The following is a 119,548-nucleotide window of genomic DNA, read 5'->3' as shown; positions in this document are numbered from 1 at the left end:
CACAATGATGAACCATTCAACTTCCCAAGCCTTAACCACAGTGCTTTCCCTAGGTAGAACTGAATGAATGTTTTTCATTAATTTATTTATCCAACAAAAATGCATTGTATAATTAACAGTCATTGCCTTATTGTATCTAATTGAAATTATTCATTTAATTACAATACCTGATATTAATGTTGGGTAATCTCATTATAAGCTACAATTTGGTGATGTCAAATGTTTGATGTGGGAGATGAAGAGTAAAGGCTGTGGCCTGGGTGTGTTCCTTAGGGAAAGAATGGTTAAGAATGAACTGGAGCTAGGGGAAAGGACAGAGACTGGTGTGGAGATAGCAATTGTCCAATCTACAGGAAAAACTACTGAGACAGAGCTCAGGGCAATTGACACTTTATCAAAGGGTCTATGGTCCCCTCTGATGAAATGAACAATCTGAGACTCCCCCTTCTCCCACACTTTGTTTTTAATTGATACCTAAGTATAAAAAAGAGGCATGGTGAAATACAGAATTTTTACTAGCTCATAGATCTTGCTCCTGAGGGCCTAAAATGACATTACCAGGAGGATCAAGATTGAATAAAGCATGGGGCACCTCCACTGACAAAGTGGACAAGGGAGAATATTCTAGAGTTATGGGACTTTCCTAAGCATCAAGCTATCCCATCTTGGATATAGATTTTGACTAAAACAGCACCTTTGTAAGCATTCTTGGGGTTGCATAAGGGAGCTTCATAACTGGTAAACAAGCAGTGAATATTACATTAAAGTTTGAGGCTCATTATAAAGGTCTTCTGTGAGAACCTATCTTATCTAATAATCCCTACAAGATCTCTGTAAAATATCAAACTGACTAATGTTGATTAGAATGAGAAATCATTTCTCATACCGACTATCTGTATAGAGAAATTGATGTAATATGATTTTGTGGGCTTGGGGGGCTTCTGTTCTAACAATAAGTCAGTAGTCCTAAATCTTCTGGCTTTGGCATCTGCCTCAGGAAACTCCTACATCCAATCTGATTCTGACCACTCCTTAGCCAGATAGCTTCTGACCTCAGGAAACTCTCCTTGATCAAACTCCTGAGATAATAATAAATAAGATCACTTCTCAATTCATTGCTGACTGGGAATCTTGTCAGTAATAATATGATCAACCAAGAACCACTCCTTCCAGAGACCCCTTCTTCCTATCTATGAGCCGTAGAATTAGCATGTCTATGACTGAAAGCTGGATAAGTGCATCTCCTTGCTTCTGTTTCTTTATTGAATTCTCTTATAATTCAGTCCACTTTGTAATGGCGTTATATTGCAAGAAAGCTTTGCCCCTTGACTAGGAGATGGATTAAAGGATACAAATTCTTTTGAGATACCTTGCGACACCAGTCTGGAAACCCAAACTTTTGGGATTCTCCCTTCCCCCTAGAATGAATTAGACTCATATCTCCTGGTTGCTAACTCAAAAGGTCTTCCTGAGTTCACTTTCCTCCTTTCTAAAATGGGGATAAGTCCTTGCATTTAATCCCTTGCACTACCTGTCCCAGAGTATTTCTATGAACAAAAAAAAAAAAAAAAAAATTGTAAACCTCTGAGATTCATAATGCAACTGCCTCTGAAATTTCTAGCCAGAAGAGGCTGTAGGATTCATTTCATTTTCACTTCATGCAGTTCCCCATTTTATTCAAGAGGAAACAGGTTCAGTCAAGAGATCCAAGTCACCCCAGTAAGCCCAGCTTGGCTCTCAAGAGCTCTGGTTCCAAATCTGGATTTTTCCCACAATAATACCTGTATTTTGCATTACGAGTCAGAGACTGCAGTAGATTAAGCCATGGCAAGTGGTTAAGCAATTTTCTCTCTAGAATACTCCAAGGGCTGCACCTGGGACCACCTCCTTTTGTACAGACTCCTTTCACCTTATCTCCAAGGCTGCAGAGGGGGACAGTCCCTGGGTATAGATGCATCAATGCATTTGATGTTGGAAGAATTAGTGGCATTCAGGGATGTGGCTGTGTACTTCCTCCAGGAAGTTTATTATTTATGTTCTTTGATTTCTGGGTTAGATTTCCATGATTTGAATGCAAGCCCAGACTCTCCCAAGCAATGGGAGAAAAGGTCAGGATGGAGGGGTTCAGGGGGTTTCCGTGTTCAGGCTATTTCATCTGATGTTTCACAGTTTATGCTTTGCATTCCTTTTGCTGACAAACACCTTGTCAGATTCGTTTTTTGCTTTTTCTTACTCTGACAATCGCTGATTTTTTTTTTTTGTAAGAGATACTGTCCTACATACCAAAATGCAAGCATCAATACATTTTTTTCTTTTTTTTTTTTTTTGCATCAATACATTTTTTAAAACCAAGGTCATGGACCCAGGTTAAGAACACCTGGTCTAGAGTTTATAGTATATACATTTTGACCACTAGTTGCTAGTAAATGTTTGACAGTCCAAGAGGGAAATGTGCATAGGTTAGGCTTTAGAGTACAATCTGTATTATTTATATTTTCTCCACCATATGTTTAAGTCCAATCAATGAAACAATAAATCAAAATTTAGCAATCAGTTCTCCTCCTTAATTTCTTTCTTATTTGTTTTGTGGTTTGATTTATCTAGTTCTGAGCGTGCAAGATTGAGATCTTCCACTATTATAGTTTTGCTGTCTATTTCTTCTTGCAATTCTCTTAACTTCTCCTTTAGGAAGTTAGATGCTATACTACTTGGTGCATATGTTTAGTATTGATATGGCTTCATTGTCTATGCTACCCTTTAGCAGGATATAGTTTCCTTCCTTATCTTTTTTAATTAGATCAATTTCTGCTTTTGCTTGATCTGAGATAAGGATGGCTGCCCTTGCTTTTTTGACTTCACTTGAAGCATAATAGATTCTGCTCCAGCCTTTTACCTTTACTCTGTATCTGCCTGCTTTAAATGTGTTTCCTGTAAGCAACATATTGTAGGGTTCTGACTTTTGATCCAGTCTGCTATCTGCCTCCGCTTAATGGGAGAGTTCATCCCATTCACATTTATAGTTAAAATTACTAATTCTGTATTTCCTGCTATCATATTATCCCCAGATTATGCTTTTTTCCCCCTAGTCCCCCCTGAACCCCTTCCCCAGTTTTAACTTATGGGCCCCACTTGTAGCAATCAGTTCTCATCCAACCCTAGAGAATTGGCTGCAATATTGGAGAAGTGACTACTTTGAATCACCATTTAGAGAACAGAATGGTTGGGAGGATAATTTTTAAAATTGTGATAAAGTTTATTTATGCTTAATACACATTGCTTTATGAATCATGTTGGGAGAGAAAAATCAGAGCAAAAGGGAAAAGCCATGGGAGAGATTAAAAAAAAAAAAATGAACATAACATGTGTTGATTTATATACAGTCTCCCTAGTTCTTTTTCTGGATGCAGATGGCATTTTCTGTCCAAAGTCTATGGGGATTTCTTTGAATCACTGAACAGCTGAGAAGAGCCAAGTCTTTCATGGTTGATCAAAGCACAATTTTGCTGTCACTGTGTACAATTATTCATGGTTCCGCTTGTTATGTTCAGCATAGTCATTTCCTAAATACCCCAAGAATCATGTAAGGTCTTTGGTAAAGGCTAGATGATTAGTAATTTCTAAGTACAGTCTTAAAAACCACCCAGTTTGGGGGTACATCAGAGCCCAAGGTGTGGGTATGATGAGAACACACAGTAAAACAACTGGGGTTGAATGATGTCTGTTCCAGGAAAGGGACAATCAGGCTCTAGATTTGGATAACTGGCCATATCCTGGCCAGCCAGGCACTAAACTTTTGGTACTTTCAAGTTCCCATTACTGTCCCACTAGACCCCTTTGATGCTGGACAGCTTTCTTTATCTTCATAGCCTTTGGCTCCTGGATAAGAGCTAGAAGAGCTACAGACCTAAGGACTTTTTTATTTTTCTCTCCATTCACTGGACTGCTTTCTGTAACATCCTGAATATAACTTGTCCCATGTTCAAGGCTGTTGATTGATCTTAGCCCTTTGCAAGTCACTTCAAACGCTGATAGGGCCTATGGGCTGAATTATTTTCAGCCTAATATTTTTACTTCATTTCAAATCTGAAAATAAAATGAATGAAACTCTTTATTCTAGTCTTATGACTAATTTTATATAGCCCAAAAAAGAGAGAGCAAATCAAAATGAGATCTTGGAATTGATGACTGTGGATTATATTTTAGATTAATGTGAGTTTAGCCCAAAATTGGGTAGGTGGTCAGGAACTATATGAATACAACTACAAAACACTTTTCACACAAATAAAGTGAGTACAATCCAATTCTAATCAATTGGAAAAATATCAAGTGCTCATGGGTAAGCTGAGCTAATATAATAAAAATGACAATACTACCTAAATTAATCTACTTATTTAGTGCCATACCAATCAAACTCCCAAGAAATTATTTTATTTTACAGATTTAGAAAAAATAATGACAATGTTCATCTGGAAGAACAAAAGTTCAAGAATTTCAAGGGAATTAATGAAAAAAATGCAAATGAAAGTGGCCTAGATGTACCAGATCTAAAAATATATTTAAAAAGCAACAGTTATCAAAATCACCTGGTACTGGCTAAGAAATACAGTAGTCCATCAGTGAAATAGGTTAGGATCACAGGACAAAATAGTCAATGATTATAGTGATGTAGTGTTTGGTAAACCCAAAGACACCAGATTTTGGGATAAGAACTCACTATTTGACAAATTGCTGGGAAAATTGCAAATTAGTATGGCAGAGACTAGGCATTAACCTACACCTAACACCCTATACCAAGATAAGGTAAAATGGGTTCATGATTTAGATATAAAGAGTGATATTATAAGCAAATTAAAAGAACAAAGTATAGCTTACCTCTCAGATCTGTGGAGAAGGAAGAATTTGTGGCCAATAAAGAACTAGAAATCATTATTGAAAAAAAAAGATAATTTTGATTATATTAAGTTAAGACAAAATTAGAAGGGAAGCAATAAACTGGAAAAACATTTTATATTCAAAGATTCTGATAAAGGCTTCATTCTAAAATATATAGAGAATTGACTCAAATTTATAAGAATGTAAGCTATTTTCCAATTGATAAATGGTCAAAGGACATAAACAGACAATTTTCAGATGAAGAAACTAAAATTACTTCTAATCATATGAAAAAATGCTCTACATCACTATTGATCAGAGAAATGCAAATTAAGATAACTCTGAGATACCACTACACACCTCTGAGATTGACTAAGATGACAGGAAAAGACAATCATGAATTGGAAGACTGTAATGTTCTGTTGTCTCTAGAAACTGCCGATTGCTCTCTGGGAGGAGATCTGCTGCCTCAACTCAATCTCTAGGCCAGATTCTTCTTCCAATATCAAGCCACCAACTCTGACCTAGAGTAGAGACTTCAGTCTCTCAGTGCAGCCCTCTTTTATCCTCCCAGAGAATGGGCGTGGGATAACACAAGGGCTTGTGGGAAGATTACTTCTACCAATGAACTTGCTCCTTTTAAACATTAAGCTCCTCCCCAGAAGTTCAAAGGGGTAAAATTCCCTTTAAAGGCCAGAACTAGAGAATTGTTAGGTACCGACTTAGCACTTAGTAAGAACCTAACAGAAGACAGTTGGAAGAGAAGTAGAAAAACTGGGGCACTTAATCATTGTTGGTGGAGTTGTGAAGTGATCCAACCTTTCTAGAGTGCAAGTTGGAACTATTTCCAAAGGGTTGTCAAACTGTGCATACCCTTTGACCCAGAAGTGTTTCTACTGGGCTTATATCCCAAAGAGATCTTAAAGGAGGTAAAATGTTTGTGGCAGTCGTTTTTTGTAGTGGCAAGAATCATCAATTGTGATGGATGTGTCTCTCTTCAACAATAAGATGATTCAAACCAGTGCCATGTATTCAGTGATGTAGAGAGTTATCTACACCCAGAGAGAGAACTATGGGAACTGAATGTGAATGAATGTGAATCACAACATAGCATTTTCACTCTTTTTGTTGTTGTTTGCTTGCATTTTGTTTTTTCCCATTTTTTTCCTTTTTGATTTTTCTTGTACAGCAAGGTAATTGTGTAAATATGTATGTATATATTGGATTTAATATATATTTTATCATGGTTAACATATATTGGATTACTTGCTATCTAGGGAAGAAGGTAGTGGGAAGAGGGCAGAAATTGGAAAAATTATCCATGCATATCTTTTGAAAATTAAAAAGGTTTTTAAAAAGTGAGTGGGTAGAAGATAGGAAAGAGTAACCCACCAAAGACATGATCTTGGTTTCCTCAAAGTAAGAAGCTATTTTTCTTCAAAATATATGTATTATACTATAGCCTTGAAGTCAGTTTTATCTTGCCATGTGAAAATTGACAGGGAGAAAAACTTTTTGAATGTAGTATATTGGGAAGTCCTTTTAGGATAAACTTTCCTAGGCATCTGAGAATTCATACTTGTGCATAAAAACCTCTCTGACTCAGTATCAGAGAGAAAATTCATTCTGCAGAGAAAAAAGTCAGAAATAGTCCTTAGAACCAGCCAAATTGAGGAGTAAACATGATCTCTGATCCTGATAACTTCTCAAACATCTGCAAAGTGGTAGGCAGGTGAAGGAGAAAAAGTGGTTTGCACTGTTTTCATGATGCAAAGAACTTTGGGGGGACATCTATATGCTCTCTCCTTAAGGGAAAGACTTACATTCTACATATTTTCCAGTATCTCAAGAAAATCAGGGTGAATATTATGCTTTTAGTTTTATTTATTTTCCTCTATATCAGATGGACCATACTGATTTCATTGTGGGAAAGAGTCCAAGTCACAACATGACACCCGAAGTTTAGAAAATTTTACTTGGTTCCTGAGCACTGAAGGTGGTCTAGAAACAATTTGCTTGTCAATTTGTGAACAACTGTGACTACTTTGTGATATTCTCCATTGAAGTGAAGAAAATAAAAGCTTTTTTCATATATTACTGGAGAGCTTGCACAATTTGAGAAGACATTGAATTCCAGCCTGAAATTACTAGTGGAAACATAATGGTAACAAAATGAGAATCAGTGGATTCCCTTACAATAGAAAATGGTCTCTAAAACCCAGAGCTTGGTGGGGGGGACTCAGGAGGACCAGAGTTCAAATCTAATCTTAGACACTTAACACTTCCTAGCTGTGTGACCCTGGGCAAGTCACTTAACCCCAGTCTCAGAAAAAAATAAATACTGTTTTTTCTGCCTTTGAAAAGTATTCCTTTGGTTATTTGATATAAAACTAAGCTGGTAAATTTCTGTCCCTCCTGTTGGCCCAACCATCCAAAGTGACAGCTCTGAGTCTTCTTTTCCTTCCAGTCCTGACCCCACTCTGAGTTCTTTGTATAGGGAATCCAGAGATTGTGAACCAAAGATGCACTGTTATTCAGGCCTTTGAAACCGTCCTAGGCCAAAGGTAGGGAACGATTGAGTGATCTCAAAGAAGTGAGTAAAAATTCTGAATACTTAGAACCAAACTTGGGGAGGGGGGAATTATAAAAACTAATTTACATGTCAGTGTCACAATGATTCTTCTTCTAGAGATCTATGCATGTTGTACAACATTTTTTATCTAGGCAGAAGGAAGTGTTAGGTTTTAGTAGAGATTTTGCGAAAGACCCTCATGCTTTCCTTGTGAAGAAGATGGAGAGCGGTAGTTTGGATGCACAAAATGTAAGTGGGAAGTGGGTTTTTCGGGTATTCTCTAAGGTGTGCATCTTGCTTGAAGAGCTATAGATAATTCTGTAATTATAAGTTTTCTTTGAGTTTAGAATGAACACATTCCCGTGTTCATTATTTTTATAAATCCTTCTAATGAGGGAAAGGGGGAAACCCCATTTGTTGGAGCATAGATCCCATGAGGCGCAGTGTCCCCTGTAAAATGAATTTACAGGCCCGAAAACCTAGATTGATAAATAAAAGGTTTATTGTAGAAATTTGGAAGTAAAGCTCAGTTAGAAAGACGCCAGGACCAAAGGTGGCCGTTGGCGGGCAGGGACCCTTACATGGTTGGAAGGATACCATGTGTTGGCTGGGAGGGCTCCTGCAAAGAGGGCATTTCAGCTTGTTTCTTTTATACCCAAAAGATGATGGGCAGTACGCAGTTCTGGGTTTTCAGTTAGCCCAGATCAGGTGAGGGCTGGGGGAAGCTGAGCTGAGAGTGGGGGGGCTGGGGCCGGATATTCAAAGGTTGCCTTTGACCAGGATTTGTGAATCAAGGTCAGTCATGGGTTGGGCAATTAGGAATCTTAAAGGGACCCCAACCCTCATCACTTCCAGAATAAACATTTTGGTGTTCCAGTGGAAGGCTTCCAACACTACTTTGTTCACTTCTACTGGGGGATAAATAAGCAATTCATTGTATCAAAAAGCTTTCCCGTAGTCAATATGTTCATAACGTTTCTCTTCAGTATGCTTTTTCTGGTGGGGAGTGAGCTGTGTTCGGAGAATGAAGCCCTTTTCACATTCACTACATATATAAGGTTTTTCTCCAGTATGAATTCTCCAATTGGATGGCCCCAGAGATCCAAACCTGTGCCTGGGTCCAGGAACATTTACAAAAATCTTTCGATGGAGGCAGAGAATTCACCAATCTAGAAGTATCATCAAGTATGGAAGAAAACCCAACACTGTAGAAGAGACTCGGGGTCCTGAAGGATCTCCATATTTGAAAGCGTTGGTTGCCTCTAATAAGCTAAAATTCCCCAGGGAAAACATAAAAAGTTTTTAACTTGGGTCCAGAAAATCAGTTTGGCAAGGCTGTGATTGGGAGGCTTAGGTCTGGAAAAAGCTCTGGGGAGTTCAGCGGATCACATGCTCAGCTCAATGTGGGCCTGCAGTGATGGGGGAGCCCCCAAAGCTACCCACCCCCCACCTGCCCTGTGCCCTCCAAACTCCTGGGCACCGCTACCAGCCCAGTCCCCTCTTTCACCCCTCCTCCCTTTTAGCATGGAAACTCACAGGCAGCTCCTGTCTTGTAATCCCCAGCTCCTACCCTATGTGAATGCATACATTCAGTGCTTAATAAGTGCTTGTTGGCAGAAAGACTGAGCAACCAGCAATCCTCAAGCCTCTGAGTAGTGAGAGAAACAAAAGACTCCAGTGTCCTTTGGCAAGCCTTACAGAGAGGAGACTGTACTACAAGGGGCTGACCTATAGCTTTATATACAAAGAGAGCCCTGATGCAAAATGGCCCCAGAGAATGGAAGGAGCCCGTTCCCTTCCCAAACCATGGGCTGCCCACTGGAGAGTGGGTTGGATTTTGCCATGGGGAAAGGGAGCACAGAGAAATGCCGGGTCTCTTTGGATCCTGACAACAATCTTAAAATTGTAGGTGAGGTGAGGTCGTCCATTTTTCAGAGGAGCAAACTGAGGCTGATAAGGGGCCGAGTGACTTGCTCAGGGTCTCACAATTGAACTGAGCTCTTCTGGACTCCTATGGGCAGCAACAGCCTCTCCCCCTTCCCCCCCTCCCCCACTTAGCTGCCCAAGACAAGACAGTCTGAACTGCCGGTTCTCTGGATGGGGGAGGGGAAGGGAAGGAGGGGGACCACCGGCTAAATAAACCAAAAGATCTCCTTTTAAAAAAGAAGGGATCTGGGCCACCCCGGAAGGAGCCGTTTCAGTTGGAGGGTTCGGAGAAAGGAGTTCCCGGAGGCCAGGATGCGGCCGACTTCAGTTTCCAGCCGGGCCCACCCCTCCTCGCCCGGGCCCTGCGGAGCGAGCAGGCCCCGGGGGCCCAATCCGCAAGGGACTCTGGGAGATGGCACGGTGGAGACTGCAGGGCTGCCTGCTGGGGCAGGTGGGGATGGTGCGGAGATGGAGGGCAAGGGCCTCCGGGGAGGAGGAGGAGGTCTGGGAGGAGGGAGGCCAAAAGCCTGGTCAGGGTAAGGGCCCAGCTGGCAGCCCTGGGGCGGGGAGCACCCGAGGTGGGGGGCCGGGTGCCCCGGGGGGGAGGTTCGGGACCCAGACGTCCAGGTGTGCCAGGGGCCATTCCCGCGGCCCTGGGAGTAGGGCTGGAGGAAGGCACCCGGCCCGAGGTCCATCCCCTGGATGGGTGGGGCCTGCACGAGGGTCCGGGGCTGGGACCGAAGGCTCGGTTCCGGCCCGACCTGGGTCTCCCGAAGCAGGGCGTCCACACCTGGGGGCCGGGCCGGCGTCCAAGGGGGCCTCCTTCCGATCCGGCCGGGAGGCGGCGTTAGCGGAAAGGGCCAATCCGGGAACTGGGGGCGGGGTCCTTGGGACCTCCCCGCCCAGGGCCCGCCCCAAACTGCTCGGCCCTCGGTCCCCAGCTTCCTCTGCTCCTTCGCAGACCGGCCTGGGTTTGCCCGGGCACCTCCTCCCAGAAGCCCCCGGGGCGTCCTCCCGGAGCTGCTCGCGGACGGAGAGCCGCCGGGGAAGCCTGGGCTGGGCGAGCCGGGCCCCCGCTCCCGGGCCCCACCCGCCGCGGCTGCCACTCCCGCTGCTTCTGCCGGTGGTCTGACGTCGTGGTGAGTCTCCCGCAGGGCCGCCGGGCACCCCGCCCCCCAGGCTGGATGCTGGCCGCGCGCTGCCTTCGGGAGCCGGACATCCGGCTTCTTGTCCGGGCGCCCCAACCTCGGCTTCCCCGGTCGGTCGGGAGCGGGGGCATCCTTGGCCCAGCGGGACCCCGCCCCCCCCAGCTTCCTCTCGGGTGCTCTGGCCCTTCCGAGTCCTGGCCACGCTCCCCATCAGATCTCGGGCGCCTGGGGCCCGCCCCTTCCGAGCCCAGGCGCCCCCTTACGAGGGCCAGCTTTTCTTCCCCCAATCCCGGATCCTCTGCAGGACGCAGACTTCGCTCCTAATGTTCCGGCTTCTCCACCGGCCCCGGGGCTGGGGGAGGGGGAGGGGAGCCACCTTTGGCTCGGAATACCCCAGCTAGAACCCAGCTTCCCTCAGGGACAGGGGTACAGCTTGTCCCGAGGGGGCATGGTTCCCATCAGACCCCCGGCATGTCTCCGATGCCCTGCCCTACCTCTGGCCCCTCCCCTTAAGAGACCAGGGTTTTCTTCCTTCCCAAATCTGCCTTCTGAACGACCCAGAGGTCATCTCCCCCAGCTTCGGGCTCAGTCTTAGCTCCCTGTGGCTCCCTGACGCCCCGATCCCTCCTGCCAGCCATCCCTTGACTCAGAGATCTTGTGTCCTCATAGGAATCCAGGCTCCCCTGGAAGGACACAGAATTCGGGACTTCCTAATCCCAGCCCAATCACAGGCTCAGGAGGCCACTGGGGGCCTTACCTGCAAATAAGGGGTTCCTGCCACCCCAACTCCCAAACCCACCCCACACCACAATTCTTTACAGCACCCAACTGCCCAATGTATCGTACTTCCTAGACCCTCCCCCTGCTCCCTTTATCTGGGTTCCTGCTTCCTTAGCTACACTGTTTCCTGCTTCCTTAGCTACACTGTTTCCTGCTTCCTTAGCTACACTGTTGTTTCCTGCTTCCTTAGCTACACTGTTGTTTCCTGCTTCCTTAGCTACACTGTTTCCTGCTTCCTTAGCTACACTGTTTCCTGCTTCCTTAGCTACAGTTTCCTGCTTCCTTAGCTACACTGTTTCCTGCTTCCTTAGCTACACTGTTTCCTGCTTCCTTAGCTACACTATTACCTGCTTTCTCTCTTCCCTCAGACTTCTTGTCAGGTCCAAGTTTCACTCCCAGCCTTCTCTTCATCTTGGACCCTCTCCTAATCCTTGGCCAGCCACCATTTCTGCCTCAGACCAGTAATCTGAACGATTTCCCCTGCCCCCAGTTGTACCTCCTCATTTCAGACCCAAGGATCCTCTCCATCCCCATAGAACCATCCATGGTTCCTCAGGCTCCTTTCAGCTGGGAAGTCGTGCTTCCAGTCCTTATGGTATCTATCAGTCCTGAGCTAATTCTGAGACTTAATTTATCTAATTGGTTGTGAGGGAGTGAGGACGTTCACTGAGTCGTGTGTTTCTTCTCCGCCATCTTGGCTCCGCCCCCCCTCCTCAGGCTCCTTTCAGCTCAGATCAAGCTTACAGAGGGAAAGGAATGAGAAGCAGTGGAAAGAAGACTCGATGAAAAGTTCTGCTTCTTGAGACTCCAAGGGGAGCATGGCGGGGAGAAAGCATTGTTTCTGGTCCAAGGTTCCAGGCCTGACCCTACAGACCTTCTCTTGGTTAGCTTAGTACCTTGAGGGCAGCCTCTTATCTTTTGGGGCATGGCCAGATGTTAGGTTCTTACTAAGTGCTAATGAGATAATGAGATATTAGGTTCTTACTAAGTGCTAAGTCAGTACTTAACAATTCTCTGGTTCTGCCCTTTAAGGGGAGTTTTACCCCTTTGAACTTCTGGGGAGGAGCTTAATGTTTAAAGGGAGCAAGTTCTTTGGTAGAAGTAATCTTCCCACAAGCCCTTGCGTTATCCCACGCCCATTCTCTGGGAGGATAAAAGAGGGTGCCACTTGAGAGATTAAGGAGTCTCTACTCTAGGTCAGAGTTGGCGAATCTGGCCGACCCAGAGACCAATCAACAGGAGACAACAGGACATTACAATTTGGCGTCCACAAAGTTGGGCAAGGACTTTTGCTTATCCTGACAAGGACTTATTCTGAGCCCTTCAGAGGAGCTAGCCTGGACCTTCACAATACTCCCCCAAAGAAATAAAAAAAAAAAAGGAAATGACCTATAAGTACAAAAAATATTTATAGCACCCATTTTTTGTGATGTCAAAGAATGGAAATATTCATTAATTGAAGAATTGCTAAACAAGTCGTGGCTATGATGGTGATGATATTGTGAGAAATGATGAAGGGGTAATCTTAGAAAAATAAAACAAATTTAGGTTTAATAGTGAGGGGAAAGAAACCCTCCTTTGAGCTCCCCCAAGAAAAGGGACTGCTTTGGGGGTAATGGATTCCATCCCGGGCAAGGTCCTGACAATCACATTTGCAGTGCTTCTTCAATAAGTATTCTTTTCTATTGATGGGCTGACCTCCATGATGCTTAGGTCCATTCTAGCTCTGAAATCCCCTGATTCTCAAGACCATGTCTTTCTGACTTCACACTCAGCACTTTATGTGCCAATTCTAGCTGTCAGAAAGACATGAATGTGAAGCAAAAGGACCTAGACTCTCTCTCATAGGCCACAGGGAACCACTGGCTGTTGAGCAAACTGCCCAAACTTCCAGAGAACATTCAACTTGGGAGTTTGTTTTACATATTATAGGGTTCTCTCATTAAATTACATGTGAAAAGAAGGAAAGTTTTTGTAAAGTTCTGTTGTCTCCAGAAGCTGCCGATCGCTCTCTGGGAGGAGATGTGCTGTCTCAACTCAATCTCTCGGCCAGATTCCTGTAGAGAGCCGCCAACTCTGACCTAGAGTTGAGACTCCTCTCCCTTGCTCAATGTCACTTCTTTTATCCTCCCAGAGAATGGGCGTGGGATAATGCAAGGGCTTCTGGGGAAAAATTTTTTTTCAACCAATGAACTTGCTCCTCCTAAGCATGCAAGCTCCTCCCCAGAAGTTCAAAGGGGTAAAACTCCCCCCAAAAGCCGGAACTAGAGAATTGTTAAGTACCGACTTAGCACTTAGTAAGAACCTAATATTTCATTATCTCATTAGCACTTAGTAAGAACCTAATATTTCATTATCTCATTAGCACTTAGTAAGAACCTAACAGCCAGACTTCCCACTTTCTCAGTCAAACTCTCAGCTCCCTTCTTCACTCCTCAGCTATGTACAGGAATGGTTTTCCCTCTGCTCTGGCCATTTCTGGAGAATTTCTTCTCTACCATCCTTGGGGTCCGGCATTCTGAAGTCCGTCATAGGCAGCCAAACTGACAGCACCAAACTTTTTAAGCCTGCTGAGAAATCCAGCTGATGGCAACTTCATTTTCCCAGGGGATAGATTTGGTTTCTGTGGCTTTCCAGGTCTGCCTAGAATACACAGCAGATTAACACTCCTTAGCTTCTTAGTAGAGATAAGAAGTCAGTTTCACTGGAAAGGGGGGGGGGGAAGAAGTAAATGAAGGAGGGAAAAAGGGGTTGGTGAAGAATATTTACTTTGCAGTCAGCAGTTTATTATCTGAATGAAAAGTTATTTCCTTTTCAAAGGCAGGAGAGCTGGATAAGAATCAGTTTTCCAATAGTGAAAGAAGAGCTTTTAGACAATCCATCCAATCCAATCAACATTTATTAAGCACCTACTGGTAGCAGACACTCTTAAATCAATAACAAGAATTAACCCAATTATTACTAAAAACTTTAACAAGATTTTAAAATTATTATTATTTTTAATAAATAAAAGATAATTTCTGTCCTTAAGGAACTTAGAGATGAAGAAAACATGCAGGAGGCAATAAAGCCTAGCTAAGGTAGGGGAACGGGACACCAGGGAGTATAGAACCAATGGCTCTGCTGAGTGGAATGAGAGGAGAGTCCAGTTTCTACTTCTGTTAAGGAAGAGAGTGGAGGAATTTGGAGCTCCCTCCCATCCTCCAGTCTAAGGCTAAGGGAAATGGTGCTGATTAAAGTTAGAAGTGATGATCTTAATGTGGGAGGGACAGCATCAATGGAGACAAATTAGCATGTAAGGGAACTATGCAAACCAGACAGAACTGTAGTGAGTGCAGTGTTGTCACAACAGTGACAGGGACCTCGTCCTTGCATAGTTTTAATTCCTCCAGTAATTTCAGCATTAGACATCCAGATTGTTGGAGGATTTCTTAAGTAATAGCCCATGAAGTTGGCAAGAAATGATTGCGATTCCTACCTGCCCCCATACCATCGTCTACCTTCCACGGTCAGGAACTCTCCAATTTCCTTTGTCCCCTTCACCTGTTACCATTGGATGCCTCCCTGTGCCTTTCTGCTCCTAAATATATTTTTCATTCACTCAAACCCCTCCACTCCCCTGATTGGTTTTACGCTGCCCCAATCTTGACACTTTAGTGAATTGTTCATTCATTTTCAGTTACATCTGACTCTTTGTGGTTCCATTTGAGATTTTTTGGCAATGATATTGGAATGATTTGCCACATCCTTCATTTTACAAATGAGGAAACTGAGCCATACAGGATGAAGTGAAGGTGTATTAATTGTCATTCCAATCTTGACAGTTCAACTGTATATTATCTTCCTCGTTCCTTGTTCTTCCACCAATCAAGTTCTTTAAAGATTGGCCCTGCAATATTCCCCTCCTACTTCCCTGCTACTGAATAGAGTGGAGGAGTCCCCAAACTTTGCTGCCATATCTACTCTAAGGAAACCTCATCTCATCTCACCTCAAGTGGGAACTCCCCTCCCTTCAGCTAGATGACATACTTCCTTTTCCCTCCCTAAACTCAACCCTGTATTCTACCCATTCTGTGGCTCTTCCCCTTCTCATCTCTCTTCCAGGTTCCCATGGCAGCCCATTCTGTCACCATCTAAAAGGAAGACCTTGACTCATATTAGATCAGACAAAATTAGGTCATTTTCCTTGAGTTTTTCTTTCCCCTTATATTCTGCCTCCTGATTGTCATCCCCATTGAACTTTTGATCCCTCCAATATCCTGAGTTACTGGCAGTCCTTCCCCTTTGCTAAGACCCCAGCTCTAGATGCCTTTGATTTCATCCACTCCAGTTTTCACTTGGTTGTTCCCATCATGTCCCTCTCTCTCTCTTTCTCTCTATTTTTCTGTCTCTCTTTCTGTCTCTGTTTCTCCCCCCACCCCACCACCACTGAAATCCCTCTTGATTGCTATCTCATTCCTTTTTTTTTTTTTTTTTTTTTCCCCCTTTCACTAGACTCCTATATTTGTATTACTCATTTTCTGTGAAGGTCTGGTTTTCCATCTATAATGCTTAGAAAATTCCCCTATTTCATTAAAGATCCATTTTCCCATTTATTTGATTTATTGGTTATAAACTCGTATCTTTTGTCTTCTGTAACATTGAATTCTTTGCTTCTTCGTGGTGGTGGCTGTTGTCAGAAGTGATTCTTATTATGACTCCTTGTTTCTTTAATACTTTCTTTCTGACTTCTGACCCTATTTTTTTCTTTGACCTGGAATCTTTGGCAGTAATGTTCTTAGGAATTTTCATTTGTGGACTCTATTTTCATTTTATTCTCTCATTCTATCTGGATAGTTTTATTTCATGATTTTTTGATGCTTAGACACTTTGGGGGCAGTCATTGCGTTCAGCTGGTCTGTTGATTATTTTTCATGTATCTCATCTTGATCTGTTTTTCAGCTCAGTTGATTAGATTCCTTACTTTTTCTTCTATTTTTCAGCTTTTTGGCCTTTAATAGTTCTTGTTTTATGAAGTAATTAATTTCTTTTTGGTTCATCCAAATTATCATGGATTCAGTTGCTTTTGGTGAGGTTTTGTATTCTTGTGACAAACTATTAAATTTGTTTCTAACTCTTGCCCACATATTTCTCATTTCCTTTCCCTCCTGACTGTGCTTCTGATTTTATGTCTTTGACACTCTGTTCTCCGTTGTAGTCATCTTCTAGAATTTCCCTCAATTTCTGGGACTTCCTTACCTTGAAACATCCCTCTGCCATGCTTACCCACTTCTCCCACTGGTAAATTCCCGAATTCCCTTAAAGTGTCCAGATGGGAAAAAAAGGGGTAACAATGGCTAGCCCAGATGAGATGGCCTGGGAGAGAACTGTGAAGGTAAGGAATTGATTAAAGGTCATACTGAAGGCGAAAAGTAAGGTTTCAGCTGGTAAGGCAGAGAAAGAAAGGGAAACACAGAGGGGAATTTCTTGAGTTCGTTATCATGGAGGGGCTGTGTTTGTGGGAGATGGTAACATCAAAGGTTTATTCCACAGTCTTCTTTATTGAAGTTAATTATTTTCTCACTGCTTTCTTTGCTGATTCCCAACAGTGTTCTAAGTCAACCACGATGTCAACAGCCAATAGAGGGAAGAGACTGAGACACTCATCTGGAACCAGGGTGGGTCTTTTTTTCAAAAGTAGTTCTTTTACAGGAAGTCCAATTTGCTTTTTCTTGAGATTATGTTTTATATATTGTCAGATCTCAATTGGGTGTTGGGTTAAATTGGGTGATTTCTTTGGGTTAGGTTGTTCCCTGGGAGGACGCTCCTTCCCCTGCAGGTGGGTACCTTCTTTGAAGGTAGATTAATGAGCCTAATGTCATAGAACCTAGCTGTGTCAAAGGAAGGCCTTGAATCCAGATTTTTCGGCTTTCAAGACCAACTCTCTATCTTCTACACCAAATGGCCTTTCCAGTTCACATCAATGCTATTTATGTTACTGTACATTGGAAAGAACCTATTAGTCCATACCTTATACTTCTGCTCAGCATCTCTATAAATTTCCAAACCAAAATCTCTCCCCGGTCATAGTTCCCTCCATCCAAGTGTCCTATCCCCTTATTAAAATGTAAGTTTCATGAGGTCAGGGACTGATTTCAGTTTTGTGCTTGTCTTAGAAAAGCTTGAAGGTGCAGTAGAAAGAGTGATGAGCCTGATGTCAGAAAGACTCAAGTTCAAATACAATCTTAGATTTGACATGGCTGTATAATCCTACACAAATCACTTTACTATTGTCTGCCTCGGTTTCCTTATTTGTAAAAATGGGACAATAATATAACCCATCTCAGGATTTTAGTCAGAAAAAAATAATATTTGTAGAGAATTTTACAAAACTTGAAGCACTATATGATATTAATATTAATCTAATTATCATTATTATGGTTATTCTATTTGATCAATTCAAACTTCCTGATAAATGATTTTCCATTCCTTTATGATTGATATAAAAGATTTTGGACACCTCAAAGCTCAGTATAAATTCAGTCTTAATGCTTAGCTCAACTATAGGGACACGGGTTACACTGAAGGATTCAGTACTTATGAACTCACAGTATGCAGTGTAATTTTGGAGCAAAGGGGAAGTCTCCCATTGGGTTGCCGTAGTGAACATGATTCAGTTATTTTAAAATTGAGCACTTAGAAAATAGCAAGGATTCTGCTTGGTACCCAGTGGAAATAACATCTGATTCATCTTGGAGAGAACCTGCCATATTATTTCTCACTGAAATTAATTATTGGAACGTTATGCTTCTTTAAGGGGTGGTCACCTGGGTGAGAACCTATGGATTTGTTGTTGTAGGAATCATTGACATTCAGGGATGTGGCCGTGGACTTCACTCCAGAGGAGTGGGGATACCTGGACCCTTCTGAGAAGGAGCTGTACAGGGACGTGATGCTGGAGAATTATGGGCACCTGCTCCATCTGGGTAAGAACAGCTTCCTGGGGGAGCCAGAGTCTACCGGTAGGATGAACTTCCCATTGGGAATATTCTGGGAGAGCAGTGAGTTCTGCTCATTGATTGGTGAACAGAGATCTCAGATTGTTAGTCCTTTTACATCCAAGAGACAGCAAGTGCTTGTGTATGGTGAGTGCTTGTGTATGTGCTCCTGTGTGAAAGACCTTTCGGGAATTCTACCGTCCAGGCCCCATGTGAGGGGATGGAGACTCACTGTCTTTGTGGAGCTTATACTTTATGGAAGGTTTTTGCTTTACAAAATTGAAAGCATCATTATTTGACCCTCTACTTTTTCTACTCTGTTTCCATATGTCTAAGATTGGCCCCCAAAGTTCAAGCGCTGATTGATCAGACATGTTCCACTCTTACATCTTGCAATGGATCCATTCTAGTAGGTGGATTTTTTAATAAGTCCTAAATCCAGGACATATCGCCCATAATTTCTAAGAACAAAATACGGAATATATAATAATACATAACATTATAAAAATACATATAAAAATATCAGAGAATATTATATAATACAGAATGCTATAATAATACAGAATATATAATAATAATACAGAATGCCCCTCCTCGAGGGGTAATTTGTCTTTGGTCTATGGACATACCTAGCTCCCCTTGTTCCCCCCCAAAAAGAGTTGAGATTGAAAGCTGAGCTGACTCTTTCCCCATCTCATTGCCCTTTTGTTATGAGCAGGACTTGCTGCTTCCAAGCCAGATGTGATCTACCACTTGGAGAGAGGGGGCCCTCCTTGGAAGCCAGTGCTTAAGGTCCCAAGTACCAGCTTTCCAGGTGAGTGACCGATTATCTAGCTGTTAGGTGCTCTAATCAGCCTAATCTTCGTATCAACAAATCTGCAGTTGGAATCCTAGCCCCTACTAGCTGTAAAACCCTGCCCCCAACACTGAACCACTGTTCATCTCAGTTAATAAACATTTATTTAGCACCTACTCTGTTCCAAGCACTTTCACTGAACCACTGTTCATCTCAGTTAATAAACATTTATTTAGCACCTACTCTGTTCCAAGCACTTTCACTGAACCACTGTTCATCTCAGTTAATAAACATTTATTTAGCACCTACTCTGTTCCAGGCATTTTGCTGAATACTTCAGCTTCTTCATATGTCAACAGAAGATAGTAATAGCATGTGTCTCACAGGGTATCCCTGAGAATCAGTGACAGAATATTTGTAGATTGCTTTATGATTTTAAGGTATTATCTATATTTTAGTCATGATGATGATACAGGTCTAGACATTGCATATGGCAGCATAACTGTTTATGTTTGACTCTTCATGAATCTATTTGGGGTTTTCTTGGCAAAGATATTGGAATGATTTGCCATTTCCTTCTCCAGCTCATGTTACAGAGGAAGAAACTATAGTAAATAGGGTTAAGTGACTTGGTCAGGGTCACACAGCTGGGACATGTCTGAGGACAGAATTGAACTAAGGTTTTCCTGACTCCAGGCCCAGCAGCTACTTAGCTGCCTCTCCTCTGGAGAAAACCCTTTTGTTTATAGCACAAGTAGCTCTGTTCCACACTTCTCATGCCTAAGGGTCCACCTGAGCCTCTTGGACCAGAACTTCTTTCTGAAAATTCTGTCATCAACAAGAAAACATTATACCCAGCATCAGCAACATAGTGCGATGAGCAGCTATGAATGACTTAGCTCTTTTCAACAATAATGGTCCAATTCAATTCCAAAAAGAATGTTTTTAAAATGTAAAGTCTATTAATAAATATATCTCACTTGATCATCAGAGAAACCCTGGGAAATATTTGCTGATAAATAAGAATTCTGGGGCCAATGAGTCTCCCTGCTAGTAAGCATCTTAGGCTCAATTTGAACTCAAGACTTCCAGATTCCTAATCCTGAACTCTTTCCACTGAACCTCTCTGCTTACAGGGCAATCTACATCACCAATGAGTACTCCTTTCTACCTGTTCCATGGTGCTATACCTGGAAGTATAAGAGAAAAAAATAGATAGTTTAATCTGTACTCTGAAACCATCAATTCTTTATCTGGAGGTGGATAACATTTTCCTTTTTTTTTTTTTTTTTCTTTTTTTTCTTTTTCTGAGGCTGGGGTTAAGTGACTTGCCCAGGGTCACACAGCTAGGAAGTGTTAAGTATCAGAGACCAGATTTGAACTCAGATCCTCCTGAATTCAGGGCTGGTGCTCTATCCACTGCGCCACCTAGCTGCCCCCTGTTTGTTTTTTTTTTAAACATGATTTTTTGTTGTTGCTGCTATCTTTAATTTTTACCTGTATTTTCTTTTTATTTGATCTTTGGTTCCAAATTCTATCCTTTTCTAGACCATTTCCCTCACCCATTGAGAAGGCAAGAACTATGATATTCATAATACCTATGAAGTCATACAAGATATCCCTGTGTGAGCTATTCATTTTCCAGGGAGGGAAGAGCCAGAAAAATACAGTGTTGCTCCTAAATTCATCAATTCCCTTTCTGGAGGTGGATAGCACTTTATATCCTGAGGCCTTTGGAATTCTTGATCAGATCTTGATCAGATCACAATTGGTTAGTTTTACAATATTATTGGTAAATATTACAATATTATTATATAAATTGTTTTCCTGGTTCTACTCACTTCATTTTTGTATGTCCTAAACTCCAATAGGTGGGGAAGGGGATTTCAAGGGCATAGACTTGATATTTTGGGACTAAAATTCACCTTGATTAGATTCTGTTTAAACAGAAGTAAGATCTCTGAAGTTGGGCTGGATCCTGCCCAAGATTCTAGAATGTGTTCCCTAGGATTAAGCCAGTCTCCTCTGCCAGCCTTTTCCTTTAGCGACTGGATGACTGCTCTATAGTGGCAGTTCCCTGAATAAGGAAATAAAAAGCCTAGATTCTATAAGAAAAAAATAATCATTTCTCTCAGATTTTTTAAAGTATTCCATATTCTGGTCTGTTAATCTTGGCATATTTATATTTTTGTGAATATTCGTCTATTTTGTTAAGATTGTTCATTTTTTTTTGGCATATAGGAGGGCAACATTGCTTCTAATTATTGTTTTTATTTGATCTTCATTGATTGTGCATTTGCTATTTTCATTTTTGATACTGATAGTTTGGCTCATTTTTTAATCAAATTAACCCATAGTTTATGTATTTCTTTCATAAAACCAGCTCCAAGTTTTATTTATTAATTCAGTGGGGTATTTTTTAAACTTTTGGTTTGATTCATCTCTCCTTAGATTTTCAGGATTTCTATTTTGGTATTTAATTGGATTTTTAAATTCTTTGTTTTTCTAGTTTGTTTTGTTTTGTTTTGTTCTGTTTTGTTTTGTTTTTAGTTGTATGTCCAATAGTGATCTATTTTTTCTTTTCTTAATATAAGCATTTAGAGATATAAATTTTCCTCTAAGTACAATTTTTCTTTAAGTACTGCTTTGGCAACATTCCACAAATTTTGGCATGTTGTCTACTTTGTTTCCCATACTTTGCCATCACAAAAAGTGCTACTAAAAATCTTTTAGTTTATGTGCATGTAATCTTATTAATGAATTCCTTGATGGTAAAAGCCCAGCAGTAGGCTGAACCAAATAGCATGGGCATTTTGGTCCCTTCATTTACATAATTCCAAGCTGCTTTCCAAATAATTGTATTGATTCACAGGTCAACCACAATGCTCTACTGCATCTATCAAAAAGTCCCTCTATCATTGACTATATTCATCTTGAATCATTTTTACAGTGTGAGGAAGATACCCTAAGAGTTGCTTGGATTTGAATTTCTCTTATTAGTGATTTGGACCATTCTTCTATATGTTAATATTTTGCAATTCTTTTAAGAATTATTTGATCACAGCTTTGAACAATTGAGTACTGAAAAATTTTTGCCTTTTATAAACCTTTCAGGTTTTCTATGTCTAACAGTAATGAATATTTTGTCCCTATCAATAAGGATTTCAATTTTTTTCTTATGGAACTTTATCTTCAATTTGCTATTTTCTAAAATAGAAATGAAAAGACCCAGGCTTTAATTCATTTCTGTCACTAATTAGTTACATTTCGTTAGCCACATTTGGAATATATAAAAACCGAGTTTCCCCTCTCTCTAAATTATTGTAAGGATGAATATGAAAGATCCAAAGATATGATTCTGGTATGATTTATATTTGATGATGAAAAATTTCTACATTGAGGAGATTTAAGTCAAGTATTAAAAAAAACAGTAGGTGGATATGGGGGAAAGAAATATAAACATTTTTATTTACTTGCAGATGGTGAAACTGGGTTGGAAACCATGGCAACATCTATAAAAGAGAGCATTTCTCTGGAGACATTTTCTCAGAAAAATCTCAAAAGCACTAGTATGTTGACCTCCAGCTGGAAAGAAGCCTGGAAACGTGGTGTCAGTATGAGCAAACATCAGAGCTCTAAGGAGGAACATTCTTGGTAAGTGAAACATCCTAAAAATCCAAATAAATTTGAAAAACTATGAGTGTAGTAAAAAGCTTGTTAATGTTAAAAAGCTTGAGCCTGGATTGAGTTCTTTTTCCACAGCAGAGCAGGTCTATAGGAAAGAGTCTATATAAATGTGATAAGAAGAAATTTAATCTGTTATCAAACCAAAATCACTATAATGGGAATTTTACCCAACAAAAATATTTTCTAACTATAATGGAGGCATCAGATTCTTTGGTTTTGACCTTAGTAAAGATTATTTTTAATAAAGCTCTTAATAAAAATAATGAAATATGTTTTGGAGAGCAATCCAATGAATACAGTTCTCACTTTGACCTTATGAAATATGTTTTGGAGAGCAATTAACACAGATAATCCTCGCTTTATGTAAATTCATATTATGCAAATTCAACTTTACATAAAAGATTTGAAAGGATAACTTCATTTTGAAAAGAAATTAGAAAAATTCCTTTACACAAAACAGATGCTATACAATAAGGCACTGTATGATGGGGGCATCACAAATGGTGGGAAGCTCAGAAGCGTCTCTTTAAGTCAGTTCCCCCATGTCTGCAGACAGTGAGGGATACCGTACCTCTCCCTGTGTTCAATAGTGGTTCTTATATTTTCACCATGGCTGGTGGCAAACGCAGAAAAGGGAGTTTTGGAAGCTGAGGTCAAACCAAAAAGGTTCACAACGAAACGGCTGGCAGAAGCATTTCATCATTTGAGTCCATTTTTTTCTTCTATTGAAAAGATGGATCCAAATGTTTCAAGATTTTTTAAAATTCAAAAACTAGTTGAAGATAATATTGCTTACTATTGTCAGGTATATGAGGGGGGAAAAAAGAGGCCCTATCTAAACATATCTTGAAACCTTCATAAAATAAAATTGTGCTGCCAAGCTCCAGTGAGCAAAGCTACTTTCCTGCACAGTACTGTGCGTACTTTACTAACTTTACCTTTTCATTTCCTAATTCTGCTTATTATGGCACGGTATTTAATATGTCTTCATTCTAGCACATTTTATGCCTTGCATACAGGTATTATTTTGTACATGCCTTTGTCTTGTAGGGTAAAGAAAGTGATTGGCTAGGGGCAAATTCTCATTATGTAAAAATCACTTTATGTAGCAGTCTGCATAACAGTTCACTTATATAAAGTGAGAACTGTCTGTATATTGAATAAAGAAAAGCTTCTAATTCCAATCTCTGAATTCTTATCTAATCATAGATTCTGGAGAAAAATCCCATAAAGGTAATAAATGTCAGATTTCCCTCTTCCCCTCTCTCTCCTCATCCAACCCCCAGCATATAATTTATTGGACATCAGAGAGTCCTTATTGTAGAAAAAGCTTGTGAACATGATTACAGTAAGGCTTACAATCACCACCAATCCCTTTTTTCTCATCATAGGATTGACAGAAGAAAGAACTCTTGTAAATATCTTAAATATGATGAGGGCTTCAAAAGAAGCAACGAATTTACTAATCACCCACAAATTCATACTGGGGAGAAAACTTCTGAGTGTCATGTGGATGGAAAGCAATTTCCATGGGCAGCTCTTTCTCATTCAGGAGAGAAATCTCAACATCATGAATGTGGGAAGGCTTCCCACCAGAAGGCAGAACTCACTAAAAATCAGAGAACCCATACCAGGAAGAAACATTATCAATGTAATGAATGTGGGATGGCCTTCCCGAGAAAACGACTTCTTACTGAGCATCAGAGAACCCATCCCAGCGAGAAATCATATAAATGTCCTAAGTGTGGAAAGGTCTTCTTCCTGAAGACACGTTTTACTAAGCACATGAGAGTTCATACTGGAGAAAAGCCTTTTATTTGTAATGAATGTGGGAAGGCATTCAGCAGCAGAAAAGGTCTTACCCAGCATATGAAAATTCATGCCGCAGATAAACCTTATGAATGTCCTGAATGTGGGAAGTCCTTCTATAAAAAGGCACATTTTAACTCTCACATGAAAAAACATACTGGAGAGAGACCTTTTCATTGTAACGAATGTGGAAAAACCTTCATATTTAAGTCATCTCTAATTCACCATATGAAGATTCATACTGGAGATAAACCTTACGAATGTCCTCTATGTGGGAAGCCCTTCTACAAAAAGGCACAGATTAGCCCACATATGAGGATTCATACTGGGGAGAGACCTTATAATTGTAATGATTGTGGGAAAGCCTTCAAGTTTAAGTCATCTCTAACCCAGCACGTGAGGATTCATACTGGAGAGAAGCCTTATGAGTGTTCTGAATGTGCCATGGCTTTCTACCGAAAGGCGTATCTTATTCACCATATGAGAGGCCATACTGGAGAGAAACCTTTTATTTGTGATGAATGTGGGAAAACGTTCATGTTGAAGTCATCTCTGACATTGCACGTGAGAATTCACACCGGAGAGAAACCTTACGAATGTTCTGAATGTGCAAAGGCTTTCTCCCGAAAGGCCCTTCTCACTCAACATATAAAAAGCCATACAGGCGAGAAACCTTTTAATTGTAACGAATGTGGGAAAACCTTTATGTTTAAGTCATCTCTAACCCAGCATGTCAAGATTCACACCGGAGAGAAACCTTATAAATGTTCTGATTGTACAAAGGCCTTCTACAGAAAGACACATCTTACTCAACATTTGAGGATCCACAACGGAGAGAGACTTTTTAATTGTAATGAATGTGGGAATACCTTCAAGTGTAAATCAAGTTTGACCCAGCATGCGAAAATTCATACTGGAGAGAAACTCTCTAAATGTTCTGAATGTGGGAATGCCTTCCACAAAAAAGAAGCACTTTATCCAACAAGTGAGAACTCATTCTGGAGAGAGACTTGTAATCAATGTACCCTCTTCAGACAGAGGGAAAACTTGACTCAACATCAGAGAATTCATACGAGAAAGCAAGCTTAGGAAGGACTTCTGCCTGATGTGACCAACAAGATCTAGGACAAGACATTTTCTCTCATCATCATGATTTCTCAAACCCTTGCAAGAGAGCAATTATGGGAAAGAAAACCCAATTCTGTTGTCTCCATTATTTAGGACACCAAGAATCTCTAATAGGATGAAATCTTAGAGAATCATGAATTTAGTAAAGTCCTTCAGAGTGAAGAATGTATATTCTATCAACAAATATGTGCTGGGGAGCAGCCTTAGAAACACAACGATTGACAGTAGGCTGTCAGCTACAGCACTGGAGACTAATTCCGCAAGCATTTATTAAGTGTGCAGTGTTTGTAGTTACTGCACCTAGATTTGTCTAATGCATGTTAGATGTCCTGAGGAATCACTTTAGTCATTGAATTGATATAAATACCCATGATATTTAATAGTGTTTTCTATTTCAGTGCAATGTGCATAGTTTGCTCTTGTTTGCTTTTATTTTTCTTTATAACAAACAACTGAAGGATTAAATTGGTCCCTTTTTAGGTGAGATGTCCAAGCTAGAATGTGATAATATGAGTGTAAAACATTGTGTCGGTCCCTGGGGTGAAGATGAGATAGCACCACCTCACATAAATGGGGTGCATGAGGAAGAATTTATGTAACATATGGGGTGGGGGAAGTAGCAGGAAACCCTTCAAGTTAACTTTCATCTGAACTGGTTCAGAGAGGGAAAAATAAACATATAGACACATACATGCATCGAAGTTCATGGGGGGGACAGAGAAAAGAGATCTATTAAGTGGTCAGAAGCAAAAGAGATTCCTGAGGAAGGGCTAAAGTAAAAAAGAGAAGCATAAGATAGGATGGAAGGAAACATCAAATGTAGCTGAATTTGAATGGAAATGATCTCACTCTTAAAATACAATACAACAATATGCTGTTTGCAATAAACAACAGAAAGATTTACACACAGAGTTAAGATAAGGGGCTGGTCCAAGAACTATTATGCTTCAGCTAAAGTACAAAAATAAAACAAAAGGAAGCAACCATGATTTCTGAAAATAATAGACCTAATAATAGCAATAATAGACCTAATTTCCTAAGAACAAACCCTCTAGGCTGGAGGCCTGCCCCATGGAAGTGCAAACTCCTGGAGGCAGCAGAGTCTGATGGAGCTTCTTGGGAGGTAGGTGGGTTGGGAATGAGGCAATTGTGGCTAAGTAACTTGGCCAGAGTCACCCAGCTAGGAAGTGGTTGGTGCTTGCTGGAGTCTCAGGTGCAAAAACTTTCACTTGTCCAATGTGGGGATCCAACAGCCGAGTGGGGAAGGATGAAGCACTCTGGGCAGCCCAGATGCAGTCCCAGGTTGCAGCTGGGGGTGGTGAGTAAGCGCTGGCCAGGTTGAGGGACAGGGAGCAAAGTACCTGGCTTCCTGTTTCATTCCAGGGCAGAGGCCTGAAATTCACGGCCACGAGATGGAGATCGGGGAGCAAGAGTTTTTACAGTGAAAAAAAGCACTCCCCAAAAAAAGCTTCAAATGCCCAAAAAGAGTTCTTTAAAGAGCTTTAAAAAAGGCTTTTAAAAAGTCAAATGAGAAAGGTGAGGAAAAATTGGCAGGGTCGGGGAAAGAAAGAACAAGACATGAAAGTCAATCAATTGAGGAAAAGATCCCCAAACTTAAGGAAATAACTCCTCAAAAAGTAGAATTGTGGACTTGTGATGGAGAAAGCCATCTGCATCCAGAAAGAGGATTGAATGTGGATCACCACTTAGTATTTTTTGGTGGTTTGCTTGCTTTTTTTTTCCTTTTTGATCTGATTTTTTCTTGTGTAGCATGATATGTGTGGAGGAAAGTACTGAGGAATTGCACATGTTTAACATATATTGGATGACTTGTCTGGGGGAGGGAGAAAAATTTGGAATATAAGGTTTTGTAAGAGTAAATGTTGAAAATTACCTTTGTGTGTATTTTGAAAATAAAAAGCTACTATTAAAAAAGAAACAGATTTGGATAAGGGGAAATCTAATGATGTATGACACCAAGAAATAAAATCAAAAGGAAAAAATAAAAGCAATGTGACGCATCTCATTAGAAAAATAACTTATGCCACAGCCTTCTTGAACTGTTCTACCTCAGTTTCCCTGCATTAATTTCCCTATTTGTCCTGACTAAGTTTCCTTAACTGTTCTGCCTCAGTCCCCTTACTTGCAAAACCCCTCTCCAGACTGAAGGCCACAGCTCTGAGATTATAAATTGTTAATTCAAGACTCGAGATAAGGGGTAGATCAGACTTCCTGGCTCCTCCTGCCATAAAGAATTTATGGTATTACCTGTGAAGCACCTGGATATCTTAGTACCAGCCAGAGTCAGTCAGGATAAGCAAAAGTCCTTGGTCTTTATTTTTGGTCTTTAGGGTAGAAGTGAAGGGAATGTTCACAGGATTTCCACGACTTCTCCTCTCTTCCTCTACCACCAAAAGTGACTCTGGCTAGTCTTTACTCCACCCCCTAGTCCCTCCTACAATTCTCTGTAAACACCAATTATGGAACCAGCACAGAATAGTGGGGAAGGCCATTTTCCAAGAATATGCTAATACAATATTGTCCAATCGGTAATAAGCCTTAAGTGCTCTATTGTCCCACCTCAATGCATCAACTTAAAAATTTCAGCCCTTTACATCTCCTACTTTCTTTTACTTTAGAACACAGGTGCTTATGCTATCCCTGTCTTCTCAGGGAGGTGAGAACCTCAAAAAGGAAATGATCATGTCCTCACTGACATCTCAGGAAGGGAGATGAAAAGCATCAAAGGGAAGTGGGGATTGCTAGTGGGTTACTGGGATGAAGAGTCTTATTAGAAACAGGTATGCACAAACCCATCAGCATGGGAGGTATTACACAAGCCCATAGCAATAATGCAGAGGCTATTAGTGATGACTCCCCATAGACAGTGCAGGCTTGATGTGGTGTAACAAACAGGAATCATACATGCAAGTAGTGATATAACAATATAAATCAACATGGTCTTGTAAAAGATTTCCAGAAGTCCTAGAAGGAGAGTATGCAAACAACAATCACACACATGCCTCCTTCAGCAACCAAGAGATAGTCCAAAACCAATCTATTGTCCATTGTTTCACATGTCAGAGAATCCAATGATCCCTGCAAGTTTTTGAAGTCCTGCAACAGTCTTTTTATGTGTTAGGGAATCCAATGATTCCAGCAGATTTTGAAGTCCTGCAACAGTCTTATCATGTCTCAGAGAATCCAATGATTCCTGAGGGTTTTCAAGTCCAACGATTTTTTATGTCCATGACTGCCAGGCTCTTTCAGTGGTGGGCACAATCTGTGATGGAACCACCTGATGTTTCTTGGGTCTTCTCCTTCGTTTCAAGGGTCTGCTCCATCTCTCTTCAATGGACAAGGTGAATATGGCTTGTTGGCACCCATCTGATTCCTTCTCCATCTGTAGAACTCTTTCCCCCAAGCAGTTAACCTATCTGGTCCCTTCCATTCACCACTTTCTGGGTCTCTCCACATGACCTGGCACTTATCTAAAGATAGTGGAGCTGCTCGCACTGGACACTGCTCTTTCAGTGGGTTATAAAACCTATCTGCCAGAGCCAGTGCATCTTTGTCAAAAATCAAGAAGTTAATAGTATAAAGAGCTAGATTTAGAAGTTCTGTAGGATTATCTGTGGCTCCCCCCTTTTGTTTTTGGAGGAGTGTCTTAATGTCTCTGTTTCTCCTTTCTACTATTGCCTATCCTTGAGGATTAAAGGATATGTCAGTAGTGTGTAAAATCTTACACTGTGCACAAAAGTGTGCAAAATGTTTAGAAGTCTATTCAGGTCCACTGTCTATTTTTATTGCTTGTGGCACACCCATAATTGCAAATACATGTATAAGGAATTCAGTGATCACTTGGGCTGTCTCTTTTGCTGCTGGTATTGCAAAAGTAAATCCTGAAAAAGTGTCTACCACAACATGGATAAGACAGATGACCAAAAGATTTATAATGGGTCACATCCATTTGCCAAATTTCATTAGGTCTCAAACCACAAGGGTTCTTCTCTGGAGGGAGTGTGGGAGCATGGAAAGGAAGGCAAGCTGGACAGGCTTTTACTATGCTCCTAGCTTCTTCTCTTGTTATTCCAAATTGTAAACATAAAGCTCGAGCAGCCTGAGGATATTTAAAATGAGATTCTTGGGCTTCTTGAAATAAAGGAGTATTGGCCAATATGGTTAGAAGACTATCTGCCTTTGAATTACCATCAAAAATAGGAGCTGGAAGTTCACTATGAGAGTGGATATGCAAGATATAAATCTTACTTGGATGCTTTCTCACTTGCTCTTGAAGTCCTTAAAGAGCTGATATATATTGCAGGCTACAAATTTTATTTGGGCTGTGGCAATTCTTTGTACCACACCTACTGAATAGGCTGAATCAGATATGATATTTATATCTCCTGGATAATAAGAGCTAGAATGATTACATACAATTCATTCTGCTGAGTGAACTGAAAAGGGGTTCTGACTACTCTATAGTTAAGTCATGAGAGTATACAGTGCAAATATTATGTTTGGATGCATCTGTAAAGATAGTTGGTCCTTTAAGAGGAATTTTAGAAACCTTTTCTTCAAGAATCTATCGCCAATTATGTAACAGTCTGGTTATCTTTAATGGAGACCTGTATGTACAATTTGGAGCTGTGGCCAATTAAATTTGCCACTCTGGGATGGTTTCACAGCACACATTAACTTGTGCAATTAGTATAAAAGGTGTATTTCTTGTCAGTTCTTATTCCAGATAATTACACTGCTCGCTTAATAGCCTTTAATCAAATTCTAGCCACAAGCACTGGGTAAAGAGTAAGGCTTTGTTCTGGTTGTGCTGGGAGGTTCACCCACTCTATCACACTGTCTCCTTGATAAAGGACTGCTGTGGGTGCCTCTTGTGTAGCAAAAACTGATATTTCCAAGGGTTTTTGAGTGACTCTTTCAACCACATTGGATAAAGCCAGTTCAACTTCTCTCAAAGCCTCTTGAGCTTCTTTTGTAAGCTGGCGTGGTGAATTTAAAGCACTGTCTCCCTTTAAAATGTCATATAATGGTTGCAATTGACAGGTAGTCAAGCCTAACACTGGACGCATCCAATGTCATTTAAGGTGTTTAGCTTCTCTGTTCTTAAGGAAAGTTTTTGTACTGTAAGCACCTTAGGATACATTTCATATCCTAAATATTGAAAAGGAGCATGTCTTTGAATTTTTTCTGGAGCTATGTGCAATTTATAGTTCCTTAATGTTTCTATGGTCTTTTGTATACATGCTTCTAACATTTGCTCCTCAGGTGCACATCCCAATATATCATCCATGTAATGTAATAATATGACTTGGAAATGCTTTTCTTACTGGAGTAAGAGCAGCAGCAACATACATTTGACACATAGTAGGGCTGTTTTTCATTCCCTGTGGCAAAACTGCCCATTCATATCTTTTATAAGGCTCAGCTAAGTTAATTCTGGGCACTGAAAAGGCAAATCTTTTCATATCCTCCTTACCTAGAGGGATAGAATAGAAACAATCTTTGATGTTTATAACCCAGAGGCCATTCTCTAGGCACCTGAGTAGGAGATGGAAGTCCAGGCTGAAGAGTTCCCATAGTTTCCATCTGTTCATTTACCTTTCTTAAATCAGTCAACATCCTCCATTTTCCAGATTTCTTTCTTGCAACAAATACTGGGGAATACCAAGGACTTAGAGAGGTTGTAAGTGTCCCTGGTCAAGTTGCTCCTGTATTATGTCTAATAAGGCCTGAATTTTATCGCTACTTAAGGGCCGCTGTTCTATCTATACTGGTGTATCAGTTTCCATCAGTTTTCACCAACATGGTGAAAGTGTTGGCAAGCCTTCAACAGCAGCCCTGCCTAAAAAACTGAAGTACTCATTTTTAACCCTAATTGTTATGTCTCTTCCCCACAGATTGATGGGGATTTTTTAAATTATAAAAGGAGTAAAAACTCCTGTTTCACCTTCAAAGGGGTAGCACTAACTTCAGCTGCTATTGATCCTCCTACGCCAGACATGTAGGTGTCTGCCTTAATGTTTGACCAGTGGCACCTTTAATGACTGTAAGATCTGCACCACTGTCTACCAATCCTTCTAATGGTATGCCATTTAAATAGATAGTGAGCATAGGTCGGTCAGCTGTCACAGCGCTGTCCAGTATATTCCTGGATTTTGTTGCTTGGAATCAGAATCTGGGTGACTATCATCAGATTGCTTATTAGGAGTATGTATCAGTAAACCTGATTACTACTTCTCCTGGTTGATAAGTTTCTGGAAACAACAGAATATTACAATAAGTCACACACTGTCTACCTGTATTAGTGACTGGGATATTATCTACACATTTCCCATTTTCCTACATCAGTGTATGGATGAACACTGTTCTATAAGTACTCTCAGGAGGTGACATGGTCAAGCTTACTGTGCCTGAAGGCAAGGGATCCATAGGCTGGAGAGGAACAGATTTCACCTCCCCAGGGGGTATCTCATCTGCATACAACTCTATTCTTGCCAATTGTAATCCCTTTCTCCCATCAGATGGCTTCTTGGCTGATTGGTCATGTCTGGGTACTGAACTTCTAGGTACTCTCTGGGTATAGTGTAGGCTGCCATTATGCCCCAAGTATTTTTTATCTTGGGTTATGGGGTTCATCCCGTTTTCCTGAATCAGTCTACATTCTGATGCCCAATGGAAGCCTCTTTTGCATTTTGGACATGGGGTTTTGGGTCTTGTTCTCCCACCCTGTGTTCTCACTCTGTCTCTATGCCAACATGGAGCTTTCAGATGCCCTACTTTACCACATTGAAAGCATTGAAAAGTCTCTCTGGAAGTCCCTTGTCAAAAGGGACCCCATCTTCCCATGTTCCGATCTTGCGAAGTCTGCATAATAGCCTGGCTATAAAAGGTATTTGTGGCACAGTGTCTTATGATCCCCTCTAAGGAAATATCCTTACGTAGTCCTAGTACAATTCTTCTACAAACATCATTAGCATTTTCTTTAGCAAGTTGCTTTATCAATGTCTGTTAATGCATTTTCACCATTAGTCCGTATGACAGCTGTCTGCAAACGTCCCACAAAATCAGCAAAGGGTTCATTTGACCCTTGTGCAGTTTTTGTGAAGGCCTCTCCCTTGTCGTTTTTACCGGGGAGAAAAGCCCATGCTTTGATAGCAGCAGCAACAATTTGCTCACATGCTGCTATGGGGTAATTAATCTGAACTGAAATTTCTGTATAAGAACCTACACCTATTAGTTGGTCACAGGTGATTGGAGCATTAACTCCACTATGACTATTTTGTTGGGCTTGTACCCTACAGAGCTCATTATATTCAGAAAGCCACAACAAATTTTGTCCAGGTTTTATACATATACATATATATTTTTTTTTCCAGTCATTAGGGGTTAAAACTTCATAAGCTAAATTCTGTAATAACATCTTAACATAAGCTGATATAGCCCCTAAAGAGTGCAAGCCTTTTTCAGGTCTTTTGAGGATTTTTATGTCAAAAGGAGCACATCTTCTACTTTCTTGACCTGAAGAGTTAAACTGTTGAATTACAGGATACATATTTTCAAATCAGCTAAATCCTGCCCTTCTTTTGTGGCTTTAAGTAGTGCCTTTTGCAATCTAGTCATAAGAGGGGATGATTGCTGGGAGGAAGGTGTGGTGATATCACTGCCCCCCTAACTCCTCCTCCTCCCTCCATCCCAGAAGGTGAAGTTGATGGGGGTGTGTCAAGAACCAGTTCTGGTTTAGGCAGGGTTGAAGCTGCCTTGTGAGAGAGAGAATCACCCCACCCTTTGCTACGCCCTTCATCTCACTTAACTCCTCATGCCCTCCAGTGATATTGCCATTAATCTATTCATTGTCTTCTTTTTCCTGACACTTCCTCATCCAGCTGTTCTTAAAATTTTTCTTTTTTCTATAACTTGCGGATTCTTTAAAGCCAATTGTATTATATTATATATATATAGAATGTTTCCTTGGAAATTGAACCAGAACCTTTTTCATTGTAGTATTCACATAGTTGAATACTATTCTTCTACTAGTTTCCAATTATCTGTCCCTACATCTTCTTTCTTTAAGAACCAAGGGGACGTGCCTTCTAATGTACCCAAGAGTATAGCAATCTACAACCAAGTTATACTTATGCCTTGTCCCTTGATCAACTTAAGTATGCTTTTTATAGCACCCCCTTGGGATGGGGGTGGGGGAGAATTTTTTCCTAATATCTGCCCCATTTCAGCTAGAAAAGGTTACTAGTTTAGCCCTTAAGAAAGTAAGTTCCTTGTTTGTCTATTAAAATACTCATCCTAGGGGGCAGCTATGTAGCGCAGTGGATAGAGCACCAGCCTTGAATTCAGGAGGACCCGAGTTCAAATCTGGTCTCAGACACTTAACACTTCCTAGCTGTGTGACCCTGGGCAAGTCACTTAACCCCAGCCTCCAAAAAAAAAAAAAAAAATACTCACCCTATTTCCTGGTCACCAGGGACTTCTTCAGTGAAATTAGAGTCCTTGGTCCCCACATTGGACACCAAATGTGAAGACTGAGTTAGCACCCTGGATAGTTTAGAATCAGCCAGAGTCAGGATAAGCAAAAGTCCTTGGTCTTTATTTTTGGTCTTTAGAGTAGAAGTGAAGGGAATGGACACAGGATTTCCACGACCTCTCCTCTCTTCCTCTACCACCAAAAGTGACTCTGGCTAGTCCAATCGGTAATTAGCCTAAATGCTTGGTTGTCTGACCTCAGTGCATCAACTCAAGAGTTTCAGCCTTTTATACCCCCTCTAAATATTCCAAAAGATAAAACTGTCTCAGATACCTCATTGACATCTTTATTACTGTTTATTCAGATATCCTGATTCTGACTCCCTAGTTCCCTCCCTCCCCCCTCCAAATTTATGGTCCAAAAACTTCCCAATCTTTTTTTTTCCTTTGTTTCAAGGACTATAAAAAAAATCTGGGCTCCTCACATTGGAAACTTTGAGATGAGAGTCCTGTCCAGTCAATCAATTAAACTCTCCAATTAATAAAATATTAAAAACTCTCGAATCTCTATCTTGCCTCAGTTTCTCTGGCATTACAAACTGATTTGGAAAAAAGATTGAGGAGACACTATATAAGAATTGTTGGATTAACTGAAAATTTTGATTTTTCTTTAAAAAAAAACAGCTATTTATTATATTGTAAAAAAAAAAAAAAAAGCACTAATAAAAATTGCTCTGGAATACTACAAGAGGGAAAAATAAAAAAGCCATTGATCACCACCTGAAAGATCTCAAGATAAAAACTTATAGGAGTATTATAGTCAAGTTTCCAAGTTTCTAGGTTAAGGAAAAACTACTGCAAGCAACAAGAAAATTTAAATACTGTGGAATTATAATCAGGATAATACAACATCTAGAAGCTTCTACATTAAAAGAGCCTTGAATCACCACATTCCAAAGGGCTTGCAATCAAGAATAATTTACCTAGCAAAACTGAGGATAATCCTGAATGGAAAAAAAAAAAGGGGGGGTTATGGGAAATGTAATGACTTAAAAGACAACTTAGTAGAAAATCTGACATATAAGATAAGGGGAAACAAAGACCAATTATAAGGGACCCAACAGGGCAAATTTTAATTCTTATATGAAAAAAAATTTTTATACTTAAGATTGGTATTATTGGGATAGCTTGAAAGATTGTGTATGTGTGTGTGTGTGTATACATACATATATATATACATACATGACAGAGAATGTATATACATGTATATATGTGTATATATATGTATGTATACACACACATACACAATCTTTCAAGCTACCCCAATAATACACATATACACATATATGACAAAGAGAGAATTAGAAAGGCAAAGGGTAGGATGAGGGAAGGAATTTTAGAATAGAATAGTATGTAGATCAAGTGGAAAGTGGGGGCAGCTAGGTGGCACAGTGGATAGAGCACCAGCCCTGAAGTCAGTAGGACCTGAGTTCAAATATGGCCTCAGACACTTAACACTTCCTAGCTGTGTGACCTTGGACAAGTCATTTAATCCCAGTTGCCTCAGGGAAAAAAAAAAAAAAGAAGTAGCAAAGAGATAAAGGAGGGATTCTTGGGGGTGGGTAGATTAAGGAACAGTGCTTATAATTAGTATAAATTAGCCATTTGATGATAGAAAGGTAAATAGAATAAGAGGAATAAATAATAAAGAAAACTAGGATGGAGGACAATATAAAACTAGTAATTATAACATTGAATGTGAATAGGATGAACCATAACTGAATTCAGCAAAATGGATTAAAAAGTAAAAATCCAAAAATATGCTGTTTACAAGAAACAATTTAAAAAGAGGTACACATAGTTAAAGGACTGGAATAGAATTTATTATATTTCAGCTGATGTAAAAAAAAAAAAAACTGTAATCTCTAAGCAGAGTTAAAGCTAAAAATATTTAATTAAAAGATATAAACAGGGCAACTACACTATGCATCATGAATATTCAATATTATTTTAGAAATGCTAGCAATAGCAATCAGAAGAAAATACCAAATCTTATACTATATTACATGACAGTGATTACCAAAATCTGGTACTGGCAAAGAGAAAGATAGATTAGTATAGACAAAAAAGACATACAATACACAATAGTAAATTATTATCATAATCTTGTGTTTTACAAATGTAAAGATTAAGTTTTGGAGATAAGAATTCATTATTTGGTAAAAAATTTCCAGGAAATCTTGGAAAAGAGTCTGAAATTAAACATAGCTCAGTATCTTAAACCATTTACCACGATAAGGTCAAAATGGATAGACATAGAAAAACAATTATCACAAGAAAATGAAAAGAACATGAAACATATTACCTATCAGATTTATGAATGGAATAATTTCTGAATAAAAGAGGATTGTGAAGTATAAAATGGATAATTTCAATTGCATTAAATTAAAAAGGTTTTGTACAAAGATAATCAATATAGTCAAAATTAGAAGGAAAGCAAAAAATTGGGGGAGGGGAGGTGTTATACAGTCTTAGATAAAAGTCTCATTTCTTAAATATATGAAGAGATTTATCAAAATACAAACCATTCCCCAACTGATAAATGAGCAAAAGATATGAATAGGGCATTTTCAATGAAGAAATCAAAAACATGTCCAATTTTTGAAAAATGTTCTAAATAATTATTGATCAGAAAAATGCAAATTAAAACAACCTTGAGATATCATCTTAGACCTACCAGATTGGCTAAAATGATAGATATCCTTCATTTGGGGAATGGCTAAAGAAGTTGTGGTATACAATTATAATGGAATACTAGTGTACTACAAGAAATGATGAACTCAAATGATTTTGGGAAAATGTGGAAAGATTTGAATGGAATAATGAAAAAGAGAACATGATACACAATAATAGTATTTCTATTACTCTATTGTCCTAAGAACAACTTTGAATAATGAATTTATCTTAGTATCATAAATATTCAAATCAACTCCAAAGAACCTCTGAAGGAAGATGCTTTCCATCTCCAGATAAATGGTAAACAGAATTATGTATAGTATGGTTTTATATAGAATATGGGTGTCTATATGTATATATTTCTGTATGTTGCCTTCTAGGGGTGGGAAGGGAGAGAGGAAGACAGAAAAATAAAAAGTTCGTAGTAGAGAATAAAAACAAAATAGAAGCACAGAAAAGTAGAGTATCTTTGGAAAGAATGTATAGTATTTATTACATAGTTTTTTTTTTTTTAATTAAACAGTGTGAAATGAAAATTCAAGGTTATTTTATTGAATCTCCTCTTTATGTTATGCTTTGTACATGGCAATTTTGTTGAGGGGAAGTTCTTAAATTTAAATTCAAAATGAATAAAATTTTTTAAAAAGATAATTAGGAAATCAATGTTTTGCTAAATGGTACTACAGACAATGAATTAATATCAATATTTTATATATATGCACCAAATGGCAGAGCATTCATATTCTTAAAGGGAAAATTAAATGAGTTACAGGGTAAAATAGACAGTAAAACTATCTTAATAAGGAGACTTCAACTTACTCCTCTTAAGACTAGGTAAATCTAGCCATAATATAAATAAGAAAATAAGGAAATGAATACAATTTTAGAAAAGTTAGATATGATAGACCTCTAGAGAATAATGAATGGAAATAGAAAGATGTATGTATGTATACATACACAGACACACAGACACACAGACACACACACACATCTCAAGATAATTTTTTTTCAACTGAGCATGGTGCAATCGCAAAAACTGGCCATGTTTTAGGCCATACAAATCTACCAAAATGTATCTTTTTCTGATATTAATGCAAGTAAAATTATATTCAATATGTATCCTTTGAAGTTAACATTAACATGAATTGGTAAATAAATTGTAAAAGGAAATACCAATTCACATAAACAATCAATAATGTCATTATAAATAATGACAATGAAACAAATGCCACTATTTGTGGGATGCAATCAGAGCAGTATTTTGGGGGAAATTAAAGTCTCTAAATGCTTTCATTAATAAGAGACAGAAAGAGCATATCAATGAATTGAATAAATTTTTAAAAAGACATTTGGAAATTATAAAATAGTCTCCCAATTTAACACCAAAACAGAAATTCTGAAAATTAAAGGAGAGATTAACAAAATTAAAAGTTAAAACAATTTTTTGAAAGCTAATAAATGCAGGATCTGGTTTTCTAAAGAAAATAAAATAACATAAACCATTAACTAATTCAATTTTTTAACAAAGAAGAAAATTAAATTACCAGTATTAAAGATGAAAAAGATAAATTTACAACCAATGGGGGAAATAAAAGAAATTATTAAGATATATTTTGTCCAACTATATGCTAATAAAGTTGGAAATCTTAATGAAATTAATATTTGTAAGAATATAAATTTCCCAGATTAACTACAGAAAACAGAATACTTACATAACCCCACCTCTGAAAAAGAAATTGAAAAGTTATGATTTTCGTTAAAAAACAAAAAAACAAGGTTAAATGGATTTACATGGAAATTCTACCAAGCATTTAAAGAATAATTAATTCTGATACTACAAAACTTTTTGGAAGAAAAAAAAAAATTAGGCAAAGGAGTCCTAATGAATTCCTTCTGTGACATAGTGTTGATACCTAAACTGAGAAGATGAGAAGAGAGAGAGAGAGAGAGAGAGAGAGAGAGAAAGAGAGAGAGAGAGAGAGAGAGAGAGAGAGAAAGAAAACCACAAATTTGCCTAATGAATATCCATTCAAAAGAATTTTAATTGCTTCCAAGAAAATGACAATCACATATTACAGAGACCATAAACTGTGAACCAGGAATACAGAGCTGTTTCAATATTATGATATCTATAAGTGTAACTGACCATTTCAATAATAAAAGGTACACAAATAATGATTGTTTCAATATTTGGAGGAAAAAGTTTTTGACAATGCAACACCTATTTTTATTTTAAAACAGCTGAAATCATATGAAAAAAAAAGGGCTTTAAAAAAATCATATCTTATCTAAAACCAAAACAAGCATTATCTATAAAGAGAATAAGCCAAAAGCCTTAATAGTAAGATATCCAAGGATATCCATTATCCCAACTATGTTCTTTAATATTTATTACAGATGTTAGTGATAGTAAAAAGAAAAGAAAATAAGTATAGGCAAAAAAAAAAAAAAAAAGAAAGAAAGAAAACCATCAGGTTTTCCAGATAATATATATGATGGTTCACTTAAAGAACCTCAGTCAACTAAAAATCTAATCAAAATAATAACTTCAGTAAAGTTACAGGATATAAGGTAAATCCACACAAATCATAATTTCTGCACATTTACCACTAGAATTCTAGCAGGGAGAGATAGAGAAATTCCATTTAAAATAACTACAGGTATATATAGTACTTGGGAGTCTACAGTCTTGACACACAAGAATTATATGGGTGTAATTACAAAACTCTTTTACACAAATAGAATTCTAAATAATTATAGAAATATTATTTGCTCATGAGTGAGCTGAGACAATATAATAAAAGGCACAATACTCACTATTGACCAGAGAAATGCAGATTAAGACAACTCCAAGTTACCACTACACACTTGTCAGATTGGCTAAGATAATAGGAAACATTAATGATGAATGCTGGAGGGGATGTGGGAAAACTGGGACACTGATGCATTGTTGGTGGAGTTGTGAATGGATACAACCATTCTGTAGAGCAATCTGGCACTATGTTCAAAGAGCTATCAAACTGTGACTATCCTTTGATCCAGCAATGTTTCAACTGGCCTTATATCCCAAAGAGATATTAAAGAAGGGAAAGGGACCCACATATACAAAAATGGGACCCTTTTTGTAATGGCTAGAAACTGGAAATTGAATGGATGCCCATCAATTGGAGAATGGCTGAATAAATTGTGGTATATGAATGTTATGGAATATTATTGTTCTGTAAGAATGACCAGCAGGATGATTTCAGAGAGGCCTGGAGCGACTGATATGAACTGATTCTGAGTGAAATGAGCAGAACCAGGAGATCATTGTACACCGCAACCACAAGACTATACAACAATCAATTCTGACGGACGTGGTTCTCTTCAACAATGAAAGGATTCAAACCAGTTCCAATTATTCAGTAATGAAGAGAGCCATCTACACCCAGAGAGAGAACTATGGGAAATGAGTGTGAACCACAAAGTAGCATTCTCACTTTTTGTTGTTTGCTTGCATTTTATTTTTTCTCACTTTTTTCCCTTTTTGATTTGATTTTTCTTGTGCAGCAAGATAACTGTATAAATATGTATACATATATTATCATGTTTAACATATGGAAGGGGGTAGGGGGAAAAGAGGGAAGAATTGGAGGACAAGGTTTTGTAAAGGTTAATGTTGAAAAATTATCCATGCATATGTTTTGAAAATAAGAAGCTTTAATAAAAAAAACCAAAAAGTTACAATACTGCTTAAATTAATTCAAACTACTGGAAATTACTTTATAGAATTAGAATAAATGATAACAAAAATCTTTGAAGGAACAAAACTGGAAGCATATGAAGAGATGGGAAAAAAATGGAAAGTAAAGGAGTTTAACAATATCAGATCTCAAACTATACTACAAGGCTGTATGGTATAAACTATACTAAAAACCTTTGACTCAGTAATACTTCCACTAAGTATGTACTCTAAAGAGATCAAAGGGCTCCATATGTATAAAACTATTTATAGCAGCTATATTTGTGATGGCAAAGAATAGAAAACTATAGGGATACCTATCAATTGTAGAATGACTGAACAAGTTATAGTAAATAACAGAGGTAGAGGACTATTGTGCTATAAGAAATGATGAAGGGAATGATTTCAGAAAGACCACTATGGATGGAGGAGGGGGCATGCAAAGGGAGAGAAGGAAAAAAGACAAATGTCTGTACTTTAAATAATAAAAACAGAAGGAAAACAGTGGAATAGCTTAAAGCTCAATTGCTGAGGAAAATGGCATTCTTAGTCTGAAATAACCATTTAGTCCTCGGAATGTTCCCTTTTTTGTGTTCTATACAATCTTTGGCAGAGTCATACAGACAGAAGCATTGTTTTAATTTTTTGAAGGAAACACTGAATTTTTGATAGAGGTTATTGAATAACAAGATTTTTTTCCATCAAAGTTCACAGACTGAATTCTATCCATGAACCTCATTGGGTCTGTAAAATTCAGATTAAGAAGCCTTGGTTAAACCAGCAACTCCCATTATAAATTGTAAAAAACAAAAAACAAAACAAAACAAAACAAAAAAACAAAAACTGGAAGACAAAGAAATGCAGAAGCATCTAAAAATGGACCTATCCATGTGAAGGGGGAATTCTCTGAAAGCAGCTCAGGTCCATTAAAGCTTTAATCCAATCATCAGATCTTGAGAAGCATTTAGAACATCCCTTCTGCAATATTTGAAAAATTGTCCAAGGATAAAATCTGAGCTATTTCATGCAATTATCTTACAAGAATACCCAATATTGGCCCAATCTCATGGCCTGATTCTGAGTTTAGTGGGCATTCTTCCCACCCCCAGGGTGTAAAGCTGAGATGGACTAGCAGAACAAATAAACTTTAGCCATTAGTCAAGAGCCCTTCCCCATCACACTCAGTTCACAGTGCCTACTTTCTGCATCTGAGGAAAAAGAACAAAATAGTACCTTTCTGCTAGTTTTATATTCTCAATCTGTTCTAGCTAATACAATTTAATAAAAGGAGGCTACTTTTCTGCTTCTGTTTCTACTTCTTGTTAGGAGAACTCGAGATGTCTTTTGCCAGAAGCAGGGACTTCATGTTAGGAACTCCAAAGCCTATGTTATTCACATTCTCCCAGAAGGTTGAGATCTAAACATAAGATAATCGAAGCAGTTTATAAAACCAGTAAATGGCATTATGAGATGAAATCACCTCAATCTGCAACGTCTAAACAATTCACTCTAGGAGTTAACTCGAGGTTTTGTTTCAAAAAATATTTTACTAACTGCATTTCCTTTTTAAATTATTTTTTTGGTTGTACATGTATATTAACTTTTAAAATACACATTTCTTTATGAATCGTGTTGAGAGAAAAATCAAAACAAAAATCAGAGAGAAAAAAAAAACAGAAAAAAGAAATGAACATAGCATGTGTTGATCTACATCGTCTCCATAGCTCTCTCTCTCGGGCCTTTCTAAAATCGGCTTGTTCATCATTTCTTATAGAATAATATTCCTTATAGAATATAGAATATTCTTAGAGAATAATAATGACCTTCATAAACAACTTGTTCGGACATTCCCCAATTGAAGGGCATCTATCCATTTTTCCAATTCTTTGCTACCATAAAAAGAGCTTCTACAAACATTTTTGCACATGTGGGTCCTTTTCCTTCCTTTATCATTTCCTTGGGATACAGACCCAGGCATGGCACTGCTGGGTGAGAGAGTTTGCAGAATTCTGTAGCCCCTTGGGCAGAGCTCCAGATTGCTCTCCATATGGAGTTCACAAGATTGTAAAGCAAGCAGGCTCTATTTAGAGACAGAAAACAAAAGGCATGCACGGAGAAAGATGGGAGTGGGCCCATCGTCCCACCCCAGAAGAAACGGGGCGCCTTGCTGGGGCTCCCTAATCAGTAAAGCCTGGTGAATTTCTGAGAAAACTCACTGGAGGCTAACAGGGCCAATCAATGAGGGAAGGGACCAAGAAGTATTGACTTTTATGGGTCAATACTGATTCTTGCTAGTGTGAGGAGGGAAGGGAGAACTGGCTGACAACCAAATGGGCTTGAGTCTTTACATTACCTAGCAGGCCCAGGAGACTACTGTATTCCCTATAATAATCCTTTATCTTTCATTTTGTAAATTTTAAAATTTTTTGAGAAAAGGTCCCCAGGTTGAATCAGATGGCTGAAAGAGTCCACGACACTTTAAAAAATCGTTTAAGAATCTCAAGGATAATTTCATATCATTTGACAAACCAGGACAGGGTCTGGGTTTGCCCACTAGCTGTTGAGCACTGTCTCCTCCTTCATGCTTTTAAGAATCTCCTCTGAGCTAGATAAAGGACCTAAGATCTCCTCACCTCTCAAACTGGCAAGCCCAGACACCTTCACCTTCAAATGGTTGCTCTGTCACCAATACTCGGGAAAGAAAGAAAAAACTGGTGGGCAAGGACACCAGCTCAGGCTCAACTAAGTCCATGGCCATGCTTTAGCTACCATTTCTGCCTCAAGTTAGAGAAGACACTGGCCCGTCTCTATGCCTTCTCATGGTTCACAGGTAGGAGAGACTGATGGAAGGGGAAGGGAAGGATTATCAGCTTCCTACAGGGATCTGGGAAGAATACTGAGGCTCAGACTTAATCCTGTTCCTAGGACTAAGGAACTACTCTTTCTCCAACATCCTCTTTCCATAGTTGTCTTGTCACAGGACCTGCCTGCTTCTTTTACATTCATATTTCCTGAATCCTCATTTTGGATTCAACTATAAAGGCCAGGAGTTAGAAACATGAGGGCCCAGAGCCAAATCTCAAATTCAAAACTAGCTGTGTGCTTTTATACAATCTGACACACATTGACAAAAAGCCCAATAGACCACAAACACAAAGTTTTGCAGATTCAAAAACAAGAAATATATAACAAAGTTTACCAAAGATTACTATTTGTTGAATATTAGAGATAATCAAATATATGGACGGAGGAGGAGGAGAGAGGGAGAGGGAAAACAGGAAGGGAGAGGGAAGGCAGGAAGGAAGAAGGAAAGAAGCAAGGGAGGGAAGGAGGAAAGGAGAAAAAGGAAGAGTTGGAAGGAAGGAAAGAAAGGGAAGGGAATGGAAAGGAAAGAAGGAAGGGAGGGAAGGAGGAAAGGAGAAAAAGGAAGAGTTGGAAGGAAGGAAAGAAAGGGAAGGGAATGGAAAGAAAGAAAGGAAGGGAGGGAAGGGAATAAAGAAAATAATGGAATGAAGAAAAGAAAGAGAAGAAAGGAAAGAAAGTAAAAGAAGGAAGGAGAAAAGGAAGAAAGGGGGAGAGAAGGAAGGTAAAGAAGGAAAGAAGGGAGGGAATAAAGGAAATGCTACTTACAAAGTAGTGTTTTAGTGACAGAAACTCCACATTTCTCATTAAATATACAACACTAGCTATGTTACAAAAGTTCCTGACAGAAAACAATCTTCCCACATGATTAGATCAATTCTTTTGGTGTCCAAAACTTTAATCCGACTTACACAAAACAGAAAAATAGGACTGCTGCCTACTTTTAGCATATCTATTTAGAGATTTCTCTATAGTGTTTTTATAATTCATAGTAAAGGTTTCTGATCCAACTCAACCTTTCTATATACATTGTATTAAGGGGGTCTCTGGCCCAATATGGGAACAACATGAAATATTCTGATTTTTCATGAAATCCTGTGAATGGGCAGGAAACTTTTTCTCGTATCATAACTTTTCTGCCCAATATGGATTCTCTGGAGTTTAAAATGCTGTGTTCCCTGATGGAAGGCCAATCTTCACGAGTTATGGTGACAAGATTCATGATTCATTTGGCATAGAATAAGTTACTTTCCCCAGGAATATGTAAGATTCTTGAGGTCAGGGCAATTTTGTCTATGCCCTATTACAGGACACACTAGTTCTTTCAATTGTGTCCGATTCTTTGTGACTTCATTTGAGATTTTCTTGACAAATATGCTGGAGTGGTCTGCCATTTTCTTCTCCAGCTCATTTTACACATGAGGAAACAGAGGTAATCAGAATTCAGTGACTTGGCCAGGGTCACCCAGTATCTCAGGGCCACTCCAGGCCCAATGCTCTCTTTACCGCACCACTTACCTGACACACAATAGACAGTCAAAAAAGACTTGAGTTCAACTAAAATGCTTTAGCAAAAGACCTAATAGCAATCAACTCAAACTGTCTTTTTTTCCAGCATGAGTTTCCTAATTTACAATAGAAGTTCTTACTCTGGCAGAAAGTCTTCCGAAATTCAAAACACTTATAAAACTTCAAAAGAATTCCTGGTAAAATAAGTTCATGAAGATGGAGGAAATTTCTGTCATAAAATCGCTATTTTGGAGGGGTTTGAGAGATCGTGAACACAAAAACTATGTAGTGTCCAATGTTGTAGTCATATGACCCAGAAAATAAGTTTTCTTACATGGAATGAATTCTCTGACCCTTAACAGAGGATCATATCATCTCTGGCTAAAGACCTCCCAACATTCATGACACTCTTAAGATCTCTCTTCAGTATGAATTCTCTGTTGATCAATCAATTCATTCCTGAAATAAAAAATCTTCCACATTCATGTCACTCACAAAATCTGTCTTCAGTGTGAACTTTGGTGCTGAGTAAGTGTCAGTTTGGAGCAGAGGGCCTTCCTGTATCCATTAATCACATTTACAAGGTTTCTGTTCGGTGTGACTTTTTTGGTGCTTAATAAGGGTTGTGTTCTTGTGGAAAGACTTCCCGCAATCACTACATTTGTAATTTTTTCCAGAGTGAATTCTGACATGCTGATTAAGCACTTGTCTCCAGCAAAAGGACTTCCCGCATTCATAACACTCGTAAGGTTTCTCGCCGGTATGAATTCTCATATGTTCATTGAGATAGGAATTAAAGGGGAAAGCCTTCCCACATTTATTACATTCAAAAGGTTTCTCTCCAGTATGAATTTTCTGATGCTGGGTAAGGACTCTTTTCCAGTGAAAAGCCTTCCCGCATTCGCTACATTCATAGGGTTTTTCTCCAGTATGAATCCTCTGATGTTGAGTAAGTTCTCTCTTCCTATAGAAAGCCTTCCCACACTCCTGACATTCGTGGGGCTTCTCTCCGGTATGAATTCGCTGATGTTGAATAAACTCTGATCTCCTGCTGAAGGCCTTCTCACATTCATTGCACTTGTAAGGTTTCTTTCCGGTGTGAATTCTCGCATGTTGAGTAAGATATGAATTACGTGCAAAGCTCTTCCCACATTCAGGACACTCATATGGTTTCTCTCCGGTATGAATTCTCTGATGTCGGGTAAGCTCTGGTTTGCAGTTAAAGGTCTTGTTACATTCGCTACATTCAAAAGGTTTCTCACCAGTATGTGTTCTCTGATGGAGAATAAGAGTTGTCTTCCTATGGAAGGCCTTCCTACATTCACTGCATTCAAAAGGTCTCTCCCCGGTGTGAATTTTCATATGTCTATTAAAGACTCCTCTCCTGCGGAAGATCTTCCCACATTCATTACATTCATAAGATTTCTCTCTAGTATGACTTATCTGATGTTGTTTAAGGGCTGTCTTTCTATGGAAAACCTTGTTACATTCACCACATTCATAAGGGTTCTTTCCAGCATGAATTTTCTCATGTCGAGTAAGGGCTTTTTTGTTGTGGTAAGTCTTCCCACATTCAGTACATTCATGAACTTTCTCTCTGGTATCAACTGTCTGAGATTGGTTAGGGGTTGAATTCCCTTCGGAGGCTTTCTCACTTTCGGAAGGTTTCTCCCCCAAAAGTACTTCCTCACGTGGAGTGACAGCTGCCTCCAAGTTCTTTCCAGCTACATCACTTCCCAGGGATTTCTCTCCAGTATCAGTTTTTTGACTCTCTGTAGTTTCTGTGCTTTTCTTGGGGCCCTTCCCACATTTAGAAGATTTAGATTTCTTCTTAGTATGAATCCTGTGATGAGAAGAAGGGGATGGGGGCAATTGTCAACCTCACTATATTTATTCTGTTTGTCAACTTTCTCTCTAGTAAGAATCACTGATAAGTTCCTGATAAGTCAGATAGGCCTAAGAATAACCTTCCCATGTTCATGGGACTTCTCTCCAGGACCAATTTTCCCATAGGAATTCACAGGTGGGCTACACTTAAAGGCTTTCCTAGATTCATGCTATTCTTCTGATTTTTCTACAAGATACATTCCATGATATTTAATAAAGTCAAATTGAGAACCAAAGAATTTCCCACATGCATTATTAGAGAATAATTTATTTGAAAAGATTTTCATTAGAGTCATTTTGGTCTGAAAATGGGCCTCTCTGTGATATATTTATGGAGACTTTTTCCTATAAATTCTTCTTGCAACACAGAGGAAAGATTAGGCCTAGATGCAAGCTTTTTCCATATTTACTACACTCATGGTTTCTCAATCTAGTGGAAGTTTTCCTTTGGGTAAGATTGCCCTTACCGAGAATGTTCCCCCTCGTCATTCTGGAGTCTGCCCGAACTGGTGTCACATTTCTGGGCTTCTTTCACGCTGGAGACCCGCAGATGACGCCCTGTAAGATTTGAGGAAATGTCTCTAGAGAAAATATCTCTTTTTCAAATGACCCTCTTGGTTTTGTGTTGTTGGGTTTCGTTTTTCTCAATCTCTTACCTGGAAATAAATCTGAAATACCTATATGCCCCTCATATCCATCTACATTTTACTTATACCTAGCTCGTGTCTCCTTCGTGAATATCATCATCAAAATGCAAGTAATACCAGAAACATTTATTTTCAGAACCCTTTCACATTCATCCTCACAATGGCAAGAAGGAGGAGATATAAAAGGGACTAGAAGGGTGGTGGTCCCATTAACAGGAAGAGAATTCTGAGAAAACTTGTATTTGGGGGATGGATAATTTCTGTTCGGGGCATGTTGAGACTGAGATTCTTCAGAGAAAGCCGGCTTGAAATGTCCGACATATGCCATGTTCTTGGCAAACACAGCCCTGAACAATTCTGACTGCTCATAAATAACTTGAACCTGTATTGTAAAAGTTACAATGCTGGCTACATTTATGTATTCAGTACCAGCCTCCCCCCCAAACCACCAAAGGATTCCTTTACAGAACTAGAAGGGTTAATAAGGAAATTTATCTGAAAAGCCAAAGGACCAAGAATCTAGAGGGAAATGAAAAAAAAAAAAAGGCGCCATATTAAGTCAGCCGTGGAGGAACTATAAATTGGTTCATTTTTCTAGAAAGCAATTTATAAATAATTTGCCCAAATTACCGTCTCTCAGCTCTGGCTATTTTCCCTAAATTTGGCTTTTTAAAAATACATTTGTTTACTTGTTATCTCTCCCATTAAGTTGTGAGGATTACCTTTTTCCTCTTTCTGTATCCCCAGCACTCAGGATAGTGCCTGGTATACTGCAGGACCTTAATAAATGCTTATTCACTGACTAAACTAATTAGTACAGTATCTCATTTGATCCTGACAACCCTGGGAGCTATTGTTATTGCCATTTGGCAGTTGTGGAAATTGAGGTACAGAGTCCAACGAGACACAACTAGAAAGTATCTGAGGTTGGATTTGATATTAGATCTTCCTCATTAAGCCACCTATTTACCTATGTATCTCACTTTTTAATGATATATATCATATACATATGTGGATGCTACACATTACACACATCAACACACAGATATATACATGCACATATATACATGTACACATACATACATGTACATAATACATATGTGTGTGTGTGTATATTCAGCACCACCACAAGATTAAAGAAATGGGAAGGGGCCCATATGGACAAAAATCTATGCAGTAACTATTTTTGTAGCAGTAAAGAACTAGAAACTGAGCAAATTATGGTCCGAGAATGTAACAGAACAGCTACAGTGGGAGACACGAAGAGAACTGTTTTGGAGAATCCTGGAAGATGTGTGCTTCTACTGCAAAGGGAAAGGAGAAGAACCAGAAGAACCAGGCCCACAATATAATAACAACACTGTAAATACACAGAAACTTGGGCGATCCCACACTTCCAGAGGACCCTGGGTGGGAGTTAGCCGCCTTCTTCCAGACAGAAAGGGATCAATGTGGGGTACTGTACAGAAGGTGCAGATTTGGGGACACAGTATAGTTTTCTTTACTCTGCATATTTCTTTTTTTTCCCCAGAAGTGATTGGGATTAAGTGACTTGCCTAGAGTCATCAAGGTACCAAGCATCTGAGGCCAGGTTTTTAACTCGGGTCCTTCTTGACTCAAGAGCCAGTGCTCTATCTATTGTACCACTATGCATATTTCTAAAAAAAGAAATGTTTTCCAGTATGGGACTACCTGCTATCTAGGGGAGGGGGTAGAGGGAAGGAGGGGAAAAGTTGGAACAGAAGTTTTTGCAAGGATCAATGTTGAAAAATTACCCATGCATATGTTTTGTATATAAAAAGCTATAATATATTGTATCTAGGATATACTATAAGATATTTAATATGTATGGGAATGGCTGCCATCTAGGGGAGGGGGTGGAGGGAAGGAGGGGAAAATTCGGAACAGAAGGGAGTACAAGGGATAATGTTGTAAAAAAAAAAAAAATTACCTATGCATATGTACTGTCAAAAATGTTATAATTATAAAATTAAAAAAGGGGCAGCTAGGGGGCGCAGTGGATAGAGCACCAGCCCTGAATTCAGGATGACCTAAGTTCAAATGTGATCTCAGACACTTAACACTTCCTAGCTGTGTGACCCTGGGCAAGTCACTTAACCCCAGCCTTGGGAAAAAAATAAATAAGTAAATAAATTAAATTAAATTAAATTAAATTTTAAAAAGCTATAATAAATATATATATATGTTATATATATATATATATTGAATTTTTTAAAAAAAGAAAAATGTTTTCCTTTTTTCCCTCCTAATGGAAGGTAAGTAGGAGAAAAAAATTTCTTAAATAATTTATTATTTCTATGTTTATATTTATTTATAATTTATTACTATAATTCATCATTTCATTGAAAAATTAACTTAAATAAATGACAAATGAATCAATGGGCAGACAGAAAAATGGCCCAGGAGGTTGTTGATGTGGGCATTGAGTGTGCACAGGTTGCAATGAGGTCCCCAATCATGGGAATCTGAGAGACATGGGCAAGGAAAGCTTCTCAGAGTTAGGGGACATGAAACAAAACAAATGACCTTTAACATAAATGAGCAGGGCAATGATTTTAAGAGAAGGAATGCAAATAAGTAGGGATGGAGGAGTAGATGATCGTGCCATATAGCATATCAGGAAACAGTAGTGATGAAAGACTTTGGGGTACTGCTTAAAAGAAAAACAGAGAGAGAAGAGTGGAATAGATTGGGAAACATTTAGACTTGGGGTTCTCCACTTTTTTGTGTGTCTAGGACACCTCTAATGGTTTTTACAAATTATTTTTACAAATTTTGTTTTTTACAAATTATTATTAGAATTGTTATTATCCATAGATGAAGGAAATGCTCAATTTCAGTTAGGTTTGGTGACTATCTAGGTAGTTTTCTGGTTCTTTTCCCAAGACCCTCTTGATTTCTACCCACAAATCCCAGAGGGACCTCTAAATCAGGTCAAGAAGTCTTAGCTGAGATACAGCCTTTCATCTTATGATATTATCATGACAGTGATGTTATGGTAAATGGGTCCATATTGAAGGGTGACAGGTCAGAAAAATGGAGGTGTGTATAGGTCTCCTCCTCAGACTTGGGAAGCCTCAAGGACAATCTCATGTACCACAGTTTAAAAGAGTAACCCCCGGATGAAGGAGCTACTGTTTGCAATGTCTCATCTACCTGATGATGATAATAATTATGGCTCCTCTTAGATAGTGCTTTAGCACTTGGGAAGCTCTTTTAAAATATGATCTCCTTTGATCCTCATGATCCTCTTTCAATTAAGTCACTATCTGACAAATGAGGAAACTGAGAGTCAGTGATCTGGCCAGGATCACAGCCATTAAGGATCACAATCCAAACTTGAGTCACCCTGAGGGTAAGATTGGCCCAAAAGGCTGCAGCTGAATGGCCGCTCACTCACCTGAAGAGCTGGACTTTGGGACTTTAGTCACTGGCTTCCAAGGAGGGTCCCCTCTCTCCAAATGACAGATGACATCTGGCTTGGAAACGGCGAGTCCTGCTCACAAGAAAGATCAATGAGATGGGGACTGAGTGCGTTCAGCTCTCAATCTCAGCTCTTTTGGGGGAGAATGGGAGCTGGGCACGTCCACAGACCAGCGGGCAAAGGACTTCTCAAAGCTCTATATTCTGTGCTTAGCAATCATGGGACAGCGTGTCTCCAATGGACCAAAAAATCCATGAGCCAGACGGGACTCGTTGCAGTGAGAGAGGGTGGGAATCTTTCAGATCTTTGGGTATCAGCACTTGAAATTTGGGGGCTGATCTTAGACCTCTGAGAACAGAGTGGGGGAGAGACAACCTCAGAGCTGACTCAGTCAGGTGCCACTTTTCAGCTTCTCCCATAAAACATAAGCTCCTTAAAAGGGAGAAATCATCGTTACGCCTTTGGGAGTTCACTCCCTGGCACAGAGCCTGCTGGGGGATTCCTAAAAAGGCTTCCATAGAGCAATGGGTGAAAAAAGTACCCTGTCCCCTACCCACAGGAGGACTGGCATTCTCAGATCTATCTTCTCTTCAAACACTAACAGCTCCATGTCCGGGAAACTTCCAGGAGGGACAACGTCCATCCGACACATACTCACTCAGGAAAGCTGTTCTTACCCAGATGAACCAGGTGTCCATAATTCTCCAGCATCACATCCCTGTACAGCTCCTTCTCAGAAGGGTCCAGACATCCCCACTCCTCCTGGGTGAAGTCCACGGCCACATCCCTGAATGTCACTGACTCCTGCAACACCAAAGGAGCCTTGGAGATCAACTGTACCCGGAACAGGGCGATCCTGGCCAAAGCCCGTCGTTCATTCACGTCAAAGCCATTCATTCATTCACGTCAAAGCCAGTCATTCGATCATGTCAAAGCCCAGGCAATCACTTATTCATTCACATCAAATACCAGGCATTCATTCACGTTATAGCCAAATCATTCATGCTTGCTAAAGCCCATTCATTCATGTTAAACCCAGTCATTCATTTATGTCAAAGCCCAGTCAATCATTCATTCATGTTAAAGCCCAGTCATTCATTCTTGCCAAAGCCCAGTCAATTACTCATGTCAAAGCCCAGTCATTGATTGCCGTTATAGTCCAGTCATTCATTCACATCAAAGCCCAGCCATTCCTTCTTGTCAAAGCCTGGTCATCCTTGCTGACCTCCAGGTATGACTGAAGGGGACCTGCCTTTGGAGTTGGGGGCTCCCTGGTCCCTTCCTGGCTCTGAGTGTTTCCTGATCTTTCTGGAGCTCAATTTACCCAAGAGTAAAGTGAAGTCATGGAACAGGAAAATCCTCAAGAAGTTTCTCGGTCTAACTCTCAGATCATGTGATCCTTACGCTCCTCAGAGTTAAACTGGGCCCCCGAGTTTACAAAACCCTTTCCTCATGACAATGCCAGTATTTAATCATTCCTATTTTGCACATAAGGAAATTGAGTCAAGGAAAGAAGTGGCCGGCTCTGGCAAGCAGCAGAGCTCGGAGCCCATAGCTCCATGCTTGTAGCATGCAGCTCTTCCCACCACACCACACTGCCCCTTGCTCTGAGTCCTATGTACTCTCCCAAGCCCTTCCCCCAAGGGAGAATGGCCCATTCCTGTCCTTCGTTGCTCATCTCCCTGATGGTATACAGCACCTAGTTATATCTCCTAAGGACACACCCATCAGGCAGAGGGTTCTAATGACTAATTTCCCATGAGAAGCACAATGGTCATCCCTCTGTCCGTGATTAACCAGATGGGATTTCCGTTGGGTCAGAATCCTAGAGCATTTCTTCCCACGTGCTCAGGAGCAGAGCAACAGAACAGTGCGGACTGGAGCGAGCCAAAGTCACCTTGGACACACAGTCAGTCCATAAACACCGCGTCCCCCAGCGCATCCTCTGTCCCGACGGCCGGTGAGCAAAGCTGACTTTGCACTACATTTCAAGGTTGCCGTGATCATGGCCCCAGAGCCCAGGAGTAGCAGGCCCCCATCACAGTGTGGAAACCAGCGGGGGGAGGGGGGGGAGTCTGGGTCAGCCTAAACCGCCTTGGGAAGTGCTCCCTGGAGCAAAAGCCAAACTGGGCTGGAGCCCCTGGCCAGGCTCTGAGGCTCAGGGAGGTGGAACCTCCAGCAAAAGCCCTAGTACAAGCCCACAGCCCTGGGGAGAAGAGTTTGGGCAGGCTCCAGGCAACCAAGGAATGGCTGAGTTAGGGGGAATGAAGATGAGGGGGCCTGGAGCTAGAGGGGGGCCTGGGTTCAAATGCCCTCTGATGTTATTGCCCACTGCAGGACCTAGAGCCGCTCAAGCTCCTCCTTGCCCCGGCCCTCTTCTATAGGGCTGTACCCTCCCGGGCTCCCTTAACCCATTATCCCAGCCCAGTCTCTTCTTCTGAAAAACTAGGGGCTCAGACTGGGGGCTCTCTGGCTGGGGTGGGGGCTGGGAGCCTGCAGCTAGGAGTCTCAGTTTCCTCTTCTGTCAAGTGGAGGAAGGGGGCCAGATGATTTCTGTGGCTTTCCCCAGATCAACCCAGGATTCTGGGAGGGAGCCCATCTCTCAGATTGTAAGATAAAGGACAGAAAGTATCCATCTTGTAAGGAGACAGAGGCTATTCAAGAAAGGCAAAGTTCCTACTCACCTGGGGAGATCCTAAGGTCAGGGGCACAGGGGCCATTCTTGCCTGGGCACAGTGCAGTCTTTGGAGAAGGACGGCAGCCTGGGGTGGCAGAGCTAGGGAGAAAAAAGGAGCCCTGAGGGGCTGGATACTGGAGAAACACCTCCCACTGACCTCCCCCAACTCCCAGCAGACTTAGGGCCTGGTGGGGCCCCGGGGTTAGAAAGCCCAGGAAATCCATCCTCCAAAGGCCAGGGCAGAGGAGGCAGGGCAGGAGCCTAGGGAACACCTGGGCTAAGGCCTGAAGGATGCAGAAAGGTAGACTGGAAGAAGGAAGCTATTTCAGGCACAGAATGTGCAAATGCATGGAGGCCGGAAATGGATGTGGAGGTCTTAAAAAAGTAGGAGTTCAGATGGACTGGAGAGGAATAGAGGTGGCAATGAGAAAGCAGCACTCAGGAGGTCTCCCAGGCCTCCGGCCTCCACCCAGGCCAGCTGCAGTGATCTCTCCCCAGCCAGCCCCCAGCCTCTCCAGCTGCTCCAATCTCCTCCGAGGGCAGCATTCCCTGGCCAGTCAGAGCCTGCCCCAGGTCCAGCCTTGCCTTCCCAACCTGCTTCCCCAGGTCACAGTCCCGGGGTTCTCCCAGGACAGAGTCCTCATCCCCCCAGGCTCAGAGTCAGGTCTTCCACTCTAGTGGTTCTCCAGGGTCTCCAGGCTTTTATTTCTGTGCACATCCTTCCCCGATCTTGCCTCTCTCCTCCTCACCTGTCCAGGGCTCATCCCTCACACCAAGCCATCCAAAAGAATGCTCTTCCTGCTTGCCTCCCTTCCCTATTTCTCTGGAGGGCGCCATCCCTGGCTATTCCCAAAGTAGAGGCCAGAGGTCGTGAGAAGGCTGAAGGCCCCCTGACCTGATGGCTCCCCATCACCTGCTGCCCCGGGTCTCCCTTCCAGAGCCAGGCTCTTCAGCCTCTGAGCTTTTGCACAGGCTTACCCAGAAGCCATCACTCCTTCCCTTCTCACCTCCACCCCAGAGAATCTGTACCTCCCCTCCCCCCACTCCCTATTCAAGAGATCTAAGAGGGCCCCTCCGGGGGCTGGGGCTTTGCTCCCCCCCCAAAGCAGTTTGTAGAGATTTTGTAGGGGGGGGAGGGGGGGCAGGGAAGGGGTTTCTTTTATTTCAAGAGAACAAGAGGTCCCGGGACCTTCCAGCACTAAGGTGGTCCTGGGGGGAGGGGGTGCTAAGTAAAAGATGGAAAAAACACCCACCCCTGGGGAACCTGCAGAAGCAGGAGCCTCTGAGGGGGGGGGGGGCAGGGCAGAAAGAGGAAGACCAGGGAATTTGATAAGGAAGAAGCAGGGCCAAGTGTAAGTCCAGGTCTGCTTCCCGCCCCTCCCCCCTCGACCCTCCCCCCATCCTCTTCTGGGTCAAACAAAACCCCCAGAGCACAGAATCTCGGCCCCTCCTCTCAGCATCTTCTCCGGCTTCCTTCCTCCCCAAATCCCCCCTCCCAGCCCCGGTTAGACTGTAAGCTGGGGGGGGGGGGGGCCGGGCCTCTCCTCTGCCTCCTTTTCTATTTCCCAGTACTGAATGAGATGTGGAGACGGCTCCTGAGCAGGGGTTTAAATGGGGCAGCTGGATGGCTCAGTGGTTAGAGCGCTGCATGCGGACTCACCCTGCCAGCCTCAGAGCCTGTCTGCCTCCATTTCGAGCCTGTCTGCCTCCATTTCCCCCTCGGTAAGACGAGCTGAAGAAAGAAAGCACAAACTACCCCAGGCTCTGCCATTCCCTCATCTTGCTTCAGTTGTGTCCAATTCTCCAGGGCCCCAAGAGGTGGAGCACGTGGAGGGGCTACATGGAGGGGCTAAGTGCAACGGGACAGAGCAGAGCGCAGGATGAGGGTGTGAAAGGGAGAAGGCTGGAGGGCCCTGCCGCCTGAGGGAGGGGGGCGGGAAGGGGAAGAAAGAGGGGGTGCAAGCGGAAAGGGAAGGGAATGCAGAGGGAGGGGGAGGGGGGCTGTGGGGAAGGGGAGGCCAGTGGGAGGAAGGGCAGAGTGGAGTTGTGGGGGAGGGGAGGTCAGGAGGAAGAGGGGAAGGTAGGAGCTGTGGAGGAGGGGAAGCAGGGGGAGGAGGAGTAAAAAGGAGGGGGAGGGGGAGGGAAGATGGGGGATGCCAGTGTGGGGCAGAGAGAGCTGGGGGAGGGGAGACTAGCTAGTGGCTAGTGATTGACCATTTTGTCCTCCCGAAAGCTCCCTTGTTCTCCGGAAGGGCCGCTCTCTGGGCTGAGGAGAAGGTGAATTGGGGTCCCTCCTCCCATCCCTTTCCAAGCTCTACTTTGCCTGAGAAAGGAGCCGAGCTCAGCCCCAGCGGATGGATGGACCCAGGAGCAGAGGAGGGCAGCGGGCCTGCCTGGGAGGTCCCACCCACAATCCCCTCTGTGAGCTGCTTGGCGCTGCAGAGCCCAAGAGAAACGTGGCCACAGGATCAGGCCTGTTCCAGGGAGGAGCCTCCCCACTGGTCAGAAAGACACAAGTGAGAGGGGAGAGGAGGCATTCAATAGAGGCTGCAGGACCTGTGCCGAGGCCAGGCTGGAGTTAGCCTTAACTGCATTCCCTCCCCTCAGTCTGGGAGCCCCTGGGACCCTCCAGCTCAGTTTCTGTCTGCCTGTCTCCGCCAGCTCCCCTTCCCTTTCTCACTCTTTCCTCTTTCCTCCTTCTCTTTCTTTCTTTTTCCTTCCTCCTGAAGTAAACTGAGATCTTTTGGGGGAAAATGATGTATCGTTGGGGAGGGGGCGGATACTCCTAAAGATGACATCATTTTCCCCCCAGAGATCTCAGTTTACATCACTCCCTCCCACTCTCTCCTCTGTGTCTGGGTCTGTGGCTCTGTCTCTCCCCAAATCAAATCCACGACATCTACTAAAAACAGGCCCTGCTCTCAAGGAGCGCCGGTCTCATGGGGGATCCACAGGCAAAAAACTAAACAGAAACAGTGAGGGAGAAGCTGGGGACCCTCCCAGAGCAGAGGGCCCAGCAGGAAGGGGTTCCTGCAGAAGGGGAGGAGGAAGGATGCTGTTTCACCTCCTGTATCCCATTCCATCTCCTCAGACCCGTTCCACCTCCTGTATCCCGTTCCACCTCCTGTATCCCGTTCCACCTCCTCGAACCCCAGGCTTCTCCCTGCCTGTGGACAGGTGGGAAGGGGTTCAAAGCCACCTATCCGTAGCTGGCTTGGTTTTATAACCTGGAGCCCCTGACCTCGGTTTTTCATATGTGCGTGCTTGTATTTCACTATAATTGCTTCTTTTGCAATTCTTTTCTGCATTTACAGCCGTGAGGTTCATAGTCTTCCCCAGACTGCCCACCACAGGGGCCACAGGCAGGGCTGTGTTTCCTGGGCTCGAATGTGGAGTTCTCCCCCCCCTCCAATCCCTCTACCGTCACGCCGGAGCCGCCTTCCACCTGGCCCCAGCTACAGGCTTTCCAAAGCACTGCTCGGAACTGAACTGGTCCTCCCTTCTCAGTTGCTTGGCAACCATGCCCAGAATAATACTAATAATGCCAATAATGTTAAACGCAGGATATTTAGACTAGTGTGGGATCCGGTTGGAAAGGGCAGGGTGCCCACCACGGCTCAGAGGCGTGGCGGGGAATCGGGTTTCATCAGCCCCTTGCTGTCCTTGCCAAAGATTCAGGAATCAAGAGGCAGATGAAGCGGGAGGATTCAGTCCCCAGGCCTTCCACGCAGTCCGTCCGCCATATTAAGTGCTTCCCTTCCAAGAACTGTGCAAAGAGCGAAGGGAGGGGGGAAAGGAGGGGGGGGGAGCGACGCCCCCCGATCAAGACGCATCCGATCCAGGGGCACTGGGGAGACGGAGGAGGGGGGTAGGAAATTTCAGGCTCTCGGGATTTAACCGTAAATCTAACATGCTAATGGGGCAGAAAACAGGTAAAGGAGATGCGCGAGCTATAGACACGTAGACGTGTGAGCTATAAAGCGAGCAGGTATGCGGAGACGTGCGAGTTATAGAGCGAGCAGGTATGCGGAGACGTGCGAGTTACAGAGAGAGCACGAAAACCGAGACGTGCGAGTTACAGAGCGAGCACGAAAACCGAGACGTGCGAGTTATAGAGCGAGCACGAAAACCGAGACGTGCGAGCTATTGAGAGAGGGCAAGATGCCCGGGCTATAGAGCAAGCTGGTAAACCACGATGCACGAGCCCGCCAGGGTAAGACAGAGGAATGTTAGAGGCGGCGGAGCCCACCAGCCCCTCCAAAAGGGGCTCCCCGTCTCCGCTCCCATTTCCCCAGCTTCTTCCAAAGCCCAGCTACAAGCCCCCGCCTGGGTGCCCCACCCCGGGATCCGCTGAGGGCGGGACCGCCGTGCCCGCCTGGTTCGTGCCCTCGGCTCGGCCCGCGCTTACCTCGCCGAATCAGCTCCCGCCTCTGCGCCTATGCCCAGGCCACCGCCCTTCGCCCACGCCACCCTGCACGAACCTCCCCCGGCGGGCGAGGACTTACACAGGTCCCGGGTTTTACCCGCACTGCTTCGTGGCTCTCTCCGAATGCAATCTCCTGTGGAGTACGGAGCGAAGGCTGGTCCGGAGTCGGGAAGACCCGACTTCAGATTTTGCCTCGGATGCTAACCAGTTGCGTAACCATGGGCAAGTCCCTCTGGCTGCCTCTGGTTCCCGTGGAAGTCTGTAGACTACGTCTCCCAGGAGTCTCTGCGAGAGCCACTTTCTCTTCCGGTAGCTGAGGGGGAGGGGGGAGCGGGAGGGGGGCGGTGAAGATGAAGTTCCGGTCCACAGCCTTCTAGGAAGTGTAGTGCAGAGGCCCTCGGACCAGCGACTACGCATGCCCAGCAGCTCTCGGGCCTGGGTGAGTTTCTAAGCCTGGTGGGCAGGTGCGGATCCTTTTCCGACACCCCCCGCGGTGCAGGGAAACTGAGGCCTCTCCGGGCAGGTGCGATCCCGCGCGCGTTCCGATGCACCTCGTTCCCGACCCCAGGCCCCAGCTCTGCCCCCTTAGGAAGCTCCTCCCCCACTCCCCTGGGCGCTTCCCCTCCTCCCCCTGCTGAGAGCTGGTGGGGGCTTCAGCCCTGGCGGCCCGGAGGCGGGGGAGGCCAGCCGCTGTCTGGAGGCCGGGGAGACCTCTCCTCCCCTCCTCCCCCAGCCGGCCCCTCGTCTTCTCTAGGACTGAGCACCTTAGCATCTGTCGCTCCCCCAAAGAGCTTGGCGCGCGCTGGCCTAGTCCCCTGCGCCCTCCCTCTGAGGGAAGCGACTCCAGCCCCTGCCCTCCCCCCCCCAAGCTATTCAGTGCCAGAGGCAGGACCCCCACAGGGTCAAACCCACAAAAGGGAGCCCTCAACAGCTCCGGACAAAACCAAGTAGACCCTGCCCTCGGGGAGCTTCCATTCCGTGGTGTGAATCAGCTGTGGAGACCCGTGCACTTGCCCGCCGCTTTAATGGGGGGAATCGGGAAAGCCGGGGAGACCTGACAACGGGGAGGTCAACAAAGGCCGCCTCCAGAAGGGACGCCCGGCAAGGAGAGCCTCGAAGGGGCTTCCACACAGTGTGGGGTGCGTGCCTCATTGGGAAGCCACCCGCAGGCTGGACAGAAATATCCAGCGAGTCTGGGGAGCTTGGCTAGAGCCACATGGTAAAGAACCCCAAGTATCGCCCTGGGGGAGGGGCAGCTGAACTAGGAAAGGATGGGGTCACGCCTGTGCTTGGGGAATATCGCCTTGGAAGCTGCAGGGGAGCAGGCTGTTGCCGTAACCATGGAGACAGGTGATAATGGCATCCCCGAGGCGTTGCCCTCGGCCTGGAGTCTGTTAGACCCGAGTTCCAAACCAACCTCAGACACTTTCTGGCAAGCCCCTTTATCTCTCTCTGCCTCAGTTTCCTCAAGTGAGATCATATTTGTAAAGCCCAGAATGGGCTTAGAAATGCTAGCTGTGGTGTTTATTGTTATTAATTCCGGTACCTAGGGAAAGATTGGAGATGGGAGAGAGGGGACATCAGCAAGACTAAACAACTGGTGGGGCAGGGGAAAGGCCTGAAGGAAGAGAAGGGATTGAGCGGGACTGAAGCGAGGACTCTGCCAGATGGTGGTTCCCGCCACAGAAATAGGAAGAAGAGAAAGTTGGAATTGTAGTTTTGATATTCGGAGTTTGCCATGGGGCTGTGTGTCAGGCAGATGGCAGGGCGAGAATGGCTCCCCAGAGTCTGGGAGTCACTTGCAGAGGTGATGGATCATCAGCCAGTGACATCAAGAAGTTCATGAGGTCACAGATTTAGGGCTGGGACCCTCCCGGAGGCTTTCGAGCCCATTGAGTCGTTGAGGCTAAGTCCCCTGAGACAGAATTTGTACCCAGGTCTCTCTTACCCCAAGTCCTGGGCTATTTTACTAGAGAGAGAAGATATGCCAGGACAGAGGTAGGACAGGGATGATAGCTCAGCAGAGGAAGTCCAGGAATGGCTAGATGGGGACAAGGAGAACCCCAAAAGTTTATGGAGTTTAGCCCATAGGAGACCTTTAGAATTTTTTTTTTTGTGGGGGGAGGGCTTGTTTGTTTTTGTTATGGCATTGAATAAATAAGTTAGATTAGGTATTATTGTCACTTTTATTAGATTGGCTCAGGTTACCCATGAGCAACTGATATTTGTCCAGTTATTTAGGTTTGCCTTTATTTGTCTGAATCATTTGTAGTCCTGTTGTGCAAATCTTGGTAAGGTAGACTCCAGAGTTTTTTAAGCACCTGTGGTAATTTTAAATAGAATTTTTCTTGCTCTCTCTTCCTGATGGTTTGTTGTGGGTAAACTGAAATGCTGAGGATTTGTGGAGATTTATTTGATATTATGTAACTTTGCTGAAGCTATTGTTTCATTTAATCTTTTAGTTAACTGTAGAATTCCATAAGTAAACCAACATTTCAGCGGCAAAAGCAATAACTTTTTTTCCTCCTAACCTGTGTTTATTCTTGCAGTTTTTTTCCCCTTGTCCTATGCTTATATCCAGTATTTCTAACTTTGTATCAATCTACTTTGTATCAAGTATCTACTATGTATCAGGTACTGTGCTTAAACTCTGAGTATATAATTTGTAAAAAGAAAGCCCCTGCCCTTAAGGGGCTTCCAATCTAATGCTCCCCCTACCCTGAACAACTCACAAAAGAGACAAGAAAAGGGGGGAGGGGGTTGAAACCAGACTGGGCCGTAGTGGAGTGATCCAGAAATCCAGTTTCTGCATCAAATAATGGTGATGATGAGGGCCACCTTCCTTTGCCCCTGGTCTTACTGGAAAGGGCTCTAGTGTAAAGCTGGGTTTTGGTTTCTCATAAACAGAGTTTACATGATGATGATGTAAGGACCAGTATTAATTTAGCATTTCCAGCTTTGCAAGCATTTTTCATGGGCTAGCTCATTAGCTAATTAAATTTCTTCTCCTTAAGAAGGAACTCGCACTGTTTTCCAGTGTTTTTGACAGGATTGGGTGTTAAATTTTGTAGGAATGGTCAGTGCTTTTGTTCCCCGGGCTTCTTTGCATTGAATCAAAATAGGAATTTTTCTTCTTTTATGTCTGTCTCCGTGTCCAGCGTCCAACATGACTTCGTACAGAACGGATCGAGGACTGCCTGATGCAACACTTTGAGCCACGTCTCCATTAGTTCAAGACTTAAAAATGAGGAAGTGACTCAAGCGGTTCCTCCCACGCCTTTCAGCTCCTGCCTTTGAGAGCCAGGGCTGCTGCCAATGAGTGACCAGGGGGTAAGTGCATCCAGACTGGAGAACAGACCCAGAGGAAGGCCCCAGGAGGGCTGGAATAGGGTGGGTCAGCTCCCACAACGGCTTCCTCACAGTCCCTTCATACAGGGAAGGTCCCACCTCTGATTGGTGTAGGGGACGCCACTTCCTTTGGAGAGGGAGCCCTGGTGTCATTGTATGCCCTCCGGGCTATCAGTTGCCTAGGCAGGTAGGAGTACTGTCCAGCACTGACTCGGCCTGCTGCCCTTCTGTCCTGCTTCTCCTCAGTTCCGCTGTCCACTGAGGGGAGCCAGGAAGGCCTTGGGGCTCCGTGAGGAACAGGGGAGTGGGCATCTCTTGGTGCCGAGACTCATAAGCCATAAGCCAAGGACCCAGCACCGAGCTAGAGGGGCACAGCATCCCGTGTATCCTCAGGACCCAATTCGGAGTTTTGTCTTTTCTGCCTGAGAGTCCCTGGGATGGTGGCTGGCTGTAGCAGACAAGGACTACCTGTTTGCTGACTGGCTGGTAACGACCCTCCACAGCCTCCTTTCCAGCTCTCGTGCCATCCCTCTGTCCCGGCCCTCCCACCCTTTTGTGGCTGTCCCCTGGTTCTCTCCTCGGCTCCTGGGGTCCCGTCACCATCTGTCCTCTGGGGCCTGCCAGACCCGCTTCTCCCACATTTGGAGCTTTTCTGACTGGATGTGCTACAGGTCCTTCTTCTCCCAAGCTGGACTTCTTCTCCTTCCCCCTTCTGCCGACCTGGTTATTACTGTCCAGAACTCCACTGGCCTTCCAGGCCCTGGCCAAGATGGCCTTCTCGACTCCCCTTACCCACCTCTTCACCCCTGGATTATCTCATGACTTGCTGCTCAGTGTCCCTGCCTCATGTCAGCCCCTTCTTCCTGAAGCTCAGCTCTGACCCTCCCCTCACTCTCTAAACTCCTGTGACTCCCTATCACCTCCAGTATCTGACTGGCTTTTGAAGCCCTTCACCACTAGGCCCCATGTTCCTCTCAGGGCCACTTGCACCTTTCTGCCCACCCGCTCGGAGATTCTCCTGGGCTGCCCTTTACAGGACCCTCCCCTCCAGCTGCAGGCTTGTCCCTGGCTGTCCCCCTCATCCAAGGTCCAGCCAGAAGGTCTATGTGCATGCACGTGCAGGCAGAGGGACTGGCGTCCACTCGGGGCTGCTGTAATCAGCATGCTTCAGTTTCCTGAGAAATGGCGCCATTGTGGAGAAATTGTGAGCCGAGGAGAGTGACCGCCATCGTGTCCAGCTGGAGGTGAAGGCTGGTGACGGCGGACATCAGTGTGGCCGTCTCATTGCCAGGCGCATGATGTCAAAGATGTACGCCTCGGGGGGCAGGGACCGGAGCCCAAGGATTGGGAGGTGACCGTGCCACAAGGGGTCAAGGGCCGGCCTCAGGAATGGGAGGCCCGCCAGGCTGCCTGGCCTCTCCTAGACCCTGTCCGTTGGTAAGATGGGGGTCGTAGGTACTGGTGCTGTTCAGCCAGCAGGCGTGCTGTCGCACAGCACCTGGCAAAAGGCTGAGGCCCTCCGGCGCCCAGGTGTGGATCGGGCCGGCAGGGACTCAGAACAGAGCGAGCTAGAGGGACGTGGCTGTGGCCACGAGAGCAGCCAGGGCTTGTCTGCACTCTTTCTGACTCCCCAGAAGGATGTGTGTGTGTGAGTGTGTGTGAGAGAGAGAGTATGTGTGTGTGTTGGATTTGCCCCTGCCTCGGGTTCTCTCCCAGCCCGAGACCCCCTGCCCAGCTTTGCCCAGCTCTCCTGACCCCCACCCCGGTCAGCGTGGCTGCTTTGGCTTTTTCAGGGCCCGGTGAGATTCGGGGACGTGGCAGTGGACTTCAGCCCAGAGGAGTGGAGGTGTCTGACTCCATCCCAGAAGGAGCTCTACAGGGAGGTGATGCTGGAGAACTACCGGAACCTGGTCTATGTGGGTGAGTGAGGCCTCCGGCCTGGCCCTGCTACTTGGGGGCTCTTCTCCCAGAGGAACCGGTTCTGTTGTTGGGGATGCAGTGGTCAGAGACCGCTCATTGGAGACTTGAGCACTGACGGCCTCCCCGCCTCCCTGTGCTCAGTGTCGCTGCTGTCATCTTGCCTCTGTGCCTTCAGGCTGACTGCTCCTCACCCCCATGTGTCCTCCCCCCTCCCACTCCCCAGCTGCCGCTTCCCTTCCCCCCAGCCTGCCTGTCATGCCCCTCCTCCGGTAGGTTTGTGCCCATTCACTTTTTCTTTATTCTTTGTAACCCGGACTTGCCGTCTCCCTGCTAGAACAAGAGCTCCTGCTCCGGAGGGCTTGTCCTGCACCTGCTGACGCCGCCTGGGACCTGGGCCTAGCTGTAGGGGATGTGGGGCGTCTTCCCAGGCAAAAAGGCCTCCTGATGATTCAGAACTTCTAGCCCCCAGAGGCCTGTGGGGGCAACATTGATAGCAGCATTAATCCTGCTAAGGGAAAGCCGTTTTTTCCTCCTTTCCTCCATCCTGCCTCCTTCCTTTCTCCAGATTCCCCATCAGAGAGAGAAGCCTCAAAGGCCTTCTGGGCCACCCCATTACCTCTGTGCCTGCACTTTGTCCTCTAAAAGAAAAGCTTGAGGTGGCAGCCAGGTGACCAGAGCAGTGGCCCTGAAGTCAGGAGGCCCTGAGTCCAAATCTGGCCTCAGACACTTAATACTTCCTAGCTTTGTGACCCTGGGCAAGTCACTTAATCCCAGTTGCTTTGACAAGATAATAATAATAATAGTAATAAAGAAAGTTGATAATATTAACCATAGTGAACACATAAGGTGCACTTAGCTCCATGCGGAGCACTTTATAACTATTATTTCACAATAAGCCTGGGAGGTCAGCACTGTTACTATCCCCATTTTAGAGCTGGGGAAACTGAGGTAAGCAGAGATTTGCCAGCCAGGATCCCCAGGCTCCAGGCTCTGAGGCCCATTCTCAGGAGAGCCCTCAGCACTTTCTCATCTTCATTGGACAGGACTGGCTGTTGTCAAACCCGCTGTGATCTGGCAGCTGGAGCAAGGAGCGGTGCCACGGATGCCTGAGGGAGACACCCCCAAAGATGGCCGTCCAGGTGAGTGAGGGATGCCCGGCTGCTGGGAGACCCCCTCGGCACCTGCTCCTCACTGGGAACGGGACAGGTATGAGAGGCCTGAGGATGAGGAAGAGGAAGAGAGGGAGGAGGAAGATTAGGAGAGGAGGAGGAGGAAGAAAAGGAAGAAGAGAGGGGGAGAAGGAGAGGAGAAAAAAGAGGAAGAGAAGGAAAGGGAGAAAGAGGAGGAAGAAGAGGAGGACAGGGAGGAGGAAGAGAAGGAGGAGAAGAAGAGGAAGAGAAGGAGAGGAGGAGGAGGAAGGAGGCCGGAGCTTGGGGCTCTTTCCCTGTGCTCCATCCTCCCCCATCTGGTCCTTCTCCTGCCTCCTCAGCCTCCCAGAGGCCCTCAGCCCCAGATGCACAGTCCCTGATGGTGGGAAGCAAGTGGGCTGCATTGACTCCCCCTCCCCAAAGGCTTTTTTGCAGTTGTTTTGTAAAGCAGGCCTGCCCTCCCTCTCCCCAGCCGCCTCCCCTGTAGTTTGCCCAGCTCAGTTTTGTGGCTGCTACCCTGTGGTGCACATTTGCAGCTCATCCGTTCCCAGATTTATTTTCACCGCCCCCCCCCCCCCAAGTCCTCCATTTTTAAGCAGCACCAGCAGTCGGTTAATCAGCACACAGCCGTGAGGCAACTCGGTAAGGGGATCAGACGCACGGTAAGCTTACATTCTCCGAGGGATGCGCCAGGTTCACAGACCAGCAAATCGTCCTCGAACGTTTAGGTGGCATTGGGGGTGCTCAAGGCAGTTCACAATTGTTGTGTCTTTCATTCTTCCTCACAACAGCCCCAGAACGCGGGTGTGTGCTAAATGGGGGGGGGGAGAGCTGGGGAGGGGCTTGCTTATGGCAGGGGACTCAGACAGGAAGGCCTGGCCAGGAGGCATCTGGGAAGCCAGGCCCCTGAGAGAAGCCCAGGCTCCCAGATTCAGCAGGATGCTCCAGGCAGGGGGACAAGGGGCAGGAGAGGACGCTGTGTTCAGGACAAGGCAGAAGGGTCAGTGTGACTGAGGGCAGAGCCTGGGCCAGGGTCATCTGCCCGGAAAGTTGAGTCTCCAGTATATCTCATCAGGTGTGCCAGGCTCTTTGCTCTCGGCTCAAGATCTCAGGGGGGACAGCAGGCAATGCGGACCCCGTGCATGGTGAAGGGCCAGACAGGACAGCCTGGATGGCAGCTCAGAGGGCATTCAGATGGGGGAGGGAAGGCTTCCTGCAGAAAGGGGGCTTGGAGGGGGGATGTTGAGAAGCCAAGGATGTGGAGGAGGGAGAGCGCTCCGGACGTGACAGGGGCTCGTGCAGGGGGCAGCCAGGAGGCCAGGCTCACCAGATCCAACATGTGTTGTGGAGGGAGGGGAAAGAAAACTGGGATACAATTAATATAAAGCATAGAGACACTGCAAGTTAGAACCAAGCCTGTCAGCAGCCCCCGGGGACCCGATGACTGTTTAGTGGCCCTTGCTTCTCACTCAAAGTGAAGGTCAGAATTATCTTATGTATCCTCCAGTGTTTTATACTCTGTAGGCCCTAATTTGTTAATTTGATTGAAGTGGAAGGGGCAATAAGAGCTCACATTTATATCCTATTGGGGGCTTACAAAGTGCTTTCTTTAAAACTCTGTGAAGTCGACCTGTTCCAAGTTGTTTTATTGCCATTTTATAGAAGAGCAGACTTAGGCTCAAGATTAGATGATTTGCTTATCAGTCAGAACTGTCATGTGACTCTTTCTGCTATATCTTGAGAACTTAGGGGCACCGAGAACTCGATTTATTTTGTTGTTCTTGTTAAACTGGCTCTTAAAAATTATACTCTCTGGGCATTAGATCATTGGGAAAGCAGATGACAAGAAGCTTCCACAGAATGTCTCAAAAACACCGATGGGGCTCCAGGGGAACTGGCTCATTAATTGGCTTGGATATCTTGTGTTTTGAACAAGATTTTTTATTGTGCTAGAGAAAAATAATATCAGATTCATTTTGAAGAACAAAAGGTCAAGAATATCAAAGGAATTAATGGGGGAGGCGGAAATTGTAAAGGAAGGAAGCTGAGCAGTCTTAAGCTATATTATAAAAAGGTCATTATTAAAACGATGTGATATTGGCTAAGTGGATCACTGTATTAGATTAGGTACTCAGTGTATAGTAGTAAATGACTAGTAACCTCACGAAGATCTAAGCTTTAGGAAAATTCTACTGTTTGGTAAAATTTGCTGGGAAAAGTGGAATACGGGCAGCTAGGTGGGGCACCAGCCTTGGAAGTCAGGAGAACCTCAGTTCAAATGTGGCCTCAGACACTTTAACACTTCCTAGCTGTGTGACCCTGGGCAAGTTACTTAACCCCAATTGCCTCAGCAAAAATTAAAAAAAGGAAACTGGAAAACAATTTGGTAGAAAGTTGGTGTAGACCAATATCTTACATCATTTAGCAAGATAAGGTCAAAATGGATACACGACCTTGACATAGAGATCATAAGATGTCAATCGAATCCTATGGGATGTATAACTATCAGATTTAGGAATAGGAGAAGAATTTGTAAATAACAGATAGAATTGTAACGTATAAAATGGATAATTTTGATTACATTTTTGTATAAATTAAACATTCTCAAATAAAAGCCTTATATCTCAAAGATATAAAGAAATTTGTCAAATTTAGAAGAACAAGATTTACTTCCCAATTGATAAATGGTCAAGGATATGAATAGATAGTTTTTGGAAAAAAGAAATTGAAGTTATATATAATTATGTGACAAAATGCTCTACTCATTGATTAGAGAAATACAAATTACAGCAACTTTAAAATAGCATCTCACATCTTTCAGATTGGCTAAAATGATAGAAGGTGAAAATGACACATTTTGGAGGGGTTGTGGAAAAATTGAGACACTGAGTCACTAATACCAAATGTGTGACCTGATCCATCCATGTTAGAGAGTAATCTGGAACTGTCCTCAAAGACTCATAAAATTGTGTGTCCTCTTTGATCCAGCAATACCATTATTCGGTCTGTTTCCCAAGGTGGCTACGAAAAAACAAACAAACAAAAAGCCTTCATTTGTTTAGAACTCTCTCTTTGTACTGGCAAAACACTGGAAATGGCAAGAATGCCTATCAGATGGAGAATGGCTAACTAAGTTATAGTAGGGGCACCTAGGTGGCACAGTGGATAGAGCACCAGCCCTGAAGTCGGAGGAACCCAGTTCAAATCTGGCCTCAAACACTTAACACTTCCTAGTTGTGTGACCCTGGGCAAGTCACTTAACCCCAATTGCCTGGGGGGGGGGAAGTCACAGTAAATATTTGGGATAGAATGTTAATGTTCTGTAAGAAATGATGAGCAAATTGGCCTAAAAAATAAAACACCTGGAAATATTGATATGAAATAATACAGAGGGAAATTAGCAGAACCAAGAGAACAAGTGTACTGTAATGGTGATATTGTTCAGATAGTGAACTTTGAATAACTGAGATATTCTGGATAATATAAACATTCAAATCACCTATGAAGGACTTAAGGAAGATGTCATCTACATCCATAGAACTGATCCAGAGTTTCTGTGAGGACAAAACAAGACAATCTTTGTAAAGTGCTTTGCAAACCTTAAAGCACTATATAACTACTAGCTATTATTAGTATTAGCCGATGGGGATTTACTTGCTACTTAGATATTTCCAGCTCTGATGAGATCACTTAAGGAAATCAAGATCACAAGATACTTATGCTGAGACTGAGGAGATTCAGGATCAAAATCTGTTTCTGTTTCTTGTCCCTTGTATGACCATAGGAACCCGCTAATCACTTAGAGTCTCACTTGGAAAATAATTCACATCACCTCCCCACTGCTACCTCATAAAATTGTGAGGACCAATAGGAAAGCTTTTGAAAATATATAAGCATTAGTTGGTACTGCTAATCATCCTTTCTGGTTTTTTCCAACAAAAAAAAGTTGATATGATTTATTATATGAGTTGCAAATTGATCATTTGGTCTCAAAGAAAACAAATCAGTCTCGAATGTCAAGAGAGTTCACATGTTTGGACATGTATACATATATTGTATTTAATTTATACTTTAACATATTTAACTTGTATTGGTCAACCTGCCATCTTGTGGTGGGGGGAGGAGGGGAAAGATTGGAACGAAAGGTTTGGCTATTGACAATGTTGTAAAATTACTCATGCATATATCTGGTAAATAAAAACTATTAATAAAGTTCAGAGCTAGGTGAAGTGGTTTCAGTCAGATGGCATCAAAACAAGGCCTGATCTTTCTCAGGCAAGAATCTGGTGGTCCCATTTTTGTGGAAAAGACAAAGAGTTTTGGATCAGGTGGGAGAGCTAATGCTAACCTCTGTAGGGTGATGTCTCCAAAAGATTTGGTTCAGGTGTGACCAGGGCTCTGCCATTCTACCTCAGCTCTGTTTCCTCTTGGGTCAGCATAACTAGGCTATCTGAAATTCTGCCTCTTCCTCTTGTGCTTCTGACTACTCATTTACTTTCCCTCTCTCAGTTGGAAGTGCCACTAAAACCAAGAGCCAACATCCACTACATTTTAGCACTTTTTTTTATTCCAGAGAGTCTGTGTGAGATCTAAGTATGTTATGTAGTATGGGTAGTAGTATGGGTAAAATGTTATATTTAAATATCTTTTCATATTGGGGAATTAGTCCTGGAATCACATACTCTGATCCAAAGCTTGATGTTTCCACAGAACTATCATTGCAGATGAGTCTCAGAAAGAACGATCTCTTCCTCTCCACCTTGGAACAGTCCTGGGAAGGTGATGCTACTGTAGGAAAGCAACTGAGCAGGAAAGAGAAACGTTCTCGGTAAGTAAAAGTCATCCAATAAAGTGAGGGCTCATGGGGATAGTAAAGCTGGAGGAAGCCTCCCTCGAGAACCAGTCTGCTTTTTCAAACAGAAGATGTAGAAGGAAGAGTCTGCATAATTATAAAGAGTTTTCCAGAGAGTGTAGTGAATTTGAATTCTAAGTTAAATCTTAATACCTCTCATAGATCATGTCCTGGAGGAAAATTCTCTGAACATGGAGAATATTGAGATCTTTAACAAGAGCCCAGATATTAATTGCCATAAATCAGTTGAAATCCCTAAAGAGAATTCCATCTAAAATCCTGCATAATGAATTGTATTGTATATTAGATAATTCATGAACCTAGGGAACTCAGGAACGGGGTAAAGCTTGTACTTATCTTCCTTCCCATCACAGATCTTGTATTAGAGAGAAATATTATGAATGTCACGAATGTGGGAATGTTTTCCTCCAGAGGACAGCCTTGACTCGACACCTGAGGATTCATACTGGAGAGAAACCTTATGAATGCCACGAATGTGGGAAAGCCTTCCGTGTGAATGACTTGCTTAATGTGCACAAGAGGATTCATACTGGGGAGAAGCCTTTTAAGTGCAGTGAATGTGGGAAAACCTTCCGAGTGAGCGAGCATCTTACCCAACATCAGGTACTTCACACAGGAGAGAAGCCTTATCAGTGTCATGAATGTGGAAAATCCTTCTACCGGAGCACAGAGCTTACTCGACATCAGAGAATTCATACTAGCGAGAAACCTTACGAATGCAGTGAATGCGGAGGAGCCTTCCGCTGGAGGTCTGCTCTCACTCAACATCAGACGATTCACACCGGAGAGAAGCCTTATGAATGTCATGACTGTGGGAAAGCCTTCAGACGGAGCACGGATTTTACTCGTCATCAGAGGATTCATACCGGAGAAAAGCCTTATGAATGTCTTGACTGTGGAAAGGCTTTCAGCAGAGGCACGGAGCTTACTCGACACCGGACAATTCATACTGGAGAGAAACCTTATGAGTGCAGCGAATGTGGGAAGACCTTCCGTTGGCGGGCAGCTCTCACTCAGCATCAGACAATTCACACCGGAGAAAAACCTTATGAATGTCGTGAGTGTGGGAAGGTCTTCCGCCTGAAGATACAGTTTTCCCGACATCAGAGAATCCATACTGGAGAGAAACCTTATGAATGTGATGATTGCGGAAAGACCTTCCGCCGGAGGTCTCAGCTTACTCAACATCAAAGAATTCATACTGGAGAAAAGCCTTATAAATGTCATCAATGTGGGAAGGCCTTTGGCTGGCAAACAGAACTCACTCGACATCAGAGAATTCATACAGGAGAGAAACCTTATGAATGTAATGAATGTGGGAAAGCCTTTCGTGAGAGCGGGACCCTTACTGCTCACCAGAGAATTCACACTGGAGAGAAACCTTATAAATGTAATGAATGTGGGAAAGCCTTCTGTGCAAATGGAAACCTTACCCGTCATCAGAGAATTCACACTGGGGAGAAACCTTATGAATGTCAGCAATGCCAGAAGGCTTTTCCCCAGAAGGAAAAACTTATTCGACATCAGAAAATTCATGATGCAGACAAATATCAGTTAATCAGTCAATCCACAAGCACTTATTAATCACTTTCTATCTTCTAGGTACTATGCTAGATGACCAAGGATACAAATTCCAAATATATAAATGCCTTATGAATGTCATGACTTTTGTCAGGGAATTCCAACTCAATTCAACAAATATTTATTTTTAAAGTTCTTTCATGTGCCAGACATTCTGCTAATTGCTAGGACTACACACACCCAAAATGTAACCATTCCTTCCTCACTCAATGATGAATGGTTCCCATTGAAGAAGAAACAATGTCAAACTCAAATAAATTGAGAGAATTCTTTTTTGATAGAAACCTGAGGGATGTGGGACAACATTGAAGCACAAGTTTTGTTGAACTCCCTAACATTGCTTGCCACATCTCGAGGCTTTTTCTCAATCCTCATTCTTCTATCCTTCTCTGTGACATTTCACTCTGTCAATCACCTTTCCAGGTTTTTAGGACCATACTCTCTCCTGGCTTTCCTCCTCTTCTATTGTTCTTTCTCAGTCTCCTGTGCTTGTTCCTCAATCTGGATCACACGAGGCCCTTCCCCGCCCCCCACCCAAGGTTTTGTCCTGGACCACCACCTTTCTCTCTAGCCTGTGTCACTCGATGATCTCTCCCGTTCCTATGAGTTCAGTTATCCTCTCTCCACATAGGATTCCGGCATTAATATATCCCACTCTGAGCTCTTTCCTATGCAGCAGTCCCTCCAACACCATTGCCTATTGGATATCTCAAACCAGATATCCTCTGGACACCTGAAACTCAACCCTCCAAACTCCAGAGCTCCACAGCCTCTTTCCCCAACTCTCCTTTCTGCTGAACCTCATTATTGTTGAGGACAACATTATCCTCCCAGTCACTTAGGCATCTAACTTTGGTGTCCTGCTGTCCTACTAAAACTCTTCCTTAGAACAACATTGCCTCCCCACTAAAAACAAAACAGTTCTGAGAAGAAATGTTCCATTTCAGGTAGTGAATATAAAGACGATTTCTTTTTCCTATCCAAGGTGAGAGACTCCCTAAAACTGTTCCAAAGATGGTAGATTAGGAAACTATAAGAAGGAAGATTTTTTTCCATGCTCTAGAGATCACAGTGGCTACTGAAGGGTGGCCCCTGTGTCATTCTTCCTCCTTTCCTGACTCATGTTCTTCTTGCCTTTATTTTGATAACTTCAACATTCACATGGATGTGCCCTCAATCCCCCTGGTCTCCCCATCCTTCCATCTTCTCAGTTCCCTCCCCCATTCCACTTAGCCACACCTAGGGCTGGTCACACTCTGGATCTCACTTGACCTTCCTTTTCCTTCTGTCCCTCTCCTCCCATACTTGTTCACCTGAGACCTTCAGCCCCTCGGGTTTTGTCAGGCTCTGACTTCATTCACTTCCCTGGCTTGGCCATCTCAACCTTATATTTGGCCAATTCAACTCCATATCTTTTACTCATGAATCTTTTAGCCCCCTTGTCCAGTAACCTCAGCCCAGGATTTCTCCTCCTGCCCACTTCCTCTGTTGGATAAGCTTCACAATTAAAAATCACGTTGGCCGACTTGAAGTGGGCCCTCACTATAGCAAGGCAGCCCCCCCTTAATCCTCCACAACTGGGTTCCCTCTCTTATGCTCCTCGCACCTTATTCCAAACCTAAAGCTTCCCAGATCTCCTCCCAACCTCTCAGATGAGGATTTTGCTTTTGCAGAGAAAATTGAAGAGTTCCTTTTGAGTTCATCCTTATCTCAAAACCCCATTGACATCCTATTCTTTGCTCACCATACCTGCCTCTGGAACACTGCAGCAAGGGATTCCAGGTGCTGTGAAGTCTTTCCACTGGACTCCTCATCCTTGTACAAACTTGTGTTGCACTCTCTCTGGGGGGTGTTTTGTTCCAATTCATAGCTGTACCATTGCAGTCAAGACCCCTTTCTCATTGTTACTAACTTACCGGGATCTGGCTAAAGAGATTGTCCCTGTGGACAGGGAGAACACTTTTGTGGTAGATTGAGCTGATGGAAAAACTCCCCTTTTCTTCAGGGGTCCCAGGATCCCTTAGACAATCTGACTCAGCAGCCCCAAGACCTCTGCACCCAACAGGAGTTGTGATCGGAACTCCCAAGTCTCTGGGAGTTACATATACCATGGATTAAATTTGAGGTCTCCCTTTTCCTGGCCTTTTAGCCATAGCATATCTGGTCATTAATTCTTTGGTGTAAGATTTTTAGAACTATCGGGTTTTCTAACCTTTTCTACAATTTTTCCGGTCCTCCTTGTTCATTTTCATTTCCTTTAATAGTTTTTTCTTTCCTGTAACTTTTATCTTTCTTTTTCTTTGTTTTCAATATCTCATTCCCTCCCTCCCCTCCCTCCCCCAGAGGAGGGAAGGAGTGGGAAGGAGGAGCCTGGCCTTTTTCCAGCCTCTTTATTCCCCTTCTCACACTCTGCAATCTAACTACACTGGCCTTTTCTCCACTTCTGCAAGGAACTTTCTCCCTTCCCTCTCTTCCTTTGTATTTCTCTCCTCCTGTCCTGAAGTACATTTTCTTCTAGATACCCCTCCCCACAGAAAGATTTCCTTCAAAACACCTCTCACTGCCTTCTTTCTATGGGAAGCCCTTCCTCCCTCCCAAACAACCTCACATTTAATTACTTATTTGTATTTATTCTTTTTTAATTTATTCTGAATACTGGTAAGTGTATTTTTGTTTCTTCCATTGGGAGGTAGATGTTGAGAGCTGGAATTGTTTCTCTGTACCTCTCCTCCGTGCTAAGCAGAAAGTAAGCACTTAATAAATGCTTGATTGATTGAAAAAAGATTTCTTCTTTGGAATGGGGGGGTTGCTTGTGGAAATGGATGAAGGATGGAGATAGCATGTGGAGTGAGGTTGCCAGCAAGGAATTGCCTTGTCTGGAAAATCATATGTGCAGTGGAAGGAGAAACGAGGCGGTGGGAGCCAGACTGGAGAGGACTTTGACTCTGGCCTGGGGAGTTGAAGGCCTGGAAGGTCATTGGAGGTTTTGAGCATCTCACACTTGTGTTTTCAAAGGGCAACTTTGTCATTCTGGGGGGAGGATGGGTGGGGAGGACCGACTCCTTAGGAGGAGGGGATTACAGTGTCAAGAGCTAAAGAATTAGAGGGACTATGGGGTGAATGCAGACCCAGCTAGGTGGGCCATAGGAAGGGCCATTAACCCAAGAGGGTCTGAATTACTGCTTACAATCTGGGGGCCATGCTGCTCCCAGAGGCAAGTGGGGAGAGCCATTAACTGGATTGGCTTGTTTTTAAGAGGGCCCTTTTTTGTTGCAGTGGGCCCATGTTGAGTTCTTGTAGCTGCTGTATCCAATCAGAAGGCCAGGCTCCAGCTGCTAGCCCCCCAAGTTATTTTTCTCCTATCAGAGAGCCTGCTTGTACCCCACTTCTTAACTCCTTTTAGGATTAGTCCCCTTACTAAGCACCATATGGTCTTACAGCAGTCAGATTACCCCATCTTTCCTCTTGGTAATGATGAGATAACTCCTTTAGGAACTTAGCCTGCCACTCAATGGTGTGACCCCCTACTTCATCTTTAAATCCCCATTTGGGAACGTCAACAGCAGAATAAAATCTTTGCCTCTTGATTCGGAGAATTCTTTTGAAACACATTGTGACGCTGGCTCCAAACCCCAATATATTTGGGGGGAGTTCAGGCCTCTTATCCATTGCTGCCCTAAAATGTTAATGTTCCTGCTGATTACCAGGCAGGTGGGTGATGCCGGGAGCTCTCTGCCTCAGTTCTCTCTCTGTGCTTTCCAGGCCTAGAATCATCACCACTGACCTTGCAGGGGCCCCATTCAGTATGCCCCTAATAACACTTCCTCCCTATGTGGGGACCCTCCCCTTTAGAGTGGAAGCTCCTCAAAGGGGAACGGGGACTGTCTGCTTCTGTAGTTGTGTCCCCAGCACTGGGCCCAGTTTTGGGTTCATGGCAAGCCCTTGATGATGCGGTCAGGGAAGCAATTCCTAATTCAGAATAAATGTGGCAGATTCACAATGGCGGATCTCTTTGGCAAAAGGTGGGTTTGTTTGGGAGAAGAGGTTACAGACAAAATGAAGAGATACAATAGACACCAGGAAGGTAAATAATAGAGCGGAACCAAGGAAAGGGTTCATAGCCTGGGTATGCCATTGACTGGCAGCTTAGATCCACAGCCAAGTTAAAATAGACTAACTGGAGTTAGCCAGAGTGAAAAACAGGGAAAAAAAAAAAACAAAGGGAAGATGCTATGAGGGGGGAGAGACTAAGCTTATAGTGGGTTTAGTCCTGAAAAGAACTTAGCAAAGATCTTCATCAGAAGCAGATGTTTAAGGGAACAGCCGTGGGGTTTTTCGGGAAAACCAGGGAAATAAAAATGGGAACTCAGAGGAAGGGATCTGGGAGGAGGGGAAGTGGCAAAGGAGCTCAAAGAGGAACCAGATGGATGCACCTGGAAGACCAGGCCTCAGACCTGTCTAAAGCAATGCTAATCAACACCTCAAAGGTTGTTTAAAGATGCTCAGAGGTTGGGGGATTGACAATGGAGACTGGTAAAGAGTTCCTTTCTCACAATCACTATGCAAACTAGATAGTCTGGGGACTGTTTGTATTTGATGATTGCTGGTTAGGCTTCTTCCAGACAAGAGTAGAGAGTCAATCCACATCACTTAATAAAGCTTTTTCATTCATTCATTTATGTATTTGTTAATTCACGGGGTCAGGCCATTTATTCATCCATTCCCCTACTCTTACCAGAAGCCAAGAGCCTACAGTCTCTTTCTGGAAGGGCCACCAAGATTTTTAGCAATACTCCACCTAAGAGATACCAGAGCCTGGGGCCGTGGGAAGACCTGAGTTCATGTTCTCCCTCTCAATTAGCTCCCATCCCCAGGACACCCAGCTGAACTATAATTCCTGGTAGTGTCTCCCCAGCCTCCCATAGGTAATGCTGGATCTCCTTATCCTTGTGTCCAGGGAGAGCCTTGGCTCTCACCCTACTTGGCCTCTTTCCTCCTCATTGGTCTAATCATAATTCTGCTTTATTTGTCTTTCTGCAATAAATCCCAAGCCGAATGGAAAAACATCACTTTTCCCAGCCACCTCAGCCTTCTATCTCCAGCTTCCATACCTTTTTTTTCCCCTGAGGTAATTGGGGTCAAGTGACTTGCCCAGGGTCACATAGCTAGGAAATATTAAATCTGAGGCCGAATTTGAACTCAGGTCCTCCTGACTTCAGGGCCAGCACTCTATCCACTGTGCCATCTTGCTGTCCCTCCAACTTCCACACATTTGTACAAGGTTGTTCTACATGCTTCAAATGCCTACCTTGGTCTCAGGTTATTCTTTCTCTGATTTCCTTAGCTGCCTTTCTTCCTCTCTGCTCTTTCCCATTAAACAAACAGTTATTCTGATTCTCTTCCTAGTTATATTTTTTATTCAGAACTTCACAAACCCAGCCAAACAAGCATGTTCACCCACAAGGAGGATAGGTCACGAATCACTAGCCTGCTGCCCAATCTGTTGCCCACTTCTCCAGTTTGGTACGCTCTAACTGCACGTGACTCTGCTGGCTATTTCCTGACTTTGTTCCTTCCCTTTTTCATCTCTTAGTCCTTTCCAGTCATAAGCAGCTTATTATTCACCTTGCTGCCACTGAATGAACTCGAACATTACAAATCTGCTCAGTCAAGCAAAGTGAATTTTCTCATTGACCGTGTCCAAAACCCATTGTATGGTTAGTGTTCATCTCCTCCTGTTCAGTCCTCTGAAGTCCAGAAAGTAACCTGGGTTTCTCTGATCCATTAGTTTTCTTCTCTTAACTTCTCCATATTTGCTTTCAAATTATTCAGAGAGCCTGATTAAATCCTCATTTCCCACTTTAGCTTCCCAAAGGGTAAGAGAAAGAAGGTTACTGGAAAGATATTTACATCTTGTAAATGCCTCTGCTTTTGAGGCTGGGAATTTTAAACCATAACTTTTATTACTACAGTTCTCAATAAAATAAACAATGTAGTTTCTCATTTCTTCTTATTTCAACAAAATCAAAATCTTTCTAAAGCCTTTCTTTACAACTTTCTTAAGTTTTTTTTTTCTTTTTCCCTGTAGCCATCTAGGGGTTTTGACAACTATACCCCTCTTTTTACCTTGATATTCTCTCCCCAAGCTTCCTTTTATTTTGTTCACTCCTGAAATTTTCCTTATTTCAAATTATATACATGTCTAAATGCCTTTCCTACACTTTCCTGTACATTCCTCCTTTTCAATTTTAGCACACGCTATTAACCAATATTAGTTAATTTTCAACGTAGTCAACTTTGACATGAATTTATCACAGTTAAACTGTTGAATTATTGCTAATCAGTTACACTTCTTTTGCTCTCTAGAAGGTGAAAGCACTAAATAGTCATTAAGATAATCTTAGCAATTATTAAAAAAAAAAAAAAAGCTTTGAACAGTTTACAAAAACCTGATCTCTAACAATTAAATTAGGTTATATTATTCACAGAAGTGACACAAAGCATTTTTCCAAATTAAATATCACTTAGAAGGAAGTCAGTTCTCAAAAAAAAAAAATTTAAATATGTAATTTATTATGAAGCCGGGTAGAAGTCTTGTATTTATAGCAAAATTTCTAATTCTTTAACACATCCCAGCTCAAAAAGTTGTTTCTAAATTGATCAATACTTAACTATAATGTGCAAAAATCCCAAATATGTAATTAGATGTTCTAATCAAATTGTGTTGTTTTCTGATTTATGAACCAGGAAAGAGTTAGCATTAAAAAGTAGGCGGCAGCCTAAGTTTTTCCATTTTGAAACTCTACTGATATTACCTTTCAGTTAGCTGCTTCTTAAACAATAAAATGACTTTTCTCTCATCTATAAAACGATAAATTTGCCATTCTGGAGTGGGATTTACTGTTAATGTCTCACACTTCCCAAGCTGCCTTAAATACACAAATTTAGAAAAATTCTAAAGAAGGTTAATCCAAACTAAGTAGAATCTGTCAACATTTATAAAAGCATCCTAACTACAATTTGAAGATTCATATATTTATATACATAAAATTTCCCACAAAATCTTGAATTCACAGAAGGTTAAGACAAAATGACACAGATGAATAAGAACCCAGCTCAATAAATATGCTAATGGAGTGGCCAGGCCTTAGTAATTAACAACAAGGAGATTAATATATAATTGACAATGAAAAATCAATTGAGATAACTCACTACCTTCAAAACAACCTTCTAAAACTATTATTACTTCCTCTGCCACTATAATTCTGCTCTTTGGAGAGGGTAAAGGATTCTTTCACTGACTCAAATTTTGACCAGGTACTGAATTAACAGTGTTGCTGTTCTTCAGTTAAGTCACCAGATGTCCCTAGAGATCACAGTTGTCTCACACTTCCCAAGCTGCCTTAAACATAGTCTGTTCCTATTCTAGCTGCATTAATTTTGTTTGTGTAAAAGCTTTTAATTTTATATAAATAAAATTATCTGTTTTATTCATTTTACGATCTACTCTATCCCTTCTTTGATTAGGAATCCTTCCTTTCTCGTGGTTGTGTATTATACCATTGGGCATTTTTATCTTTTTAAATGATATAATCTTTTATATTTAATTTGAGCACCCATTTGGAATTTTTTGGTTGTGTATGATGTAACTTAGTCTTTTTGGGGGGGAGGCATATATTTGCCTTTTAGTGTTTTTTTGACACATATTGAGCTTTCAATTAGTCTGTGTTTTCAACTGTCTTTATCAAACATTGAACTAGTTCAGTTATTCTGATTCCTTGTTCATTTTGTTCTACTGATGTATTTAATTTCTTAAACTGATTTTGATAATGACAACTTGAAATGCTAGACCTCCTTCATTTCTACTTTTCCCCCTCATTCTTTTTTTGGAGATGCAAGAAAGATAAGAAGGGAAATTGTTAAAGGGGAAGGGAAATTTGTTGCATCATATCTCAATAAGCAACAGTTATCCAAATTATATATGAATTTGAAACACATCTATTAAATCAAGAGCCAGTCCTAATAAGTAGGTAATCAAACAATATGAAGAAACAGTTTTTGCTTCTTGCAGAACTTGTTAGACCTAGGGGTAGAAGGTAGGACCCTAAGGGGCAAAGAGAAGGGACTTGTGCAAGGTCATAAATCAGGTAATTGCCACATCCATAGTTTGACCTTCTGGAGTCTCCTTGCTCATTAACCTTATGCTCCCTCTAGGGGAGCAGCAAAACTTTTTTTTTGTTGTTAGAGCTTTTTATTACAAAACATATGCATGGATAATTTTTCAACAATGACCCTTGCAAAACCTTGTGTTCCAAATTTTCCCCTCCTTTCCCCCACCCCTACCCTAGCTGGCAGATAGTCCAATACAAGTTAAATATGTTAAAATATATGTTAAATCTAAGATATGTATACATATTTATACAGTTATCTTGCTGCACAAGAAAAATCAGATAAAGAAGGAAGAAAAAAAAAAACTAAGAAAACAAAAATGCAAGCAAACAACAACAGAGTGAGAATTCTGTATTGTGGTCCACACTCTGTTCCCACAGTTCTCTCTCTAGGTGTAGATAACTCTCTTCATCACTGAACACGTGGCACTGGTTTGAATAATCTCATTGTTGAAGAGAACCACTTCCATCAGAATTGATCATTGTATGTAGTCTTGTTATTGCCATGTATAATGATCTTCTGGTTCTGCTCATTTTACTTAGCATTAGTTGATGTAAGTCTCTCCAAGCCACACTATATTCATCCTGCTGGTTGTTTCTTATAGAACAGTACTATTTCATAACATTCATATACCACAGTTTATTTAACAATTCTCCAACTGATGGGCATCCACTCAGATACTAGTTTCTTGACACTATAAAAATGGCTGCCACAAACATTTTTGCACATGAGGGTTCCTTTCCCTCCTTTAAGATCTCATTGGGATACAAGCTCAGTAGAAACACTGCTCAGTCAAAGGGTAAGCACAGTTTTTGAGCATAGTTCCAAATTGTTCTTCAGAATGGTTGGATCCATTCACAGTTCCACCAACATATCAGTGTCCCAGTTTTCCCACATCCCCTCCAGCATTTGCCATTGTTTCCTGTCATTTTAACCAATCTGACAGGTGTGTAGTGGTATCTCAGAGTTGTCTTTATTTGCATTTCTCTAAACAATTAGTGATTTGGAGACCTTTTCATATGACTAGAAATAGTTTCAATTTCTTCATCTGAAAATTGTTCTTTTCCCTTAACCATTTATCAATTGGAGAATGGCTTCAACTATTATAAATTTAAGTCAATTCTCTATATATTTTAGAAATGAGGCCTTTATCAGAACCTTTCAATGTAAAAATATTTTTTCCAATTTATTGCTTCCTTTCTAATCTTGTAGACATTAATTTTGTTTGTACAAAAACTTTTTAACTTAATATAATCAAAATTATCTATTTTGTGATCAATAATGATCTCTAGTTCTTCTTTGGTCACAAATTCCCTCCTCCTCCACAGATCTGAGAGGTAAACTGTACTTTATTCTCCTAATTTGTTTATTGTAACATGCCCACCTGGCAGTTACAATTACTAGTTTGTCCTAGGCCCAACAGAGTACCTTTGACCACTGACCTTTGCAATGTGAACTCTACCCGGCTCGCCTCCTCTGAGGCCTTCAAAGGTCTCTGGCCACGATCTCTTGAATCTATAGTTTAATAACCCAGTAGCACACTCAAGAACAGCCACTTGTAATCTTAAAAGCCTTTATTATACCTACTCACATAATGCCCTGACTTGATGTCCTGACTTGTTGGTTCCCTAGTGAACACCTGGTCAGAAGACCCATGTGTTCACTACCAAAATCCTTACCTCTTTCGGCTATCCATCTCAGCTTGGCCACCCAGGTTGGGGAGCCAGGTTAAAGAGCGCCAGGTTAAAGAGAGCGACTGCTATCTGCAGTGGGCTTATATAGGGCCTGTGAGGTCTCTCACACACACACAGCCAATCAGCGAGAGAGTCACCCATTACAAAGCTATCTCAGTATGGCCAAGATCCCACCTACAAGGCAGTCCTAATATCCACAGAGATTACTTCCTGGGGCACTCAAATCTCCCCTTGCACTGTGTCTGCCCATTTAAAGGGCCCTTACAGTTTATAATCTCATTCTTTATGTCTAGATCATGAACCCATTTTGATCTTTCAAACACTATATGGTATTAGTGGGTCAATGCAGTTTCTGCCATACTAGTTTCCAATTTTCCCAGCAGTTTTTGTCAAGTAGTGAATTCTTATCCCAAAAGTTGGGGTCTTTGGGTTTGTCAAATACTAGATTGCTATAGTCATTGACTGTTTTGTTCTTTGAACTTAATCTTTTCCACTGATCAACTGCTTTATTTCTTAGCCAGTACCAAATAGTTTTGATGGCCACTGCTTTATAATATAGTTTTAGATCAGGTACAGCTAGGCCACCTTCACTTGCTGTTCTTTTCATTAATTCCTTTGAAATTCTTGACCTTTTTTCTCTCAGATGAATTTTATTATTTTTTCTAGATCAGTAAAATAGTTTCTTGGGAGTTTGATTGGTATAACACTAAATAAATAGATTAGGTAGTATTGTTATATTTATTATATTTGCTCGACCTATCCAAGAGCATTTGATATTTTTCCAATTGCTTAGATATGATTTTATTTTTGTGTAAAGTGTTTTGTAGTTTTGCTCATATAGTTCTTGATTTTCTCTTGGCAGATAGATTCCCAAATATTTTATACTATCAGCAGTTACTTTAAAGGGAATTTCTATTTGTATCTCTTGCTGTTGGATTTTGTTAGTGATGTATAAAAATGCTGATGATTTATGTGGATTTATTTTATATCCTCCAACTTTGCTAAAGGTGTGGATTACTCTTAATAGTTTTTTTGTTGATTCTCTAAGGTTCTCTAAGTATACCATCATATCATCTGCAAAGAGTGATAATTTGGTTTCCTCATTACCTACTCTAATTCCTTGAATCTCTTTTTTATCTCTTATTGCCAAAGCTAGCATTTCTAATACAATATTAAATAATAATGGTAATAGTGGGCAACCTTGTTTCACTCCTGACCTTATTGGGAATGGTTCCAGTTTATCCTTATTACATATGATGCTTGCTGATGGTTTTAAATAGATATTACTGACTGTTTTAAGGAAAAGTCCATTTATTCCTATAGTCTCTAGTGTTTTTAATAGCAATGAGTGTTGGATTTTATCAATTACTTTGCATCTGTTGAGATAATCATATGTTTTTTGTTAATTTGATTATTGATGTAGACAATTATGCTAGCAGTTTTCCTAATACTGAACCAGCCCTGCATTCCTGGTATAAATCCTACTTGGTTGTGGTGTATTATCCTGGAGATGATTTTTGATAATCTCTTTGCTAATATTTTATTTAAGATTTTTGCATCAATATTCATTAGGGAGATTGATCTATAATTTTCTTTCTCTGTTTTCGTCCTACATGGTTTATGTATCAGTACTGTGTCTGTGTCATAAAAGGAATTTGATAGGACACCTTCAATCCCTATTTTTAAAAATAGTTTATATACCATTGGAGTTAATTGTTCTTTAAATGTATGTTGAATTCACATGTAAATCCATCTGGTCCTGGAGATTTTTTCTTAGTTCTATTTCTTTTTTTTAAATGGGACTATTTAAGCAATTTATTTCCTCTTCTGTTAATCTGGGCAATCTATATTTTTGTAGATATTCTTCTATTTCACTTAGGTTGTCAAATTTATTGACAGAAAGTTGGGCAAAATAACTCCTAATTATTGCTGTAATTTCCTCTTCATTGGTGGAAAGTTTTCCCTTTTCATTTTTGAGATTAACAATTTGGTTTTCCTCTTTCATTTTTCTAATGAAATTAACTAAAGGTTTATCTATTTTGTTGGCTCTTTCATAAAACTAAATCTTAGTTTTATTTATTAATTCAATAGTTTTTTTAGTTTCAATTTTATTTATCTCTTTTTTTATTTTTAGAATTTCAAGTTTGGTATTTGATTGGGAGTTTTTAATTTGTTCTTTTTCTAGCTCTTTTAGTTGCAAGTCCAATTTATTAATCTTCTCTTTCTCTATTTTATGCAAGTAAGTATCTGGAGCAGCCAAACTTGATGAGAAGAGCCCTGAGGGACTCTGGAAATGAACATAGGAAAAGGCTTAGGACAGGAGTATGCTGGGAAATCTTTAACCAATTGCCCAAAAGGGAAAAAATGTGGCAGGCTCCTTAACATGAACATTTTTAACCATTCCCCCCATCACTTTTAAGTCTAGACAATGAGCAAGACTTGCAGCATTAATTGATTAACATAGTGTAAATGCTCACAATGAAAATTTAACAATATGCTCATCAAACTAGTAATGTCTCTGGTATGTTATGTGTCTGCATCCAATGTATAATGTTAGGAGATAAATCTACCTACCTCAACTCTTGTTTTTCATTTCTGTTTTCATACATTCTCCCACTTCCACTGCACCTTCAGCCTGGGTACCCCAGCTCTTCTGAAGCTCCTAAATCCCACCAGCCATCTCCTTGAACCCCCTCCCCTTCTCTCTGCCTCTGATCCTGAGCAAAGGCATCCATATATAGGAAACTGAATAGCAGATCTCATTTTGGGGATCAGAATCTGTGCTCTAGCAGATTTTATAGGAGTTATGCTAACTGTGTGGGTCTCTACAGCTCTGAGTCTTGTTTCTTCATCTATGAAATATGAATGATGAGAGACATTCTGGTTTGGTAGGAAGAAAAGCATCTGACTCACAGTCAGAGAAGCCTGCTTCCTACCTATATAGACCTAGCCAAGTCCTTTCCATTCTCTGGGCATTCTCCAGTTTCCTTCCTAGAAAATGAGGGTTCGCTGAAAATGCTGGCTCTATGTTCTGGATTCCTATGAATCGATGAGCTGAGATCCTCAGATATTGTAAGCTCAAATGGTGACAGGAGTTCCTGTTACTGAGGTGGCTTTCTCTCTATCAAAGATGTAGGGGGGGGATGTCCAGCCAATGACTCTGCTCCATATATTAAATGAAAGATGATTATTGAGTATTGGAGACCAGAAACTCAAAGGCAAAAGCAATTCTCTTTTCTTGGAGAAGCTTGCCTTCTCAGGGTGATGGTGAGGAGTATACAGAAAATGAACACTAATTAGTTTTATTGAGAAATTCAGAAACTGGGCCAGTCATGGGTATTCTCCTGTAAGGAGATGGAACCTCGCTGAACCTTGAAAGGACCAGAACATTCCAGATGTGGGAAATGGCCATGCAAAAGTGTGAGAGAAGAGAGGGACTGTATTAATGGGACACATGGCTAGAATGCCAGTTCTACTGGTGTGCAGCAGTGGGGGCAGGAGGGCAAGTGCAACCAGTTTGGAAAGATAGGCAGAAGCCACATCGTGAAGAAAAGGATTAAAGTGACAAACAAGAGATTCATTAATCTTGAGGAAATAAGCAGGGAGTTACTGACACTTTTCTCCTGTTCAAAAATTTCATTATTTATTTTTAACATGAAAAAAGTAAAGTTCCAAATTCTCTCCCTTCCTCTACCCTTCCTTCACACACTGAAAAGACAAGACACATATATGATATCCATTATCTATATGAAGTCATGTAAAGCACATTTTCTTATTAGCCATAACACTGAGCAAGGGAGATTACAAAGTAAAACCAGTGTTTTGGGAATATCAATTTGGCAGCCATGGAAAGAATGGATTGGAGAAGGGAGCAGAAGTGAAATGCCCAGCAAGCAAACCAGATCCCTCACCAGAGCCTGGATACTTTAGTAGGAGCTCCTGAGGGGGGCCAGGAAGGTCTCTAGGCCCTCAAGCCAGCCCTTCAACCTCCTTTCTGCTAGGAATTTGTTCTTCTCTCTACCCAGAACTCTCAGGCATGTCCTACTGGCTAGTTCCTGTTTTATGCCCTCCAGCTCTGCCCTCTTGACCAAGAGGGACCCAACTCTTTATTCTGCCCCTTGAAGATAATTTGGATACCACTACTCAATTTAATCAGTATTACTCAGTTCACTGTGATTTAATGGGATCAACGATTGTCAACAATGAGTTAAGCAGAATAGAATTTTTTAACAGAGATCACCGCTGAAGAACAGCAGGAAGCTTGTAATCAAGCTCCCAGAAGGCTATCCCACACCCATTAAATATAGCTCGGAGAGGGAGCAACCTAGAGCTAATGTGTTTTATGACAGTATGGAGTATAAAATGCTACAACTAGAAGTTGAGTTGAAAATAGAATGAGAAACAATTTAAAAAGAGTTGCTAGAATTGCAGATTTAACTACAGGTTGAGATAGAGAAAGAAGAAAAAGCTAGGTTACTACCCAAACCAGTGGCTGAAGCTAAGGAGGGAAATAAACGAACCACATGGACTTCAGTTGGAGAAATTGTTCTTAGTGTTTTGTTGGTTTACCTTGTGCATTATTGTTTTAAGGAATCTATTAATTACTCTTCCATTGAGAAGAGGTTTAGTTCTTTTTATGTGCAAAGCTCGGGTTGGATTTTAAATCAGCCTTTGGGGAATTTTCCAATTGCATTTCTTATGATAGTTAATGCTGTAAGAATAAGAATTATGATTGATTTACTCTCCATGTATTGATGATTAGATTATACGTGATTGATTTCTGGGATAGATTTATCTACATTAAATCTGTCCTGGAAAAAATTGTTATATTAATTAGGCCTTTTGTGAGAATTTATCTTAGCTTGTGCTATTTTATTATAAGCACTGCATCCCACTTCCTTCTGCACCCCTCCCCCATCACACCCCATGCTTGAAATAAAGTTCATGGCTTGTAGAAAGTACTGTCCATCTTTCTACAGATCATTAGTCATTAATATTTGTCCTGTGCAAAGTGCCTGCTGAGGTGCATCATGGAAGGCCCAACCCCTTGCTGACAGGGTCTCTGGATCTATGGAACGCTCCCAAATACCACTGACAAAGTAGTAATACTTGATAAAAATCTCTTCTGACCAAATATGGAAGCTCCTTTCTTTAGCCAAATATGAGATGATTTCCTCTGCTACTCCCCCCTAGCCAATCATATAAGTCCCCTGCTCTGGGAACTGACCAATCATGAACTTGTATTTATTTATTAGTAACCTTTGAAGGTCAAGAAAACCACACAGATAGTGAACAGAAGGGTTTTTGATCAAAAAGGAGGATATTGGAACCAATTGATTAGGGACCATCAGTCTCCCTACTAAATTGACATGTGCTCAAAACTCTGCCGCTGCTGCTTTTGTTGCAGATTGGATTTTTTGTGTCTCACCTTAAATCCAACTACCTTGGAAGAACTGAAAACTTATAGGTCCCCAGGAATATCTCTGAAAACACCTTCACAAAATCCCTGAAGGGTGGGACAGTACACTTTCCATCTTGGAAACAGAGACCTGTTTTAACAAAGAGTTAAAAGTCAAGTAATGGACTGGAAAAATGAGCCATCAACAGAAAAAGATTCTGACCACAGAGTTACAATGTGACAAAGAAGATCAAAGCACACTCTCAGAAGATACCCAAGTCAAAATTCCTACATCCAAAGCCTCCAAAAAAAAATATGAATTGGTCACATTGGGGAAGAGCTCAAAAAAGGATTTTGGAAGTCAAGTAAAAGAAGTAGAGGAAAAAAGTGGAAAGAAAAAAGAGAGTGATGTGAGAAAATTATGAAAAACAAGTCAACAGTTTGGTAAAGGAGATACACACACAAAAATACTAAAGAAAATAACACCTTAAAAAACAAATTAGGCCAAATCTAAAGTACAAAAACTGAATGAGAAGAATGCCTTAAAAGCAGAATTGGCCAAATGAAAAGAAAAGCACAAAAATTCATTAAGAACAAAAATTCTTTAAAAACCAGAATTGGCCACATTGGGGCAGGACAGGGAGGGAGACAGGAAATCCACTGAAGAAAACAACTTCTTTAAAATTATAATTAGACAAATATAAAAGAAAATATAAAAGTTCACTGAAGAAAATAATTCCTTAAAAATTAGAATTGAAAAAATGAAAACTAATAACCATGAGAAGTCAAGAAACAATAAAAACAAAACTAAAAGAATGGGAAAAGGGGGGGAAGACAAAATGAATTATCTCATTGAAAAAACAGCTGACCTGAACAATAGATCCAGGAAAGAATTTAAAAATTATTGGACTACCTGAAAGCCATGATTAGGAAAAAAAAAAAAAAAAAAAAAGACTTAGACATCATCTTTGAAGAAATTGTCAAGGAAAACTGCCTTGACATTCTAGAACCAGAGGGTAAAATAGAAATTGAAAGAATCCACAAGTTACTTTCTGAAAGAGATCTCAAAATGAAAACTCCCAGGAATATAATAGTCAAATTCCAGAATTCCCAGATCAAGGAGAAAATATTTCAAGCACCCAGAAAGAAATAATTCAAGTACTGTGGAGTCACAGTCAAGATAATGCAAGAGTTAGCAGCTTCTACATTAAAGCATCAGAAAATTTGGAATTTGAAATTCCTGGAGGCAAATGAGCTAGGATTCATTAATCCAACAAAATAGAGTATAATCCTTCAGGGAGAAAAGTGGATAGTTAATGAAATAAAGGACTTGCAAGAATTTCTGATAAAAAGACAAGAACTAAATAGAAAATTTGACTTTTACCAGGCTTTGCAAGAAGTATTAAAAGGTATTAAAAGGGAAGGGAAATCATAAAGGACTTAATGAAGTTGGATAATTTGTTAATCCTACATAGGAAGATGGTAATTGTAATTCATAAGAACCTTCTCATTATTAGGGTAGTTGGAATATATATATATCTATCTATATCTATCTATCTTTCTATCTATCTATCTATCTATCTATCTATATATATATATATATAGAGAGAGAGAGAGAGAGAGAGAGAGAGAGAGAGAGAGAGAGAGAGAGAATGTACAGCTGTTTGCTGAATATGAAGCAATAATATCCCAAAATGTGACATTAAGGGATGCTAGAGGAATGTTTTGGGAGAAAGGGAAAGAGAGAGGTAGAATGGGATAAATGATCACAACCACACACACCAAAAAAACTGCTACAGTGGAGGATAAGGGGAGTAGAGATAAGATGGAATGAATAAATTATACTCTCATCAGAATTGACTCAAAGAAGAAATAATATATACTCAATTGGGTAGAGAAATTTATCTTATCCTACAGGAAGGTAGGAAAAGAAGAAGATGACCTTTCATATTCATGAAATATGAAATATGAAGAAGGAGATGGTAACAGAAGGACAGACGGATGAGGGGGTAGTTGGAAGCAAAACACTTGAGGAGGGATGAAGTGAAAGGAGAGAGAGAGAATGGAATAAGCAAGGGAAAATGCAGTTAGCAAGAGTAATTGCGAGAGAAAAAAATTTGAATCAAGTTTTTCTGATATCTCAAACATGTAGAGGTAAGTCAAATTTATAAAATTAAGAGCTATTCCTCAACTAATAATTTTTAAAAATGTGAACAGTTTTCAGATGAATTAATTATAGCTATCGATAGCCATATGAAAAAGTGCTCTAACTCATTATTGATTGGAAAAGTGCTTATTAAAATAGTTCTGATCTCATAGCATAGCCATACATTGGCTAACAGGCCAGAAAGGAAAATTATAAATGTTGGAGAAGGTGTGAGAAAATTGGAACATTAATGCATTATTGCCAGAGTTGTGAACCAATTCAACCATGTTTAATAATGAATCATAAATTTATTTTAAAATAATTCTTTGACACACATATAATTTTACTATTTACTAAAGATGAAAGCTAATTTGCATCTAATGATGTGCTTGTTTATTTTTATATCAAGAATTAAATATTAGTGGAATATTTGATACTTTTTATTGTTGCCCAATTTTTTCACAGCGCCCATATTCAGTTACATGACCCCCCCATGGGATCATGACCCACAATTTAAGAAGCTTTGGAAGAGATGGGATTCAACCATTCTTTAGAACAATTTGAAACCATGCATATACTATGTATGGTTCTAAAATCAAGCATACCTTTTGATTAGCAATACCACTGTTAGATATGTATCCTAAAAGACATATAAAAAAAAAAAAGGAAAAGGACCTTATGTGGAAAAAAATTTTACAGCAGGTCTTTTCTGGGGACAAAGAATTAGACATTGAGGGGATATCCATCAATTGGGGAATGGCTGAATAAATTGTGGCATATGATTGTGATGGGATACTGTTGTGCTATAAGAAATGATGAGCAAGATGCTCTCAGTAGAACCTGAAAAGAATCCCATGAGTTGATACAAAGTGAAATGCATTGTGTACAAAGTAACAGCAATATTATAAGATGATCAGCTGTGAATGACATCATTATTCTCAACAATACAATGCTTCAAGACAACTCTGAAGGACTTGGGATGAAAAATACTATCTATGCCCAGAGAAAGAGCTGATAGTATTTGAATATGGCTTGAAGCATACTTTTACTTTATTTTTCTTGAGGATTTTTTTTCCATATCACAACATGATATGGAAATGTTTAGCATGATTACACATGTATATCCTATATTGAATTGCTTACATTTTCAAAGGGGTGGGGAAGAGAAAAAGGAAGGGATTCTGGAATTCAGAGTTTTAAAAATGAATGTTAAATTTTTTTTACATATAACTGGGAGAAAAGAATAAACTAGAAATTAAAAGAAAAAGAAAAAGAAAGATGAAGCACAAGAACGGCTACTGGCATCTTGCTCCTGGGAGCTAGCACTCAGGCCTGATAGCCCTTCCTGGGTGCCTTCAGAGCTATCGGTCCTTCCATAATTTCCTGCCAAAGCCTAGGTCCTTTGCAGGGTTGAACAACATGGCACCAGGTCATGGTCTCACTTGTGCCTTGGCACAAGGCTATGGCTCCCTCGTCTCTGATCAACTCCCCTTGGCTAGCCCCATCTCCCAGCCTGGACTTTCGTCAGCCAGACCATGCAACATAGTGGGCTTTTGTGTCATCACAATAGCTCCTGCATCCGGGGGGAGTTACTAGACAGGGTCCAAGAAGGGAAAAGCTCATGAGGGGAAAACTCTGAACCTGGCCATAGGGGAGGAAAGGACCGACCTACCACCGGCCTTAGCCCATCTTCTGCCCCTGTCCAAGGTCCTCACGGTTCCTTAACATCTCAGTTCAGGAACATGCCTGGGTCCTTGGCAGCCCTACTCTGTCTTGGTGAGTTCTAGGGGATTCTGGGATGGGAAGAAGTGGGGTCATAGGTCCTATAGGACAGGATGCTCCGAGGCTCAGAGGAACTTCCCTAAAATCCCTCTGTGATCTTGGGCCATCCTTTCACTTCCCCAGACCTCAGTTTCCTCATAGATAATTTCCTTCATCGATGATCACTGAGGTCCTTTCTAGCTCTACTTTTGTCATTCAATGATCAGAAGACCTCTCCCAAAGTGTGTAGGGAGTCTAGGGTTTGGCACTGGGTGGAGGGAACCTCTCTTCTCTCACTGGCTCCTCTCTAACAGGGATGTATTTGAGCCAGAGCATCATGGCACAGAAAGGTGAGTCCTTCTCTCAAACCCCCCTTTTTTTGTCTTCACAGCTTAGTATATAGATGGCTACTCCCAGGGGCCCAAGGGTATGGAGGATAGGGATACACAGCATCTAGGCTCTTGGAAGAGCTGAGGATGAAAGACCAATGGAGTGAACCCCTAAATTCATCAGGGGGTGTCAGCTGGGCTGGGGGAGAGGCATCTTGACCAAAGGGCATTCCATTTGGGAACTAAGTAGGGAAAGCTCCCGTTAATCCCAAATCCAAGTCAGGCTGGGCCCCAGCCCCTGCTGACCATTCCAACTTTTGAGGGAGACTCGGGGTGGGGGGAAGTTCCCTTAGAATGGCAGGCTCTATCTGCTTCACTTCCAGACAATCTCCCTAAACCTTCCCTGTGGGCTGTGCCTGGCTCTGTGATCCCATGGGGAAAGTCCGTCATTGTCCGCTGCCAGGGTGTGGAGGGGGCCCACAGGTTCCTTCTGGAGAAGGATGGGAGCACAGAGCTAAGAGACATGCTAGAAGTACCTGGGCCCTGGAAGGAGGCTGAGTTTTTCATCCCAGACATAGCAGCCGAGACAGCAGGCCGTTACCGATGTCGATACCAGAGACAAAGCCACTGGTCAGAACTCAGCGACCCTTTGGAACTGGTGGTGACAGGTGAGGGGCCACGAGCCCAACGGGGCTCCTCTCTCCTGTCGTCCTCCTGTCGGAAGGAGGGGGTGAGGGAATCCCAGGAACAATGCAGCTGGGAGGGGCTCTTGGGATCACTGGACAGAGGAAACCCAGAGAGAGGGGAGGTGATTGGCTTAGAGTCCCCCCACTAGTCAGAGGCAGCCCGGAGATTATTTCTTGGAAATCTGCCCCAGCCTATTGACCCCTAGTCTCTGGGAGATGGCGCTCAGGACTTTCAGGTGAAGACCAGAGGTGTCCCCTTCATTATTGTCTCCCCTTGTTCTCTCTCAGGACTGTACCCCAAACCCTCCATCTCAGCCAAGCCAGACTCCACCGTGGCTGTGGGACAGGGTGTAACCTTGCATTGCGAGTCACACCTCGGGTCTGACAGATACGTGCTCTATAAGACAACGGGGGCCAACGCGCCCCATGCTCTACTCTCCACTGATTACCACGCCAACTTCCCATTCCCTTCTGTCACCGACTCCAATGGCGGCACATACCTCTGCTACAGTTTTGATAGTGACTTCCCCTTCCTCTGGTCAACACCCAGCGACACCCTGGTGCTCAAAATCTCAGGTAAGGAGGCGAGGTGAAAGAGGGGGTGTCTCGAGCCCAGCCACAGCTCCTCTCAATGGCTAGACGGTCAATGTGTCCCACTGGCCCTGAGGACTGACTGCTGTCCAGGGTCATTACAGAGACCAGCAGAGCTCCTTGCGGCCAAGGGACAGGGTCTGTAAGAGATCCATTATCATCTGGAGAGGGGGACTACAGGAAACCAGTCTTCCTTCCTTCTGTCTTCAGCCCTACCTTTTCCCTAGATCAATGACCTTCTGTAGCTCAGTGAATCTAGGAGCAAATGCCAGAGACCCCCAGGAGAGAAGGTAGCTCTAGAGACCCCCAGGAGAGAAGGTGGCTCCAGAGACCCCCAGGATAAAAGGTAGCTACAGATTGTCCAAAGAGAGAAGGTAGCTCCAGAGACCCCCAAAAGAGAAGGTAGCTCCAGAGACCTCCAAGAGAGAAGGTAGCTCCAGAGACCCCCAGGAGAGAAGGTGGCTCCAGAGACCCCCAGGATAAAAGGTAGCTACAGATTGTCCAAAGAGAGAAGGTAGCTCCAGAGACCCCCAAAAGAGAAGGTAGCTCCAGAGACCTCCAAGAGAGAAGGTAGCTCTAGAGACCCCCAGGAGAGAAGGTGGCTCCAGAGACCCCCAGGATAAAAGGTAGCTACAGATTGTCCAAAGAGAGAAGGTAGCTCCAGAGACCCCCAAAAGAGAAGGTAGCTCCAGAGACCTCCAAGAGAGAAGGTAGCTCCAGAGACCCCCAGGAGAGAAGGTGGCTCCAGAGACCCCCAGGATAAAAGGTAGCTACAGATTGTCCAAAGAGAGAAGGTAGCTCCAGAGACCCCCAGGAGAGAAGGTAGCTCCAGAGACCTCCAAGAGAGAAGGTAGCTCCAGAGACCCCCAGGAGAGAAGGTGGCTCCAGACCCCCAGGAGAGAAGGTAGCTCCAGAGACCCCCAGGAGAGAAGGTGGCTCCAGATTGCCAGATCTTTCTTTCTCCTTTTCCCTGATCAGGAAGCTCTCAGGACAGTCACTTAGAACATGCAACTCCAAACTATGGTAAGTGACCAAAGGCTTCCCAGCTTCAGCAACTGGCTTCTGAGTGTCAGAGTTTGATGGCCCTGGGTGGGGGAGGGGGAAAGGGGGGGAAGAGACCCAGGAAGAACGTGAAGATCTGGACCTCCTGCCAGGGTCTGTACCAATAACAGCTTCTCCTCCTCTTTTTCTTGTCTCCCTTCCTCCTAGATTATGTGGACAAGCATCATAATTTCCTTAGCCTCCGGCTAATACTGGTTGGAGTAACTTTGGCCGTCCTGGGAGCTTTAGTGAATGAAGTCTGGCGTAACAGGGGGTCAGCCCAACTTCCAAATAAGAAACCCCTTGCCTGAGCAACCAGAAAGATAGGTGGGATTGCAAATGGATGGACCTCTGGAAGATCCCCCTAAGGGTCCCTAAAGCCACAGATGGAGTGAACCAATAAAGAATCTGGGGAAATTTCTGGCCTGATCTCCTGGGATCCAAGAGGGCATTCCACTTGGCAGTCGGGGAAGGGGAGCCTTCCTCAGGCCCGTCCCCAAGTCAGGCTGGCCCCTGAGCTTTCTCAGGTTTATCTTATCCTAGCTTCCCTGTTCTTGTCCTAGGTGCCAGCATGTCCTCAGTATCTCAGGCCAGACATTCACTAAGCTGCCCCGTGGCAGGGCAAGGAAGGTATCACAGACCTAAGTACCCAAGGTTAGTCTCCTGAGCTGCTGCTCAAAGGCCCAGTGCCAAGGTGTTAGGAGTGTTCAGAGGAGGAAGCCTCCAAGGTCTCAACCCCTGATCCTAGGGCCTGCTCCCTCTTGCTCCTCCCAGCCCGCTTGCCCCTTTGTTGTCTGGCCCACTTATCTTAGTCCTGAAGGAAGGCTGAGGTGACAGGTCAGTCTCTACAAAGGACCTGGGATCTCTTTAAGCTGTCCAAGGTGTAATGTTCTCTTCTCCAAAAACATAATTCTCTTGGAGCAGGTTTCTTGGGGAGCTTCTGGGAGCAGCCTTAGTTTCCGTTCAGTTCAATAATCCCAAATGCAGCCAAGAATTAAAGTCCAGATCCTTTATTATCTCCTTCAAAATCTTATCTCCTTCACTTGGGGCTCGGCTAGTTTTCTGGAGGCCTTCCAGCATCTTGGTTTCAGTGTTCTCCACAGGACAGCCTGCCACCACTTCTCTGGCTTCCTCAGTTCTGCCTGACTTGTGAATCCCCTTGACTGAATCCTGACTCGGAATCTCCCAAAGTCCCCTCTGGCCCTGAGAGCACCTAAGCCAGGGAACACAAGGGACTCACCTCCTGCCCTCCGCCTCTCCTGGGCAAGTGGAAAGCCAAGAAAATTTAGGAGTTATAACTAATCCATAGGAAATGAGTTTTATTTAAAAGAGAATCAGGGTCAGAAGAGGCGAAAGCCCGCCCTCCCAGAGCCTACCCCCTAACTCCGGCTCCCTCCCTAGCTCAGGCCTGCTTCCTACCGAATCTTTTCTTTTTCCCCTGAGGCTGGGGTTAAGTGACTTGCCCAGGGTCACACAGCTAGGAAGTGTTAAGTGGCTGAGGCTGGATTTGAATTCGGGTCCTCCTGAATTCAGGGCTGGTGCTCTATCCACTGTGCCACCTAGCTGCCCCTTCCTACTGAATCTTAACCGCCTCATTAGCTGCTCTGACTTCAGGCTTTCTATTTTATCTACAAAAATCACCCCAAAGCTCTGCTTCAACTCAAGAGCCTTCATGGTTTCCCTCTAGTCCTCGGGTTCAAATCCAAACTGCTCCATGACAGGAATACTCGATGAAGGCACTAGTGTGTGAATGAAAACCGTAACTCCCTTGGCCTCTAGGGCTCTAAGTTATACACAAAGTAGGAAGCCCATGAGAGAGATGAGAGAAATCTTAGTGGCCCCATTTTATGATTTATGAGACATGAGTATCAAGGGTCAAACCTGATCTCGCTCAATATTTGTCGAGCACTAAAAACAAATTACAAGTTGTACTCATTCCACGGGCATCCAGAGAGCTGGCCCGCGTACAAATGGGACGTGGTGGCCCCGGACTCGCCCGGAAGGTGAGCATGAGGCCGCTGAAGCAGGAGGACCCAACGTGTGCAGGAAGTTCGCGGTGGGATTAGAAAGTCCACACACTCCCAAGAGCTAACAACAAAAGCACATCCACATATTTCACAATTTGTCCCCCAGGAGACTACAAAGGCAGCTCTGCTGAAAAACAGCTTGGGATTTTGAGAACAAACTGTTCTGTCTTTGACCCCAGTGTCCCGCTCCTGGGTGTGGAATCCTTGGAGACGTGCCAGCAAAAAAGCTTGATAGACATCGAGTCTGCTTTCCCAGTCTCCTTTGGCCTGGAAAACCGACCCTGGATGTTTATCCAAATGGGGGTTTCAAAAGTCCTGCTCCCCATCCCCATCTGTCCTTCCAACTGGCTTCTCCTGGCTATTCCTGGGGAGAAGGAGCTGGCCATCCCCCCCCCCCCAGCTGCTGCACAAGAATAGGTAAGCAGCAGCTTGTGTGGGCTGGGGGGGGCGAGGAGGAGCGTCTGCCAGCCATCCCCCAAGGCGTGCTCTCCACCAAGGCCCTCCACCATGTCAAATGGTTCCTCCAAGAAACTGTAGGATTTCCCTAACCCTGCCCGCTAAGAGCAGGGGACCTTTCCATCCACCCTGGTGCTGAAATGCCCTCTCTGCTGGCTTCCCCATTGGATGTCAGCTCATGGCGGGCAGGGACTCTCTGACTTACTTTGTATACAGTAAGTGCTCAGAAAATGTTGAAAATTTTCGTTCCTTCATTCATGAATATCAAGGGTTCTGGACCTTTCTCCAGAGAGCCAGCTCCAGTCAAGGGAGGATTCCTCAGTCTGGCGACTTTCTCTTGCTTCGCTTCATACGGTTCCCATCCCCTGGTGCCATCCTTGGAGCAGACTGGGCCGCCATCTGTCAGGGCCGGGGCGGGACCGATTCCCGGGGCTCCCCTGGCCTAGAACAGTGAATAAGGGGGGCTAACCCTGCAGGCAGAGGGAAACATGCCCCAGGGACGACAAACTGCTTCTGCTGTAGGGATAAGGCGCTTCCAATCTTCCAGACAGGGTTCAGGGAGCGCCTGAGGACACCCGGGGAGGCTTTGTGGGGGGGAGGGTTGAGCTGAGATAGGGACCCAAGGATCCCAAGAGGCAGAGGTGAGGAGGGATGAGATGGTGCAAAAGCCTGGAGGCGGGAGGTCACAGGGAACTTAGATCTAGCCTAGAGGAACTTCAGAGGCCAGACCCCAACTCCAGAGAGGCCCAGGAAGTTCCTTAAGTGACTTGTTCAAAGTCACACAAGTGGAGAGTGTCAGAGGTGAGATTTGAACCCAGAACCCATGCTTTGTCCACCACAAGCTGGAAAACAGACTGGATGAGAGGAAGGAATGAAGAAGCAGGTCAGAGAGCTATGCTGGAGCCGGGTCGTGAGGGATTTGATATGCCAGATCCAAGTTTGTCTTGGACTCCTGGCAAGAAGGGAGCCCAAAGTTTCTTTGAGCAGGGGGTGCTGTTACCAGATGGAGACTTCAGCTCGGTGGGAGCTAGAGTGGCTGTGTGGGCAGCCAAGGGGCTCGTCAGGCCCTACAGAGCCAGGGGGTGTCCCGGGGGCCCATACAGCCCAGCGCCCATCAGGGGACCAAGAACAAACCCCACCAAGACGCGTCCCTGCCTCACTGTGAGCCCTCTCTCTGGACCTCTGGCTTTGGACTCCATCTGTTGCATCATTAGGAGCCTGGACTATATACAGGCAGGCTCAGCAGAGGCAATGACCTTGGGCAGGTGGGGAGGAGGGAATTGAGCCCCAGACTCAGCAGAGCTGCCCCAACCTCCCCCCCATAGCTGCCCAAGGGTGGGAGGCCCTAGGAAAGAACCAGAGGACCCTTGGGTAATTGGCCACCTGTCTTCCAGCCAAAGGGGGAAAGGCTTCCTCGGGAGACGTTAGATGCTCCCCCTTCTCTATCAGGCTCCAAGAAGAGGCTGGGCAAGGCCCACTTATTTCTCAGGTCTCAGCTGATGTAGAAGCCTTTCCACACCTAAGTGGGAGATTTCAGGATTCTGGGGGCCACTGGGGCCTTCAGATTGTATCTGTTGAAGGGCCAGGGGCCGGCTATTGTATTGGAGGCAAAGCCATGTTCGACCACTGGCCCTGCATCAGGCTGTCCTCCCACGGTCTGAGAGAATGGAGAGGTGGAAGGAGCCTCGGTGGGCCAGAGACAGGCAGCCCAGTGTCCAGGAGGCGCTCAGAGGAAGCCCTTTATTGTGAATTGGTCCCAGCTTTCTGGAGAGCAGTTTGGAACTCTGGCCCCCAAGTCGCTGAACTCGGCCCCCCCTTTGGCCCAGCCCTACCACTACTAGCTCTATATTCCCCAAGAGATCAAGGAAAGAGCAGGACGTCCCCCAAGTGCCAAATGTTTAAAGTGGCCCTTTTCATGGGGGTCAAATGCTGGAAAGTAAGGGAATGGGTACGGAGGAAGAGCGGTAAATAAATGAAGGCAAATGAATGGAAGAGGATAGAATTGTTCCATAAGAGGCTTCCCAGAGGAAGCTGGGAGGAGCCTGTTAAACCGAGGCAGAGAAGTGGGCCAAACGACAGCCGTCCACACAAGGAGAATAGAGATGATGAAAAACAACTGGGAAAGACTTGAGAGCTCAATCATAAATGCAGAGGCTCAAAGCTGAACCCGGCTGGCCATCCTGGGGGAAGCGGGCCCTGGGGAAGGTGTGGGCCTCTGTTCTGGGTGGGAGGGGAAAGGAGGGAAAAGGGGCCAGAAGGAAACCTCTACCTTGAGGGCACCCTGGGGGGACCCGGGACCAGTGGCCTCCCCCAGCTGCCCTTCCTGGAGTGGGGTGCAGGTCCCAGAACTGGGAAGGCACTTAGAGATCCCCTACCCCATAATCCATTGCAGAGATGGGGGACTCAGGGAAGGGCAGGGCCAAGAAAATGTCTACCCACACAGGACTGTACCCAACTCCAGGGAGGCCCAGGGAAGTTCGTTAAGTGACTTGTTCAAAGTCACACAAGTGGAGAGTGTCAGAGGTGAGATTTGAACCCAGAACCCACTCTCCCAGGGGCTCCCAGATCCCTTCCCACATCTCATGCACCTTTCCCTGGGCAAATGCATTTCTTTTGCCTCAGGTTGGACTTTAAGAACATTACTGACCCCTCTGGGGCCCTACGGTCCTCCCTGACTTCCTGAGCACGAGGCATCAGCCAGAGACTCCCAGAAGCCACTGCTGGAGGGGGCCTCTGGGCCCAGCCCAGCCTGATGTGCTCCAGGAGGGAGAACTCCCCCTCCCTGAGGCAGTTTGGCTTGCTCTGGGACCCTGGGAAGTCCTGCCTGACATCTGGCCTGCCTCAGCCTGCCATCTACTCTTCCCCCTAATCTTGGAGCTATCCTGGGAGTCCCGGAAAATCAGCCCAAGCCTTCCCGCCTTCCTCTGGATGCCCCGAGGTGCAGAGATCTGAGACAACCCTCTGAGAATGCACCTCCTCCAAACCAGAGGCTGCCCTGAGATAGGCCCAGCACCCCTCTAGGGCGAAGAGGGGGCTTCGGGAGGAAGAAGGAGAGAGAGACAGAGGCAAAGACAGGAACAGAGAGACAGAGATGGTGGGAGAAGAGAGAGAAAGAGAGACAGAGGCAGAGAGGAGAGAGACAGACAGACACAGAGACAGAGACTGAGAGAAAGAAACAGAAAGGCAGAGACAGAGAGGCAGACAAATACAGAGACAAAGGCAAATAGACATTGAGAGACAGAGACAGCAAACAAAGAAAGACAGGGACAGAGAGAGACAGACACAGACAGGGACAGAGAGACAGAGATGGTGGGAGAAGAGAGAGAAAGAGAGACAGAGGCAGAGAGGAGAGAGACAGACAGACACAGAGACAGAGACTGAGACCGAAAGAAACAGAAAGACAGAGACAGAGAGGCAGACAAATACAGAGACAAAGGCAAATAGACATTGAGAGACAGAGAGACAGAGACAGCAAACAAAGAAAGACAGGGACAGAGAGAGACAGATACAGACAGGGACAGAGAGAAGAGGCTAATCAGAGAGGAGAGCTCCTCTCAGAAGGAAATGGGACAGAGACTGAGAGGACAGGGGCCGAGCCACACAGACGGAGACCAAAAATCTGAGGTACATAAGTCCCACTGGAACCAAGTGCAGAGAAGAGGGCTAAGGATGACAAAGGGACGGAGAGGAGAGATGGAGGCATGTGTACTGATAAAGGCCGGGGAATAATGGGGGCAGGGAACCAGAGAGGGAGAGACATTGAGAGGCACAGAGACTGTCATAAGGTCTGGACACCCAGAGGTAGGGAGGCGGAGAGCCACTGGGGAGGAGATGGAGAGGGCGGGGTGGTGGCTAGGGGAGGGCCTTGGGGCCCAGGGCAGCAGCTCTCGTGCTGGGTTAATCATTGGTGGCTGCCTGGGCTCCTTCCCTGTGCCCAGGGCTCCCCGCTCACTTGTGGTCCAGGTGGAGCCAGGATGGGGCTCCAAGGACCGGCTCTGCTCGTGCTCCTGGCCCCGGCCATGCTGTGGCTGCTGCCCTGGCCGGGACTCTGGCTGGGGGTGCTCGCCATGCTGGGGCTCCCGTGGCTTCTCCGCCGGCTCCCAAAGGCACTGGCCCGGAGGTTCCCGGCCTGGCTGCGCTGGCTGCCTGAGGACTTGGCCTTTGTGGGCCAGCTCCTGTACCTCAATGTGGCCCACAAGACCTCGGCGTCCTTCGTGGACATGCTCGAGGAGCGGGCCCGGGACCAGCCAGGCCGCTTGCTGGTGGTGGACGCGTCCTCCGGCCGCCAGGTGAGCCTGGGGGAGATGGAGCGCCGGAGCTGCCAGGTGGCCAGAGCTATGGGTGCAGTCTTGCGCGGGACCGTGGGGCTGAAGGAAGGAGACGTGGCTGCCCTGTTCTTCCTCGGGCCCCAGGGCATCTCCGCCCTCACCCTCTGGTTTGGCCTCAGTAAGCTGGGCTGCCAGGTGGCTTGGATCAGCCCCCACATTCGAGGGGCCCCTCTCCTCCATGCTGTGTGCAGTGCTGGCTCCTGCATCCTAGTGGCTGACCCAGGTAGGTCAATGCGTCATGGAGCCTGTTCTTCTGTCTGTCTATGCCCCTGTCCCCAACTCCGGTTCTGCCCTTGTCCCTGACCCCGATTCTGCCTCTGTCCCTGATCCTGGTTCTTCCCCTGTCCTGACCCCAGTTCTGCCTCTGTCCCTGACCCCTGTTCTGCCTCTGTCCCTGACCCCTGTTCTGCCTCTGCCCTGACCCCTGTTCTGCCCTTGTCCCTGACCCCTGTTCTGCCTCTGTTCCTAACCCTGGTTCTGCCTCTTTGTGGCTCTTTCTGCAAGTCATTCCCTCAGTTTCCCCAGGTCACACTTGTGTTTTTCCTTTCCAGAGCTCCAGGAGGCTGTGGAGACCATTCTTCCAGAGCTGACAGCCAAAGGGGTCAGGTGCTTCTATTTGAGCTCCACCTCCCCCACGAAGGGTGTAGAGCCCCTGAAGGACCTCATAGAGAGAGCCTCCTCCGATCCAGTGCCCCGCCAGATCCGAGCTGGAGTCACCAATAAGACCCGGGCTCTGTACATCTACACGTCTGGAACCACTGGTGAGGACGCCTGGGCTGACCATTTCTCGTCCTCGGACTCCATCCCCATCCCTTGGGCCCCTGCGCCTGTTTCTCGGCCCCCTGGTCCATCCACCTTGGCCCTCCCCTTTAGAGAAAGCTCCCTATGGAAGGAGAGGGTGCAGCTGGACAGAAAGGAAGCGGGAGCCAGAGGTGGGGAGGGGGATTCCAGAGAATTCCACAAAGAGCCAGAACCACTGAAGGTGATGAGCGCCTATATCGATGAGTAAAATCCTGCCTTCTTAGAGGAAGACTCTCCTCATCTCCCTCAATGCTTGTGTCTTGCCCCATTGGCTATTTCCAGTGAGTCCCGCCTACACCTCTTCTCTAGACACTCGTTGGCGGGTCCCCTATGTTATCCAGCTTGCTCTTTATGTCAGGAACTATCTTTTGTCCTTTTCTTTACCCACAGCACCCAGCATATAGTAGGGGCCTAAATAATGCTTGTGACCTAACTGGGTTGGGCTCTCTCTTTGCACATCCCAGGGCTCCCCAAGCCAGTGATCTTTAACCACCATCGGATCTTGTTTACGTCGCTGACGCTGAGAACTTGTAGAGTCTCGCAGAATGATGTCGTCTACACGGCCCTGCCCCTTTACCACGCTGCTGCCTTGCTGGCCTGCATCATGGGCTGCCTAGAGCTGGGTGAGGGCCTTGGGGATGGCTGCCAGGCAGTGATGACACCTCCAGGCTTGTGAAGGGACAGTGCAACCCAACAGGAATTTGAGCTGAGCTACTCAAGCATAGCTTGAGTAACAAATTCTTTCTTGGCTTTTGGGGTCCTCGGTTTCCCCAGTTTATCAAATAGGGAGGCTAGATATGTTGGTCTTTAAGTTCCTTGAGTGCTCAGCCTCTGTTCCCATCTCTGATTGGGCCGGGTTATCTGACTCCTGGCAAGCCTCCTTCCAGGCTCCTTCCGTCCGACCTGTCCCACCTGGCCCCTTCCTCAAGCCTAGCACTGCCCTTTAGGGCTCAGAATTGGAGCTGGGGGAGGGAATAGGAACTCTGTCTCACGACCTGGCCCTTCCGCCTGGGTCCCCCTCAGTCTTTCTGCCTGTTTGATGGCACTGCTCTTTAGGGAGCTAATCTCTGCCCGGGGCTGCTCTCAAGAAGAGCGTGGCTGTCCCCCAGGTGCAGTGGTCCTCCTAGGAGTTTTGGCTGTTGAAAGGACGTCAGATTCCTATTTCTAGGGTCCCCGGGCTGCTGCTCTAGCACCTGGCTCATGGCTTACCTCCCTCCATCCCGACCTCCAGAGACTCCCCAGAGAAAATGGGTTACGGGAGGGAGATGGGTTGAGGGCTTGGGTACAGTTGAGGCCTGCAAGAGGCTGATAGTCTGAGCAGCCCTCCTCCCTGGCCCAGGATGCACCTGTGTCTTGGCCCCAAAGTTCTCAGCTTCCAGGTTCTGGGACGATTGTCGGAAGTATCAGGTGACAGTCATTCAGTACATCGGAGAGATCCTTCGCTACCTGTGCAACACCCCTGCGGTGAGTGAGCCTTCTCCCTCGGCAGGTTATCCCAGGGGAGACCCAGAGCCCCTCATCATACCAAGGTCAAACGTCCCGTGAGTCCTGCCCAAGGAAATGCAGAGGAGACTCCCGCCCATATCAAACCAGGGCAAATACTATCTACATATTCTGAGGGGGATCCTTCCCCAAATCAGCCCCCAGATCCATGTCTCCCAGGGAGGACCCCTCCCCTCCTCATTCCCCGGGTGACCTTGCTGCTGCTCCCCGCAGCGACCCTGTGACCGAGAGCATCGGGTACGCTTGGCCATAGGGAATGGTCTGCGGCAAGAGGTCTGGAAGGAGTTCCTGCAGCGCTTCGGCCCCATTCGAATCTTTGAGCTGTATGGTTCCACAGAGGGGAATATTGGCTTCATTAACTTCATCGGACACATGGGGGCTATAGGCAAGAGCAGCCCTCTGCTTAAGGTATGCGGGGTCCCTCTACACCCTCATACTCTGGGATTCCCACTGGCACCCCGGACTGTCCACCCTCCCGATGGGGGAGTCTCTGACTCAGAGCCCTGAGCAGAAGCAGATCCCAGGACCCACAATCTTGAGGAGCCCTCCCAAACCCTTAGCACAGGGCCTGGGATGTAATAAATCCCTATTTCTTTCTGCCTTCCCCCACCTTATCTCCTTGTCTCCCTCAGCTGCTCTCTCCCTTTGAGCTCGTCCTTTGAGCTCGTCCAGTGGCTGGAGGCTGCACCATGGGGTTGGGGTGGGAAGGAGAAGAGACCCCTCTCCCCCAGCCCAGAGGTCCCAGCTCCTGCAAATGTCTTCCCTGGCTCTGTTTCTCTCCCATAATTCTCTCTCTCTCTCTCTCTCTCTCTCTCTCTCTCTCTCTCTCTCTCTCTCTCTCTCTCTCTCTCTCTCTCTCTCTCCCAGGGGAAACAGGGTTACTGGTAGGACGGGTCACCAAATTTTCCCCCTTCCTGGGCTACCTTGGCTCAGCGGAGCAGACAGAGAAGAAGCTTCTCCGGAATGTCCTTCAACCTGGGGACGTCTACTTCAATTCTGGGGACTTGCTGTCCATCGATGAGGACGGCTTCCTCTACTTCCAAGACCGCATTGGTGACACTTTCCGGTCAGGGGAAAGACCTTCCGGCCTGGGGCTGGGGGGCAAGGATTGCAGGGTTTGAGGGAATTGTCAGGCCCTGGAGCAGGGCTGATCCCTCTTCCCAAAGACCCCCTCTTGTGTTCCCACAGTTGGAAGGGAGAGAACGTGTCCACCCGAGAGGTGGAGGGTGTGTTGTCCTTGGTGGACTTCCTGGAGGAGGTGAATGTCTACGGTGTTCCTGTACCTGGTGAGAAGGGCTGGAGGGAAGAAATGCCCTTCAAAGTGAGAACTTAAGGTTCCTTGGGTAAAGGAAGAAAGGGCTTTGGGGGAGGGGTGGGGCTGGCCTCGAGTGCCCCAGGAGCTGTCCACTCTCCAAGAGCTCAGCCCTATCGCAGGGGAAGGCTGACAGCTGCTTCGGCAAAGATTAGTCTGGAGTGGGCAAAAAACATCAGGTGAAGGAGAGGAGGCTGATGGGTAGGAACAGAAGGGACAGGACTCTGACTAGCCTGACTTCTGCTCTTGGGAAGGACAGGTGGGGACCCTGAAGGTCTTTTTTTTTTTCAGCCAGAAGAGTTTCTTTAAGACCCGTTATGACATCAAGGAAAAGAGTTCACTTATGAGGGATGGTCATTGGTGGTGAGGGGATTTCTAGTCTGGGAATAGGAGTCTCTGGGAGGACTGAGGTGGTTCTGACCCAGAAAGACCCCTCTTGTATCCCCACACCTGGGAGGGAGAAAATGCACCTACATGGGAGGTGGAGGGAGTATTGTCTTTGGGGGACTTCCTGGAGGAGGTGAATAAGCAGCCCCCTTGCCAATAATGTCCCCTTCCTATGTGACAAATCAAACGGATAGGCAGGAGCCCGAGAATCTTAGATCTGGCCCATGCTGGGGGGCAATGCTCCCAGGCCGGTTGGGAGGACAGGAAGAAGGGGATCGGATGGGAGCAACTCTGCCCTTCCTCTCCTCAGCCTCAATGACTGCCCACAGGTTGTGAAGGGAAGATCGGGATGGCGGCTGTGCAGCTGAAACCTGGGAAAGCATTTGATGGCCAGAAACTATACGGCTTCATCCAGAAGGAGCTCCCAGCCTACGCTGCCCCTCACTTCATTCGGATCCGAGTGAGTGGCTAGCCTAGGACCCATGGAAGCACTGGGAAGTCACGGGAGAAAGGAAAGGAGGGATGGTGATTAAGGGTCATCCCCAGTAACTTCTTTCCTCCCCCAGGACTCCCTTGAGATCACAGGCTCCTTTAAGCTCGTTAAGTCTCGCCTGGTTGCCGAGGGTTTTGACTTAAGTGCCATCCCTGACCCGCTGTATATGTTGGACCGAAAATCCGGGACCTTCCAGCCACTGACCCCAGATTTGCACCGTGCCATCTTGGAGGGAAGCATCCGACTGTGACGCCTTTGCTCTACACCCCCAAGGTGTTCACACTGACCCCTGACTCAAACCTCCTAAGCCCTTTCCAGCCAGGTGACACGTGCTCCCAACCTATTTCAAGCCTGGGATTGTCTCTGTATGGCTGACGGAAGAGAGGGAGGCAAATTAGGAACGCTTAACCATTTTATAGGCAATCAGATGGAGGATAGCTTTTCCAGGAACAGGCCAATTGGGTGGAGAAGTGGAGGCAGGACATCTACTGAATTTATCCCCTTTGGCTTCTTCCTCCTTATTTTGGTGAGAGCATCCTGGTAGCAGCTTCCTTATGGTCCTCAAGCATCCTCATAGGATCTTCTGTCTCAGGGACAGCCGGGGGACAACCCTGGGGAAATGGGGGGAAAACTGTCTTTAAGAAATCTGTGATCTAATTTTCAACACAGAGAGGAAAAAGAGAGAGGAGGGAGGGGACAATGAGAAGGATGCAGGTGACATGAGGGGGGTGAGGATGTTGAGAATAGGAATGCTGCCCCAACGAAAACTGGCATTTCTCTAGTGCTTTGGTTTTTGGTTGCAAAGTTCTTTGGTATGTAACTCGTATGTACACATTGTATATAAATATTTATCTCGATACATTTATGACTTTTCCGATGAGAGCAATGTCCTTTTCATTATCAGCATACTAAGCAACATTTCTACAGTTATTCGTATGCATTACGCCTTTTGAGCTCCCTGCTAATCTAGGAAAAAGTGGGGCTCAGGATCTATAGCCAGATCTCACGGGATCCTCACCACACCCCTGTGAGGTGGGTACCACATGTAGCGATATCCCCAAATGGCTTGGAGAGATTCAGTGGTTAACACTGAATCCGAGTCTTACAGTGCACGAAGGAGCTGAGCCAGAACAAAGTTGAAACAAAGTTCTCAATGCAGGTCCAGAAAGGGTTAGGTCCTTTCCCAGGTCCAGCTAGAAAGTGACACAGCCCAGACTTTAGGGCTGGGCAGAGCTGAAAAGGCTGGAAACCAGCTAACGAAACTGAGCCAAGAAAAGGGAAGGAACATGGAGCCACATCAACCAAGTCCTTCCCATCAGTTGCAAGCCAATCTCTTTTTTCTTCATCCCTCTGCCCATCTCCCACCCATGGGACAAGGACAGATGGGCTCCAAGTACACAGCCCCGATCATCTCTGTCTGTCCTGCTGAGCTGGGGCAGGGCCAGCTTCATGTTCCACTCTTTCTCCTTGGGCCTCACACAGGATGAGAGAAAGAAAGACTTCTGAGTGGGGAGAAGGCAGACTGCTCAGCTCCAGAAGCTCCAGGGTTCTGGGGCTACGACTAGAGAAAACTAGACAGTGGACTCCAAAGAAGAGGAAACAGAGCAGGAGCCCTGTCCAGTCCTCTTGGGAGCTGGTTCAGTGGGAGGAAAGAGGTGGGGAGCAGAGACGAGAAGAAGCCAAGGGGCAATGAGACTGAGGTGCCTGTCTTGTGCCTGGATTCCTGATTCACTAGCTAATATAGACTAAAATAGAAATCTATTTATGTACAGCCTGTACCATCTTGTCTACCATTTTCAGAAAAGGGGAGAGGAGGGAAGAAGGAAAAATTTGGAACTCAAAAATCTTCTAAAAATGAACACTAAAAATTGTCCTGACGTGTAATTGGAAAAATAAAATAAAAGCTTATTTTTAAAAAGCATATTAGATATTCCAAGATCTCCACTCATTTATGACAGAAGTTACCAAATCTTGTGTGATCTAGAGTATAGCTTCATGTATGTTTATAGTACTTTGTATACTTCTGTATGTTTATTGTACTTTGTCTTAACATTATGGGAACTTTATAATTTGGCTTTTTCATTGCTGGAACTTTTTCTACTGAGGTTCCCTTAAGAAGATAATCAGCAGTCTGTTAATAAAGTCTTCAGTGCTGGGTGTAGTTAGCAGAGAAAAACTGAAGAATTGATAAAAATTAATCCCTGAGGCAGTCAGGGAAAAGGCACTGAGATCAGTTGAGCTCCATGGTCCCATCTTTTGGGGAAATCTTCCAGCCAGAAATCCAAGTTAAGTCAACCCCCTGAGACACTTTCCCCTTTAGGGGTCTTGCCATGTTCTGTCAGAAATCCTACTCATGTTCCCAAGATTAAACTCTCCCTATAACTTTGCTTATGACCCATCCCATGGCTGCTGCCCTCTTTTGAGTCAGTCTACCATGGTGCTCTGCCTCATGGGGTCTTTCCCTTTACCCCTCCCTATGCCAAATGATCTCTCCTAATCCCATAATGCCTTATGGTGCCTTTCCTCTCTTGACTCCACTTCTCCTCCTTAAGAGCTAGTTAACTCTTTTGGGATGCTAAGCCCCTTTCAGAATGTAACCTGATAACTCTGAGATACCACTACACACCTGTCAGATTGGCTAAGATGACAGGAACAAATAATGATGAATGTTGGAGGGGATGTGGGGAAACTGGGACACTGATACATTGCTGGTGGAGTTGCGAAAGAATCCAGCCATTCTGGAGAGCAATCTGGAATTATGCCCAAAAAGTTATCAAACTGTGCATACCCTTTGACCCAGCAGCGCTACTACTGGGATTATATCCCAAAGAAATACTAAAGAGCGGAAAGAGACATATATGTGCCAAAATGTTTGTGGCAGCTCTTTTTGTTGTAGCTAGAAACTGGAAGATGAATGGATGCCCATCAGTTGGAGAATGGTTGGGTAAATTGTGGTATATGAAGGTTATGGAATATTATTGCTCTGTAAGAAATGAGCAGCAGGAGGAATACAGAGAGGCCTGGAGAGACTTAAATCAACTGATGCTGAGTGAAATGAGCAGAACCAGAAGATCACTGTACACTTCAAAAACAATACTGTATGAGGATGTATTCTGATGGAGGTGGAAATCTTCAACATAAAGAAGATCCAACTCACTTCCAGTTGATCAATGATGGACAGAAGTAGCTACACCCAGAGAAGAAACACTGGGAAGTGAATGTAAATTGTTAGCACTAATATCTGTCTGCCCAGGTTACATGTACCTTCGGATTCTAATGTTTATTGTGCAACAAGAAAATGATATTCACACACATGTATTGTACCTAGACTATATTGTAACACATGTAAAATGTATGGGATTGCCTGTCATCGGGGGGAGGGAATAGAGGGAGGGGGGGATAATTTGGAAAAATGAATACAAGGGATAATATTATAAAAATATATTTATAATAAAAAATTAAAAAAAAAAAAAAAAAAAAAAAGAATGTAACCTGCTAGCTAAGAACCTGCCCCACCCCTCATGGGGTGTTTCCTTTCTCCTGGTAAATAGTAAGTTCCACTAGGGAACTTGCCTTTTCCATCATTAATTGTTAAAACCCTTTCTCTGGTCTCCCAACTCTATTTCATATTTACCATTCTTTACCTTTATTTTTATTTATTATTCTTTACCTTTCTTCCAAATGAATAGACCATGAATAAGAAAATCGAAGAAAATGAGACAGAATTGTATCCAACAAATAATTTGTTCCATTCTTGGAAAACAAGTTCTTCTTGCATAAACTTATGCAACCAAAGCAGTTTATTTTGAATAAGGGAAGATACAAGTAGTCTTTCCTATATTTTTATAACATACTATATATTAAAATATTTTGCCATTGATAGATATACATCTCTGCCATCAAAATATTTGTGACTTAAAATTGGGGGGACCTCCTTACTTTTAAGGAAGGTAAATTTTCTTGGTTTAAGACTAAGCAGTTTTGATTCTAAAGGAAGTCTAGCTAATTAGCTTCATATAAAATTTGGGGCTCAGCTAGCACTCTAACAGTCTCCAAAGTTGTAAAAGATAAATAAGTTATGATGGGGATTTTGAGTAACCCCTGGACTATGACCTACCATTTCCACCTTTTATGTCTTTTGGGGACAAGAAATTGTGAGGGCAAGAGGCTCGATGTCTCTGTCTTCTGCTGGGACCATGGCTGCTTCAAGCTGGAAGGGAGAAAGCTCATCATATGGCTAAAGTTTACATCTTACATAATGGAGAGAGCTGCCTTTCTAGCCAGGTGGCAAGAACTTGTCCTGGAGACTTAGGATTTAGAAACTTACTATTTTTCATTCTGTCACATTCCTCAAAAATAACAGGGCTCCCTGAGAAAAGCCAGTCTCTTTCCTGGGGCATGGGCTGATCCAATAACATAACTGGGTATGCTATTGATTGGATTTATTTGGGAGATGGTTCAAATAAGTCATTTTTGTTTTGGTTTTGTGTACACCTTAGAATGACTTTTAAAATGGGAGAAGCCTAGCCTTATACTTGTAAATTGCTTTTATCTAGTTCTGTCTCTAACTTAAATGAAAAAGCCTGGCTGTAAACTCAGCACTGGCCAAGATGTTTCTACAGAAATAAAGTTAATTAATTAAAATTATAGAACTGCTAAAAAACATTTCAGTAGATTCTAGATTTTTTTGAGATTAATCATTAATTTGTTTGGCATTAATTATCTTATTTCTTCCTTAATTCAAAAGGGAAACTCATTTGCTCTGAAACCAACAAATGGAAGCGAATTACTCACTAAGACTTCAAGAATCAGTCAAACAAAAAAGAAAGAAAGAAAGAAAGAAAGAGAGAAAGAAAAAGAAAGAAAGAAAGAAAGAAAGAAAGAAAGAAAGAAAGAAAGAAAGAAAGAAAGAAAGAAAGAAAGAAAGAAAGAAAGAAAGAAAGAAAGAAAGAAAGAAAGAAAGAAAGAAAGAAAGAAAGAAAGAAAGAAAGAAAGAAAGAAAGAAAGAAAGAAAGAAAGAAAGAAAATATGAAATACCTCCTAGGAAAAACAACCGAGCTGGAAAATAGATCGAGGAGAAATAATTTAAGGATTATTGGACTTCCTGAAAGCCATGATGAAAAAAATAACCTACACATTATCTTACAGGAAATTACAAAAGAAATGATCACACCAAGGAAAAGATATTGCAAGCAACAAGAAGGAAACAATTAAATATTGAGAAGCCACAATTAGGATTACCCAGGACCCAGCAGCTTCCACCTTAAAGGATCAAAAGGCCTGGAACCTTCTTCTTCTGTTAACCTAAGCAATTATTTGGCTCAAATGAGTTTCCCTTTTGAGTTAAGGAAGAAATAAGATAATTAATGCCAAACAAATATTTTTGTAGATATTCCTCCATTTCATTTACATTATCAAATTTATTGGCATATAGTTGGGCAAAATAACTCCTCTTCATTGTTTGAAAGTTCTCCCTTTCATTTTTGAGACTAACAATTTGATTTTCTTTTTTTCTTTTTCTAATCAAATTGTCTGGGAGTTGGGAATGGCATAGCAATACATGATTTCATTTTCATAAAAACTATAATTCTTTCAGTTATTATCTAGCTCTATCTCTCTTTCTGTAATATGTGAATTTCTTCCCCACCCCCAATAAGCCATTTTGGATGGAGTGGAGTGGGGATGAAGGAGTCATCCAATCAGATTAGCTCCTGGTAACAGCTTCATAGTCTTATTCCATTCAGATGGTATTGTCTTGAAATAGCTATTTTCTCCTTGCTCTCCTCCATGCTTCTCTGTGCTGTGCTTCTGTGGATCAATTTAGAATTCATTTAGCTGACTACAATCCATTTAGATTACCTATGATTTTTGTTTGATGAGTTGTTAGGAAATTTGATTAATTCCCAATGGATGTTGCCTATATATTGTCTTTTAAAGTCCCTGACCATTCTCTGAAATTATTCTTTAAACTGGCAATAAGCTGAGTCTCACTACAATATGTCAGGGTGAGGCTTTGCAGCAGGTTGCAATTTTGTGGATTTTATGAATTACCAAGGTTCTTTTCCCAAAGCTGTCTCCTGTACATAGACCTTGACACCAAATTTGGACATTGAATAGTTGTTTTCATCAGCACTTTTTCAAGCGGGGCTCATGGCTAGTCAATAAGTTTCTTTCACCCCATGATAAGAGTTCTCTAGAATTCTTCATTCCTATTAAAGCCGACATCACGTTGACTAATTTGTTTTCCAAGTCTCTACTTGGATCAAAGTGAATTCTGAATGTCAAGTCTCATATTTGAAATGTCCCCCCCAAAACCTTAGTGATGTTAATAATTTTCTCATTTCTCACCATGGATACTGAGTAAAATTATTAGTCACCTCTAAGTTATAATTAAAGCTTGTATTGCCTCATCAAGGGAAAAAAAATTCAAGTACATAGGCTGCAAGAACTGTTGTTGTTACATCATTTAGTGTTGTCTGTTCATGATCCCATTTTTATGAGGTTTTCTTGGCAAACATACTAGATTGGTTTGCCATTTTCCTCTCCACTTTTCTCTTACACTTAAAGAAACTTAGACAACCCAAAGTGTCTTGCCCGAAGTAACATAGCAATCATCTTTTTATTCTTCAATGTTATAAAAATCCTTGTTTTAGTCCTTAAATTTAAAAAAAAATTTTTTTCAACTGTAAAAAAAGTGATTTGTTCAAAATCAACTGGTAAGTGGACAAAGCCAGGGTTAGACTGAGTCTTTAGCATTCCTGTCAAAGAATGCTGCTGTAACTTGTTCATATTTTTCTCTAATGATGAGAAAAGATTTTCTTGATCTTTGATTGACCAGTCTCCCTTTGATTCTTCATTTAAGCTGTATTGCAGGAGTCTTTGAAAACAATTGTTTGGTTGAATCTTGAGCTGACTTTCTTTTGTAACCCTAAAGCCAGTGCTATTAGCCAAGTAGCTTCTTCTGGTCTCTTCTGTCTCCTACCTTTCTTCTTCTTTATTAGTGTCTGTCACTATGTATGTGTGTAACTGTGTATTGTGTATGAATGTGCATGCAGAAGTTACTGTAGGATTGTTTTTGTTTTTTTTTAGAAACTCATCTATTATATCTGAAATAAGCGTAGGCTGGACAGAATCCTCATCAGAACTTATATTTTAACACACATGGTTAGTCTTTCACGTGGGTTCAAATAAATCAAGCGCACAAGTACCGCATGGGTAGAATACATGGCTACACAATGACTTATATGAAAAATATCTGGGTTTGCAAGTCATTAGGAATCAACACTGTGAAAATCAGACAATATAGCTAATGTTAATTAGGCTTCATTAATAGAAACATGGGCTAAAAAAGAAGGCATGGATTAGTCTTTCTACACTGGCCTTGTCAAGTCAGGTTGGATCACTGTATTTTGTTGGGGGATGAGATGGGACGAGTTTAGACATTGAGAAACTAGAAAGGGGAGAAGCTAAAGGAAGAAAGGAACAAGCATTTAATAAGCACCTACAATAGATCGGCTATCCTTTGACATTGTATTTCTTCAAAACAACCCTGTGTTTTTGTTCTCTCTGCTTCGAAGTTGAGAACACAGTTCCACATGTGTCCTAGATTTTCAGTAGAGAGTTCAGCCTTTAGCTTAAGAGGTATGTGGAGGAAATCTTTTTCACTTCCTGTAATGTGCTGTTGTCTCCAGAAGCTGCCGATCCCTCTCAGGGAGATCTGCTGTGTCAATATGTAATGTGCTGTTGTCTCCAGAAGTTGCCGATCGCTCTCTGGAAGGAGATCTGCTGTGTCAACTCAAATCTCTCAGACAGATTCTTCTTCCTGTAGAGAGCCGACTTCCCTTCCTGCAGAGAGCACCTCAAGTCTGGTCCAGAAACCAACAACCTTTTTCCTCCAGAGCTGCCCTCTTTATCCTCCCAGAGAATGGGCGTGGGATAATGCAAGGGCTTCTGGGAAGAATTACTTCAACCAATGAACTTGCTCCTCCTAAGCATGCAAGCTCTTCCCCAGGAAAGGTTATAACTAGAGAATTGTCAAGTACCGACTTAGCACTTAGTAAGAACCTAATATCTCATTATCTCATTAGCACTTAGTAAGAACCTAACATCTCCCCCTTTCTTTTGATTTAGAACATAGGGTGGTCATAACCTTGAAACATAAATCCATCAATATGGGAGGCATTACACATAATTACATAGATTACATAAACACATAGTTACATAGTAACATAGTAACATAATACATGCTAGAAGTATGTAACAAATAACATGATCAAATAATCATAAATTGACAATTTATAAATGTCCATAAGTCCATTGTCTATTAGTCTCATCTTGTGTTAGGAAATCCAATGATTCCTGCTGGTTTTAAAATTCTTTAACAGTCTTCTTATTAGCCATGCTCTTTCAGTGTCAGATGTTTCTTAGATTTTCTCCTTTGTTTTGAGGTCTTTCTCTTTTACTGTCTCTCTCTGATGGACAAGGCAAAGACAACTCATTGGCACCCATCTGATTCCTTCTCCATCTGAAGAAATACAAGCAAACCCTCTCCCCCAGGCAGTTAACCTATCTGGTCCCTTCCATTCACCACTTTCTGGGTCTCTCCACATGACCTGGCGATTATCTAAGGACAGTGGAGTTGCTCGCACTGGACACTGCCCTTCTGGTGGGTTATAAAACCTGTCTGCCGGAGCCAGTGCATCTTTGTCAAAAATTAGAAAATTAATAGTATAAAGAACTAAATTTAGAAGTTCCCTAGGGCTACTTGTGGCTCCCCCTTTCTTTTGTTTTTGGAGGAGTGTCTTAATGTCTCTGTTTCTTCTCTCTACTATTGCCTGACCTTGTGGATTAAAAGGTATTCCAGCAATGTGTAATATCTTATACTGCGCACAGAAGTACGCAAAATGTTTAGAACTATATGCAGGTCCATTATCTGTTTTTATTTCTTGTGGCATACCCATAATTGCAAATGCTTGGATAAGGAATTCAGTGACCACTCAGGCTGTCTCTTTTGCTGTTGACACTGCAAAAGTGAATCCTGAAAAGGTATTTACTACCACGTGGATGAAAGACAGATGACCAAAAGATTTATAGTGGGTCACATCCATTTGCCAGATTTCATTGGGTCTCAAACCACAAGGATTCTTCCCTGGAGGGAGTGTAGGAGCGTAGAAAGGAAGACAAGCTGTACAGCTTTTTACTATGCTCCTAGCTTCCTCTCTTGTGATTCCAAATTGTAAATGTAAAGCTCAAGCAGCCTGATGATATTTAGAATGAGATTCTTGTGCTTCCTGAAATAAAGAACTACTGGCTAGCATGGTTATAAGGCTATCTTCCTTTGAATTTCCATCAAAAATAGGACCTGGAAGTCCACTATGTGAGTGGACATGCAAGATATAAATCTTGCCTGGTTGTTTTCTCACTTGCTCTTGAAGTTCCTTTAAGAGCTGATAAATATTAGAGGCTGCAAATTTTATTTGGGCTGTGGCAATTCTTTGTACTACACCTACTGAATAGGCTGAATCAGTAATTATATTTACGTCTCCTGGGTAATAAGAGCTAGCATGATAGCAAATAATTCATTCTGTTGAGTGGACTGAAAAGGAGTCCTGACTACTCTCTTTATGGTTAAATCATGAGAGTATACAGCACAAATATTTTCTTTGGAGGCGTCTGTAAAGATTGTTGGTCCTTTAAGAGGAATCTTAAAACCTTTTCTTCAAAAATCCATCGCCATTACGTATTAGCCGGGTTATCTTTAATGGAGATCCATGTGCAAAATTTGGAGCGGTGGCCAATAAAATTTGCCATTCTGGGATGGTCTCACAGCATACATTAATTTGTGCGTTAGTATAGAATGTGTATATTTTTTCAGGACTTATTCCAGGTAATTGTATTACTCTCTTAATTGCCTTTAATAAAATTCTAGCCACAAGCACTGGGTAAGGAGTAAGGCTTTGTTCTGGTTGTGCTGGGAGGTTCACCCACTCTATCACACTGTCTCCTTGATGAAGGACTGCTGTGGGTGCCTCTTTTGTAGCAAAAACTGATATTTCCAAGGGTTTTTGAGTGACTCTTTCAACCACATTGGATAAAGCCAGTTCAACTTCTCTCAAAGCCTCTTGTGCTTCTTTTGTAAGCTGCCATGGTGAATTTAAAGCACTGTCTCCCCTTAAAATGTCATATAGAGGTTGCAGTTGATTGGTAGTTAAGCCTAACACTGGATGCATCCATTGGATATCTTCTATTAATTTTTGGAATCATTTAAGGTGTTCAACTTCTCTGTTCTTAAAGAAAGCTTTTGTACTGTGAGTGTCTTAGGATATACTTCATATCCTAAATATTGAAAAGGAGCATGTCTTTGAATTTTTTCTGTAGCTATATGCAGTTTGTAGTACTTTAGTGTTTCCATGGTCTTTTGTAGACATGCTTCTAACATTTTTTTCCTCAGGTGCACATCCCAAAATATCATCCATATAATGTAACAATATTACTTTTGGAAATGCTTTTCTTATTGGAGCAAGAGCAGCAGCAACATACATTTGGCACATAGTAGGGCTGTTTTGCATTCCCTGTGGCAAAACTGTCCATTCATATCTTTTATAAGGCTCAGCCAAATTAACACTAGGCACTGAAAAAGCAAATCTTTTCATATCCTCCTTATCTAGAGGGATAGAATAGAAACAATCCTTAACGTCTATAACCCATAAAGGCCATTCTCTTGGCAACTGAGTAGGAGATGGAAGTCTAGGCTGAAGAGTTCCCATAGTTTCCATCTGTTCATTTACCTTTCTTAAATCAGTCAACATCCTCCATTTTCCAGATTTCTTTTTTACAACAAATACTGGGGAATTCCAAGGACTTAGAAAAGGCTGCAAGTGTCCTTGGTCAAGTTGTTCGTTCACTATGTCTAATAAGGTCTGAATTTTATCACTTCTTAAAGGCTACTGTTCTACCCACACTGGTGAATCAGTCTTCCACTGAATAGGAACCCGTGAAAGTGCAGGTAGGCCTTCAACAGCAGCCCTGCCTAAAAAGCCAAGTGCTTATTTGTAATCCTATCTGCTGTAAAATGTCTCTTCCCCACAGATTGATGGGGATTTTTTTCAACCACAAAAGGAGTAAAAACTCCTGTTTCACCTTCAAATATCCATCTCAAAGGCCTGGCACTAACTTCTGCTGCTATTGATCCTCCCACCCCAGACATGTAGGTGTCTGCCTTAATCTTTGGCCAGTGACTAGGCCAATTGGCATCTCTAATAACTGTACAATCTGCACCTGTGTCTACCAATCCTTCAAATGGTATTCCATTTATATAAATAGTAAGCATAGGTCGGTCAGCTGTCACAGCTGCTGTCCAGTATATTCCTGGATTTTGTTCATTGGAGTCAGAATCTAGGCAACTATCACCAGGTTGCTTATTAGGGGTACATAACAATAAGCTGATGCTACTACTTCTCCTGCCTGATAAATTACACATTTTCTACCTGTGTTAGTGACTGGGATATTAGCTACACGTTCTCTAGTTTCCCACATCAGTGTATGGATGGACACTGTTTTGTAGGCACTCTCAGAAGGTGAAATGGTCAAGCCTACTGTGCCTGAAGGCAAAGGATCCATAGGCTCAACAGGAACAGATTTCACTTCTTCAGGGAGTATCTCAGTAGTCTCTACTGCACACAACTCTATTTTTCCTAATTTAAATATCTTTCTTCCATCTGATTGCTTTTTGGCTGATTGATCATGTCTTAAAATTCTCTGGATGTAACCTCGGCTGCCATCATTCCCCGCTTGGGGGGCTGAAGCTGGGTCCCGCCTCTCATTTCCCTGGGTCAATCTACATTCGGAGGCCCAGTGGAGACCCTTGTGACATTTTGGACATGGAGTTTTAGGTCTTCTCTCACCCTGTCTTCTCACTGTATCTCCATATCTACACTGAGCTCTTAGATGTCCAATTTTTCCACATTGAAAACATCGCCGAGTTTCTCTAGAAGTCCCTTGCCAGGTTGGACCCTGTCTTTCCATGTTCTTCATTGTCCGGGTGTAAAAAGCATTTGTTCCCACTGTAGCACAGCGTCTTATGATCTCCTCTAAAGGAGCATCTTTGTCTAATCCTCATATAATTCTTTTGCAAATCTCATTGGCATTTTCCTTAGCCAGATGTCTGGTCATTATTTCTGTAGCTGCATTTTCTCCATTAGTTCTTTTGACAGCAGTTTGTAAACGTCCCACAAAATCCACAAAAGGTTCATTGGGACCTTGCTCTATTTTAGTGAAAGCCTCTCCCCGATCTTTCTGTCCAGGGAGGACACTCCAAGCTTTTATTGGAGCCTTAGCAATTTGATCATATATTGTCATGGTATAATTAATCTGTTCTGAATTCTCTCCATACCGACCTTCACCAGCTAAGTGCTCAAAAGTGAATTTTGTGTTAACTCCTATTTCCAAATTGCATCTGACTTGGATTTTACATAATTCATGAAACTCTGCAAGCCATAACAAATTTTCTCCAGGTTGTAGGCATGTCCTTCCTATGGATTTCCAATCATTCAGGGTTAGGACTTCATAAGACAAACCATCTAGTAACATTTTAACATAAGCTGATGTAGCCCCATAAAGGGTACAACCTTTTTTCAAATCTTTAATTTTATTCAAATCTAAAGGTGCATATTTTCTCCTTTTATGACCTACAGAGTCAATATCTTCAATCACAGGATATGCATGTATAAAATCACTTATATCCTGTCCTTCTCTCTTAGCTTTAACCAATGCTTTTTCTAATCTTGTCATAGGCTTAGGCTGCTTCACAGGCAATTCTGTTTGTGTTTCTGCCTCTTCCCCATCTCCTTCTTGCTCCACCCATGAAGGGCTAATTGAGGGAAGAGATGGGAGATGCTCCTGTTGCTCAGAATTGTACTTAACTTCATTGTTATCTGATTCATCCTTTTCACCTAGTTTAGTTGACACTTCCCCATTTTGCTCCTTCTTCTCTTCCTTTAAAATAGCATTTTTAAAAGCCATTTGGATTAAATTGTAGGTATGAAGTGTATCTTTGGAAATTGAGTTTAGTCTGGAACCAAAGGGCAAAATGTCATAAGGGCAATTGTAGTGTTCACCTAATTGCTTTCCTACTAATTCCCATTCATCTAGATCCAATTCTTTTTCCAGAGAAAAATAAGGACATATGACCTTCACAGTTTTTAAAAGTTCAGTAATCTCCTCCAAAATTATAATCAATCCTTGGCTTTTCATAACCTTGATGATGCTCTCCAAACATTTTCCTTGAACAGAAGGCGTTTGCCCCATTTCACTATAAGAGATTGCTGGTTTAGCCCTTAACAAGTTAAGTTCCTTATTTATCTATTAGCACACTCACTTAATTTTTAACAAAGTTTCCTTGTTACTCACGGTTCTGGGTCAGACAGACCTTGAGATCTGGATCGGAGGGTTTTCCACTGGAATCAGGATCGTGTCTGTCCCTGTTCGGGTGCCAAAATGCGATGGTCTAGTCTAGCTCCTCTGAAGGGCTCAGAATAAGTCCCTTGTCAGGATAAGGAAAAGTCCTTGCCCCACATTGTGGTTGCCAATATGTAATGTGCTGTTGTCTCCAGAAGCTGCTGATCGCTCTCAGGGAGATCTGCTGTGTCAATATGTAATGTGCTGTTGTCTCCAGAAGCTGCCAATCACTCTCTGGAAGGAGATCTGCTGTGTCAACTCAAATCTCTCAGAGAGATTCTTCTTCCTGTAGAGAGCCGACTTCCCTTCCTGCAGAGAGCACCCTCAAGTCTGGTCCAGAAATCAACAACCTTTTTCCTCCAGAGCTGCCGTCTTTATCCTCCCAGAGAATGGGCGTGGGATAATGCAAGGGCTTCTGGGAAGAATTACTTCAACCAATGAACTTGCTCCTCCTAAGCATGCAAGCTCTTCCCCAGGAAAGGCTGTAACTAGAGAATTGTCAAGTACCAACTTTGCACTTAGTAAGAACCTAATATCTCATTATCTCATTAGCACTTAGTAAGAACCTAACAACTTCCCATCTTTTTTAGTATAAAGTCTTTTAAATTAGATTCCTAAGGAATGGGAAATGCTTTGCCCTGTTCATTCTAAGTCCTCTGGCTTGTCTACCAGATTTCTACAGGATTGAAGCTGTCCTTCTATAACTCTGTGTTAGGTGAAAAGTCTCCTGATGATTGTCTTTATTCAGTCCAGGGCTTAAAGATGACTGAGATTTGGCTGACGTATGATAGTTACTGCCCTAACTTCAGCCTGTATGTTTATCACCTCTTTTGACCCTCTATAATTATGAGAAATAGAAAGTTCTATGCAATTTTTTTCTTTCCTACTCTACAGTATTCCATTACCATCAATTCCTTTTTTCCTACTCGGATCATCAGAACATCAACTATCTATTCAAAAGTCCTCTGTTTATCTTTGTTGTTAATGTTCATTCATTTTTATTTTTTTTTTTAGTTCTGACCAACTTTTTGTGACCTTATTTGGAGTTTTCTTGGCAAAGATACTGGAGTGTTTTACTATTTCCTTCTCCAACTCATTTAACAGATAAGGGAATTGAGACAAACAGGATTAAGTGACTTGGCCAGGGTCACACATCTAGTAAGTGTCTGAGGTCAGATTTGAATTCAGGAAAGTCTTCCTTCCTCCAGGTCTAGCACTTTGTCCACTGCAGTACCCCCTAGTGGACCATATTTATCTTAATTCTAAACATTCTTTGACAGTATTAAGATTCTAGAGACACATCTTTCTTCTCATATCCTCACACAATTTTTTTTCAATATTCAGTTAAATACACTTTTCTATATTTCTCTCATTTTTTATGTTTTTGATTTCAAGCTTTTTAGCTCTGGTCCTTATATCAGAAATGCATAAAAGATCTTTATTTCACTAAAGATCCATTTTTCCCATCTTTTGATCATTTTTTCCACCTCTTCCGGTCTCTATCAGTCTTTGTGTGACTTGCTAATGCTAATGCTAACAGATTATCAATTCTGAACAAGCAATGAAAACCATAGGGTTATCCCATCTAGCATTTCAGTCTATCACATGGTCATAGGAATAAGCTCTAGAGACCATATGGATGATCTGCTATAATCCCCTTATTTTTGAGATAAAGAGACTGAGGCCAGAGAGAGTTAAATGAGATTTACATAAGGTGGTACAAGTAGCCAGAAGCAGAGCTAAGGTTTAAACCTTGATCCTCTGATACAAATCAAATATAAATACAAAGATGTTACAAATACAAACTCCATGCTGATGTCAACTTTTAGAAGGTGTCCATGACCTTTGAAAACAAATAGTTGTGTAATTTAACAAATATTGTTGTTTGCCCTTCTGTTCAGAAAACAAAACAAAACAAAACAAAGCATTACACTTAAAAAACCAAGCATCACTACTCTCAATGCAGTAAATATTATAGAATATGGTCTATCTTTACAAAA

General features: G+C 43.0%; 5 protein-coding genes and 1 long non-coding RNA gene across 17 annotated transcripts; 4 read left to right on the top strand and 2 right to left on the bottom strand.

Annotated features, from left to right (window-relative positions):
- The first annotated feature begins 9,551 nt into the window (after positions 1-9,551).
- Positions 9,552-26,074, top strand: LOC141564671 (uncharacterized). Its single transcript, XM_074307425.1, has 6 exons — positions 9,552-10,509; positions 16,887-16,955; positions 18,137-18,263; positions 18,994-19,089; positions 22,551-22,725; positions 24,150-26,074. The coding sequence occupies exons 2-6, from the start codon at positions 16,905-16,907 to the stop codon at positions 25,654-25,656; spliced, it is 1,956 nt and encodes a 651-aa protein (XP_074163526.1). The 5' UTR covers positions 9,552-10,509; positions 16,887-16,904; the 3' UTR covers positions 25,657-26,074.
- A 12,871-nt stretch (positions 26,075-38,945) lies between these two features.
- LOC141564672 (uncharacterized) lies at positions 38,946-58,371 on the bottom strand. Of its 2 annotated transcripts, none has more exons than XM_074307426.1 (6): positions 58,181-58,371; positions 53,683-53,774; positions 51,676-51,802; positions 50,975-51,070; positions 47,374-47,464; positions 38,946-46,862 (listed from the first exon to the last, which is right to left on the bottom strand). In XM_074307426.1, the coding sequence occupies exons 2-6, from the start codon at positions 53,716-53,718 to the stop codon at positions 45,587-45,589; spliced, it is 1,626 nt and encodes a 541-aa protein (XP_074163527.1). In that variant the 5' UTR covers positions 53,719-53,774; positions 58,181-58,371; the 3' UTR covers positions 38,946-45,586. The 2 variants fall into 2 exon arrangements, with proteins under 2 accessions (XP_074163527.1, XP_074163528.1); XM_074307427.1 differs by having other exon boundaries at positions 58,199-58,371.
- A 68-nt stretch (positions 58,372-58,439) lies between these two features.
- On the top strand, positions 58,440-70,910 carry LOC141564673 (uncharacterized). The gene is given in 7 exon segments (XM_074307428.1): positions 58,440-58,540; positions 61,260-61,431; positions 63,243-63,369; positions 64,413-64,508; positions 69,228-69,345; positions 69,744-70,737; positions 70,740-70,910. Coding segments are annotated over 6 exon segments (1,389 nt in total). The 5' UTR covers positions 58,440-58,540; positions 61,260-61,416; the 3' UTR covers positions 70,779-70,910.
- Positions 70,911-89,960: 19,050 nt separating this feature from the next.
- LOC141564670 (platelet glycoprotein VI-like) lies at positions 89,961-93,203 on the top strand. 2 transcript variants are annotated; one of them, XM_074307421.1, is made up of 6 exons: positions 89,961-90,154; positions 90,454-90,489; positions 90,852-91,136; positions 91,443-91,730; positions 92,724-92,768; positions 92,955-93,203. In XM_074307421.1, exons 1-6 carry the CDS (start codon positions 90,121-90,123, stop codon positions 93,095-93,097), a joined length of 831 nt encoding a protein of 276 aa, XP_074163522.1. In that variant the 5' UTR covers positions 89,961-90,120; the 3' UTR covers positions 93,098-93,203. The 2 variants fall into 2 exon arrangements, with proteins under 2 accessions (XP_074163522.1, XP_074163525.1); XM_074307424.1 differs by lacking the exon at positions 90,454-90,489 and having other exon boundaries at positions 89,989-90,186.
- A 6,004-nt stretch (positions 93,204-99,207) lies between these two features.
- Positions 99,208-109,068, top strand: LOC141564668 (long-chain fatty acid transport protein 5-like). Of its 10 annotated transcripts, none has more exons than XM_074307419.1 (11): positions 99,208-99,820; positions 100,149-100,358; positions 100,863-101,021; positions 101,738-101,862; positions 102,115-102,309; positions 102,534-102,601; positions 102,769-102,967; positions 103,090-103,187; positions 103,930-104,060; positions 104,167-104,366; positions 108,841-109,048. In XM_074307419.1, the coding sequence occupies exons 1-6, from the start codon at positions 99,244-99,246 to the stop codon at positions 102,561-102,563; spliced, it is 1,296 nt and encodes a 431-aa protein (XP_074163520.1). In that variant the 5' UTR covers positions 99,208-99,243; the 3' UTR covers positions 102,564-102,601; positions 102,769-102,967; positions 103,090-103,187; positions 103,930-104,060; positions 104,167-104,366; positions 108,841-109,048. The 10 variants fall into 10 exon arrangements, with proteins under 10 accessions (XP_074163520.1, XP_074163518.1, XP_074163521.1 ...); XM_074307417.1 differs by lacking the exon at positions 108,841-109,048 and adding an exon at positions 105,576-106,014; XM_074307420.1 differs by lacking the exon at positions 108,841-109,048 and adding an exon at positions 105,576-106,014 and having other exon boundaries at positions 102,534-102,645.
- LOC141564669 (uncharacterized) lies at positions 104,494-117,900 on the bottom strand. Its single transcript, XR_012488679.1, has 3 exons — positions 117,501-117,900; positions 108,211-108,303; positions 104,494-104,704 (listed from the first exon to the last, which is right to left on the bottom strand). It is a non-coding gene; the product is annotated as an uncharacterized LOC141564669 (long non-coding RNA).
- Between the last annotated feature and the right edge of the window lie 1,648 nt (positions 117,901-119,548).

Source organism: Sminthopsis crassicaudata, chromosome 3 (genome assembly GCF_048593235.1).
Source record: "Sminthopsis crassicaudata isolate SCR6 chromosome 3, ASM4859323v1, whole genome shotgun sequence".
Taxonomy (NCBI): domain Eukaryota; kingdom Metazoa; phylum Chordata; class Mammalia; order Dasyuromorphia; family Dasyuridae; genus Sminthopsis; species Sminthopsis crassicaudata.
Note: the sequence above shows the minus strand (reverse complement) of the source record. Positions and strands in the feature narration are given on the sequence as shown.

Coding starts and splice junctions, on each gene's coding strand:
- LOC141564668 (XM_074307415.1), top strand. CDS start 99,244: ATGGGGCTCCAAGGACCGGCTCTGCTCGTGCTCCTGGCCCCGGCCATG. Junction 101,022..101,737: donor CATGGGCTGCCTAGAGCTGG/GTGAGGGCCTTG, acceptor TCCCTGGCCCAG/GATGCACCTGTGTCTTGGCC. Junction 102,388..102,768: donor TCCACCCTCCCGATGGGGGA/GTCTCTGACTCA, acceptor TCTCTCTCCCAG/GGGAAACAGGGTTACTGGTA.
- LOC141564670 (XM_074307421.1), top strand. CDS start 90,121: ATGCCTGGGTCCTTGGCAGCCCTACTCTGTCTTG. Junction 91,731..92,723: donor CCTGGTGCTCAAAATCTCAG/GTAAGGAGGCGA, acceptor TTCCCTGATCAG/GAAGCTCTCAGGACAGTCAC. Junction 92,769..92,954: donor ACATGCAACTCCAAACTATG/GTAAGTGACCAA, acceptor CCTTCCTCCTAG/ATTATGTGGACAAGCATCAT.
- LOC141564671 (XM_074307425.1), top strand. CDS start 16,905: ATGTCAACAGCCAATAGAGGGAAGAGACTGAGACACTCATCTGGAACC. Junction 18,264..18,993: donor TGGGCACCTGCTCCATCTGG/GTAAGAACAGCT, acceptor TGTTATGAGCAG/GACTTGCTGCTTCCAAGCCA. Junction 22,726..24,149: donor TCTAAGGAGGAACATTCTTG/GTAAGTGAAACA, acceptor TTCTCATCATAG/GATTGACAGAAGAAAGAACT.
- LOC141564672 (XM_074307426.1), bottom strand. CDS start 53,718: ATGGCCCCTGTGCCCCTGACCTTAGGATCTCCCCAG. Junction 51,803..53,682: donor TGACCTTAGGATCTCCCCAG/GTGAGTAGGAAC, acceptor TTGGTGTTGCAG/GAGTCAGTGACATTCAGGGA. Junction 47,465..50,974: donor CCCAAAGTCCAGCTCTTCAG/GTGAGTGAGCGG, acceptor CAAATCTTACAG/GGCGTCATCTGCGGGTCTCC.